This window comes from Symphodus melops (genome assembly GCF_947650265.1).
Source record: "Symphodus melops genome assembly, chromosome: 18".
In the NCBI taxonomy this organism is placed as follows: Eukaryota; Metazoa; Chordata; class Actinopteri; order Labriformes; family Labridae; genus Symphodus; species Symphodus melops.
Window position 1 is genome coordinate 10,153,103 of NC_136708.1, and position 121,896 is coordinate 10,274,998.

General features: G+C 41.5%; 6 protein-coding genes and 2 long non-coding RNA genes across 8 annotated transcripts; 3 read left to right on the top strand and 5 right to left on the bottom strand.

Annotated features, from left to right (window-relative positions):
• Positions 1–4,524: 4,524 nt before the first annotated feature.
• Positions 4,525–35,303, bottom strand: trim71 (tripartite motif containing 71, E3 ubiquitin protein ligase). Its single transcript, XM_079368383.1, has 7 exons — positions 33,372–35,303; positions 18,944–19,111; positions 14,275–14,409; positions 11,559–11,801; positions 10,108–10,605; positions 9,799–9,939; positions 4,525–9,574 (listed from the first exon to the last, which is right to left on the bottom strand). The coding sequence occupies exons 1-7, from the start codon at positions 34,104–34,106 to the stop codon at positions 9,002–9,004; spliced, it is 2,493 nt and encodes an 830-aa protein (XP_079224509.1). The 5' UTR covers positions 34,107–35,303; the 3' UTR covers positions 4,525–9,001.
• Positions 35,304–36,091: 788 nt separating this feature from the next.
• On the bottom strand, positions 36,092–46,314 carry topaz1 (testis and ovary specific TOPAZ 1). The gene is made up of 19 exons (XM_079367669.1): positions 44,448–46,314; positions 44,313–44,362; positions 44,105–44,202; positions 43,201–43,247; positions 43,013–43,101; positions 42,825–42,883; positions 42,189–42,275; positions 41,519–41,576; positions 41,271–41,422; positions 41,015–41,107; positions 40,819–40,931; positions 40,657–40,720; positions 40,381–40,552; positions 40,186–40,286; positions 39,922–40,087; positions 39,542–39,694; positions 37,717–37,920; positions 37,447–37,633; positions 36,092–37,149 (listed from the first exon to the last, which is right to left on the bottom strand). Exons 1-19 carry the CDS (start codon positions 46,073–46,075, stop codon positions 36,951–36,953), a joined length of 3,720 nt encoding a protein of 1,239 aa, XP_079223795.1. The 5' UTR covers positions 46,076–46,314; the 3' UTR covers positions 36,092–36,950.
• Positions 46,315–49,389: 3,075 nt separating this feature from the next.
• On the bottom strand, positions 49,390–59,330 carry LOC306839147. The gene is made up of 3 exons (XR_013781162.1): positions 59,062–59,330; positions 53,344–56,011; positions 49,390–49,728 (listed from the first exon to the last, which is right to left on the bottom strand). It is a non-coding gene; the product is annotated as an uncharacterized lncRNA (long non-coding RNA).
• A 7,610-nt stretch (positions 59,331–66,940) lies between these two features.
• On the top strand, positions 66,941–71,233 carry abhd5b (abhydrolase domain containing 5, lysophosphatidic acid acyltransferase b). Its single transcript, XM_079367670.1, has 7 exons — positions 66,941–67,275; positions 67,896–67,978; positions 68,258–68,660; positions 69,058–69,209; positions 69,422–69,533; positions 69,627–69,807; positions 70,883–71,233. Exons 1-7 carry the CDS (start codon positions 67,199–67,201, stop codon positions 70,997–70,999), a joined length of 1,125 nt encoding a protein of 374 aa, XP_079223796.1. The 5' UTR covers positions 66,941–67,198; the 3' UTR covers positions 71,000–71,233.
• Positions 71,234–77,656: 6,423 nt separating this feature from the next.
• Positions 77,657–94,318, bottom strand: LOC306839565 (SNF-related serine/threonine-protein kinase-like). Its single transcript, XM_079368327.1, has 8 exons — positions 94,066–94,318; positions 90,608–90,969; positions 90,061–90,279; positions 88,844–89,090; positions 84,179–84,320; positions 82,638–82,850; positions 82,202–82,336; positions 77,657–80,420 (listed from the first exon to the last, which is right to left on the bottom strand). The coding sequence occupies exons 2-8, from the start codon at positions 90,728–90,730 to the stop codon at positions 79,112–79,114; spliced, it is 2,388 nt and encodes a 795-aa protein (XP_079224453.1). The 5' UTR covers positions 90,731–90,969; positions 94,066–94,318; the 3' UTR covers positions 77,657–79,111.
• Positions 94,319–97,423: 3,105 nt separating this feature from the next.
• Positions 97,424–101,443, bottom strand: rpl14 (ribosomal protein L14). The gene is made up of 6 exons (XM_079368911.1): positions 101,355–101,443; positions 99,982–100,083; positions 99,799–99,893; positions 99,266–99,365; positions 98,098–98,151; positions 97,424–97,518 (listed from the first exon to the last, which is right to left on the bottom strand). Exons 1-6 carry the CDS (start codon positions 101,355–101,357, stop codon positions 97,459–97,461), a joined length of 414 nt encoding a protein of 137 aa, XP_079225037.1. The 5' UTR covers positions 101,358–101,443; the 3' UTR covers positions 97,424–97,458.
• A 1,269-nt stretch (positions 101,444–102,712) lies between these two features.
• Positions 102,713–108,431, top strand: LOC306839567 (uncharacterized protein). Its single transcript, XM_079368329.1, has 6 exons — positions 102,713–102,992; positions 103,660–103,694; positions 103,928–103,971; positions 104,068–104,435; positions 104,542–104,659; positions 104,834–108,431. The coding sequence occupies exons 1-6, from the start codon at positions 102,969–102,971 to the stop codon at positions 104,935–104,937; spliced, it is 693 nt and encodes a 230-aa protein (XP_079224455.1). The 5' UTR covers positions 102,713–102,968; the 3' UTR covers positions 104,938–108,431.
• A 7,577-nt stretch (positions 108,432–116,008) lies between these two features.
• LOC306839755 lies at positions 116,009–118,011 on the top strand. Its single transcript, XR_013781239.1, has 4 exons — positions 116,009–116,029; positions 116,115–116,220; positions 117,119–117,292; positions 117,415–118,011. It is a non-coding gene; the product is annotated as an uncharacterized lncRNA (long non-coding RNA).
• Positions 118,012–121,896: the final 3,885 nt, after the last annotated feature.

A 121,896-nucleotide genomic window follows, 5' to 3' on the forward strand; every position in this document is an offset into this window, starting at 1 on the left:
AATTTGATACGAAGGCACCTAGGGGGAGTCACGCTTTTTCTACATTCTCAACTACGTCATGGCCTCCGTCACCTTAACGTCATATGACTCCGTCTGGGTGGGGTCGGTCAACGCCCTCGCCTCGGTAAATCAGCTCTCACAGACAGATAACACCCACATCACATTCTGACCTGCTCAGAAGGAAATCTTAACCCTGAACAGACGTGGCTGTGTTTAGTGGAATAGTAGGTCGTCTCTCAACCAGAACGTTAAAACTTCAGTCTCCAGCGCATACAACCACAAATGTGTCCTTGGGCGAGACACTTTACCCCAAGTTGCTGCTGCTGCTACTTCTTTAGTGTCATATAAAGGTGTATAAATGGCTACTACCATCAAGTGTGTGATCTGCAGTCTAAAAGCAACATGAATATTAGAAGACTAGAAAGGCACCACACAAGCACAAGTCCATTTACCATTTCCAATTTAGTGACATATAAAAAAACTAATTATTTTAACGCAGCCTAATTATTAAAGAAATCATTACAACTTAATTGTTACTAAATGTTTTTCTTTCTGTTTCATAAATGTTTATATTTGTTTACTGTAATGATACATTTATATATTTCACTTTTCATGAGAGTGGTGCAGCAGTGACCGTCCTCTCACTTTTTAGTCAGACATGTTCCTGAACGTCCATGACTATGAGTGTTAGCTTGAACTAAAATGGAGCGTCGTCTTGAGAAGAGCCAGGAGGGAAAAAAAACATGAGCGTTTTCAGATTTAACAACTCGAACGAGACCGCCAACAAGGGAGTGTTGTTCATAAAGGCAGAAGGTAGTCTGCCCTTCACTTGTCACTTCATTTTGAGATAAAGTGCCCCAGTCTACAGTTGCTACATTTAGCTAGGACTGCTAATTAAGCTATTCAGCCATTCACTGTCTTCTCTTGGTGTCCAGAGAAAGCAGAAAACGTTGTGGAATTACCTTACATTACCTTTAAAACACAACTAAAGTGTTTCCTTGGGGCGGCTACACAAAAAGGAACTAGCCAAATTGATATAAAACATTTCAGTGCATTCAGGAGAGAAAAAAATATGATTAAATCCATTTCAAGTTTTTATGAATAACAATGCTGAAACCAAGTTCTTATAATAATGTTATGGTCCTTTCAGAATTAAATAGTTCACTTAGATATCTTACCACGCTACAATATTTGTATTCTGTACTCTTTGATGCTTTAGAGATCTGTGGACTAACATAGTTTTGGGGGCGTTTAGCCTTTCCTCGTGCTTCGTCCAAACAAATGATTTAAACCATAAACACATAATCTAGCTCTGTGGTGACTGATGCATGCTGCTGATTCTGGCAGAGCAGTCGAGTTTGTGCCACCAAAGCGAAAACAATCTGGATTTCTGTGCTCTGTGGCCCCTTCTCAGTCTGCTACAGCTAATTGGCTCCTCTGAGAGACACGTACAACAACCGTTCACACACAAACACACACACACACACACACACACACGCACACACATCGACAAGATGCAGACATCAATGCAAACACACAACAACCAAGGACCTCCCAGACATCTGTTAGGGCCTTGCGCATACAGGCGCTCCTCTGTTCCTGCCGTCCCCTGTCAGTGCTCAGGAGATGTGTCAGGTGCTGCAGCATGCTGTGTTTGATCAGCGACGCAGTGTCCTGTCTTGTCACTGTAATTTTGCAAAACTGCAATTCATGAATTATTTCTACCAAACTACAATTTCTACCATGATGCCAAACCCAATTATTGTTTCTCCTACCTCCCTCTGTGTTGTAAAGATACACTTTCAATCATAAAAATCTCGGTTACACAGACACGTGTCACTGTATTCAAACCACATTCAGTCCTCCTGTTGTTCTGATAAAAAGCATTCGTGACCATACTGTAACATAAGACAACATGATGAGCCTACAGTCCTTGCTTTAGGGTGAATCTGAAATGTAGCACTGCTGACATCAAGTTGTGAAGGCAGGGAACTACAACTGCGTGTGTTTGCACTTCACATTATTGTCTCTCTGTGGGGGGAACTGATGTGTGTGCTGCTTGTCAGTATTAATCTGACTCCAACTCATTTGAGTTGAATTGCTCAGAAGAGGGCAGAAAATTGTTCCAATACTCAGAAGAAATTGGCACAAAGTTTTTCAGTGTTGAAACTTCATGTGACTACCTTGTGGATTACTATTTATTTGATCTTTTTGCTATATTTTTGTTGCCATTTTCTACTTTTTTCAGCCCTTTCATTGGTTAAAGAGTGTCATCCATGTCTTTGTATTTATCCTTGTGTGAATAGAGCATTACGTTTTTTTATTAATAACATTTCATGTGTACATGCTGATGTATGTGAAGTCTTCTCATGAACATTCTTACTTACATGCTGACTAAAGCCTATTGAAGCTATTAATATTTGTGCATCTTCTCAATATGCAGGGGCTAAAGCAACTGATGAAAATGTTGGCTATGCCTGAACTTTTTCTGGCTTCGAGGCCCACCTTTTCTTTTTTTGAGAATGCAAGCCAAAATTAGCAACTCGTCCTCATGGCTATATTGGTCATCAAGCTTTTCTTTTTTTAAATCACAATAAGCAGCATCCCTCTACATTGGCTTTAAGTGCAAAGTTGAAAAGATTTCTGGGAAATGTCGAAAATCAGAAACTGGGACAGCAGACATGGCAGACTCACCAACAGAACCTTTTTCAGCCGCAGTTTGATTTTTAAATGAAGAAAAACACAGGTTATACTATAAATGTTGATTATAACATCAGGTGTGACAGTGATCCCACTAAACCAAACATTACAAATATTTTTTTCCATTTTATACCTGAAACTTCAAATAAAAGCTCATCCTTTTTAATGCAAGTCCCTTTTAAGAGCTTGTTGTGTCTGTGATGTTAAGACGAATAAAGGTAGGTTACAATCAGAGGCCCCTATGCATCTGGTGTTGAAAAAAAAATCCAAGAAAGACGAAGAATGCTGGTATGAGTTCCAGCGTGAGAGAGGTTACACACAGACTGAACGCTGCCTCTCAGAGCCCCCTGCATGACTGAATACATTTAAACCTCAGCGAGTGACAGGAAGGACGAGGAGGTCTCTGCTGCTTGTGCTGGCTTTAGAGATGGAAAAAAATTAAACAATTTTTTTCAGTAATATGACATTTTAAGGGTTAAAGCCAACACAGCACCCGTTTGTGGTTATATTACCAGGCTTCTCTCCCCCTGTCTTTAAAAAGCAGGATCAGTACATTATTTAATTATTAAACTTTATCATTATAATTGTGTTCAATATTTTTTCTGGTATTAACTGTATAGTATTTTCCATTTTTGCTGTGCACATTTTGTTTGAACATATTTTAAGGTTCGTCTGCTAGTGACACCTCCCAAATAAAGTTATTTGCCAGAGTGAAGAACATAAAACATGTATCCTTGGGCAAGGCACCTAACCGCAAATTGCTTCGCCGGAATCGTATGAATGCATGCATGTGAATGGGGTTAGTTGCTTCTGATGGTCTCCCAAAACAGCAGTCTCTGTCATCAGTGTGTGAATGTGTTGATGTGACCTGAACGTAAACGTGCTTCGAGTAGTCAGAGGACTAAAAAAGGGCGACACAAGCTCAAGTCTGTTACCACCAACATGTTCAGGTCTAACAGCAGAAGTGGCCACACTCGTACTGCTCCCTCACTTGGTCCTGTAGTCTGTCTCATTAAAAACAAGCATCAGATGCGGTTTCTTCTTCAGCACATTTAACCGTTTCCTTTGTAAAAACACTGTGAAATAAATTAAATTGATTCCTCCTCTATATTATTAGATTAGATAGATTTTATGATAATGATTGAAAGACATTAAACACATTTTGTGGCAAACAGAGACTCATATTTACCAGCGAGAATTCGTAACTCTGTAACGAAAACAAATAGACAAAGGTGTTGAAGTCAAAGAAATACAACTTTATTTAAGTGTAAACAAAAAAAGCAAACAAAAACTGCATAGGAAATGTTTAAAGTCCACAGAATACAGAGAGAGCAGCAAGTGGCCAATATATTATAGTCTCCTTTGCCTTATTTAGACTGAAGACCTGACATCTGCACTTCACTCAGCACGATATGTGCGTGTTTTAAGAGGGAGGGAAGGTGTGCTGGCAGACCCACACACACACGCACGCACGCACGCACACACACACACACACGTTTGACTGATAAACACACACTCGCACACACCTGGCTGAGGAAGCACCAGCAGCACCCATCTAAACTCAGCTGGCCCCGCCGTCTCTCCCTGCCTCTTGGACTGTTGGGAGGATACATTCAGTGGATTTCTGCTTAGACAACACATATGCAGCGCACAAACACTACACACTCCTCACAGACAGCTGCTGGCAGAGCGAGACAACAGAAATGAGAGGTTGTCCAAGATGAGCTTTTTTTATTTCCCTTTGGGCCAAACCGCTCCTAATCAGGAGGATGATTTTAAAGCTGGTGGATAAACGAACACGACGCGTGTTCCACTTAAAACACATGATCCCACCGTATACTCCAAGTATTGCTGGTGCCGAACATTTAGCAACAAAAATATGTTTTCTGCGTCTTGTTTTCCTACTGGCAGCTGGCTGTAGAGAGTGAGCATCAACGAGACTCCACTGAACCCCTTTCTTCACAAAATACATTCTAAAAGGGTCAGTGAGCATCAAGTGGTGACACGTGTTTGTACTTTTTGTGGAAGAAAACAAAAATGAGCAAAAAAACAACAGATTAATTAGTGGACACTAGTCGAAATCCTTAATTTTTAGATTGGGTTTAGAAATAGTTTTTTTATAATATGTAAATGGACACACACAAGAATCATACTAGTAATGAGAGCTCATAACAAGGGGGAAAAAAAGTCACTACATCATCACTACGGAACACGTTTCAATGAGACACCTGCAGGACAGGGCTGCTGAGAACTACCTGAGTTTTTTTTTTCCTCTTCCTTTTCAAATTTTCAAACCTTTTTTTTTTTTTGTTTCTTTCGAGTATACAATCATCAAAAGGAGGTCTACGACCTTGCACACATCACCTGGTGTAGATTTTTTTTTTTTCCGTGATCTCTTAAAAGCCATGAGAGGCCAGAAATAAAAGGGTCGACATAAAGCACAGGGGCCCTATGAAAAAAAAGAAAAAAAGAAGAAAAAAATCCAGCTGAGCAGGTGTGCAGTGTTCCAGTCACACGCTCAGCAGCCATCATCACCTTTCCTGGATTATTATAAAGACAAGGGAGAGGGCTGCTTGCTAGTTTGTGCTGGAGAATCTTAGCTGCTCCTCACATTACAACATCTAACAAAAAAAAAATGGCTGTCCTGTTGATTCACGGTTGTCGGTGACGCCATTCGACTCCTAGCGTGAAGCTTTTAAAAGTTACAGGAATTTGAGTGTGAGAGGAGTTAGAATATGTGAATACGTCGACACATATTGTGAATATTAGAGGGAGAAAACCAAGCACTAATGGTCCAGGGACGCACAAGCCTTCTGTATTCACCTGAAAACTGGCTGTTTCTCAGGAATGGAGGCTTGGCTGGGCCAACAGGTTGTACTCTGCAGAGCCTCTTGAGAACAAGAAATACAATCGCAAAGGTCAAAGGTTAATTCCATCAAACACAATCCTAACACACACGTACAAATCTTTGGGTATATATTTTGGTAAAACCATCCCAATAATCAGCTACCCACCCCATCTGAGTTTTTGCAACACCTATCTGAGAGACATCGGTATAATACAAGGACTTTTTAAAGCATGCAACAAAATGAAAAACAAAAGGTTTAAAATACATTTTTCCTCTTTAAGAGTGAAGACCTAAAGATCTTAAAGATAGAATTCTGCAATCTTAATTAAAAAAAAACAAAAAAAACCAAACTGATGCAACATGAATGAACATTTCACAGAGTTAATACTGAAAAACAAAAACGTTCTTATGTAGGGTTAAAAGCATCTGTGGAATCAAACTTGCTCGCCGTCAGTGTGCTATTAGCTGCCCTTAAATAAAAAGCCAGCCTGCTGTCACCTGTTAGGTGTAACCCTCTGATGCGTTTGTTTAAGCACACACAGGGAGAAAGGTTTGGGTTTACACTGGTCTAACGGCTCTACACAACACGAGATGCTGGTCAACTGTGCTGAAAATAGAGGTGTATATGGAGAGCAATAAAGGCAGATTTGTGAAGTTCTTAACTCTTTAGAAGAGGTCACATCCCTCTTGCTGTCAACCCTCCCTCCCTCCCCCCCGCTGTGAACAGTAACAATGTACAAGTGGAATCTGCATGATCATTGTTGTTATCATGAGGTAAAGATAAACAGGGCCCGGCCCTCTTAAGTGCATCTTATCAGAGAGCAAGATTTATTCTCACGTGCTTTGATTTAACTTTTTGTATCCACGATATAATGGTCCAGTGACATATGCCGTCTACCACATGTGGTCCTAATGCCAACCCGGTTTGGCACAGACCTCTCACACATCCTTTTGGCACAATGCTTTCGTCGGACATATTTGGTTTCTTGTTGATAAAAAAAAGGCAGTTTACCAGGCATTGCAGTAGAAGCGACAACCAGAAGGCTGTTTCAGGGTTGGAAGATGGAATGATAACCATAACACAAAATGACTTTTCAACGCAAAACAGTACCATGATCTTTGGTCAAAGAGCTATGGGACATGTACTGTAACACAAGATAATTCAAAGAATGAGGTATATTCGTTATGCATAAATATATGACGAGGTATATCAAAATACAAGAGTGAAAATGAGGTATTAAGAATGGATACGAAGTTGAGGTATTTAAATGTTCAAACGCACAGAAGCCACGAGCGACTTATTTGAGGTATTCAGGAGTTATAAGAGGAGGTTAAACAGGATATCAGAACGATGACGATGGAAATCCCGATCATGTGCAGACGGGCCCTCTCCTCAGAGGGGAGAGCCAGTCGGTAAATCTTTTCGTAAGTCCCAAGATTCTTTGCCGGGCTAAGAAGTTTGCGAGCAGAATCTTAATTGTCTAGTGCTTCCAGTGGGACACAGATTGAGACATGGGCAAGGGGGATTTAAAACCCCACAATGCTTTCACCACAAAGGGTTACTACCTATTAGTTACTACGTTGATTATATTGGGATACAAAAGGTCATATGGAGATGCTACTTGGGCAGTCTAATTATGATTTTCATTGGGGCATTGTTTGATGGGCTGATGTAATAATTGCAGGAGGGGGGGGTTCTTTACAAACCTTCCTGAAAAGGGTCCGAGTCATGGCAGGATGTGAAAGCACAAAAAACGGTGACCACTTTATTCTTCTAAGCCTAACATGGACGTAGCTGAGTTCAATTCATTTTCCAGTTACTGTCAACAATGATTATTTCAGATGATGTTTTGAGGGGATTTACGTTTCTTTAATTGCATTATCTACAGTTGGCCATTGTGCAGAAAAACTAACTTTGGTTGACTCCACCAGTTGGTCTTTAGACCTCCATCTTTAGAGGAGTCTACTAGCGCTCGATCTGGGGAGGTCTTCTCACCTCTTAAGATGAATAAATAGGGCAGGGCTTTCTAATCATGCCCTCTAATGGGACTGGACTATATCGTTGGCCCCAGGAGCCGAAGGGAGTGGCTTTCAACCAACAGCTAAATCAAAACAATGTCTCCGTTTTGTGTCTTTCATTTGAGGTCAATAATGCCCTCCGGACAGCAAAATGGGTATTTTACTTGTAAGGCTTTTGTCACACAGCATGCCTCAACTAAAAGGTGTCATTCAAAGAAATGATTATATCTCTACATTAAGATCACTAATAGATTTAGATTTTGGAAAATCCGTCTCCACAATCCTTTGGTAGGTTTTCCAATTTGAAAGAGTAGCTGCTCTCCTTGCATACTAATCCTTGCATCTTACTTCTTCATGTTGACTGAAACAAACAACACAAGTGAATCGATAAAAGACAAACGCGCGTTTAGAAGGTCCTACGGGACAGTAAGGGGTGGGGGGGTTATAAGGATAATCATACACTTTGGATAATTCTAAGGGAGGGAACATTTGGGGATCATTTCGTCTGGTCTATAATTTCATCATTAGCTAGTAGCTAGTAAAGCTATAGGGACAGTCTAGAAAGTACAGCTCTTCTGAATAACTCCGACCATGACCTGAGCTCATTTTAATCGTTTGGCATCGCTTGGGGCACTCTTTTTAGGCTATCATAACACTATGATCTTCACAAAGCCACAAAGGGACAAGGGGCGCTTGCACCAGCCAAAAACACTAAGCAGCCTCTATATCATGAAAAGGACACGAGTGTACCCTTGTTTTCCTCTTGGAGCGACGCCCACTAATGAGAATGAATCATGCAGCCTCTGCAGCGATCTGAGTATTGTCTCAGCAACAACATTCAGGAGGGTTCACCTGAACTCATATTTCAAAATGCACAGCAAGAATTCCATTAATCCTGTGCAAATATCATCTCAAAAGTCCATTCTTTTTGTTGTCTCTCTTAAATAAAGTATAGAGGTAGGCTTTTCTTCTTTGTAAAACTTCACGGACTAAAACCTCTGCTCAGTGACTATGAGTACATTCATAAAGAGCTCAATGAGGTAGGTTTGGAGCAGAGGGTACTAGAGTTCAAGAAAAATGAGAAAATCCCTGAGATGGATAGTTTAGGAGAGGCCCAGAGACAATTCAGAGCAGTGGAGACTAAGGAAGGGAAATATGGCTCTTTTTCTACTGATTATCAATTTGTAGAGGTCCCCATTGTAATACATACCACAGTTATCTGATTGAGAAAACTATTCAAATGCAAAAAGAAAATCATCTACTCTTTTAATTTCCCTTCACTTCAACGTACTCTCAATCCTCTCTGAGTTCTCCTGTTGTGTCTGTTGTGATTTCTTCTCTCTCCTCCATGTCCTTCATCCAAAAAAAAAAAAAAAAAAAAAAAAAAAAAAGGAACTGCAAAAGGGCCATCGGAGGATGAGAAGAAACTTTTTTTTAGAATTTGAGGATGCGATTATTTCCAAAGTCAACAACCACAATAACTCCCTCCGGCGTCACAGCCACACCGGAGGGCCGATCCATCTGTCCAAAACCGCTGCCCTGTGTGCCAAATTTGCATAAGAAGTTTCCATTGGGCTCGAACACTTGGACTCGGTGGTTGCGGGAGTCGGCCACGATGATGCGGTTCTCTTGGTCCACGGCGACACCCTGGGGCCGCAGAAACTGCCCGTTCCCGGTGCCCTCGGAGCCCAGGAAGCGAGCGGACTGGCAGTCGGGTCGGATGACGAGCAGCCGGTGGTTGTTGAAGTCGGTCACCACCAGGTGGTCCTCGTGGTTAAATGCCACGCCTCTGGGGGAGTCAAAGTGTTTCCACAGGGCCCCCTCGAAGCCGTACTTGTTGAGGAAGGAGCCGTCAGGGCCAAAGAGCTGCACGCGGTGGTTCCTGGTGTCTGAGACCAGGATCTTACCCTCAGAGTTGACGGCCACGTCCCAGGGATAGTTGAACTGCCCGTTCTTTGTGCCCTTTTCCCCGAACTTCAGCAGGAACTGGCCCTCAAAAGTGAACACCTGTCAGACAAAACAAATGTGTGAGGGCCCAACATGTAAACATCAGCTGGTTAGAGAGAGAGTAAGCATGAGGAGCAACACGTGTAGTTAGTTTTCAAAGAGAAAGGCCTTTTTAACGTACACAAATAGAAACTTATTTTGTTGCACTTGAATGATTTAATTCACGATGAATACAACGGTCAAGGAATCATTCAGTGTTTTTTATGTTTCTTGGGTGCTCTTACCTGCACACGGTGATTGTCCTTATCAGCCACTATGATTCGTCTCTGACTGTCACATGCAACCCCTGCAGGACGATCAAACTGTCCAGGCCGAGAACCCAGAGAGCCAAACTTATGGTGGAAGGCCCCACAAGGCTTAAATATCTGGAGAGAAGGAAGCGAAAGCAACAAAACTCTTTTCACTTCGTTGTCACAACATGACTGATATTCTACTATCTTTAATGTCATTCAACCTCCCTGCATGAGTCAAACTGCCAGACCTTTATGATACACACAACACATTGTGTGTGTGATGTGTTGTAAGGGCTCTACCTGGATGCGGTTGTTGCTCCGATCAGCCACCACCACATATCCCTCCTTGTCCACGCTGATGCCCCAGGGACGACACAGTTGACCGTCGCCCTCGCCCTCAGAACCAAACGATGACACCTGGGATCCCAGCGAGCCGTAGCTCCGCCCCGACTTGACGATCACCTTGAAGGGGCTGCCGTGAATGTGCTGGTTGCACACCAGCACGGAGACAAGGTGCTCGCCCTCACATTTGGGAAGGTAGCTGACGGTGTAAGAACCGTTCTGGTGGTCGGACACTTCCGCTGCAGACAGGTTGCCGTCTGTGACCGACATGACGATCGCAGACACCGTGTCCCCACCAGAAAGGCGCGGCTCACCATCGTGGTCGTATCCGATCACAGTGAAGGAGGCAGGCTTGCCGCGGAGCGCACTTTTTAGACCCTCTCCGTGGGCTTTGGTGACCGGGGCAAAGGCCCCGCTGCTGATGAGGCCCATGGCCTGGACGGCTATGTACAGAGCCTTTGGAGAAGAATGACAGTCAACATTCAGCCGTATCACAACTCCAACAGAGTGTTAGACATCGTCAGGCGAAGAACATCAAAAACAACTTCCAACTGTTCAAATCCACATGAACTAAAGGTTCATGGGTAGATAGGCGGGGTGACAAGAATCAGCTGATTTTCTTCCTGACCCCGTGACCTGCTGGTCCTCATAAGTCTTGCTGATCTCAGACGCAGCTACACACAGCTGACATATCAGCAGTGTAGACATGAGCTCCCCATTAAACTATGATTGAATTCATGTTCCTGCAGTATCATTTGGTTTAACCTGCGTACTATGAGCCAGGTATTTAAAGTTTGACCTGGTGTGAGACGCTGCATTTGGCAGGAAATATTTTGAGGGTGGAGTTTAAAATGGATCATAAACATGATGCTACCTTCACCGTCGGCCTGCAAGTGTATCTGATCATGTGACTCTCAGCAGGCAGGGAGAGTCAGACCTCTATCATTTGATTGATCAGTGAATTACATCTCTAAAGAATGTAAACAGTGACTGCACAGAATGACATTCATGTATTTAAAAAATTATGAAATAGCTTTTTTGTTGGTTTTTGACATATATGAAGACACTATGACACTAAGTGATGGAATTTAAAAAGCAGGAGAATACAAGTAATAAAGGCTTTAACTAATTTAGTTGACGTTAGTTTGAGTGAGAATGAGAGGTGATTCAGTTTTTATGATGGTTCGAGGTAAAAAGTTATTTCACATGTCATGTTTTATTATGAACATCGAATGCTATAGTGCTTTAAGGAAAGACAACCAGTAAGAGCCAAAAATGGGCATCAGAAGGCATCAAAATTCGAAAATGGAAAAATGAGAATCGACCTGAGATCATTGAACCTGTGACTCGCTGATCTGAACAATTCGTTGTTGTCTATGATCCATGGTTGACAGGGTGCCAGTGCCTACCTGGTCAGGAGGAGTGAACATGAAGCGGTCGTCTTCTTGTGGCTGCAGCAGACCCCTCAAAGCCTTCAGCTCGTGGATCTGGGTGAGCATTCGCTCTCTGGCCAGCAGCACATCGAGGTGTCGACCCTCATCCAGCACCTGGCTCACGGCGGCGATGGTGCTGTCCAACTTGGTCAGACTCTGGTGCAGTTTCTCCACCTGCAGGTACAGAGACTTGGCCTTCAGCTGACGGATCTTTTCCACCTGACAGGAGACAGAAGAACCAGCGGACAGAGCATTTAGCATCCCAAGATCCGATTAGACTGTTTCCACAGCACAGAGCACATCACACAGACACTGTTCATCCAGAGCAAATAGTTTGTGTTCGAAAGCTTAATGTTTAGTCACTTAGCATATTTAAAGTAGCCCCCCAAAAAAATTTATAATAAAAAAAAACAGCAATAAAAAGAAAGTTAGAGGGTTCAAACCTCAGCTCAGTCGTCCTTTTTGTATTATTTTAGAACACTCTTTATTTGTTTCAATCCTAAAATAAAATCACGTATTCCACATTTCTGTTGAACGTGTACGCATTGTGGCCACATGGTGGCAGCAATGTGCTGACCGTACAGTATGTTTGAGTCCAGAAAAAGAGGAGGACAAATACAGGTCACATGCAAGTAGTTGCATCTGTACAACTTTTGACTGGATTGGTAAATTATTGTTAAGTATAAAGCTGGATTAATGACAAAACATGAGCTGGTATAGATAGTTACAAGAGACAACGTTTGATAGACATAAAATCAGATCAGGAGCCTAAAATGATTGTAGGAGATTGAGTGAATGAATAATAATACCTTAATATTAATCATTGGCAATTAAATCATAAATTTGGGTCAGTCAGAAGATGTTTTTTTTATGTTTATTAGGAACATTAAATTTAGATCTTCTGAATTTAGTAAGTCATGCAAAATCAATGTACAAATTCTGAACAACTGATCCGACAACTGGGAGCCCTTCTGGGATTAATGACGTTCTGAGTCTGAAGTATTTTGCTCTTAGATGATTGTTTTTGAGGTTAGGCAAGACCACAGAGGAGCCAAGTTTCACTTGGAGTCAAATATTCACAGAATAATAAAACAAAGGCTTAAGGTCACTCAGCTACAACATGGATCTGTTGCTTTCATGTGTTCAGAAGACAGATGAAGTTACAGTAAAGGCAGTGAGAGAAAGAAAAAAAAAAAAAGACGTAAAGAGGGTGATAGAACCTGAGAAGCAGGGATCGGGCTCTCACTTACCGTTAGCTAACAAAAGGAGTAAAACACAATAGCCTATTCTATAGTTAGAGGGACTCTTGATAGCAGGGAGTAGGGTAAAAGAAACAAAAGATCCCAAAGGAAAGAGCTCTTTTGTTAATCCTTGGCATAAATAGAACGACAATTTGCATCTAAGAGACTTGAATTACACTTTATGGTCAGTGAGGACAAAGACTCGAGCGGGGCTCTCTGATGGACAGATGACTGCTTTAAGTTCCTCAGTTGAAAACACTCAATGGAAGAGAAGGTATCGAGCCTTTCAAGAGAGCGCTGAATTGATCCAGACATTACCCTATAGTAGAGCAGACACCTGTCGACAGAGAGGCGGAGGACAGGCTTTTCTTTGATGGAACCGCAACTTGTAAAGTTACAACTTATTCACACAACTCCCTGCGTTCAAACCTTTCACCTGTGATTGGCCATTTTCAACCATCTAACAGCTACGGATCCCTCGACCTCATTGGACGGTCAGAGGTGCCAGCGGTGCTTCACTGCACGACTGCGGATCTGTTCTGTATGACTTGGAAGTCGTTTAACACACCTGAGCGGAGGAGCGTGAGCGTGGTGGAGGCAGGTGACGAAAGGACAAGATGGAAGTGTACTTCATTCTGAGCGTCATACATGTTACATCCAATAATCATTTTGGATTTAGAATTCCTTTAGATTCTTTAAGAATTAGTATCGCAAGTAGGTCAGACTCAGAAGAAATCATTGATGGTTTATTCAGGAAACGGCAAAATGACTTAATGGGGTCAGTTTTACAGTGAGTACTGTAGCAGAGAAAAGGGAAATAAAGGGGAAACATGAGTCAGTGAAAAACATGTGACACTTTGAACCACACACACACCTCAGTTTTTACGATGTCACTGAGCCCTCTGAGGGAAAAAGTGGAGAAATGAGAGCAGAGGTGGAGCAGCGGGGGTTGAGCTAAATTATTGGTTTTGTTTTTGTAATGCCCAAGACGCAAGTTTGCACAACTGCACATTTAAGTATCTGGTTTAGTCGTAATTGATATAATACAGTGTGTGTGTGTGTTTGGGTATGTGCTTAAGAGGCTTGACTGGTACAATGACATGTACTGTATGTTGCACAGTCAGTCTCTTTATGTGTTTTACTCATTAAAGGGTTAGAGATTAAGAAGGGTGGCTTTACCAGGGTAGGGGGCTCTGAGAAAGGGTTTTTTTTCCCCCATTCTTTGAGTAACCTTAAACCGAGGAGGTCCTTGCACAGTATTTCTGAAATGCAGGTCAAACTGCCACCTTTGTAACTGGCTCCTTAGTTTTGTGAATCAGGTTTAATTAATCGATAGCTGGTCAAAGAACAGACCAGCACGTGTGTATGAGTGGGTATAGATATTTGAATTGGCCTTCATTGAATCTTCTAACTGTGCTCTGACTAGTAGTCAGCCAGACGTTGAGGCTCACCTTCCAAAGCAGTTCACACTCCCTCTCCTCCAGCGCTTTCTTGTGTCGGAGGACAAGAGCCTTCACTTCAGTCTGCACCACCTTGGCTTTGATCTCCACCTGCTCTGCCATGGCCTGGACCTTCTCCATGCTTAGCTGGGGAGACAAAACAGATAGGATCTTATTAATGTGGTGAAAGTTTTAAAATGGTTGCACAGCATCGTAAGATGACCAGTCTCCAAGAGTAAAGTGAGATATTAGAACAGTGAGACATAAAACATGACGTGTGAAGGATTTACAAGAACTCATGTCCTCCTCTGTAGTTTAGAAAAGGAGCAGGCAGGACTGTCTGTTTAAAAGCATCACATGACCCTGTCTGTTTTAGAAGTCAACTCGGGTTTAAATGACCCCCCAGAAACAGGACGAGGAGGTAAGGAAGAAAGGACACAGTTTGTGACATCACCCCGACGGGTGACCAAACAACAAGTGCTCTGTGAGCTTCTTCAGAAGGGAAAGGAAACAGAGGTCAGGAACAGGAAGTCACTTCACACTGAACATGCTGTTAGGTTGAACCTCCTCACATCAGTCAGTACTAAATAACAAAGTACTGCTTTTAAAACAGTTTCCCCTCAAGGTTATGGGTGTCACAGCATTTGGAGTTGTATGCCTTATTAAGCTTAGCTTAGCAATATTGAACAATTGATTTCCTCGCATTTAGAATTCTCTTGGTCAGTCATTGGACAGTTCAGTGCACCTGACCAGGTATCAGGGTCGGAAATTACCGGTAACTTTTTCCCTACATGCCACTCAACTGGTGGAAAAAAATAAAATAAAAAATAAATAAATCAACCAGGCAGTCCATGTTTTGTAGGAAGCAAAAAAACAACAAACAAAAAAACAAACAACCCCCCCACACATTTGATAGGTGACGGGCGCTTCTCTTCCATCCGTGCTGCCAGATGTTTACATCAGAACACGGACAGACACCTCCCTTCAAATACAGTGAGAAAGAAATCCATTCACCTTTATGGACGTATGCGACGTGCAACGTGTTGGGATTATAGTTCTTACTGGATTTGGATAGTTTGGACCGTATTGGGACCATTTTGAGCCTTTTGGTTGGAATATTACGGTCTGCCTGTGTGTGAGACTTCTGCATTGTGAATGGGCATGTTATATTTTTTTTACCATGAAGGAGAAAAAAGGATGGATCAAGTCCCATGATAGAAAATGTTATCTGAAGTTGAGAGAACAAACTGTTTCATGGACTTGGATCTCTAAGTCTAAATGTCACACAGATCCGTTGGATATGTTCCGTTATGCAAACATCCGGTCAAAATGTGTTTGAAATGAATATACAAATTAACGACAATGGCCGAGAATAATTACAGAGGCAGCAGGGCTTCAGGCCAACAAAATGAGAACTGCCATTCTCTATGTGACCATGATAACTTGATCAACTTAAAAGCAAATGTCTGGTAGCTTAAAAAAATTCTAAACAATCTTTTCCTCCCCCTTTTTTTTCCCCACAACTGTAGCTCTGGGCTAATCACACTTTTTCCTGTTCCTTTATATGGCTTTCCCCTCCGGTGTTTTCTGGGAGGTCACAGGGTGGGCCGGACCTCACAGGCATGTAGAGGAGGTGGGATAAGGCTTCCTTTGTGATGTTGCCCACAGGGATCAGAGGTCGCCCAGACCTCTACAGGTCATGATCTGCAACCCCCTGTCTTAAGACACGTATTGTCAACCCCCACCGCGCCCCAGCAAGAACAAAGCCTGGCAGCAGGGTCCTTTTCTCTTTTGCCTGGCAATTTGAGATGGGCAGCTAAAGGGTCAGCTAAATCAGGCCCCTAGAGACAGAACAGCAGGCTGGAAGGAATCAGGAAGGACTGTTATCAATAGTGAGGAAGGAGACAGAAGGATGTAGAAAGGCTCCACCTTCCAACTGTCTCTGCATACTCCTTTAATTAAAATATGCTAACTGTGTCTTCTTCAATTGTCATTCTTCTCATTGTTATTTTATTGCCTGAGTTCTCTATTCAGACGTACTGTAGTAGAGAGAACAGATAAGCTCCCTGTAAAATGTAAAGGTAGAATCCTTTGTATTGTTCATTGTAGCTCGTAAACACAACCCGACGGGGCCCCTCCTCCTGGGCTAATCGGCCCTGAGAGCGCACCCTCACTGAAGGATGTATTGTGCATGTTTGTACTGCTTGGACCTTCACTGCAAGCTACCGCACGCTAGCACAAGCCGGCCACGTCGTTCATCTTCGCCAGTTTGAATCGCGTCCAATCGCTGAAGTCTATCATCTCCTAAAATTGCTTGTGATTTTTCATTGGCTGAGGGTAGCACATCCACTCCCTCTGAAACGTTGCGTTTCAACCAAAACAAAACAAAACAATCCAACTACAGGCAGAGGACAAGATCTCCGCAGACCACCCAGCCCACACGTGCTGAGGCCCAGAAGTGATGACTGAAGTCTGTATTTGATCTTTTAGGAGAAGCTCCTGACTCCATCTTCCAAGAGGAAGTCTTGATCTCCATCTACATGAGTTTGTCTCCATCTTTACTCTTTCCTTCTTTTCCACAGAATTCCCAGAAGACTATGACTTGGCATACAAAGAGGGTCAATCTGACCAATCACAGCACAGAGCCGAAGAGCTCCGGCCAACCAGGAGGTCACAAGTCCAGGGTCAGAGGTCAGGGATCATAATGGGTGTGGAGTGGGCGGAAATTTCCTACCTCAGGGGACAGGAGCGTACGTGTGTGTACGTGTGTGTGTGTGTGTGTGTGTGTTTACATAATATCTGGCGTCAGCATTTACTCCCATGGTGACCTAGAATCAAATGGACAAATACACACAAACAGAAATGTAAAGCCAGATGGAAGTGAGCGTTTCTTGTGACCCAGCAGTATAAATCCTGGTGTTTTTCCACTCGGCAGAGAACAAGCGCTGCAGTTCCTGGTTGTAGTTTTAAAAAACACTGAGATATCAACACCCATCCTTCCCAGTACAAAGAGAGGAAGAGCATCACAAAGGGCAAGCTCTGCTGGGGAGATAGTACACGCCAATAACTCACATCACTTTAATGGAACAGCTGTTTCACCTACAAGGCCCTTTGAAAACACTTCAGTGAGTGGCTCGCCTTTCTTTCCCCTTCAAACGGTTACATTTTTTAAATTTTAAATAAAAAATCATAAACTTTATTGAGCTGGTTTGCGCTCCGTTATTTTAATTTACACACAAAAAACAAGCGAGATGAAAGATATTTTATAAAACAATTATTTTAATATTTTAATCTATTCACCTGAAACACTAACTGTCTTATCTATAAAATATTAGAAAGTTATAGAAATGCTCAGAAGTTCTCAAAGCACTAAGAGATACATTCAAATAGCTCAATTTATCCAAGCATTGTGTACATCTAAAAGCTGCTGCTCGACTTTACAATGATCAATATGGAGGAGAGCAGCAACCCGACATTCAGGAGGCATTTACGCTGCACTAGAGACGAGGCTTGGCGACACCCTGATTTGTGATTAGACATTTTTTAAGAGCGTTTTTACATCAGGCACATTTGATTTTGAATTTTGGAACCCTGTTCAGCCACTGAGGGAAATCTTGGTTTTAAACTTTTTAAGACATGCTTCTCTCACACACATGAACAAACAGGACCTGTGGACATGCACTGGTGGAGAGATATCAGAATGGGGCTGCTACACAATGCTAAGCAGGGAGCGCACTAGGGCAGTAGAGTGGTTTGGTGCCTTGCTCAAGGACACCTGACCAGTACTCAGGAAGCGCTGTGGCACCTCTTCAGCTACCCGAACTACTTCTAATTGTTTCATACTATGTCTGAGCTCGGCTGATTTTTACTTGCATCTGTGAGGCATTGTTAAACCCATTAAAAAGGATTTTCTGACACACTCTCATCCCCCCTTTTACTGTTCATGTTCTGCTGTAAGAGCAAACAAGTGGTTAAGTACTGTCAATGAAAAAAGGCAGTGTGTGTGTGCGTGCGTGTGTGTGTGTGTGAGTGAAGGTAAAAAGGAGGAGGTGGACACAGTGAGGGTATGAATGAATCAAGGAGGGCAAAGTGTTCCACTTCTGTAACAGAGGAGGGGAGTTTTTCCTTTCTCTGAAATCCTTGAAATACCTCATCCACCCTCCCCCAGCCTCCTCTCCAGTCCTCCTCCCCTCTGACCTTCATCCCTGCCCCCCACCAAACCTCACCCCATGTGACCCAACCCCCTTTCAGGGCCAGCTGGACACCTCTAACCTCAGGCTTCCCAGCAGGCCAGAACTGGTCACTCAAATATATTCAAGCAGTCGATTGCCCTGTGCTGAGGGCCGATGGAGACACAGCTGCTCTCCTCAGCTTTGCCTCCGTCTCTCCAGGAAGAGGGATGAGTGTGGAGATGTGCCGTGGTCTTTTACTCAGACTGTATAGATGTGTGAGGAGGAGATTTTTTGAATGTGTTTGGTTAAGACTGATTTGAGTTCTGTGACGTAACAATGGACTCCACTCACCGTCGAGTCATTTCTTTTGGATTTTTTTTTTCACATTATCAACGCCTTGCGAGATTGTGTCCCCTTAATAGTGCCGCTCCGTTTCCACACTAAACAAGTATATGACAAAAGCCTACTTTGCTTTTTCCAGCCAATGAATGGTCTCGTTCCCGTCTCACCTGCACGGCCTGTCGCCCTTGCTGCGCATCTGACAACAGCTGGATGGTGATGGCCCTGCAGTCCTGTACGGCGTCTTGTAGATAAACAAAGGTGTGGCCCATGTGACGGCCCACGCTGCACTCTCTGCAGATGGGCACGGAGCATGTTTCACAGAAGAAGAGGAATACCTGAAAAAGAGACGGACAGGAATGAGTTTAGTGTTCAAAATGATAGAAACCCAACAAGCTGCCATCGCTGCAAAAAGGAATCAAAGTGAATGTAGGCTGATCATCTTTAGAGCTACACTCAAATATTGACCAACTAATACAATAGTTGTATTGTAATACTACAATGAAATGACGGCTGCATGTTAAACTGACCAAATGCAAGCCAAAGATTAATAAATCAGCTGATCATTTTGAATATTGTTAGATGGAGGAATATCGTTTTGACTGTTGTGTCATCACAGGCTGATAATCAAATGAGATTTTGAGGACACACTGGTAACAAAAGTTAAGTAGCATTCTGTCTCACTCTCATGCACGCACACCAATCTAATTATTGAGAAAATGATCGGGACTGACAAACAAGTCATCCATATGCATGCGTGGACAGGGAGGCTTGTATCGGTCATGACACCCTGGAGAGCTTCTCTCTTCCAATCCAGGAGAAGAAGAAGCACTGAAGGACTAAAGGCTACCAAAACTCAATCAATGCTCATTCTGGGGTGTAAAGGGATGTAACTCACTGTCCGCATGTGATCAGTCTTATTACAGTGATATGACTGGGGGGAAAAAAGTTTGGCGCTTTTCACATCTTGGCTTGATTTCTTTTAGTTTTCGCAGAGACATTTTCGACATGAAATAAATCTCATGTTAGAATTCATCTCTTGCGTGGAGTTGTTCGCCGACGTTTGCCTTATTGTCCCTCAGGATAAAGGCGAGCGATGTCATTTAACCTTTGTTGTCTAAAACGTCATCTTTATTTTAAACCTTATTTCTAAACGCTGATTATTTGTAATTGCAGGCTAATTAAATACACACTAGCCATCATATCCTGAAGGGACACCAGATCAATGGCCTCCAATAGCAAGGGACCTGAGTAGATTGGGAGGGGCCTGCAATCAATCCATCAATAATGACTGTTCCCCTGGGGAGCAGCATAATCTAATGAGAGCCACACACACATACACACACACACCTCCCCCTGTATCCCACTTCCTCCTTTCTGCCTCGTCATTAAGCTCCTCTTGGATCCTTTTCTCCTGCTCCTATTCTTGCCGTCACTCTTTTATTACAGAGCACTGTCCTCTCCACTCTGCACACTGCTCTGTCACTCATTGACCTCCTCTTCTCCCCCCCCCCCCCCCCCCCAAACAACATCTGCTAAAATTCCAAGGGGATAGGACACACAAAAGGTAGGAATGCAGCTGGGCTGGAGTGGAAGAGGGAAGTGCAGATAGAGGATGATGGAGCCAGGATTACGGCTGTCAAGGGACGGGCAGATTGATGGTGCCATATACTTTGCATTCTGATGAGAGACTGACCCACTGAATCCTCCGGACTGAGAGGAGCAGCACTCACATCATTAAAAGAGGCTGCTCTAATACTGACAAAAATGTGTAAATATAATCACAGTCATGGGAAAGTCCATCTTCACATTGCTTGCTGACTTGCTATTTTGGAGGTTTTTAAGCCTAACACACATTTTTAAATACTACACAGCAAACATATGGAGAGTCACCTAATTGTATCACCGAATTTATTTGAGCTGGCGAACAAAATCTTCCAATTTTGCTAAATGTTATTTGAAACAAATCTATTTTGTGATTTGTTATATCAGTATAAATGATTTGAGACTTGATTGGAAAAGCCAATCGTTTTTATTTCACAAAATCTGACACATTGTGTGTCATGAAATGTTCTAATTACTGCAGAAGCAGCAGCTGCCCACAGCAACCAACATTTGAGATAACTGTGGAAGATTCCAGGCGTTTTGAAAGATTGAAAACCTTCTCCTTCCCTCCTCTGCAAAATGAGTTTTTTCAGCTTTGTCAGACAAATTAGATTCAACATAAATCTAGATTAAAAAGAAAAGGGAGCTGCAAAGATCAAAATTAAAAAAAAAAAAAAAAAAAAAAAAAAAAAAAAAAAAAAAGAGTAAGGAACATCGTCCACGTATGATGAGAAAGCGTGAGCCATCTTTGAAGCACGAATGAAACCAATTCTTCCTGGAACGCTTTCATCACATTTACAAGAACAAAGATCTTTCCTTTGTTCAGGTTTCTCTTGATTTAAAAACATGTCATGATGAAACTTTCGTTGCCATGGATGCAAAAATCATTCTGAAGAAGCACACAGGACAAACTCCTATTTGCTGTTGATTTATTTCTAAAGATATTAAAGCTATTTAGAAAGAATGTTCACTCTCACTCTGATGCGCTCAGACGTGTCCAGTAGCCTTCATGAATGTTTACTGAAACTGCACTTATTTTCAAACAACAACGCCTCCTTCTCCTCGTCATCAGTTCCAGCTCAGGACTGTTTTCTTACATTTAGAGTCGCTTTAAACCAAGTGGCAAAATGAAGAAGAAGAGTGGAGATTGAAAACACTGGAGTCCTATTACACAGAAGTAGATCCTATAACAAACACGGGCTCCAGGCATCAGATATCTTTAATGCAATCTGCTGCTGATGTGTCATCAACAGCTCCACAACAGTCCTCGAGGTGAAACGTACACACGTACACACACACGTACACACACACACGGTTGTGGATTACATAACACATCAGCCTCTTGGAACTTCAGTCAATATTATTGACTCAAACAGGATACCGGCTCTTCCCAGAGGTCTTCGAGGAAGGGTCCTGTTCCCTCCGTCTTTACCTGCTATCACTGAAGCCCATGTCAACAAAAGTGCATCACACACAATACTAGAAAGTCCTGAGCTCTGGTAAACGTGTGGTAATGGAGCAGATCATGGATTTATGGACAGGACATGCTGGATATCCTCACACATGCGACAAAACCAGAAACTTCCAGCGTGCACGTGACGCGGCGTGTGGAAAAACAAGTTTAAAAGGCGTGGTTGTCATGCAAACAGAGTTGTAAATTCCACAGAGAACACCCTTGAAGGAGTCTTTCAGGCAGCCCTGACGCACCTAGACTTTCATTTATTACAAATGATCACAGCACCGGCTCTAAAACGTAACGTACACACATTCTAAAATGCAAACCTGCTGTCTGCTTTTACTACTGGAGGGATTTGAACAAAGACGCCTTCAGCAGTCAAAAGGCTCTGAGCAAGAGGGCACGGCCACGTTAGGGGAAAAGAGTTATTGTATTTCATTAGTGAAGCGGATGTTTCTCGTTCCCCCCTCCTGCCCATTAAAAATGTACACTAAGACACCCCCCCTTATGTTTGTGTGTTTCAGAAACAAAACAGAAAACAATCCAAGTCCTATTTTTCGGTTTTGTTTGATTTTTCTCACAACGCGTAGAGGTTGATTGATTAGTTTAATTGAGAAGAGAAAGCAACAATAACTGTTGAAATTGATCTGAATCCGTCACGTCCAGTATATTTAAAAATTGAGGAGCAGTTGGCTTTTGTTTTGATTGTTGCAAATTTGGAGTTGCATCGGATGTTCTTGCAAATCATTGTGGATGTATTCTATGTTTTATGGCCAGGCATAAAGAAAATAAAAAATAAAAATAAAACACTGACGATTCTAAAAAACAAAAAAAAGAAAAAAGAAAAGAAAAAACAATAAAATCGTGAAACAATTGGCATACTCCAAAACAAGCTGAGAAAAGTGGTTGACTAGCTGTTTCAATAATACGAGTAAATGAGCTCTGTTCTGTGCAGGACATTTTTTTCTAAATATTTTCTAATGGTTAATGAGGGAGCCTTGTGCTCACACATGCAGGAGCAGCCCCTCCCTCCTGTCAGAGGTAATGGGAACTGGGGGAGAGGGCACGAGCTCAGCTAGCCAGTAAAAACGCAGCACTCTGCAACACTCGCTGCCCGCATGCACAGCCAAAGTGGGGGGAAGGGATGAGGGCTATGTAATGTCACACTGTGGTGCCAGAAGAACTCGGGACTGCTCTGGACAGTGAATGAACGTCCTCTCAAACAACTTTACCACCGACTGTGTGGGATGCTCAAGAGAATCTGAAAGTGACAGTTTCCGTCCTCCTCTCTCTTTCGCGCGTGTTTCAGATGACGTGTTGAAATGTGTTCATCAGCTGTGCAACGGCAAAAACCAACCAGAGTTTTAAATCACACACTACCAAGAAGCTACATTTACTACAAACACTTACTGCCGTTAATAATCCAAACAGTGCAGCGGAACACAATATATGTAAAAGACTTAAAGAATAAATGTACTAAAACCACTTTTAGATCATAATTTAGATGATCTACTTCTCTGATCGTCTGTTCACCTTTCTGGTTTGAAACAAGAAAAACTCATTTATTTCTGCTAAAGGCGTTTTTACACTGAAGACTTTCCCATAACTATGTTTTGTTTTTTAACCAAAGGTTGTAGTCTCAGGCTTTTATGCACTTTCTTTAACTATATGTCAACAGACAGAAACAAGAAAGGTCAGAATCGTCTCTGTTCACAAACAAACACAGTCAGATGTGTTTGTTTAGTGATTTGAGCCGAGTCCGTTTCAGCACAGTTCCTTTTAAGAAACGAACAAATTCTCCTGAGAATAACCTGAATGTAGGTTTATTAGTCTGTTTGTGTCTTTATGGAAACCTTTGTGTTTACATTTATCTGTCCAGTGTTGCTCCGTTCAATTATTAAAGCACTTCCTTTAAATGGCTCCTGCTTTAGTCTCTGCATGAGTCACATTTTCACCTGGAACACTGTAAAAGCACGAGCTACTTAAAAGACACATTAATGACTGCCGAAGCGTATTTTAAGTTCATTTATTTCTCTTTGAGGGAAGTATTTGGATACTGTTCGCCTTAGTGCTTATCTATGACATCTGCATCCATTCTAATAAGGCTTTGTAGAAGCACTAGCAGCAATCCTACCATCACCATCCTACTGACTCTTACATTACACAGTGCCACCGGTTACAACCTCCAATGAACAACCATTTCACCTCTGCCGGTTAAACATTGCAGACGACGTATAACAGGCGCAAAGCATCCCACCTTGATCCAGCAGAGTGCAAATGGCCTGACAAACTTAACAGCAGCAGCAAGCAGAGACAACAAGGTTAACAGCACCTGTAAGGTGTCGAGTTGTACACACTAGACACGATTAACAAATAAGTTAGTCAAATAAAAGGTTGTGGACGTAGCTTCAGTCAGATTTGATTGGAATGAAGCCCCTCTGTCTTCCCAGTACCGTTTAAAGAGTTCAACATGCTCCATTCACAAGCATGTGTGCTGGATGGCTTGGCCTAAATACAAATCTTTAAATGAAAAGCATAGGTTATTACAGTTATCAGATAGCATATCATAATTCCTCTCTTAATAATTGTCCTTGAAGAAAAGGAGTCTCAAAATGTGCCTTCCCTTACAGTGAAGAGTCTAAATGAGGGAACAGGAAATAAATAAGGGGGTTATTTCACTTGTGAAAAGGGCAGAAAGACAGCAAATGCTTTAAGCCAGTCTGGTATGTCCAGGCTGGATAATCTATGGAAAACCCAATCCCAACAGTCCCAGCAATCCCAGTAATACCATCTGCCAGACAAAGCTCCTTTTATGGAACTCAGACAACTGCTGTCATCTTTTCCAGACAGCCTCCATACATTGTTCACATACATTTTTTCCCCTTCCATCTCTCTTCTCTACATCCCTCCTGTCCTCCACTCGCATTAGTGTTTTCCAGCCTTCCCTGCTGCCCCGCCCTCTCGTGGCAACCCCTGTTGGCTTGTTGCCACGGACACAACACACACATGCCTGCCGATGTTTTGAAACTGTGCCAGATACAACAGGGAGGCGGTGGCTGTAAGCAGGCGATCTGATTGGACAAGCCCACAGCGGAGAAGGAAAACAAACCACAGTCAGCTGGCCTCCTTACAGAGGGAGCATGTGACCTGTCCTGTACTTAAGACTCGAGCAGGGGGGGGGGACGGAGCCGAGGAAGTGAAAGGGTTGGAACGACGGGAAGACAAAAAGAAAAAATCAACAGTGAAAGAAAGATGTTTGAGAGGATGAAAGAAGGAGAAGCATGAGAGGTAGAGCACACATTTAAATCATGTAGCTGTGTTGATGTAAAAAGATCTTAGATAAAATAAATAAATGTGTGCATCTGTACAGTATATACAACCACGATGTTCGTCCTCACAGTGACATTAGAGTGTGCAATAAAACCCAATCATAATGTCCAGAACATATATTGATTTCACTCGTGCCCCTTCTTTGTATGAATCATTGCTTGGCTCACTTTTGAAAACTATACTTGAGCTTTGTTTCAGTGCATTGGCATGATCATTTACAAGACAGATTGCAAACATTCATTTGTTTGCTCAAGCCCTGATACCTCCGGTCCTTCGCCGCCCGTTTGTCCCACACTTACACATGGCATTGTATACCAACATGGCAGCCTAAAGAGCATTGCCTATACAGGAACATGACCCAGTCACAAACGGAGGCGGAAACCTCAGCATGTGCTGTGGGATTTTACTAGCAATACATAAAACACTAACAGGACATTTGTTCAAAGACAGAAATATTAAGATATTAATGAGCTCTTTTTTGAGGCTACGTGGAAGAGAGGTTTAGTTGATCTGCTGTTAAATATGCACATATCAAATAATTCATTTAGAATTGATCTGGAATTGATTGGGGGGGGGGGGGGGGGGGGGGTTTAGTCCTTGTTGCACTGGTCACAGGTTGGACTCCTATGTCCTGACACTATTTGGTACACGTCCTCCCCCACATTTGCGCTCCATCTTCAGCTGTCCAATCAATTGATGGCAACCTCCGTCTTTTCCTTTTGTTTGTTTTTTTGACATCTTTTGCTTTGCCTTTTCACTTTTATCACCCTCAGTCTTCCAAGGTACCACTTCCATTCAGAACGAATCAAGGACTCAAGGAGTGATATGTGCTGGAGCACAGGCCGTACTGCAACGTTTCACACAAATTCAAGAAGCCTGTCGAGGCTGCTTGTTGATTTTCAAACCACAGCCGAATGAAAAGGATGCTTTGGTTTGATCTTCTATGTCCGTAATGTTTTAACCTAGCAACTGATGTGAGTGTACAACCTGTCCACACTACAACAACTGAACCAACTGCTGAGCAGGTGGGCAATTCAAAAACATACACAGCCTTAAGACTAAAAAAACGTGTTAGGATGACTGCAGCTAGAAGCTGTGCAATGTCCCCCAAATAGGGTTGAGAGATTAACGTCAAATGTGTTAACAGAGCGATCCCGTTGACTGGGGTCAAATAATGGCCAATTAAAACCCCATTTGGGCCCGATCACTGAGTAGGAAGTTGCAGGTTCCAGCTCTTGAATGGGTTTTAAATCCCGCTGTCAAAGAGAATGTGATAAATGCCTTCCTTTCTATCCATTAAATTTATATGGCCCAAAGTCCTCAAATGGACATCAAAGCAGGGACGCACACAGATACACACTTCCCCTTAGCCTACATGAAACACATTCTCAACACACAGGAAACAGGGAGGGCTCTCTAATGACTGGGCACATGTTGTGCATTAAAACTGTGGAAGTCCAACTTCATATAATCCAACTCTGCTGCCTGTGAGGAAACGCACACACACTCGAACCCGCTGCAATTCTCTTCAGAGGATAACTAGCCACAGATGGGAGATGCTCTTGGAGAGGAAAACGCTGCTGCCACACAATCACATGGACACTTCCAGGAGTGATGAAATGAAATCACTCGCCCCGAGACAGCAACAGCTGATATATCATGTTGAAGAGACTTTCTGCATTCATAATGTTCATTGTCTCTGAGGTGGAGAGAGAGAAAGAGAGAGAGAGACAGAGCAGGCAGGGAGCGCTGATGACAAAGGCAGGAGTCAGAGGAGGAAATACCCAGTGGTGGGTGTGTGTGAGAGGGAGAGAGCAAAGGGGAAAAGAGAACCCAGGAGGTATAAACTCAAGTTACAGGAATTCCTCTGGCCTTGTATCAGCGTCAGTGTTGGGTTCGGTTTCCTAACAAGCATTCTCTTCTAGCCAGCTTTGGAGAGGGGGAGCAATGCTGTTGATCACGAAGCAGAAACCCAGCAAACGTTTTAAGTGCAAGTACTCTTCTCCAAAAAAAACTTCATGGTAGAGCAGCAGCATTTTACTAAAGGAAAGCTGGACTGTTGGAAAAAAAAAAAGTGTGACGTACGACAATAAAATTCCCAGACCTCCCACTGCAACTGAACAACCCGCTGTCTTCGGAGACAAAAATGGCCCCTCAGGAGATACAACAGCATTGGTGGGCCGTCAAACTGATTAGTTCAACTTCACCTCATCCTAACACAATGCATTGTGGGTGTGTGCATTGCCCAGCAACCACTTTCTGTCCCCTCTCAGTTTGCCTTTAACACCCCCCCCCCAACTCTGCTTTATAAAGACCATTCGTGCGAGTGTGTTGCTGGGATGCAATACACATGCATAGCTAGGAAGTTGTCACAGTGACAACAATTTAATCTAACTCAAAGTGTGACGCGTTGTAGGATTATCATGTCATTAGGTGTCTCTTCGATGGAGCTTCATGTGCATGATGTGTCAGAGGTTGAGATCACAGCAAGCAGAGGGCAGTCCTTTGATGTAATCCAATTTTCCATTTCCACTTCACAGACAGCACACACAACAGGAGTGCTCGATCTTCAGATCATTATCAATATTTCTGCTCTTTAAGAAGGCAAACCCATTCACTCGTGTGCTGTACCACGGACAGTATAATCTTATGAATATGAGGCCAAATCTCTTCACTGCCCAAGGAATAGGGATGTCAAGATTAATCATGAGAAGTTAAAAAAAATCGATTCAAAGTTGTCACGGTTCACATCGATACTTTAAAAAAATTAATCACAGTAACAGGGTCAGAAATTAACACCAGTCAACCGCCACATGTGGGTAGATTTTCCTGTTTGGTGAGTACATTTCAGAGGTCTCTCTCTGTGTGTGTGTGTGTGTGTGTGTGTGTGTGTGTGTGTGTGTGTGTGTGTGTGTGTGTGTGTGTGTGTGTGTGTGTATCCCTATCAAGGAATGTCACAAATCTTTGAACGGAAATCCAGCATCAATCATTTTGTGTTGGAATCAAAGCAGGTACATTATTAAGAGCAAAGCAAACATCTGATATTCACTTCATGGCTCCTGGAAGGGAAAAAAAACATTTCTCTGTCACAGTGGGTGAAATGATCTCTAGGAGAGATATTTTCCTGGTCAATCCTGTCAGTATGTCACAATACGGGTTGCAAAATTACAGGAATTTTTAAAGTTGGAAACTTTTAAAGTTGGAATTTATAAGAATAAACTAAAATTTATTTTAGTTTATTCTTATAATAAACTAAGTCTAAAATTTACTAAAATTAAAGGTTGGCAAAGCTCAGGGAAATTACATATAGTTGGGGAAAATCTATTTTAGCATAATCTTGATTAAAACAACAACACTTGAATATCTATGCTATTCCTCAATCACATGCACAGAGCACACGGCTGTCTGCAGAGGCCATGCCTCCTCATGCACTGTGCACTCCTCCATCACATGCACAGAGGATTTCTTGAACCCTGAGCCACAAAGGGAAGAACGTTTGGATGAAATAAATAGATGATAATGTAATGTAAATCTGCTTCGGACAAAAACAAAATGTTTTCATTTATGCTTGGATATGTTACAGTTCGATTAAATTACCCTGGATTTTCAGTTATATTCCTATGAATTCTCATGGAATGTTTCCGATTTGGAATATTTTTCAAAATAAGTAGAGCTTAATATCCCACCTATAGGTTACTGAAACCTATTTTTCAAACTGTACGTCCTATGTCCCTGAACTCCAATCAAGCAGTACATGTTAGGCTTCCCGAATCATCCAATGCTATCAATCTGCTGAATCTAAAATGTGGTTATACTTTGAAAAATCAGCTGCATGATATTTTTCAACAGGCAAAGCTTTACTTTTGCAATGAGAGAGGTCACTATTGAATGAAGAAAACTTACCGGGCAACAGAACCATATCTCCTTTGTTTGTGTTTCTTAAACAATATGTTGGATTCACAAACTGACATCAGCAGTCTACAGGCAGGCAGGACGCTGGTCTAACCATCGGGAGAAATGTTGAATTCAGCACATTGAAATGAACATGAAGACTGGATGAGGTCGGGTTCGAACCACCAACCCTTCAGTTTGAAGATTACCAACTATCTCTCTCATTAGATCTTTATGATGTATTCATGACAAAGTGGACTCACGGTTCCATAAAAACCTAACAAGTACATTCTTTCTGTTGTTTGGTTGCAGAAGCAGCAAGCCGTGAGCATTAACTATCGTCACCACCGATCTCTTGGGAGAGGAAAAATTCCTCTGCAGGCTTACATAACATTAGAGAGGGGACAGAGCCCAGCTCCTGGAAAAAAACTCTCAGTATGTTCACCCTACATATGAGGAATGAGGGCCCAGCACACCATGCTGAGCTCAATGAAGCAGCCAAGACAAAAGAGGAAATGGTGTCTGGTGGCTTCTGGCAAAGATTTTCATTGAACACATAGCAAAGGCTACAGCTGCTGACTTCAAAGATATAATGCACGATAGGTTCTGGGTTTGCATGAGAGAAAATAAAAATATGAATACTAAAGACAGAAAACTATACAGAGAAACAATATAAGAGTACATGAACACACCAGCACGCTTAGACTGCAAAGCTGATCAAATAGAACGACAGGAGAGTAAAGTGGAACAATTTCAGGAGATCCTTCGATGCATGAAACAAACTAGTGCAAGTGTCTCTGATCAGCAACCAGCTCAGACAGCCCTCAGCACGAGACAACAAAAAGGTCGGAAGTGTTCGTAGCTTGGCTGGACGATGTCATTCAAAAAAATAGAAACGAAATATTTTCTTACTGCATTGTAAAGTATTGTGAACCCTCCAGATAAAACCACCAGTTAACACTTCAAAGTTCAGGAAATAAAAAGCTACGTATAGATAAAGCTGCTTAAGACCTTAGAGTTGTGAGACATAAGCTCCGTTTCCACCGAGCGGTCCGGTTTGGTTCGTCTCGGCACGGCTCGCATTTTGCTGCGTTTTCATCGACTAATCGCAGGAAAGATTTCCAAATGACCGACCTGTATCGTCCTACTTTTTGGGACCCTTCTCTTGGGGTGCCAGGAATATCGAGCAGACCCTAAAAGGTGGAGTTAACCACTGCAGTCTGTGGATTGGTCGAAAGAATCATCACTTCCTGTGTGACAGCGGCAAACACAACCCCGCCATGTTTAAATATAATATACACAGCCGATTGTTAAAGTCTGTACTTCTCCTAAACCTCCTCCGAAACAAAGCTGGATTGAGCCAGCTGTCAGTGACAGAGTAGATGTCTTCCAGCGTTCGTTTGTGTCACGTTTTTCTTCTTTGTTGAATTTATTAGTGAGTTAGCTGTTATCACGTGACGCGATTATGTAGCTGATGCGGCTATCGGCATCCTTACACGCCGCCTACTAATATGGTACGGGTGGCTGTGGAAACGCAAATGGGATCAGGCTTTACCGAACCAAACCGTACCGTACCGCTGTGTGGAAACAGGGCTCAACTTTACAAGCAAGCGTGTTTATAGTTTAGGTATACTGGTTAAGGTGATTGTTAGATTGTAAAGTAATGTGGTTACACGTCTGAATGCTTCTCAAAAACCTGACTGGTCAAGATAATGCTGGTGACCATAAGTGAAATGACACAAACTAAGAATTAACTAACAATTTATAACAGATATGAAAACTAAGAGCAAAAAAGACTTTCTATTAAACACATCCTATTAATTCAACTCCCCAAATGACCAAACTGGTTTTTCAAATGTGCCATTGGAGCACATGATGGATGTGGAGTTGGTTGAGAGAAAAGGACTGCTTGAGCCGTGCTCATAGGTAAAGAGAACGAGCCTTCTCTCGTGTCATTCCCTCCCCCAGGGCTGAAGCTCGGTGAGTAAGGGAGGCCTTGCTGGGAAATGAAGCCCTTACTGGAAAACTGAACCCACCTTTTTACTGGCAATGGACAAGGGAGGTGTTGGGGGGGGGGTTGTTTACATGGCCACCGCACATTTAGTTATTACCTTAACTTGACAAAAGGTCATATGTAAAGTGAGCCCTAATCGAGTTAAGACATGTGGAGTATGCTGATCTTAGTTGGCTTATTGTAGAAGAAAACGCTCTTTTCAGGGGCAGGGAGAAGTCATTGTCATGTAAATGGTTTTAAGTTGCGCTACAACAGATCAACATTGATCAGCGATTCGTTCTTGTAATCCTCAAACCGATAAAAATGATGCTCATGATGTAAAATAAATTTACTGCCACTAAATCCCTGTACAGAGTCTCAGTGAAAAGACAACAATATTTAAGCACACTTCTTAAGAGATTCTCTTCACAACAAAGAAGACAATTCAGCCATTTATTTTGATCAAATAGTGCTTCAAGGTTTCGCGTCACCATGTCTGTATTCATCATTAAAGTTCACTTCATATGTCCTGTCTATTCATCATTGTAGTCAATAGTTTCTGCTGCTAACTGTCTGTTCTCAATATTGTTATGTTACATGCATCACTTACTTTTGCTCTTATATCAATACTGCAACTGTCATCACTGTCTTTTTGCACGTTCATCTACTCCTGCAAAGTAAGTTTCACATGTTCCACATGACCGTGGAACAATCACAACACTCCTTCGCATCAAACAGCCTTTCGCTTGTATTTCTGAACGGACTAAAGCCATAACTAATGCCTTTGGATTATTTGTTACAGTGGATTACATACAGAATGTGATTTGTGCGTCACTTTTTTTTCTTATAAATCGACTGGGAGGAAATACAAAGAGTTCTGAGAGGAAACTATATTGTCCCAGATGGGTTTTTTAATACAGTGTTGGCTTAATAATCCAAACGGAGCCAGTGTCAATTTTTATATAGATTATATTAATTATTTTATTTCATTCGAAAATACTTTATTTCATTTATTGGAGAATATTTTGTTTGAAGGTTGCAGCATTTTATGTTTAATTTAATATGTTATTAAAAAAGAACCTGAGTGGGTCTGAAGTCTGAACGGTGGATGCTGCACTTCAGACAATGTGTAAAATGAAAGTTCTAAATGTTCCTAATAAAGAAAAAAAAAGGTTTGTGTTCTTTACTGCACTGAAAACATCCCGAACCGAATCTTCAAAACTGAGAACTGTACTGAACCGAATTTTCGGTTTACCATCACACCCCCAGTCAACAACAACAAAACCAACATCAAAATATTCAGAAACTAATGTAGCTCAGTCTGCAGGGACTTGGGTTGAGACCCGGAGAGGGTCGTCAGTTCAAGTCCCAGTGTGGACCAAATCAAGTCTGTTAGCTGGAGAGGTGACACAACCGAGAAAGCATGACGATTGTAAAACAAAAAAAGGCTACCTCATAAATGTAGTTTAAAAGCAATATTGTGCTTCAACATTGGTTGACCTTACCACACGCACAAATCCTCAAATGGTCATAAAGTTTGATAAGAACTCATGTCAATTATATTCTCAAATCCCGCTCTCCTGGCATCACAGTGTGCCGGGGAGCCTCTCTCTCCAAGCTCATAACAGAAACCAGAAGTGGTAGAAAAAGGACATTCCAAGAACCTTTACAAATGCTATTTGTTATTCTTCCTGACCATATGACCAAACCAAGAAGAAACCTGGCTTCCTGTTTAACGGCCCTTTGTAGTTTACTTTGTCCAGATCTCATGGTACCTAAAATAGAAACAACTTTAGGCCCTGTGTTTCTACTTGTCTTTCCCATTATGAGAAAAGGCTAGATATCCACAATATGTCCAAGGATAGAAGTTCTATCAGTAATAGCAACATGTGTGCACTGTGCAGTTACTCCAGGGGCCTCCCTCTGCCCAAAATGGATGGTGTGGTACAGATTAACCAGACTCTGCATGCGTTTATGCCTGTGCGCGCGTGTGTGTGTGTGTGCGCATGCAGCCTCAGTGTGTACGTGTGTGTGCGCATAAATCCAGCTCAGTACACGTGCCTTTTTGTCTCTAGGGAACTAGGTGAAGAGCCACTTGGCTCCCTTTGAACCTAAGGCCATATGGCCCCCAGTATGGCTCTACGCTACACACATAATGCTATTACAGCGTAGGATAGTGTGTGAACACTAGCAGGGCCAGAGGGGTGCGTCGTGCCTTTTACTCTACATGCTCAAATGTGGCGTTCATATGAGTGAACACATGCAGCTCTACCTCCGTCTCTCCATGATCGAGTGCACATTACTTATTCTTATATGAACTCACCTCATTGTCATGGTGTTGACAGAAGCTCATGTGGTCCTGGAACAGAGACAGCAGGGCAAAGTTGTTTTGTAGCGACTGGGCAAGAGACACTGGCACCCCCGTCTGACCAGCGTTGCTGTTGGCATTGATGCGGCCAAGGTGGAGGTTGTCTCCGAGGCGCTCGATGAAGTGGTCCTTTGTCAGACGCACCCGTTGGTGTGCCCGCACACAGTTATCGCACAGATACTCCTGGCAGTCAATACAGTGAGATGAGGCAGGATTCTCCTCATCGCAGGAGCTGCACTGAGGCTCCCCAAGGTTGTGCGAGTGAAGCAGGCCTCCATGTGAGCGATGGAAGCTTGAGGAGCCTCCACCCAAACCTCCCCGATGGTGGTGACCGTTTTTGTTCTGAATCTGCTCTTCAGAGCTCACCACCACGTCCAGCAGATTACTGAACAGAAAGTTGGATGAAGGCAGGGAGTCCACCCCAGACTCAGAGATAGAAACCTTCTGATCACAGGTGGGGCACCTGAGCTTCAGCGGGTCCCCAGGACTCCGCTGGCCCTCCAGGCACTGCCTGCAGAAGGCATGGAGGCAGGGCAGAACATGGAGCCTCCTGGTGGTCTGGCTGGAGGAGCAAGAGGTATGTGAGGAAGATGAAGAGGTAGAAGAGCTTGATGAAATAGGAGCAGAGGAGCCACACAGCTCCTTGCAGAGAGGGCACGTCTGCAGGTCCGAGTCTGGAAACGAAGCCATCTGCAGACTTAGATCACAACTTGTGCATCAATGAGTTTGAGGTACTTATTTGCGAACACATTGGCTCGTTATACTTTGTAGAAAATAAAGTTGCACTGAGGTAGATTCATGAGGTAATAAAGCCAGTTTAACAGTAAAACGGTGCTCATTGATTTACAGATTATTCTCTGTATTAAACAGCCTATATCTGACCTAATGGAATAGAAGGAGGCATCCAGATCCTCAAAAGAATCATTCAAAAAAAAAAATCTGAGATAAAACAAAAATACTTTGCTAAGATCATATCGGTCTAGTTCAGTTGTGTAAAGCGCTTTGTGAGGGAAGCTCCCGCGTCATTCTTTCAAACTAGACCAACGAGGTAATAATAAAGGACGATGTTGGCGAATATGTGGAGAGAAAAAAGTGTCCAAAGTTGCTGTGTTTTTTTTTTTTTTTTTTTTACAAAATAAACCCCAAACTGGAGTGACACAGTGTTGGCGTCGAAATACAGGGGGCTCCGTCTCTCCTCCCCCACAGTTTCGACAACATGACTACCTGACTCTGCGCAACAGAACTGCAGCCACGCGAGGATTAATTACACACACACAAAAAAACAAAGTTCTGCTCCTTTCTTTATGCTCTTTTTTTTGCTGCTGTGAAGTCTTCTTTAGTCCACCATCGGGACCGGTTCAGACGGCGTCGGGGGGCAGCCAACGGTCGGTTGTTAGTAGCTGCGCGAGCCGTACATTATTCATCAACGCAACGGTCTCATAGTGAGCCTCGTGCATCAAAAACATCCAACCAGAGTCTCTGAAAAAGGCAAATTTCTCAAACTGTGCACATGTAAAACGCCTCAGCCATTGAATACAGCAGTCCACCTTTTGGAGAGGCCGCTTCCAGCGCTCCTTTCCCGTTGAGTCTCTCTCTGCGTGGAGGAATGCGCAGGATGTTTCCCCGGCAGCGTGAAATACGAAGCTCCACAAACGCGAAGAAGTCGGGTCTAAATGACCGTGTAGCTCTTTGCTGCTTTCCTCACTTCGTTGTGTGTTTTGTTGTTGTTTACTTTCGGTCGAATTAACGCAGACATAAGGTGAGCGTTGTAGTGGAAGCGTGTTGCTCTGGGTTGGCTGCAGCTCCTCGAGCCGCTCTTATCCGACTGAGAAAAAATGGACCCACTTCCGCCCTAGTGAGGATAGAGAGAGGGGTGTGCGCCGAACGCTCGTGCTCGTAAAATCTATGCTCGCTCCCGATGGAAACGAGTGAGTGTACGTGTGCGTGTACACGTACACTCACGCGTGCGCTTGATACAGGCGTTTTGAATGACAAGAAGCAGCCCACATTTTCGCCCGCAGTAAAAATTGGATGTAAATTGTATTCTTTTAATCTTAATCCTGAAATAGAATGACATGGTAAACCAGGGTAATTTATGTAATAAGATTTAGCCTACTTTCCACCTGGAAATAAACAAGTTGTGGCTAAGATGCATTGGCCTATTTCTCTTAAACATCTATCATGGTGACAGTTAGCTCATTATACTGACCATTTAGCAGATGAGACATTTATTTCTTTTCATTTGAACTTTTTTCAAATGTAGGCTAGACTATTGACTGTTTAAGTTACATACATACGTTCATACCTACTTCATTATCTTTAAAGAAAATGACACTACCCAGACAACGTGGTCTGTGGAGCAGTTATTTAGAGTACTGGCGCTTATTCTATGGGCCGTTGTTCTCCGTGTCCCTTATCTCATGATGATATCTATGTTTAATACGTTTGAATTTCTACTTTTTTTAAATTGTGTATTACCTGTATTGACAAGTTGCAAACCAAATCACTGAGACAATAAAGGTGTTTTAATCCAATACCTCCCCCTGGTGGATCAACAGAGTCTACACATCAGCGATACTGTATTTGATGTCTTTCCACCCACCTCCCAAAAAAACCCCTCAGAATGGGATATGGATGAACAATAGGTATTGTAATAAATGGTAGAGATTCTCATGTGCAATTTAAACACCAAAGCAACCTTTATTGAAGCACAGCTCTCTACTACAGGGAGGTTGAAGCGACAACACTGAATGTTTACATGACACTTTTGTTCACCAGGGGAGAGAAAGGCAACCAGATTTTAAAGAAGAATTAATCCAAAAAGTTATAAATGAACATAATAGTCTGATTACACCCAGGAATTATATTTATAGAAGAAACGGTACAGAGTCAAACTTTTTGACGCAGAGCAACTTTTTAAGTTTTTATATAAAACGTCATACAAAAGGAAATGTAAACGGAAGCTCTAGAACAAGCAACAATGGAGGTTCTGACAGTCTACTACAACACAGCAACATAATACTGTCAAAGACGAAACACCATTTTAAATATTACCTATATACACTCCCATGTTATTTACATTTCTATGTTATTAACCAAAAATACTAACCTTACATTAGTTATTATGCTGGGCTCTTTTCCTCAATACAAGTGTTATTTTTTTCAAATGCTAAATCACTAAACACTGAGTTACATTAATCAAAGCCTAATTACCTTCATGAAGTCCCCACAAAACATGGAATTAAGAAAAACAACCCTTCAACATATCAAAACAAAGCAGAACAAAAATAAGTTATTAGCTTGTAAAGTTTTGGCGTCACTCACTGAGATTTCCAGAATGTTCTGATTCTTAAATCAAATTGAAATTGAAAAATGACAAATATACAGCCAACAGAAATAAACATGCATTGGTTTACCTAATTTCATCAGTTTTTTCCCCTCAAAGAGTCAACGATGTCTCTTGAAATAGCAGTTTCAAATGGAAAGTAAGGTGAAGTACTTCAGGGACTACAGGGGCTTGGTTCATCGCTTTGTTCAATGCGTCCACACCTCATTGGCCCACAAATAATTCTGACGGAGCCAGCCTCGGGCAGAGGAAATGTCGAGGGTGAAAACTTGTTCCTGTGTAGAGTTCACAGCTGTGTAGAGAACATCGAGTTTGGGATGAGGGATGCAAGCTGCAGAGAGAAGGCGACTGCTCGCGGCGAGGTATTCGCTCTCACAACTTTGAGTCCTAGAAAAGGAAACGGAACCATCACGTAACAAATGCATCACATCTCCAATCTGCTTTTAGATTCTATTTTATTTAACGTTGTACTTATTGCACATTTAGATTTTATTAGTGTAAATATTATTTATCTTATTTCACATTTTTACCGTACATTATTTTATCTAATGTTACCTTGCTTACTACTTTGCATCGTGGGGAGGGGGGAAACATAATTTCGATTTCACTGTATGTCTGACACATTTTGGAATTGACAAAGTAAATCTTAAACAGTGCAACCAAAGCGCTCACCCACAAACTCACCTTTTAAGAGTGATGCTGAGACAGGAGGTGGTGTTCTCTGGCTGGTGGAGGAGGACCGATGCATTGACAGTGATAAACATCTCAAAGGTGAGAGCCAGCTCCACCTCGCCTAGTCGGCAGGGTACGATCAGTGACATGAAACCAGGAGTAGCCGACACACCTGGGTAGTACCCCACACTGAGAGAGTCTGATAAAGATGCATCGAATTAGAGTTTCCAAACCATTTATTCATTCACGTATTAATATGGAGAATAGAAAAGTGCTACTAACGTTTGAAGACTTCTCGAGCACGCAGCCAGTGGTTCTGCATGCCCAGTTTGTGTAAAAGTTTCTGTAGCATCGTTTGATCAACTGCCAGGTTTTTAGAGCACATGAAGTCGACTGTATCTGAAGCTACAGGAAGTGTCTGTTTGTCCAAGCACGCTCGCAGGTGAGAGTTAAACAGAGGAGCGTACATGGAAATGTCAACCGAGTCTGAGGAAAACAACAAAAAAACATTACTTCAGTCAGACTGAGCACTTTGGCCAGTAACAGAAACATCTTGCCTTATTGTTGACTATCCATTAACCAAGTCATACAATAATGATCAGGACAGAGTTACTCAAAATGAGTCTATTTGGATGGATTTGTTTTGAGTGGGGGAAAAAAAAACAAGACAAAATAGAGCTTAGAGATGATCTTACTGTTTGCATTTATATCCTCACATGTCTACGCCTTACTGTTCATACACTATATTGCCAAAAGTGGCTCAGTGAATTCCGGCGTGGTACTCTTTGATAGGATGACACCGGTACAACAAGAACAGTCGTGAAAACTTCCTCACTACTAAATATTTCACAGTCAGTTTCTGCAGAGTCAGTCACTGCAGACCTCCGAACTTCATGTGGCTTTCAGATAAGGGGGAATTATGGTGTGGGGTGGGTTTTGAAGAACAGGACTTGACCCCTTAGTTCCAGTGAAAGGAACTCTGAATGCTTCAGGATACCAAGAGATTTTGGACAACGCCATGCTTCCAACTTTTGGAGATGACAAAGCAAGATCCATAAAGACATGGACGAGCGAGGTTGGTGTGGATGAACTTGACCGGTCTGCACAGAGTCCTGACCTTAACACGGTAGAACATCTTTAGGATGAATTAGAGCAGAGACTGAGAGGCAGGTCTTCTCTGCCTTATAGCTGCAAAGACCTCATATTAAACTCGTTGGATTTAAAGTGAGAATCACTCAAATTTATATGTGAGTCAAGGCAGGTGAGTCAATACTTTTGGCAATATTGTTTATCTATCGCAAGATTTGTATCACCCAACATTTCTTATCATGCATCCTGTTTATTCTGAGCCTTTTTCTAAACCATTTAATATTAATGATCAAGTCATGTTTATTCTTTTGTCTTGTCTTGCATTAATTTAAAGTACTTTTACAAACAGTAAATACTCTTGTGTTTCTGCAGAACTCCTCCATCTGTATATAGGTAACTTATTTAAAGTCTATAACTAATGTGTTATGACATTATGGATTTTCTCCCCTTTTTTCTTCTTCTTTGGTTTGGTTTGTTTATCCACTTGTTTGAATGGCCAAACATACTGAAAAGGCAAACATGATTCAGAAGGTAATTTGGTACAGTGACACAGTGAAGAATATAAAATGAGAATGTATATAATGGAAGGGTGAGGGCAAAGTTTACTCTGTAAAGTCGCTCAAACAAAAACACCTCTCAGGTTTTCCAAAAGTGTCACTTGGACAGCAGGTGAGCCTCATGCAAAACAACATTGGCAGTAACCAGCTGCACTAAAGAATTCAAACAAATCACTAAGAAGGAAAAAAAAGAAGGAAAAGTCCCACACGACATCTCTCTCTCTATTTGATCACCTGCAGAGGATACAAGCACTATTACCATGACGAGCAGCAGAGAGCGAGGGACGATTGTCCGCTTGTGTACTGATCTTAAGACAACCATCAAATATGGATTTAAGAGAAAAAAAAAGGAAAAAAAAAAAAAGAAAGGAAAATCCAGAAGAATGTCACCCCTGAAACACAGACTTTAAAAAAGCAAGGATTTTTTTTAACAACAGTGGAAAAGGATTTTCTGTTCTCACCGTTACGCTCTTTCAGTCCTGGGAGATTACTGAGGACATCCAGCGAGTCTCTGTGAGAAGATTTTTCAGCCAGACGCATCAACACACGAGTCCTGCTCTCCAGATCAGCAGGCTTGCACGGCCACGCAGGGGAACTCACAAACCATTTGTTTTCTGAATAACCGATAAACAAAGTTGTAATTGAAAAGCAAACGCAATTTGCAAACGCACAATCTGTCACATCGATTTCTGAAGTTTTATCCACATACTGTAGAGCTCGACCGATTCATTGGCGAAACACAATGTACAGCCGATATTGGCACATCATGTCACTTGCAGCGTCGTCGGATTTTATGTCCGATGCTAGCGGGTGTAATCGTGTTTAGGCGGCGGCTGTTTACCTCTGAGTGTGTTCAGAGCGCCCTCCACACTTCCACTCAGCAGGAAGAGCTCAGTCGCCACGGTGACCAGGAAGCAGCGAGATGTTGCGTCTTCATTCCCGAACAATCCCTTCAGGTTTGAGTAGTTGACTTTGCAATTTGACAGCACCTCCACCACCCTGCGACCCTGAATGAACACACACACACACACACACAGGTCATGATGAAGAACCTGATGGAAATAGCAGACAGGACTGTGACACACAAACAAGGTGGTTTCTTCACCTTGGCCCACTGATGCGTTTTGTGGTATCTTAACATGAGAGAGACTCCAATTCTGCCCAGAAAACTCCTGTACAGGCTTTCCTCCTCTTCATTCTGACAGACTAAAGATAATGATGTGATCATTATGGATTTCTTTATGAGGGAGATTAGCTGTTCACTTAAACCATGTTTTAGGAACAAAAAAAAAACTTTCACCAGTCTCAGCAAATGCAGCAAAGGGCAGTGACAGCTTGTCTTTGCTCTCAGACAGCAGCGCTATAGTTATGCGCCCACTGATTCGCTCCACTTGGTTGGGGCGCTGGCTGGATTGGCAGATGGACCTGAAAACCTCCCCCATCCGCCTCCAGTCCTCTTGCTTGGTACAAAGCTGACAGAAATGAGAGAGGCCTGAATACAACGCAAGACTCGGACAAAGCCATCGCATCCTTACATACGGCTGATGAGAGACAAGTCCTGAAGAGAAGCAATAACCTCTATTTCCACGATAGAATGGGCCAAATTCAGGTACTCTGGAGAGGGGGCACTGGTGGGTAGCCTAGAATCACAAAGACAAAGAGAGTCAGAAGCGTGCGTCGTTTAAGAAAAAAACAATAAACGACAAAACACACAATTCAAGAAAAGAACTGCACTCACTTGTGATTGCCACTGCCCGACCCTAAAACGTGCGAGTTTGTTTGCTGGAACTCTGGAGTGTTTTTTACACAGTCCAGGCAGTCCAAACTCAGCACAAGGCCTGCGTTCGCCATCTATCAAAACACAAAGCCACAATGAACTCTTTCATATACACATCAACCTAAGATCCCTCTTATATAAAGAAACGTGTCTAGACCTTAAATGTGAGTCGCATGAGTTCAGGCACAAGACCGAGGAGACTCTTTTCTCTCACGTAGTTGAAGAGAGCCAACAGGAACTCATGTCCAGGCTGAAAAGACAGAGAGAAACAGAGCAACAAATCCAACCAGATTTTTTTTTAGTTGGCAAAGTGGTTGTTGATCATTTGGAAATAACAAATCGATGTGCCTATCACAACCTGCCCTCTACTGGACTCCAATGTGTACAGCAGCATAAAAAGATGGCACACTGACCACTATCTTGTGGGCCAAGCTGACGCTGAGGACCGAGAAGACGTCAGACACCATGCCAGCTTTGAGCAGAGCCCAGAGGAGCGATAACAGCACGGGCATCGAAAAATAAACTCCCGGTGGGTTGTTCTGGTAGTAGCCTGTGAACACAGCTCCTGCACACAGAAGTAGAAGGACAGGCACCAATCAACACTGCATCAACTGTTTCCATTTGGGTTTGTTATGTCAAGGTGAAATTGAAAAAAACGTACCTGCTCTTTGGAGGCACACTGGATTTTTGGTGAACCGAATCACAGTTTCGGTGCAAAACTGAAAGTGAGAGAACAATGTGTGGTGACTGCACAATTCTGAAAGAGTGCAATAACAGCGACGGAACAGGAGAGGGTGATGTCACCTCTGTCTTCAACACCCATCAGACGCCTTCACACTTTTCAGCCAACTGCTTTGCACGCTGGCTCTTTAGCTCAGTGTCTACTTAAAGGAAGAATGTGTCTTTTTCGTCCAGCAGGTGTCGCCCTTGAGCACCAACATCAAACCTAAACTGCTGTTTGGCGACGACGCTGTTCTGAAGCCTCGGCTCTCCTCCAGCGACACGCCACCAATCCCCCCTCCACTGGCGTTTACACGGAGGAGTTATGAATTGGAACGCACCGTAATTAAGCAGCGACACTAAATCTTCTTTTGCTCGAGCTGCAATTGACTTTGGGCTGCATTATTATGCTCGTGTAGGCTCGTGTTCTTCTTTTCTCTAGTCCTTGACTGAAACAGCTTTACTCTCAACAGTCCGGACTCTGAGAAACATTTACATGTTCTTGTAAAATGTTGCACATTCTTCCTTTAATAAAGTTTAAATGATAAAGTATAAGTATGCATAGCTCTACATTACTCCAGCATATTTATGGTTAGGTGCGTAGCTGCTACCTTTTCATCCCCATCCACAGGCACATGCAGGAACCAACACATCCTGAACCCACAGGACAGCGACTCACTGAAGTACTGCCTGCAGTACTGAGGGTGTAGAGGAAATGGATTAAGAACACATCAGGAGACTTGATGACATTTTTTCCTTGGTCTTGGTTTCTTATATTCTGTCTTTCAACAAACAAACATACATGCAGACAAATATATCTTGATGAAAAAAAAATGGAGACTATAGTAACATCTCACATCTGGATTTTTTTTAGAAGTATTTCTTTTTTTAAAACTTTCCAGATATTCATTTTTCTGAAGTAACTTGTCAATATAATCACATGAAGAGCACAAATACCAAGCTTACATATTGATCACATATTGCAGAATTAGACATAAAATCCAGGGGTGACTCAACCTTTTTACACAATAATTCACATTACGTCACACCACTGTGAACGAAGCACAATGTTTTTGCCCACATCTTTCCTTTATATTCCATACACTTCTTTTTGCATTTGTTGAGCTCACATTAATGCAGGTAATACCACAACATATACATCATACAAACTCATTTGAGTCTATTTTAAAGTCAACTGACATGTTGTAGGAAGACAGGTCGGCAGACTGTTTTAAAGGAATACTTACAGAATTTGCCTGCTGGCGCCTTAACTCGACCCCGTTCACTGGGTTTGTGTTCCTCGGCCCTGTGCAGAGACAAACTGTCAAGGTTTTACTCCATCCTTTGCTGGACATTTACTTTTGCATTGAATTTGCAAAATTTGGAGATATACATCCAAAACAAGTTGAATCAGTTCAAATGTATTTGTCCATACCATTTTTTATTTTCGAATCATCAGTTTTTATGGTCTTCAGTGTCAAAATGTGATTGTGCTGAGAGGTCGCGGTCTTGTAGAGTGTGATCCTGTAAAAAGACAAATACATTGAATATCAAAACAAAAACAGACCAACTCAGCTAACAAAAAAAAAAGGAAAAAAAAGTCAAGCTGTGACTTAAAGCTACCTGTCGAGGCCTCCGTTTACATGATTGTTGTTGGCGTCAGGCTGACCCTGTCCAACACAGGAAACAGATTTAAGGTTGACAAAGATGACTTTGATCCAGATTATGTCTTAGCACAATCTGGACACTTTGTTTGTGACATTCAATCAGTATTTCAAAGAGAGATCTTACTCTATTACAGTGTATGTTTTTGAATTTGATTCAGCTGAGACTTATTTCTTTAAAGGGGCCATATGGAACTGTGTCACATAATTAAAATCAGGTTTTATCGCCAGTTAGTGAGGTAATGGTTAACTGATGCTAAAATGAGACATTCAATGTCTGACTGTTTTGCCTGTGTAACTTTTTTTACATTCCCGGATTCAATTTTTCCGTGAAAGCTGCAGGAAGTGACGTTTTACAGAGAGCAGAAGTTACAAATAAACGACCGGCCTCGAGCACAGAGCAGATTCCACGTAAGCGCAAGAAACTAAAAAAAAAAAAAAAAAATGGTACCAAACTAGAATCTGATGAAAAACTAGAGGGAACACGCCACGGGAGAGCTTTTCATTCATGGAGCGATGGCTTCACTTCTATTGAAAAGGTAAGAAGAGCGAGCAACAGGATGCTGGTGCAGTAAACCTATCGGCCTGCAGCATTTTTCACAGTTACATCGAGCCCCTTTAAAATGTTCCACACAAATCTTAGGTTATTTGTTTGGCAGGACTTTTATATATGTTGTAGTCTTTCCTTTTTTCTCTCCCTGGAGTTTATGAGCCAGGGATAAAACTTCAGAGTGACCGTGAAAATGTTGGGTTTATCCTGCATTGCGAGTTAGGAGTTATGTTTGTCTGATGTCTTGAGGGAAAATGCTGAAAACGGGATCCTGGTCCACGACATGACACCGCCTGAAAAACCACTAAGTTACCATGGTTTTGGTTTGTTTTCCTTTGTCAGTCCACGGGCCGCTGTGCTTTGTTGCATTGTTGCCGTTACACCGAGGTCTCCATGACCTGCTGCTCTCATCTGTAAAAGAACGGACAAAAAAAGATTCCAGGTTTCGGACTTTTTGCATCTGCTTGTGTCCGTTACTAGCATGCCACATTGTGTTTTACATTGTAAAATAAAAGACGTACCCATGTTCTCAGGACTGTCACAGCGGAAATCAATAAAAACTGGGGTCAATCTGAAACACAAACATGATTGTATTTGTATTAGACTGCATCATGTTTATATAACTGTGGGTATGATAAAAAGATGTGACACGTTACCTTTTTTCGGAATTAATTGATGCTCCGTCTTTCTTAGGCAACAGTGCTTTGACCCCTCCGATAGGTCGGATTTCCCTGACAGGCCCCAGTTTTAGTACACTTCCCTGGGGCAAGTTTTCAAACAGCTCGGGGTCGTCCTGGATCACATCGACGAGCAGGATGTCCTGCTTGTACGCTGTGAACTCGTTCAAAGTGTCCCGAGTGGGACTTGACGCTTCTTCTCCCAGTGAGCGCGGCTGCTCCTCATCGTCACTTGATGAGGAGCAGGACTTTGCCGGAGAATCCGGGCAAAGGTTTGCTTTTATTTTAGAGTCTGAGTGAACTTTGTTAACCTGCTCAAATTCCTCCTCATAATCACTTTCATTGTGGCTTTCTTCTTCTTCATCGTCGTCATCGTCTGAATCTTCATCATTGAGGGGAGAAGACTGCAGTTCACTCCTCGCTGAATTCACAGTTTTGACAATCCTTGAGACACCTTCAATACCTTTACTGACATGGTCAAGATCATCCTCTAAGATTTTATTAACAAAGAGTGGATTGTCACTTTTAATGAACATTTTGTGTTTGATGGGTTCTTTCCTGATTTCCTCCTCCTCCTCCGTTTCCTGGGAAAGTGGCTCCTCATCTGAAGAGCTAAAGCCCGGGAGAGTACTTCTTGGCGAACGCCGCTTTGGTGATGTGACAGGAGAGAGCACTGGTGGGAGCTTGAACTTCATTGAGTTATTTTCTCCACAGTTTTCTGTAGAGACGTTGTGCAAAGACCTCTCGGGTGCAGAATGACAATGGGGGCTCGTGTAATAAAAAGGCTCAAGTTTTGGTGGGAACCTGTCTGTGAGAAGTTCTCCGTCACTATCTCGTTGGTCTTGAGGGAGGAGGTTGGGAGATAATTCAGACGAAGGGAAGGCGTCAGAGTTGTGACATGAAATCGTTGGGCCGTGTTCACAGCGGAGCAGCGGCTCTTCGGCAGGTTTGACGGCGCACGTGGGTGAAGGCGGTCCTGGCGATGTGCTGGATGAGTGAGCCTCGGCGAACTCGACTCTCGCATTCGGCAAGAACAACTTGGGCGGCAGGTTTGAGAGTCTGCTCAAACCGCTCGGCGTGAATGGACACGACATGGGAGGCAAACTGGTGGCAGTCTCCCAGAAGCTCAGGCCACGTGCCGTGGGGGAAGGGGTGGACATGGAGCTGTCAGTTTTAGGTCCACTGACCACTGACGACGAGGGTGACACTGTCCCATGCTGGCTGACTGACTGAATGGATAGTGAAGCTGTATGTGAGGAAAGGCCGGCCTGTGATCCTACAGCTTCCATCAAATGAGGCGCGAACGCCACGTCTTTTCTTTCTGCCGAGTATGAAGACACATCGGCGTGTAGTAGCCCGTTGCTCTCTGCTAAAACGCATCCTCCCCCTTGCCCTTTCTTCTTTTCCTTTTGATGAGAAATGTGATGGGTCAGGCCATCAGTCAAACGCTCTGTGGGCAGATGTGGACTCACATCGTTGGGTCTCCTGTTTGATAAATCAGACTGATTTGAACAGTTATCTTTAGAGAGAGGATCATTACACTCTGCATGGTGGGCTGTCGTCTCAGCATGGGAAGTCCAGCGCCTCTTGTCAAAGGGCCATGGCATGTACGTACGTGTGCATGAATTTTGGATTTTCCCTGAATAGACCCTCACTCTTTGGCAAGTGAGTGACTCCGGTTCATCTGTGTCCAACTCAGTGCTTAGAGATAACAGATTGGCGGGACTCTCTATTTCATCAAACTGTTCCTTGTGGATTATGTTTACTGTCCCATCTGGGCCAAAAGTGCTGATGCTGCTGCTCGCAACACCTACAACGTGCTCTGAACCAGACTGGCTGTAACCAGACTCACTTGTTATTTTGTTGTTTTTGCTTTCTAAACCTGGAGTGGATGGCAAAATCCCATCCTCCCCACTGTCCCCAAGCTTTATTCTCTTTTCTCTGCAGAGCTCCGGTCCTCTGCGGGGACATTCTGGCCCAGGATTCTGCTCACTATGTCTGTCCCTCATGCCTGCATTACATTTTTGGGCAATGTCATAAAGTGCCACCTTTGGATACGGTTCTATCCATATAATAATCTTCTGAGAAGCATTAGGGTGTGTATTTTTTCCCTTAAGATTATACTCAATTGTTTTCTGCTCTGGTCCTGGGCTACTGTTGTTTTGCTTTGGCTTACCCCTCTTCTGCTGAGGGAAAGTATATTTACATTCACCACAGAGATCACAACCAGGCACTGTGACAGCTCTTCTCAGAGCCGCTTCCGAGTTCGTAGTTCCAACTGGGATTAGGTGTGCATTTTTTTGAGGGTCTGCAAATAGAAACAAAAAAACCTGTGAAATTGTGCACAAATTATGTAATTATTAATTATGTACAAGCGATCACCTGAAATCATTATGTAGTTAAAAAATCCATGCTAGTACCATGGTAAACGGTATGGATTCCCACCCAAATCAGCCGCTATTTGAAAGCGTCCAATCCACCACATGGGGCAGATAAGATATTAAAGTTAACAGATCAAATGTACTTTCAAAGGAGAAACATGTTTTTACCAACTTTGCAAAATATACCAGTAACTCTTCAGTATTTCCTAGTTAATATGAAGAAAAAATGCTGTTTAAAAGACTTTTAAGACTGAGAATTACTCATTTGCTTGGCCTGTACAGATTGTTTTTGGAGTGGTATCCTCATCCTAGCCTGAGTGAAACAGGTTTGTAAAGGGATTTTTACTGAGGAAATCTCCCCTTCAACAACTAGCACATCCCTGATAAGTGATCCAAGTGTTTTCACTCGTAAAATTTCGTTCATTAAAAAAAAGAAATGCCTTCAAATGCAAGGATGGAGCCCATTTCAACACATTTGTCTTCTACGCTTTGACCGTGAATTAAGTCCCTGTTTCACAGAGAGAAAAGATTAAAGAAGAACCACAGAGGGAGAAGAGTACACCCCTCCCCCAGTCACTACCATGTTTCATTCAGTGCAACGAAACATGCTGGTGTATAAAAGTCTTTTCAGACTTATAAAAAAAATAATCTTAAACCCACACTCCCACATCAGAAAACCAGTCAGGTAGTTTATGTGTGAAGTTAGCATTTAGCATCGCTGCTAGCTTAGCGCGGGCCACGTTTCAATAAGCAGAAGAGTTAGCAAACATTAGCTTCAGTACACCTGAGAGGTGGAGGGCAATTTCACTAAAGTAACGTGCTTTTAATTAACTACATACAGCCAAGCTTAGCTTACCAACACTGTTCAATAGTTCCTTCCTTGACAGTTCAGTGGGTCTCTCCAGTGTTGGTGCTTGCACTGATCCTGTAGCAGGCTGAAGGTCACATCCGGAGGACTGGGCCTTCAATGTGTCCTCAGACTCTCTATGTCTGTCTTCATCTCTCTCTGCAACATGTGTCACTCTGCGTTTAATGTTCTCGTGTCTGGATACAGGTCTACCAGACAGTGTTCTAACACCTGACCCCAGGTCTGGTGATCTATGGGTCTTGGAGGCCTTATTTTTGGCAAAGGTTTCTTCACACTTCAACTCAGTTTTATTATTTGCCATTTCTGAGATTTTTCTCCTCGGCTTCAAATGGCGGTCGACCTCTGGGCGTCTAATCAATGCATAGTCTTCTCCGGTGCAGACGCACCAAGTAAACCTCAACCTGAGCTCGCACAGATTCCTCAGGCCGGTCAACTTGGCCTTGCTCCGTGTGTTTGGTCTACTGTGTTGATGCTTGCCTCTGGTGCGCCGTCCGTCTTTTGCATACACCATGCTATCTTTTCCTGCACCTGGGGTTAAATAGTTTTTACTTTTTGCGCTTTCTGTACCTACACAATGATCCTCCAGCTCTGCGCTGTGGCTGCTACCTGCCCTGTCTGTTAAAATCTGTGGGAGGGGTTCAATGCTGTTATGGCCTGAGGTGGTGTCTTTCTCTGGCACTGGTAAAGAAAGTGGTTCTTCTTCCTCTTCTTTTTTCTGGCCAGCTGTCTTAACCTGTGACCTTTGGACCCGCCTCCGCCGCGGAACCAGTTTCATTCTAATAACATCTTTTAAAGCGACCTTTTTAAGTTTTAAGTTGCTCAAAGACGGAAACATGCTGCCCAATTAAAAAGTGTCCATTAAAAACTACTCGAGATAAGTCGACTTACTATCGTGTACGTTATAAATGTGAATCTGTGCACAAAGTACCTAGTGCTCATCTTCAGCTGCTTGACAAGGTGTGCGAGCCACATGGCGCATGCGCAATTGTAATAATGTAATTACTCCCAATATGAGCCAATGCAATGTAGGCTAATGCATGAATTCCTTTCGAATCAGATCAGGATATTATATCACAATATCTTTCTGGCAGCCACTTTCCCAGAAATCCATATAAATGTTCTTAAATGTGTAATTACAACTAGGCTATTTTCTGTCCAAAATGTTCTTCATACTTACCATCAAATTGTACTTCATGGAAATAAAGGACATTCTGTTTAGGGGTAAGTCACAGTCAGCTTTATTGAATTGAAAAATGTAATCACATTTCGTCTCATATTTCGTAAGACAACAGAAGTGCCGTAATTTGAGTGTTCTGACCCCACTCATCGTAGCCCAGTTGGACACCCTCCCTGTTCACCTTGAATGTCTGTAAAAAGACCCACAAATCTCCCAACAACATATTTCAGTGTTGTTTTTCAACATTGAATTATATATACGGTGTCTATATATGTACTTTTTAAGATCATTTGAAATGTTTTTGTCAGTTATATAAAAATAAAACACTGCAGCCTGATTGAATTCTGTTGTTAATAACATTAAACCGTTGCTCACAAGCAAAACTCTATGGCAAGAATGGTGTTGTTTCTTGAATTTATTACATCATTAATGATAAGAAAATCAAGAAATACTGAATTAAAAACATTTAAAAACATACCATGCAAAATGAAAATTTGCCACAGATTTGAAAAAAAACAAAACATGAATAGGCTATCAGCATTGGATCAGACATGATGAGGTGTGTAAAATAGTCTTAAAGACAGGAGAAGTCTGTTTGGAGGTGTAGGGTGAGGGTGAGACCCTGGTGTTGGGAAGTAGCCGGTCCCTGGACTGTGGCGGCCTGATTCACAACACCAGCTGTCCCGCCCTACCAGGCCAGCAGGTGGCACTCTGATGGTGGAAGTGGTTTCCCATTTAAAGGCAGATAAGTGGTTCGATACCATTGTGTCCTCCGGGCTGTTGGACTCAGCTCTCCCTCATCCTCTTTCCCAATCTTCACTACATCTGTGACAGCTGGAGAAGAGAAGAGAACAGCTAATTAGATTCAGAGGAAACCGTTTGAGAGAGAGAACCATGAGGGGAACTTTTCTTCTGGGTTTCTCTTGTTGAGCTCTCTTCATAATCCAGATATGAGGGATTCTGGGAATCTCTGCCCCACCTGACAGGCTTTCGACCACCCACAACCCCTTGCTTCAGCTCTCCACAGCTCCAACAACATCCTCTATGCTAATTTTATAATTACAGCGCAGGATGGGGGATGTGTGCGCGTACGGTGAAGAGGAATATAAGCTTTTACTTAGCATATGAAATGAGTAGGGATTAGAATGAGATAAAGAGCAGAGTGAAGAGCACAGGGAGAGTTACCAGAGAGGTCACTTATAATTTTGCTTCTATGAAGCACTTAAAATCTTCCTGACTGCTCTCACAGGCGATGGAATCGAACACTGACACTCAACTGTGTGTTCAAAGAGCACCTGTAGCTTCAACAAAAAATGTGCAATTTGAATTAAAATGTTGTAAAATATCCACATGATCAAAGGACAGAAACATCAGTAGCCATTTATTTTATACAGTAGGAGATTAACTATCACCTATCAGCCAGTGTAAGCCTGAACCAGGATGATCTTAATTAATATGTGAATATTTGACTTCTGGCATTTCGCTGATGTCCATTTTTGAAAAGTGATAATATAATATATATATTACTTTATTTTTTAATCAATGTTTTCAGAATACAATTCTGAGAAACAATGAACAGATTTTCACTATGAAGTTATACAACACATCGAGAACTTGTTTTTGGCAAATTCTTTCATTGAACAAAAGGTGATCATCGAAATGGCTGTTGATAAATCTATGATGCAGAGACTAAAGTTTTATGTTATAATAAATACCTCTAAATGTTTGTGCTGAGTAATTGCCTCCCTGACTATTTGGCAAGCGTCGCAACCTTGTTTTATGCCTGTCAGATTAACTGTTAAAACTAAAAGCCTCCTTTTCTAATTATACATCAAACCTAGAAACCTTTGTATTTTTTCAACTCCTGGTAAATGTTTGATCTTTGCGTTAATTTGCTGACTTGGAAAAGCCAAACTCTTTAATCTGTACACTATGCTCAGCTCTTTCATTTTTGGTTATTTAATGAGAAGCAGAGGAAGAAGTACAACAAAGGCTTAGATGTGTCCTAAAGCTGCAGAATGGAAAGGAAGCACTGACTATTATCAGTTCAATGTTGACTGAGACACACGGGAGGTTAACTTAAAATACTGTAATACTCTTAGCAGTAGATGGGGAAATAAGTCTCATTTTCTTTCAGGTGTTAATCTTCTTAAACCAACAACTATGACAGAGAAATGTGTGTTGAAATGATGTGTACAGTAAACCATGCTTTCCTTTGTTTGCTTTCCCTCTCTGTGTTTGGCATACGTGGCACTGTAGGTGAACAGCAGTTGTTCCTCTCACACTTGTTCCCTCATGTGTAACTGTCTACTGAGAAGATTTTTCTACATTTGAATTTCGATGAGATGAGGTCAAATTGTCTCTCTTGGCAAATAGTCCAAGAAAATGAGCATTATCATAAAAAAAAAAGAATCAACCATTTTGAAAGCAAGCTTTGGCTCTGTTAAAAACCTCTATCGATGTGCATCAATGAGAAGTGACGTTCAGCTCTATTTTATTTGAATGGATTCAAAATGTGTGCAGCGTGTTCTCGCTGTGCATTCACATGTTTAGCTGTTTTGTTAAGTGGAAATGCTGCAATTAAATGTGATTTATTTAATTGGTTCCTACCGGGAGGGAGAGCTGCTTAAAAAAATAAACACTAAGCAGTGGTGGACAAAAAATAATGAACCCATTGGGAGAACCTTCTACAAAAGACTTTAAGGCAAATGTAACAAATGTTTAGACAGAGCATTAAAGGGGTTAATGTATGAATTGAGCATAATTTTTAATGTCTAATTTAAACCCTTATTTGAACAGTTAAAATTAGATTTGGTACATGTCAATTCTTTTTTTTCTAATTCTACTGTAATACCAGAAATAAGACAGTACATCTGGAATTAAAAGACATACATTTTCCAGCATTCATCTTTTTCTTTGTCTCTCACTGGACCGGTGAGAAACCGGTGATGGGAACGCGAGCAGCAGCTGAATTCCTTTAAATAGCCCTGCCTGCCTCATCATATGGTTGCTATGGCAGCCAGCCCCTCGTTTCAAGATACCATCCACATGCTTCGAGAGACCTCCTCCACCTGAATGCTATAGATCCACACCGTTGCTCGGCAGAAAGGAGATTTGCCTGAGCGATTCAGCTACTTAACAGCACATATGAATAATGTTTTGTGTGTCTAACCGTCCTCGGGGTGAGGAATAATCAATATTTGAGCCATGCATTTGAAGGAGAGATCAATTTGCCGTCATCGCAGCTTCTCTTAGTCGGTGATATAAAAAATAAAAAAAACCTAACTGAAAAAATGAGAAATGTTTGAAGGATTTGAGGGAGAGAGGAAGCAAAAAAATTGAAACGTAGTGAAGGAATACGATTGAAAAATCAGATGTTGGAGGAAAACGAGAGATCAAAAGTGAAACAGATGAGTGAACAGCTGGTACAAGAAATGAGGTGATACAGAGAGAAATGAGGGGTGAAAAAGACGATGAATGATCTGTGATATTTTTAAGACACAGAAGGAATTGAAAGATGGGACTGTAACTAGAGGATGCCATCTCTCTTTCTTTTTCTGTATAACTCCTTCTGCCCGTTTCCCCGCTTCTCCGCCTTTCATTTCTGCCATTTTTAAGCCCCTGACCCTTTGTCTTCCTGCTTCTCCCCTCTTCAGTTTTACATGCGCTCACAATAAGTCAGATATTTAGCTGAGGGTCAAACAGGACAAAAGCAGCACATGACTGTAGGCAGCGAGTGTGTGCAAGACAAGATCTACATGGATGTGCCTCTCAAGCTGACTTTGTCCTGAATCTCTCCCCTAAGTGCACTCAGAAAACTCTTGTGATTCTCAAAGGTGTAAAATCAATTACAGAGAGAGAGAGTGAGAGAGAGAGAGAGAGAGAGAGAGAGAGAGAGCGAGAGGCGGACTTTCAGGGAGTCAGCAGGTTTCACAAAGCCAAATTTAAAGAGCTTTTAAATGCTACAGTGGAGTCCATTGAAGATCAATTTAAGAAGTGAAATATTGAACAGAACTCTGCACTACTGGGTCATTTCTGAGGGCAAACAGACGTATCAAAGGTCATTAATGCAGAACTACAGCGTCAATTGTGTAAAAACATACATAACCTGAAAACACAAACATTTCAGTACATGTACATGAAAGTGGCATTCATTCAAATTATTACAATTTATGTCAAATTATATCATTTATTCCCTTTAAATCCTTCTATGAAGAACAATCTGTCAATTTAAGTGCATCAAAAAAAGTAAAGTCCTATATATCAGTAAATTAAATCCTTCTAGAATTTAAACACACAGTATACATTTTTAACATCATTTTTTGTTTTCTTTCATAAAAATAAAATGTGCAATTAAAAAGAAGGAAAAACACCAGTTGGACATGAGGGGAAGGAATCTGTCAGATTTAAGCTCAAATACAAAGTTAACAAGTTATATTTTCCACTTACCTGAGGAAATCTGAATCTATCTAAATCTTTATGAGATGAGTACAAACAGTTGTCTCAAACATCCTCTTTCCCTTTTTTCTTTTTCTTCTTGAAGCCTAAAAGGGAGACAGATCAGCAAAGGGTGGTCATGAACAAGATCCAAATGCAGCTGTATGATTTGAAATTGTCTTAGTGGGAGAATTAGTCTACAAAAGAGGGCAAGTCAAAAAGAAGTCGATCGAGATTGCACCCTCAATTTCCTCTTAAAACACACAGGCAGGCTGATTGCATTTGAGAGAGTTGGGCGCGCCTCAGCATCTCCTAATGCGTCTGTAAATTGAGTTGGAAAATGACGACGTCTGTTGTCTGCACTTGGGATGAAAGCCAGGGAGGCAGAAAGCATTTGCTGTGGAGAACATCCTCCCCATCCCTGCCTTTTAGACCCACACTATTAAACAGCAGACTTCCACTTGTGTCGAACACAATTTCCCCTTTATTCCATGTGAGCTCACTCCAAAAAAGAAAAAGAAACATTAAATCCAAATATATGTCCTTTTATTTACACATCTGTCGCTATGGTGATTGAGGTAGAATAGACACAAACAGTCTTCAGAATGATGATAAAATTTTTTGTTCATTAATGCTGTCTGTAGCGGCACAAGCAGAGACCGAGGGGCTTCATAGAGTGCTTGAATAGAAATGACTGTGTTCTGTGTGTCCATTATTAAGAAGCTGTGGTGGTCAGCTCTGAGAGCAGCAGTGATAAGGATGCTGGCTGAGCATTTGCCAAGCATCCATTTCCTTCTTACTTCACTCTAAAAGGCCTTTCACCAAACACTGTTACGCGCACACACACACACACACACACACACACACACACACACACACACACACACACACACACACACACACTGCTGTCCTCATGTTCCCTTTACTCAAAGGTGAACGTCAATATCTTTCCAATTAAATAGGTTCACTAAACACGATTATGTCTCCAACCTGGCCTTTCTCACTTCCATCTCTTCTATGGTTGTATTTTAAATTGTTGTTGGCATTAGAAGTAAATACCAGGTGGTCTTTTAAATGGAGATACCTGAATGGCCCTCTGGTCACTCTGCTTGCTGTAGCTTTTTAATAGTTCATACTGTTTCATGATAAGATTAAATAACTAACATCGTATTATTTAATATGCAAATCTCTCTCATATAGAAACAGAATATTTGCCACATTACGATTGAAGAGAATGCTATTTGACAAGATTAAGATTCGAACTTTCCTACATTCTTACATTTATTTTGCAAGTTGGTTCGTTTTTTTTTTTTTACTGTGATTGTATTTATTGAGGAAAAACAGCTGCCTTTATTTGTCCTTTTAGACCAAGGCATTAAATGTGTTATTTCAACAAAGAAACGATTGAAAGAGAGTCAGTAAGAGGCAGAGAAGCACTATTCATTCTTATAAGTACAGTAGAGCCGTACTGTGTCTCAGGTTCACGCACCTCTGTGCACTCATCCGCTGACACACAGTATTAAAGTGTGTTGCGTTTTCAACTTACAGCTGCGCGTTCCCTCATCGTCGTCTTTTCCGCTCTGCAGTATCTCTGTATGACTGAACGCTGTGACCGCATTTCTGCTCCACAAATGCATTTAAAGGCTACGGCGGAAATTTAAATGTGTAAGCCCGACCCCTTGGCTGTCACATTCAAGTCTCAGTGAAAGCACACTCGCATACACTTCCATCTCTCTCTTCCATGAGCACACAAGCGCACACCCACACAGTTGAGATAAGGCCTCAGCACTGGTTGTCATTTAGTTCAGCTTTGTCTTTTTACAGCGTCTCCCTGATGAACTGCAGAAAACGCTAGCATTTGCAGTATTTGAATTATTAGCAAAACGGCACAGCTTTAACTTAATCCAGTATTGCGTATAATCTGTGTGTGTGTGTGTGTGTGTGTGTGTGTGTGTGTGTGTGTGTGTGTGTGTGTGTGTGTTTGTGTGTATGTGCGTGAGTGCGTGCGTGTGTGTAGCCTAATTTGAAAGGAAGAAAAGTAGGTATGTAAATGAGAGAATGCTGCTTATCTCTGAACTTGTGTGTGTGTGTGTGTGTGTGTGTGTGTGTGTGTGTGTGTGTGTGTAGGTGTGTGTGTGTGTGTGTGTGTGTGTGCGTGTGTGTGTGAGTTTAAGACACTATTATAGACTAGTGTCATAAGAGAAGTTATGGGGATTCATTTCTATCCACACAAAGAAACATGATTGTAAAAAGCAATATAAACAAAATTGTCATCACTTGAAAGATAAAAATAAAACATTTATTTTTTTCGTGGAACAAGAAAATGCATTTCTCTTCTCCAATTGACTGTTTTAAATCGTGAACCATTTCAGTGTTTTATGGATGGCTTGAGATCGGCCCATTTTCTTTCTTTCTGAAAGTAAGTATATTTTCTGATTGTCTGGCCTTTGGTTTAAGTGCAGGTCTATAAATTAACCGCCTTGTGCCTGATGCTTACAGATGGTTTTGGCACAGAAGCCTGCCAAAGGACCACTAACCCTGATGACTCCTTGCAGGTTGCCAGTTCTGGGCAGGACCGGCCTTGCGGGCGGGCGGGCGGGCAGGCTGGTTGGTTGGATGGATGGATGGATGAGATGATCGCTGGATAGCCGACCTGGTGCTGGGCTTGCAGGGCAGAATGCTGTAAAGAAAAAAAACAAGGTCAGCTGTTTAGCAGAACACATTCAGCACCTTAACGCTGCTCTGGAAGTTCTTAAGATGGTGGGCAAAAAGCTAAAGGAAGACCTCGACTCACAGCACATAGAGCCAATTTTAGCTTTTTATCTAAATGTTGCATATTTCTACAAGTGCCGGGAAAACACAAGCATCAGCATAATGTGAAGGCGGTTTGACATAATGGCTCGTACAGTTGAAGTACATTGAGCTTAGTAGTTATGGATTAGCAGAGAGCTCCAGTGAGCAAAGACTTCCCTTGACACAAAGCTGTCAGTAAAAAAGCAAAAGTAGGATTACTCTCACATAAGGTGAACTCAAACGCACAGAAGCCACACGTCTAAGAGGCGTACATTAACACTTGCATGGTAACACACGCAGCTGTATGCACACACACCCTCAGACCTACCCATTCTTGTCGGCCATCACAGACAGCGTGCCGGCTCGGCAGCCATTTTGCTGTTCTGGAATGTTCAATTAGTGTAATTGTTGCTTAAGCAATCAGCTCTCAGCGTTACAGACATCATATATGAGACAAAGCACCACGTCGATCATTGGCCACCACTCTCACCTTACAGAACCCAAAGTTCGAGAAAAAGGAATCTGCATTCAAAATCTCTGATGTCCTCTGTCGGCGCCAAGGCCCCGCTGTGCAATCCAGGACATATATGACGGCCAGCGTGTCAGTGATTGTGCAGCCAAGTGTGATCTCCACTTGGGGTAAATGTATGTATGCTGCATGGCTCGTTGTAACATATGATTGGGGGGGGGGGGGGGGGAGAGAGGTAGGGGGGCACGCCCTACGGAATGTCACGGCTCACATATGAAGGAGGGGTCGAGTGCGTGCATTTGAGCTCAGAGAAAAGAGAGAGGGAATGGTAAGGGTGAGAGATGGAATAAAATGCAAGAAGAGGGAGACAGAGTGGAAGAAAAAAAAGAGAGAGAGAAAGAGAGAGAGAGAGGGGCACTGAAAGAGAAATGTACAGCTTGTTCTCGTCGCCACCATTTTAAAACGCACGCTGTGCAGTTTAGTTTTGGTGTATTTCGGCATTTTTCTTTTCACATACATCACTTGACGTATACGCGATACTCAGAGAGTAGAGGAGGATGACAGCCCACACATGTCACGCGTCACACTGTTTCACAAAATAAAATAAATCTGTCAAAGAACAAGGGGCGATCTCTCCGCCAGTCCTAACGCCTGTCCAGCTTAAAGCACACAGAACGCTCCTGTGTCCCTGTAGGTGACTGCGTGACCTACACACTTGCATGACCAGAGTAGGAGAGTAGGAGCTCAGCTCTCCACCCATGTAGACCCTCTCTAACCTAATTTGTCTCGCCCACACAGCAAAATTGATCTGTAATAGATGGAATTGTCATTTCTTACATAAGAGATTATTTTGTCCGAGAAAAAAAAATGAATGCCAAAAACAGTCTTCTTTGAAAGAGGTGTACTGCAGCCTGAGGAGTTCATCCACCTGATTCAGAATTTGTTAATCAAAACGCTATAGTGCTGAAACACGAACCTAAAGATTTATAAAGTACACAATACTGCTCCCTTCCTACAAAGATCTGCAATCACATGGGCAGGATTAAACAAAGGCCACATAAGGATAAGAGCACATCCGTGGTAGTTGTAGAGAGGGGATTTTACAATCCAGCTTCATACTGAGTGGGCTGTAACAGTCTACATCGTTCAGAGACAGGACTGAACATGGCTCTGCTGGTACTGCATGATGGTGGATAGTCTGTGTGGGATGATGACCGGCTGTCAAATGGGACAGTTTGAATCAGGGTGCCCCGGCACACGAGAAGGGGAGAGAGGAGTGAGAAGACGGCAGCGCAATGCGCACACGCGATCTTCTGGAGACAAACGCCACCACCTCACAGGACGAGTTCTGACATGATGATCAGACGTAACTGTATGAGCACGCTGACGGAGGTGCCCTGCGTGTACATGAGCATTCAACGTACACGCTCCCCACCCACACGCACTCGGACTATGACACGAGACTGCACATATGATCGCCGCCCTTTGTCTGAGTTTATCGGTCAGTAATGGCCGGCAGTTCGACGGTACGCTCCTGCGCCCTTTCTTTTCTTTTTCATATGCCCACACACACTCTCTTTCTCCTACACACACACACACACACACACACACACACACACACACACACACACACACACACACACACACACACACACACACACTCACTCACAGGCAGTCATGTGTATGTCAGATGACCCCCTCCTCTAACACATGTGTTTTAGCCTCGTTCTGTGTAGTATGTCTACCAAACATTACAGTAAAGTCATGACCGCCATCCCCAGCCCCCCCCCCCCCCCCCCCCCTTTCCTCTCTGCCGTGTCCTCAGAACACACCACCACCCCCACCACAACCCCAACCCCCACCCACCGGGTGATCATCTGCTGTGACCGTGTCCTCCTATCACCGTGAGTCAGGAGTGTTCGACAGTGATGGAGGTGGGGGGGGGGGGGGGGGGGGGGGGGGGGGGGGGGGTGGGGGGGTGGGTTATTGGTGCACCCTATTTGACTTATTTCTTCCTTTTTTTTTCTGATCAGACATGATTGCTGACGGAGAGAACTTTCCCACCCATCGGCGTCGGTGTGAGCGGTGCTACGGCGCCAGACAGAGGGGACCCTTTGTCTCCCACCACCACTGGGGGAAGTATGGCGTCTGTACTCGCACACATATACTGTACACTCTGGCATCGCTACAAACATACAAACACACACACTGGCAAGCAGCTGCACACACGCGCACGCCACACACTGCTACACTTTCAGAACAGAGTTGAAACGCGGGCTGCAAAAGTGAGAATACGCAAATCCTGAAGCTCAACAGCTGCTGCACACCTGTGTATGTAAATCCGTTTAATTCAACACATCCCCATGTAAAGACGATGTGGAAGCACTTCATTGTGCAGATGTTGCAGCCTGTGAGTCAAATTGCGTGCGTTTGTGTGAGTGTGAGTGTGTGCATGCCCTCAGACTCACCTGGCAGCACCCCTGGAGCTGGTTGTCGTGGTAATGCAGCCTCAACTGGGGTTGCAGAGCTGTGACACCTGATGTCCCTCCTCCCTCTCACTCTCACTCTTTCTGCTGTAGTATAGGATCAGTAGCTACACCCTAGCACTGACAGAAGAGGGGGAGATAGGGAGGAGGGGTTCTTATCCAGCCTAGGTGGATTGTACTACCCGCCACCCGCAGACGAGGGGACGCCAGGATGAAGAGCTGGTAGGGTCGACCCTGATGAGGCTCTGTCTCTCAGCCACTGAACATCCCTGCTGTCTGCGCCGACATGGTCTCTCCCTGCTCCCTCTGCTCTCATTGGACGCCGTGCTTCCTCCTTCATCAAAATGTAAAATTCCAAGACAGAGAGAGTAGTGCAGGGTTTGTGTGTGTGTGTGTGTGTGTGTGTGTGTGGGAAAAAAAGAGAGTGTGTGTGTCTGAGAGAAAGACAGACAATGCGAAAGAAAAATTGTGTGTGTGTATTTGAGACACATTTTTTCATGCAGACCGGTATGACTGTATGTATGAATATACGAGCGTGTGTGCGAGCCTGTGTGTGAGTGTGTGTGTTTCGCAGAACGTCCATGTAAATGTGTGTGTTTGCGCCTTTGTGTCAGGCAGACGATATACAGGATGCCATTGTCTGTGTGGGCGTGTGATAGAGGAAGAGGTAGTCGAGGGAGAGACACAAGACAAAGAGAGCAAGAGATAGGAAGACATGGTGAGAGTGTGTATGTGCATGTATGTGTGTGTGAGAGAGAGAGAGAGAGAGAGAGAGAGAGAGAGAGAGAGAGAGAGAAAGGGGAGCAGTGTGTACGGCCTGAGAGCTGTCATCATCAGTCTCTCTGCAGTGGCTGGTGTTGGGCGGCAAAGGGGCTTGTCAGTCAGTTTCTGTCACAACATGTCACAGTGAACGCGGACACACGCACACACACACACACACACACACGCACACACACACACGCACACACACAAACTTTCCCAGTGGATATCATGTCAAGATGTGGGCCAGTTTGCTCTGACAAGCTGATCCAACACCCACAACCTTTCACCCCACTCCTCCGGGTCCTCTGCAACGGTGTCACGCGCAGACCGCAACCTCTGATTCGCTGGTTTACTATGAACTGGAAAAGATTTGATGAAAGGTCAAATAAGGCGGGATGGTAAACGAGCACAGCGCAGGAGAAAGGTGGCAAAAAGGGCGAGAGGAGAGAGAGGAGAGAGAGCTAAAAGGCAGATGGCAGCAGGCACACACACACACACACACACACACACACACACAGCCGAGTCTCCTGAGATCGGACCATTGAAATACTGCTGACTCACTGTACTCCAGCAGGCCCGAAAACACACAAAGATTAACCCCTAAATTCAGTGAATCTAACATAAGACTATTTAATGATCAAAAGACATTGATGCTGATTATACCGATGCATGGGTGAGTAAAAAAAGATCACACAACAAAACTGCTTTTCGTTCCCATCCAATCGATCCCCTGTAGTTTGCTGCAGAGGGAGTTTTATCCTCACATATAAAACAGAACCATCCCTTTTCTTTTTCTTTTTTTTTCTCCTGGCTTTTCTCTGTCTCTCTCCTGCTGCCGATTTAATTACCTTCTATATTTATCGGAGCTCAAGATGCTATTTTGGTTTTCGAGACTCTTGTCACTGATATCGGGAGGCTACATTACTCAGAGCGAGAGCACCGGGGGCCGTCACACGCAGAACAAGAGCCCTGTTGTTAACCCTATGGAGATGAACAGAGGATATGTCACGCTTAATATGTACACTGCCATTACGAGAGTGTGCTTACGAGAGACTGCTTATTTTACGCTAAATGTATTTGCGTTGCCTTTGGTTGGTCTTCGCTAAGGTGTGGTCGGCCTCCCCTGTGTCTCAATTTTCTGACTGCTTCGTCTCCACATTTCAGCTTAGGGAGACAGACGAAGAATTGTTCACTCAAAATATACTCATCTACGCATAACAGCAAGTCGCCACAAATGCACATAAATGTAGGGCTGCATGTATGCCCATGCACAAACACACACACACACACACACACACACACACACACACACACACACTAAAGGACGAACACAGCTGCTATGGATCCATGTCCTCCATATTTGGTAGTGATTTATGATTGCTCTTCAGTAGAGGCCACAGTCATCTGAAAGATGATGGCCATATTGATCTGATAAACAGTTTCATTTACTGCCAAAGCCCACCATTCATACTCACACAGTTTGGCATGGGCACATTCACATTCACACACAAACACACACACACACACGCACACACACAAAGAAAGGAAAGACACATAGATTCACAGCAGGAATAACCCAGCTTTCTGCTTCATCAATTCCCCACCTCCTCCACGTCTGCTTCTCTGTTTCTCTGCTCTTTCTCTTCTCCTCCCCCCAGGCCACCTCACCCTCTCCTCTTCTCTCGACGTGCTTTAACCCGTTCCTCTTCTGCCCTCGTTTTTGTTCTTTCTATCCCAGCATCCTCTGCCAGTCACCTGGTTCTCTACCAGTATTCTCCCCCACGCACCACGGCCTCTTTTTGTCTTTCCTTTTAGCTCCACATGCCTTCATGCTAAGGTTTGCCAACACTTCCTAGCATGTATTTGACAGAGAGAAAGAATTATGTGGGGAAACAAAGTGATAGAAACCCACTAGATACTAACTCAGCCTTAGATAAGGACTGTGGATTTTTCCCCCAAATGTTCTTATCACAAGGCGTATGTTCAAACCAAAAGGATTTTCAGATGGTTGAACAGCATCTGAAGCCCAAAAGACGTATGACGTACCAACTGAGTTTGCAGTGCTGCAGTTTCTGTAACTTTCTAAAACAGACATTTAAAATCACTTCAGCAACTATTGCTCGAGTGTGCAGAGAGTTTTTTTTTTAAAAAAAAGGAGTGGAGTATAAATTCTCTCTGTCATTAATTCTTCAAAATAAAGGCATAGACCAGGGATCATCAAGTACATTTCTTCAAGGGACAGCTTTTTGTTTTGACCGATGCTGTGGGGGCTGGACTGTTTTGTTGTAATATATTTAATAGTTAATAGGTGGACTTATTTTGAAACAGATCAAACGTTCAGTCATTTCTGATAATGCAAAATCATTTCACTCAATTGTTTTGCTTTGATAGCTTTATGTATTTCAAATAGATATAGATATAACAATAGATATACAGTACATATTCATAATATCATAATTTGGAAGAAAAATCTAAAGTGATATCAAATATTAAACTTGTATGTCTTATTTCATTTGTGAGTAAACAGATAATGTCAGAAGAGTGGAATAGGGAAAAACACACACCATTGAGGACACATCATATTCACACACACAAACACACACACACACACACACACACACATACACACACACACACACACAGGGCTTTCAGTTTCTAAATCAATCCCACATCCGTAGCTAATGCAGTGCTGGGCCCTCTTCAGGAAGCATTAGGCCTATTAGTCAAAGTGTGTACGCATTCCTCTCTCTGTGTGTGTGTGTGTGTGTGTGTGTGTGTGTGTGTGTGTGTGTGTGTGTGTGTGTGTGTGTGTGTGTGTGTGTGTGTGTGTGTGTGTGTGTGTGTGTGTGTGTGTGTGTAGAAGCCGCACACTCAGCAGTAGCCGATCTCAGTGGATCCTGTGAGGTCAGCAGGTGCAACAGGGAATGAGGGACCATCTTATTGTGAGTGAGTGTGTGTGTGTGTGTGTGTCTGTGTGTGTGTGTGTGTGTGTTCCCCTCCCTAGATATCCTCTGGGCTCTTTATCACTCTAAAATTATCCTCCATTTACTGGAAGACACTGGACAGACTAAAGGGAAAGAGAAATATGGACACTCTCGTTTGAATGTTTTCCTGGATCACTCATGGATGCAGAACTCTGAGACAAACAGACATCTTGCGTCGTCAAACACATTAATATAATAAGTTGAAAAAATATGATCGACAGAACGACTGATGCTGACCAAAAGATAGTTCTGCTTGGCAGAACAACACAGAACATGCTACTTCTACTGTACTTCAGGCATGGAAAATTGCTCATCCTCTGGTTTTATTTTGGAGGACAAGGGGCGCAAAGACATTTTAAAATGTATTTTGTATTATTTCTCAGACATAACACTGTTCATCACTAAATTACTATATTTTATCCTTTATTCTTTTATATGGCCCTCCATTTTTCCTTTCATCTCTTCCCTCATGGCCTTGACTTCCCATTTCCTCATTCTGAATTTGTCCCTGAGGATTTTCACATCTCGAGGTGGATCAAGTCTCTGCAAATCAATATCCTCCATTCATGTGGACGCTGCTCTGCATGATCATGTGAAATGCATGCTCTTAGAAACACAAACTGAAGTTGTTGTACCAAGATTAGTACTCTCTGTATGTATAGCCCGACCAAAAAGAGGTGGGCTCAAAATGAGTGTTATTGTTATTGCCAAAGAAACTGACAGTGCTTGGAACCTATCTCAGCATGCAAATGATGGACATAGGAACACTAGGAACACCCATACAAATAATAATAATGTTAAACTTATGCCAGAGGTAAGCACTCAGATCAGTCAAACAGGGCAAGTCAATAGATCCGCAGAGATGCTCAGGACAGAATTGAGGGTAAAGGATGGAGAGAGTCAGTGGAAAAAGAAGAAGGAGGAAACTAACGGAGAAAGCGAGACATTGAGACTGGCTATTATAAATCATATCCGCTGTTGGCGCCGGCAATGTATCCTAGCAACCAGACAGACCCTCCGCCTCTACTCCATCCCCACTCTATCTTCAGTTAACAGCTTAGTCGCTCTTAATACCCATACTGCAAAAAAATCTCATAGCAGAGAGCAGTTTTTGCTTACAGACAAGGAACTGATGTACAGTAAGTTTTATGATACCGTTGTGATAATCACACTCAGCAGCTGACCCCAGAACAGTGCACTGTGAATGCTTTGCAGACAAATTGTTTTTTTCACATGCATATGGCACAGACAGACACACAAAACATAAACACATAACAGTGAGATGTTCCATCTCTCTTTTTCAAACCTGTTCTTGTTGTAAAGTTTTGAAGACAAATTCAAAGCTAAAAGTGCATGTACAGTAGCACGCTACAGTGTTACACACGTGACAGAGGAGGTCGTCCATGTTGAGCTCCAGTTACCTTATTTTATAAACAATAATCAGTCTTACTAGTGTTATCAATTCATCTGGTATATTGGGTCTCCAAACTTCATGTCTGAATAACAGTGATGAAGGTCGAGCTTTCCCAAACTTTAAAATGCAACAATCAAAAAAGAAACTGTGTTCAGAGTCTATATAGCACAAGGAGACCTGAATAAATTAAACCAGTTTGAAGTGGAAAAACAAGCATCCACCTCCGGTCTTGAAAAAAAAAAAGCCAATGCAGAAGTGCAAAAATTCTGCAGTTCATCGAGGGTCCGTTTTTGGCTGACTCCAGGAGCCCTAGAAGTCAGGTACAATCGGTTGAATCTTAAATGGCTCTGTTTTGATTTGATGAACGATTTGTTGTAGCTATAGTTAGGCGCATATTTGTCGGCCCCCTGCCTTAACAGATGAGTGAAACCACACACATCCTTTAATATTGACAGTCTATGTTGAAAACCTCTTTGTGAGTCCAATTTAGTCTCATATCTTTTTATGAAGAAAATGGCAGCTCCACTCTGGGGTTATTGAGAGTATGTTATGAACATTGGACATTTGAAAAATAGCCAGTTGAAAGTTTTGGAATGGGAAGTGAACATTTAATTGTGTTGCAGTCGGGGGAAAAAAAGTGTATGTTAAAGATAAAATCAAATATGGCAAGATTTAATTGTGCTAATCAGCAGCCAAATGTCTAAAGTGTCCTTGGGCAAGACACTTGCCCCCAAGTGGCTCCCACTGCTTCCTTGGCGGTGAATGAATGTGTATAAATGTGATCAGTTAACTCTGATGAAATTTTTACATAGCAGCCTCTGCCATCAGTGTGTGGATGGGTAGGTGTGACATGCAGTGTAAGCGCTGTGAGGGGTAAGAAGACTAGAAAATCGCTATCCAAGCTCATTTATGATTTACTATTTACAATGGGACAATTCAAACAATTTAAATGGTTTCGTACACATCATGAAATTTCTTCTTTGTTTAAGTCAATTGCAATCCAGACCACAAATCTGTGCATATGATAAACACAGTTGTGCTGAAGATATACCACAGAAGATACTGTTTAACTTCGAACAAGGAGCTAGTTTACAGTTGCAAAACTAACAGGGTTTTACACGACTTCCTTACTAAAAGCCTCACCCAGTTACTCTCCAGACAGCCACAATGCGGCTCATCGATGGGTTCGACTTTAGCCACATTGTCTACTGGTTTATGAGATTTTGAGAGCACAGCAGAGTTAATGGGAAGTAACCCATGAGTGAGAGTGTTTGCATCTATGAGAGCAAAGGAAATAAACCACTCAGAAACCACTCAGTCAGCATATAGAGCCAAGAGCCACCAGGAGTGGATGTTAAGAGATGAAAATTGAGATTAGATAATGAAGGACAAAGCAGCCAGACAGTATAGTGGGTTTGTGTATACTTACAGAAAACAAGTACGCCACCTTGTGGACCAGGACTCCCAAATCTCTCCTCAAATTGTCCTTGACCTCATGAGAAATCGTGGCTGTTCTGCAACTCATGAAACGTGAGAATATGAAAGGACTTATTATCATGTTGAAACATGAATACCAAAGTGAGGCTACAGTAAGTGAGAAAAGGGTCAAATGCCACCTCTTTTCTTTTTTCATACAGTGAACATGATGTATGTCCTTCATGTTGTTTGTAACACTTTAAATCCTATTACCTGGAGTTTTAAAGAGAGCACCCAATTGGAATAAAGTAACTCCTAAAAGTCAAGCCAGCCAACATTGACTGTAAAATTATTTCTTGAAGGATGCAGCTGACCTTTTTAAGGATAATTCCTCTGTTAATCTAAATTATGAACCCCTTTTAAGATTTAATGAGATTCACAGTCACTCTAAAAGTAAAAAGGGGATAAAGAGTGGATTGTACTGTGCATTTAAATCCTTCAGGATAATGAATTAAATTAACTTCTCATTTAATCTCTGCCCTTATCTTAATTTATTGTAAGAAATGTATTCTGATAAGTTAAGGTATCATCTTGCCAGAAATTGTGTTTTTTCTGTCTGTCACTATAGGAGGCTAAGGTCACTACTATTGGATTGTCATTTCCCAAGATTTACAAGACACAAAAATATATAACCTACCTGTCACAAAACAGCCCACCACAGCTAGTGTTTTAGGGAGGCTTCAGTTTAACCAGCAGGATAATGAACCCCCCCCCCCAAAATATATATATATATATATATATATATATATATTTAAAAATAATATTTATTTTAAATAATATCTTGTTTACTTACATGTGTATTTTGTTCAAAGTTACCGCATACACCGTTTACCTTCATTATCAATATAAACAGGCCTATTTATTCCAGTTGAAGACTGAGCCTCTGATTGGCTGAGAGAGGTTGTAACTGAAATCTTAGTTGTCTTTGTTGGCTAATTGCCATGACAATGAATGGCCTTTCAAATCCAATGTTGAGTTGGTCAAAGTCACTGTTGTATAAAGATCCCACTTGCCACTAACTTCAGCGCCTCACAAAAACACATTTTAGGTGCTTAAGAATGCACGAAAACACACTTCTACATGTCAGGATGAACGGACTGTATTGGGGATCCCTCGCAAAAGTTCAAAACAAGTTTATAATGAACAGACTCACCTGAGCTCAGTGATGTTCTGTTTAATAAAGGTTTCGATCACGACGCCGACTTTGCATGCAGTTGGACATTTCATTGTTCAGCCCTCTGACAATTCAGCCTACTAAACGATTAACCACCTAATGCTAATGACTCCCACAATAATCAATGTTATTAAAATACGTGTTCTTCTTCGTTTTAACACATTAACTCTTTGTTTACCAGACAAATGACCTACATGTTTGTGAAGGATGATTTGTAGTTGATTGGTGGAGTAGCCTACATCTGAACAACTCTGGTTCTTACGGGGTGTAATTGAACGCATCACACACATTGACAGCAGTCTCTGAACGATGGTCGCGAGAGCGTCACAAGCAGAACACAGCATGCGGAGGATGGCGGAGGGGATACAGCCTTCCAAAGAGCAGAGGTTTGTCTTTTCAAAACATTTTTTTTCCTAGAATTGCGTGTTAACCCTGGGTGGTAATGTAAGAAGCATGCTGCTAAATGCCGTTAGTAATGACATTACCCAAACACAATGTTTTCTTGAACTGGCATTGACTTCTCCTAGGGTAACTTTCTGTATATATATTTTTTAAAACACATCCAATCGACACATCTATAAACAACATGTTATTTTAATTGTTAATACGCAACTGTATCTAAATGTTATTGAAAATCTGTGTTTTGTCGATCAGTCAAAGAACATAGTGTTCCCATGCAGATCTTTGCTCTGATTTATAAAATATTCTGATTTAACTGTCATGTGTTGTCATGTGAATGTTAGTATGCATTTGTGCTCCAAATATTTTTATCAAGGTCTGCCATACAAAATAATCGTCAAGTATACCTGGGCTAAACCACATTTATTTTGTTGCTATTTAGTTTTCCTAGAAGGAGTTTTCCTTCAAGGAAGTACCCTGTACAGATTGCATATCAGTACCACTGCTTGCACAAATGTTATGATCAAAGTTCAATTTCTGGTCTGTGTTGCATGTACTACGTGTTCTGTCTGCCTGCTTGGATGCATGTTTGCTGTCTGAAACTCAGTTCCTGGATATTAAGTTGGCTTCCCTCTTGGTGCCCCACATCTCCCTCTCAGCTGAAAAATGCAGAAGAAAAAATGCTCCAAAGTAAGTGTATCTTAGAGAGACGTTATTATGAATAAGAATTAGTTGATGTGTTTTCAGCCAAGAGTGTCAGTTGTTGTAATGTCCCAAGACTTAGAGGGTTTGATGTTTGTATCTGAACATTTGTTCTTATTAAAGAGAATCATAAACACCACAACTGGATACTGAACAAATACAAATGTGTCCGATGAATTTGAATGGTGAGGACGAGTCCCATTTTTCTTTTGCTTCTTCCTTACTCCCTTTATACTAAAGTCCTGTTTATTCTCTCCTCTGCTACAGGTGTGAAGCAGCCTTTCTCCAGGCAACATGTCCGGATATCCAACAGCAACTATCTGTGGACTTTAGCTTTTTCGATTCAGCCACCACCATGCTCTCCCCCTCATCTCTCTGCCCCAACCAGACCTCCTCTAGTTCTGCTTCATGGCTTTGGAGGAGGAGTTGGACTTTGGGCCCAAAACTTGGGCTCTCTGTCCAGCAGTGGACCAGTCTACGCTCTAGACTTGTTGGGTTTCGGCAGAAGCAGCCACCCCCAGTTCAGCACTGACCCAGAGGGGGCTGAGGAGCAGTTCCTGACAGCCCTGGAGGAGTGGAGAGAGAAAGTGGGACTGGAGGAAATGGTGCTGCTGGGACACAACCTCGGAGGATATCTCTCTGCTGCATACACACTCAAATACCCACACAGGTGTGACACAAGCTTGGTCATGCAATGTCCTTTGAAATGCATATAAAATCTTCTCACTGAACATTGTATAACAGAACGATGAAAGAACCTTCTTCTATAGGAAATTGTTCTGAAATTATTGTTTTGTGAGAAGCCAGTTATGCTGTTGCTTCAGATCTACTTACAAATGTTAAAACCCATAAGCTTTATTAAGCATTCATGGCATGGCAAACTTAATTCTTTCCATTTAAATTCTTGAAATATGTATGTATGAAGTTGTTTCGCAGGAGTGTCTATGACTTTGTTACATCCTAACATCTGGCTCATTACTTGCCCTAAAAACAAGTAAATGAGAGGATTTGTGTTTGGAATTCAACGTTAGTCGGTACACTTGTCCAGTAACTGTGCGTGTTTGCAGGATAAAACATCTGCTGCTGGTGGAGCCGTGGGGTTTCCCAGCTCGCCCGGAGAACCCCAACCACAACTCCATCCCAGTGTGGATCAGAGCCATGGGGGCCGTCATGAGCCCCTTCAACCCTCTGGCTGGACTCAGACTGGCTGGGCCTCTAGGTCAGCAAATTTCACACATACCTGCTCTGAACATGACCAAACTCAGATATACTTTGTTTTCTATAAAAGTGAAGTATAATAATGATTTCATTGTGACTTGAAGTACTATGTGCTATTTCCTTCATAAAGTGAATTATAAATTGCATAAAGATCTTGATTCTTAGAGAAAGTTTTAAAAGTTGGTCCTACCTTTTTCAATGAATTGTTTTCAGGTCCAATGCTGGTTCAGACAATCAGGTCAGACTTTAAGCAGAAATACTTGTCTGTGTTTGATGACAACACAGTGTCTGACTACATATACCATCTTAATGCCCAGGCTCCAAGGTGAGCATCAGTTTGAGTGAAAATATCCTGATATTGTGTTGATCCATTTGCTGCACATCAATTCATGTACAGCATCATTTCTTTGTGTTTCAGTGGAGAAACAGCCTTTAAAAACATGACCATTCCCTACGGCTGGGCTAAGAGGCCCATGCTCCAGAGGATTGGTCAGATCCAGGCTGATATTCCTATTTCCTTTATCTACGGATCACGCTCCAGCATTGACAGTGACTCTGGATATGCGTTCAAGAAGACGAGACCAGAGGTTGAGATCACAGTAGGTGTCTTAAGTAATCTCTTTATTGTGTTTCAGTAAATACTCAAGGCAGGAAACAATCCCAGATAGCTTTGCTTTTGTAGATCCAACATGTGAAGAATCTGTATATGACTTTATTTGATAATGTTCAAAAACTGTTCTTCAGTCAATCATTATGTGAAGAAAGCCAACTCATAACAAATTATCTCAAGTTATCTCAAAACATTAACGCATATAGCCGGTCTCTAGTGTACTCTTTGGTATATTTTTTTTAGAAACCACAATGAAAAAAAAAAGATCTGGCAATCAATGTAAGTTACATTTGCAAAGCTTCTTTTGAACCGTCTGTGAACAGCCACTGCATCTCTGTTGAGCATAGAAGATAGAGATAGAGACAGATGCAGAAACAGAACAGAAGAGATGATAAATGGTAAATGGACTTGAGCTTATATCACGCTTTTCTAGTCTTCTTACTAGCCAAAGCTTTTACACTGAAGGCCACACCTACACACTGATGGCAGTGGTCGCTATGTAGTACCATACATCTGAAGTAACTAATCCATTCATACACCGCCTCTGATGCAGCGGAAACATTGAGGGATTACGGTAAGTGTTTTTCCCAAGGACACATCGGACATTTCGTCTTTGAATCAAACCGGTTCAAAGACGACGACTTTACCAAGTGGTTGATGGATAGCAGCAAACAAACAAAGCAACAATTACAGCTAATGCATGCTAATGACTGCATGCCATTAATGTTGGTGGAAGAAGATTTAGTATTAGCAGAAAAAGCAAAGCAAGTAAGATGGACTGATAATAATAATGATAACAGTTAAAGTCAACACTTCCAATACAACCACCCAGCTATAATGATGAGAATAGGGGGAGAACAGCTATAAGGATAACTGCACCATGACTGATGATAATAATAATAGTTGTACCAGTGGTTTGAGACAGACAGGTCCTCTGCAGTAGGCCGACTGCATCTATGATACACATGGACCTACGAGACGAGAGCTGAAAGACTTCTGTGAATACATATTGACTTGTGTGAACTACGTCTTCTTGTTATCATCTGTGAATCTGTGTTTGTCAGGTGATCCGAGGAGCTGGCCATTATGTTTTCGCTGACCAACCTGATGACTTCAACCAAGCGATCCTTCAGATCCTCGCCAGAATGGGGAAGAAAAAAGAAGACGAGGGGACGATTTAACAAGCGCCCCCTTTAGGAGAGAAAAGTATTTCACCAACCCAAACTGCTTCCACCACAATTAAACTGTAAACCTCTTCTACATGCACTTTACTCTGAAACAAACATATCACAGACTGAGGAACTTATTACCAAGTCTAACAATCCATTGGGAGCAAGGGTAAGATAACCTTAGATTTCTTTATCCAGCCACTTGTAATGAAATGTTTTAAATAAATGTAACATGCTTCTGTCTTACTTCATAGTTCTTTTTGTCCTTATGTTGCTTAAATAATAAGAAACAACTGGCATCCAGCTGGAATTATACATTCTTCGTAACTATTGAGCAAAGCTCGTTTGTGAAAGCAGAGTTCATCTTTCAAGGGAATACCATGTTTTTGGGTGGAGGTCTATGAAATGACACAGAGTGTTCTTTTTCTGACCCCTCGCCCACTCTGTGAGCGACATGAGAGGAAAAACTAGTAGGGCAAAGGGCTGTTGTGTTCTTCTGGTGACTTTCCCTGAGAAGTGTGACTGAACATGGCCAGCAGATGGCAGCACATTAACAGAATGTTTCTATAATCTCTGCTCTCCTTTGCAGAGGGGGTAACTGGGAGTCCCATACAAAACGCCCTCACATGCATATTGAGTTGGGTGACCTACTCAGGAGACCTGGACAGTGATGCTTTAAGAGCAGTACGACTCTTCTGCTCACTGCTAAGTCCCAACTGCAGTGACAGAATAGGGTCAGAGATGTGTGTGGAACTATAAATAGGCCTTCTGTTTAAAGGGGCCACATGGGATGAAATAACATGGTCCTTTAATAGGAGATGTTAATGTCTGAATATGAGAGCTTTAAAAAATAACCTTTCCATAGAATGCATCTTTTAATTGGATGATTGTCCTTGTACTGTATGTGGGATTTTGGGGAGTTGTTGGTTGCAGCCAAAAGCTTTATAGACTAAATAAATGTTCACGTAAAATATTTTTAAGGATTTAACAGAATTATTCTCCATTTGGATTTCTCATATTTAATCTTTTTTAAATTAAAGGTCACCTGTTACGGATTTTTTTTTTTTTTTGACCAATTATGATAAAAGTCCATCTTCTCTTTCGCCTGCTCCACTTTTAAGGAAATGTGTGCTTAAACAGACCTTTTGGAAATGTTCCCTTCATGATATCACAAAGGGCAGGAACCCCCTCCCCTAGATCGTTGAAAAGCCCCTCAGCTAGGTGTTTGTTCTGTCCTCTGGGTCTGCCTTCTCACTTAAAATAGGGCATGGTGCAAGAAGGCCCAAGTCCCTCCAGAGAAACTTCACTGACATGTTTATATTAACTGGTTGAAATATGTATATATATATATATATATATATATATATATATATATATATATATATATATATAATTTCCTCAGTCTGTCCCGCAAAACCAGATTTTCTCAAATTTTCACTTCAACCACTAAATCCCTGAACTCCCTGAGTAACTTTTTTGGTGACAAACCCTTCAATGTGTGTTTAAAGGACAATTCAAAGAAAGAAAGAAGACTGAAGGTTTGTAAAATAAAAGAGGGGACAGTAAAACAATATCATGCTGAAGTATTCTTTTTTAACCTTTAGCACTCTGGCCTTTTCCGGTGCAACCCTTCCACTACCACGGCCCTCATCTGTCATTTCTTACACATCATCCCAGCCCACCCAAACTGTCTCCAAGCAACAGGGTAGCCACGGATACAGAGTCTTTTAGATCGCTTGAACTGTAGGAAGTGATTTCTGCGGCTGAACAGGGTAATTATGGGTTGTTTGTTATCTTAAGATTCTGGTTGGCTACTTGTCATGTAACAGCGACAAACGTTCAGCAAGAGCTACATGTGCAGAGCCTCCTGGGGTTGGAAACATGCACACACAATGTGCCAGTTCCTCAGTCTGTGATACTCACTTAATAAGTTCATACGTCTATTCACTATGTCTCTGTCTCTTTGTCACCCACTCCGTCAAATAGGCACAATATCATTTTATTAGGAAAAGTGGCAGGAGCTTTTGTACCGGATATGGATATAATTGAAGCTTGAAGTCCCTAAATAACAGCACATAAAGGATTTGTGCGACACAGACACACACACTGTTTCTCGACTGCTGGTAGCTCATCAGCTCTCATTGTCTTTCATCTGAACCATAACACACAACACCATAACCATATTTTGCAGCCAAAGCGTGAGGAGCTCAGTTTTTAGTTACTTGAATTTCTTCCGATGTTTTTTAGGTTCTAACCCATGGTGTTTGTCGAAGTTCACTTAAATACAACAATGACATTAGTGCATAGAGGGAGTTCTGCAGAAGGCTGAGCTTCTTCTTTTTTGCATCAAAATACAGACATCCATCACTTCAGTGCACAAGTCCCTTACATTCTGATCAGTACGTCTCATGTCAGTCCTGTGTGATGAGATTCATACACGACGCTCAGGACACTCTGCTAGCGTCTTGTGTGAACCAAACAAAGAAAGTCTGTTTATGACTGACTGATAATATTCGCAGTCCAGTGATTAGTTTAAAAAAAATTGCAGCACAGATAGAAATGGTAATATTTAAAACAAGTTAAGAACAACCTTTGTGTTTAACAAAAGCAACATCTCTCAAGAAAGTATATTTTCTATAGTAAATATATTTTTTATATGTATATTTTCGATCTAAAATGTACAATAATTTTTTCATAAAGAATTCCAAAACAACCTCTGCCTTTATAGTGAGAACCAAGGCATCATAGTCGAATGAAGACAGCATTTAAAATGAGTGCACCAGTAAAGACTAACAGAACCAGAGGCGGAGTTTGCCAGCTGGTTTATTATTCTCTACATACACAGCACAGGAAAAGCTGCTGATGAGATGATTCTTCACACTGTAGGAGGGGATAAAATGGATCCAAAGAGGCATTGAGACTTCTACATTAAGGCACACTGACATCACTGGCTCATTCAGAAAATCCTTAGAAGCTTTCAATTTATCTGTTATTTCCTACAAGTACAACAGAGCATGTATATATAGATAGATAGATAGATAGATAGATAGATAGATATGCTCAATGTATTATTCCATCAAGATTGTTCCTTATCTACATTCATGATTCTGGATTCAGCCACAATATTATTTCTGCTCTTGAGACACACCATATTGTCAGCCACCAGCTATATGCAATATGTTGAGAAATTAATTAGACATACTTTATGATAAAAATAATGCAGTAACCCAAAGCTCACCAGACAAAGAAAAATGAGCAAAGATTTAAAGTTTTGTATAACTGAAAATGGTTGATATGTTCATGTAGGCTAATACAATGGAGAATTATCACCTAACTTTTAAGAAACATTTAAGCATCTTTAACCTGTTTTTTTTTCTCACTTTACTGGTTCTCCTTTCCCGATGTTAACAGCACATGTTACAGCAGGAGGTTAAAAGGAAAGCTACTGCACACAACATGCAAACAAACAAACACATGTTTGCATTTAGCTTAGCTAGAAATAAACCAGATAGTTTCCTCAGGAGTGTGTAGAGAACTAATACAGACTTAAAATACAGTGCATATGGGTTCAGGCTTACCTGGTGGACAGAAACACAACGAATGAAAACGTTGCTGGCTGCTGGTAAGATGTAGGCAACTGAAGGTGCTTTTACATAATGTAGCCTACCGTCTAAAGAGTTGGTGCCTTTAAGTTTAAGTTAAGATTTTTTTCTAGCATCTTCTTCAAAGTCTTGTCCATTTAAAAAGTATTCTCTTAGCCCAAACTAACATATAAGTAATGTTTGAGAATATTTCTCAAACTTTAAACAGCTCCAACAACACAAAACCTCATGTGTTTTCCAGGCACATTTTTCAACATGACTAGTTTAAATGATTTAGTCTGGTCAAATCAATAAAGTGTACATAACGAATCCCTCTTAACATTTTACTTTCGAAAAAATAAATGCAGACTACAATTTTAAATTGGAATACTACAGGAACAAATGACGATCCTGCCAAAATTATTAAGGTTGATGAGCCTCTTTAGATATTCATCAAACCAAGTCTGGGTAACATCCAAAATGATCTTTTATTAAAGATCATAAAAAAACAGGTGTCCTTTATACCGAACAGGGAAACCTGATTGTGTTGATGTCCATGCAGACAGTAATACTGCTTTATTGTCACCCCCTTTATTTATGTGGCATTTCCTTTTTCGCCATCAAAGACACATTTAAGCTATGCAGTTGTCATATCTGCCTGCGTGCCTCTTGTTGATGATGATGTCCTGTTTAGCAGCAGTGTTGTGGTTGGCTCGCTGCCTGTTAAAGCTTTGATGCCCAATGTTTTCCAGCTGTGTCCTGCCTTCTTCCCATTGCAAAGGTTTTGTTCCCAAACTCTTCGCTTTTCTCCCACTGTTTTCACTTTATCTATTGCTGTTAATATAAATTGTGCTTCACAGGGTTATTTGTCACACATCATCTCATGGCTTTTGATCTCCATTAGGTGATACTTTATTAAATGTACTTTTTTATGCCCTCTCCACTTTTCGCTTTCCCCAGGCTATCAAGGCTCATGAAAATGTGCCTTTAATTAACTCTCTGTCCTCTCTGGATCTCCCTTACCTACTTCCTCTGCCAGTCCTTTCACATTGTGTTGCTTGGGTAAACACACTTTAGTTACACATTGAACAAGCTTTCAGTGTCATCAAATGTAAACACGCAGCGAATGACACACACACACCACACACTTCTCAATGTCAGTTAAAAAAAAGCTCCATCAGATGTCCAAACAGTGTCTGTGTGCTCAGCAGTGACCAACTGCACGTGTTCATGTGTTTGTGTCAGAGCCATCTTAAATGTTTGCTTTTCTCTCATGTCTTTGGCTGCCAGTTTTTGCGTGTGTGTGTGTGTGTGTGTGTGTGTGTGTGTGTGTGTGTGTGTGTGTGTTTGTGTGTGCGCGCTTGTGTGTCAGGGGGGCTTTGTTCCTTAAAGCAATTTTATCAGCAGAACCACTGACACTGACAGCCTAATGGCAAGAGTTCAGCTTTAATGTTCAGCTCCATTGACAGATCAGATGCTCTGCTGACAGATATGCTCCAAATTCATAGTCAAAAAAAGTGAAAACAGTGACATTTTTGCTATGGTCATTTTTCCATAGAACAGGGAAATGTAACAGAAAATAAATGTGTTTGTTTTGGTGTAAAGGCCCACTCACTGACTGAGTCAAAGCCACACTCATCAAAATAGGCAAATATTTGCAGCACAAAAAACTTATCTTAGAAAATCTAAATGTAACTTTAATTTACTTTTGTTACCGTAGAATGACTGTTTTAAAACAACTAGGTGGTGCAGTCTCACAGGATTATGGGATACATCTGAATCAAGCTCGTGACCTATCCGACACATGACAGCCTATTCACTCTTTGAAACCCACATGACCACCAGCTTATTTGTGTGTGTGTGTGTGTGTGTGTGTGTGTGTTATCCTTTTTGGATTATGTGCCCCAGCATGTATTTGTGTAGTTTGTAAGCGCACTGCCATGGTTTGTCTGTGTGTACTTGTGTGGATCTAAGCCTGTGGGTCACACAGGTTTATGTGTCAACGCTAGGACTCATCTAGTCTGATCTGATTTCCTTCTTGTGGCCTGATGTGGAGCAGTATCCCAGATGTTGAAAAGATTACAACACTTTGCGGTGTATTGGGAGAAGCTTCTGGACCATTAAAGAAAATAAACACAATGCTAAAATCTGTTCTGCAACTAGGCATATTTTTCTGCCAAGTGAGGTGAAGCCTGCTAGCTAGTTCAGTCAACTCACGCTTCACTGATTTGACACGCATCTGACAACACCACCTTACAATCTATGCTTACAATTCGCAGTCTATTTATGCGGCAAGATTTGCGCTCTCTTCTTCTACTCTTTTGTTGCCAGCTCTGACCTGCACCAGTACCAAGACAAGTGCGAGGATTGATTAGGTCAGAGCCTAACGCAACTCCAAACACAAACTATGTTCTGCTGCAATTAATATTTAAAAAATACAAACACAAGTTGTCTGACTGAATTAAAATAATATATTAATTTATTTTTTTTATTTTATTTATCTTTGGCACTTCACACTACTTTATCATTATTGTTATCCAGGAAGCTATATTAAACTTTTTTTTTTGTAATAAATTAAGCAGAGAAAAATGTACAAGTAGTAGGCTACATAAAGGAAACAAAAGTAATTATCATAATAAACCAAAAAGAGCAACTTTCGCTGTGTATTATCTAACCAAAGAATTACGACTGCAAACATCCTAAGGAGATGAAGCAGCTGTGTGGACTTATAAAGCATACTGCCCAAAACGTTGTTTTGCTTGAGACAAAAATAGCTCGTCTATAAACATCAGTGTCAAGACAAAATGTGTAATATGTGCATAATCACTGAACATGCACTGAAACTCCTCCAAGTTTCCATAGATATTGCCAGGAAAAGTCTCACTTTTTTAGTTTTGGCAATGACAAACAATAAATATTTCTTTATCCATCAAAATGCCTTATTCTTGTCTATTTTTCATGTTGGCTTGTGTATAACTCTGGCAATATGGCTACATATTTGTCCTAAAATAACTCAAGAGTGTTTCAAAATGTGTGCTCAAATCAATTCAAAGCAGCTGGGTTTAAGAAACAGACTCCCCGACACCAGTCACGTCATTTCATTTTAATAGATCTCTATCATATACATACGGTACAATATGCTCAAGACAGATTTTATGGCACATCCATTTTTGTTGTACATTTTGCAGTCGCTGGTATTGCTGTGAGGCTACAGTTAAGTGACCAATAGAATCTGTTCCTTAGGTAGATACAGTAGGTGTATTGACCTCAGTGGGTAGGAATAAGGTTGCTACAGCAAAACACATGCACTGTCAGGTTATATATTCCACTAGGGGTGGTTCACACATCCAGTTACACAGACCGATACTTAAAGGGGCGATGTTATTATGTTCTATTGAAACCCCTTTGTTGTTGTTTTTGTTTTTGGAAAACGCTACAACAGTGGCTACCGTGATCCTGGAAGACTACTGGATCTACATGGTTTAGGTTTCACCCAGTAAACATTCACTTTGCACTTAAAGAACCGCCTTTATGCATCAGGATTTCTCTGGGTATGACATTATACATTATATTATATGTGTTTGTTTTTCAGCAATCAAAACTTAATTCAAACTCTGGGTTCAACCAAAACCTTGGATATCCAGTAGGAGTGAAGGACAATGGTGAGGAAGGAACTAGTATTCAGGTTTCTACCGCGATACAACTTTACTGCCAATACTACAGGTACAGAGTACTGCTAAGAGGTTATTCACATATGTACAGACTCTGCTGTGTAACAGCGCAGAGGGTTGACAAGTGAGTGTGCGATTTCTTTCTGAGTCTGCAGAGCATGTTAGAGATAGAAAAATAAAACAGTGATAGACTACAATATATTTGTGCCACCATAACACATAAGTGCTGCTGTCCATGGTCACCCTGTTGTTCGTCCTCATTTGAATGAAAACAGTCAGAACATCACTCTTTCAGTCAGTATAAAAAAAAAAGGATAAAAGGATTGTCTCAAAAAAATAATTTAAAAATTAATGATATTAAAAAAAACAAAACAGCATACAGTACAATATGTAACATGATACTTGAACTAACCCGCTCATCACCATTCCCTTTTATCAGCTTATCAGACAGTGATAAAGGTGGGTGTGTGAATGTGCACAGTCTGTAAATACAATAAATAGATGTGTTAAGAGCAGGGATGTGAGCACCTCCTTTACCTGTTTCCATACTTAATGTCTCTTATTTAAAAACACTCCAGAAGGTTAAAACGTCCCTGTAGTATCCCGTTTAATCTGCTGAAAGTGCTTCACATATTTGGCATGGCACCCAGTCTCCTCCTCCGAGACTTGTCGCGTCCCCAAAAGTGCAAGGGTGGCATTTTGAAATTTCTCTTGGTCATTCACCGCAAGTGTTAAACGACAGGAAACAGCACAAAAGGCAATGATAACGTGAACTCATGAATCAAAGGCTTAAGCAAGATGAAAGGAATAAGTGTGTAGTTGGAGGGTGGAGGAGTGTGGAGGCGCAGCAGATGATGGAGCAGCTATGCGCACTAGATGACCTGGCAGCAACTGTGCGGGGTCGGAGTACAGAGAAGACCCTCCTTGGGGCTTCTGTGGATGTTGACAGACAGAGTTTTGTCGCTCAGAGGCATCTGCAGTACCCTGTTCTTTATGTTCCTGTGGTTCTCCCTGGCCAGGTCCAGTTCTCCTAGCCTCAGGGTGCCTGTGCATGGGCCCTCCAGCAGCGGGTCTGCCAGCGCGTCTCCCAGCGGAGGCTGAGGGTGGTACAGGTTCCCCCTGGGTGAAGGGCCACCCAGGAGTGAGACCTTATCCAGGCTACCGGTTGAGCCGCCCATGCACATCCTCCACATTGGGCGGTCTTGGGTGTCACCGCCAACAACGTTAGTGCTGCCAACACTCCCTCCCCCTCCTCCCCCTGTCAGGTTGTGGAACTGAGAGCTCAGGCACAGGCTCATCAGTTTTAAGCTTTCCACCAGGCCGCTAGCAGCTTTGGCTGTGCCCTTGCCTTGGCCTGAACCTGATCCAGGACTAGCACAGTTGGAGGGACTGCCCTGCCCTGACCCCCGAGTCTCTCCATTCATTGTCCCTCGTTCACTCTTATTGTCCTGTCCACTTAAAATAGCAGAGTCTGGTTTGTGGCTTTCAGTGTCATCGTCACTAGTCTCTGGACTCGGAGTGAAAGCAGCAACCGGTGCTTTAATACCAGCAATTTTAGGTGAGGACAGAAGCGATAATGGTGACGGTATTCTAGAGTTCAAATTGAGACTGAGGCTGGGTTTGGGTGGGCCGAGTCCATGCAACTCGCTCTGCTCCTCCTCTTCCACTTCTTCTTTATCCTCCTCATGGATCTGGTTAAGAACAGGGGCACTCATACGGGACGTCAGCCGGTTACCAGAAGTAGATAAGGATGATGAGGAAGAGGAAGACGAGGCTTTGCAACGAAGCACCACCTGAGCAGGTAGTGTGGAGGGGGATAATTTGTCTTCACAACCTTCCTCCTCCTCATCTTCCTCCACACTGAAAAGACTGGGACTACGAGGTTTGCAGGAGCCGACTGAGGTCAGAGAGCCCAGCCTGAGGGGGTTTAAGTGAGGCTTTGCCAGAGGCCGGAGCCCCCTCTCCTGGTTTTGTCGAGCCGGCTGATGCTGGCTGAGTGCCAGGGTGTTGTTCTCCTGCCGTTGGCTGATGTCCAGCAGAGCTGTTTTAGGCCTGGGGCCTGTGTGGAGGCTCTCGGCACTGCGGGCTGGGGACTGTGGCCCTCCAGGGTGAGAGATGCTTGGACCTCCTAAGCCATCGCTGACATCCTGATGAACATCAACTCTGGTGGGCCAGGACTGCCTGTGAAGGGTTAAACACAACAACACCAGCTGCAGTAAGCCGAACAGAAACAAGTGCTGTGTCTCTTAGTTCTGACTCCCAGAAGTATTATGAGATCATAAAATATGTGCCTGTCAAAGAAATAAGAAAAGGGATTGGTTTGCTTGCATTTTGCAAAAATGTGGTAATATTTAAACTTCACAGCCAAACAATTACACCCTCAGAAGCTCCGCCCTGCAAATACTTTGATGAGCATTGACAGGAAAATTATTGAACAGCCTAATAACAAGCTATGCGGCGGAATCTGGAGAATCTGCTGCCTGTGGTTAAGTTAGTCTTAATAAGGGAGGTCACTTTAATGGCTTACATGCTTGTGATGCCATTTGTTGTAAGCCTGGAGGGAGAGAAGCCTGCAGATATCTTTGAAATGCACAAACGCGACCTACAGAATGCTAATTGCCAGTGATTGTGTTGTGTGGAATGCTGAAGTACAGAGATGGAGAGTTAAGCATTAACATGCACACGCACCAAGCTGTTACTGTTAGTCTGGTCCTAAACCATGATAAAAGAACACTGACACATCACTACGGCTCCAAATTTAACACATTTGTGAATATGTTGGCATGTTTGGAAAGAAATCTTTAAAGCAAATGCATACTGTTCTGCAACTGGCTCTTTTTAACGAGACGAATACATGATCATCTTATCTTAAACTAAACACGTTTTTTTTTTGTGTGAGCTGTTTCTCAATTCTTTTCCGTATGCACTCCAGTTGAATCCATGCAAAAGTCATCCTTGAAACACTGTTGAATCTTATGGATGAGTAAGCCTTCAAAGTGTTGGTGGGCAGATAATCCAAGTGTTGTTTTTTTGCCAGTTAGCTCACCAGTTTCCCCCTGTTTAAGGTTTTTATGCTAGGCTAGGCTAGGCTACCCTCCAGGGGCCTGAGGCATCCGATTTACTTCACTGCATCTCTAAAAGAGAAAAAAAAGCTTTTCCAAGAAAATTGGGCCATTCTTTTAACTAATAGTGACAATTTAGTTACAGTTTAGTCTCTATTGAAACATTCTTCATTCAGTCAAGAATGTTTTGTGAAGTTAGCAGGAACTCCGATTTTTTGTTTAATTAAAAAGGCATCATGTATTGCATACTAATCCGATTGTTGGAATGGCCACTTTGCACTTCTGTACACACGTCTACAGACATTTTGGGGGTGCACGCTATCGCTAACTTAATCAGTTTAAATAGGAAACTTGACAGCTACAAGGTTATTTACACAGTGGGAGTCCTATCTGATGTATATGGGATAAATTAAAAAAAAAGTGTGGTGTGTGTTGCGGCACACACGAATATATATACTAATATAATGACAGACTAAAAATCTGTAAATATACTTTTCGTATGTTTTGTTTTAGAATAACTTCCTATAATAATGAGCTACCGTAAAAGCTTTAAGGGTTAAAATTAGTTTCTACAATGAGTCCTTTTTTTGGTCAAATGAGAAGGCTATGTATAGGTCAAATTTGTAAACATTCTTTTCAATCTCCTACACGTGTGTGATTTAACATCTCTTAATCAGAAACATATCAACTGTTATCTGCTTTGTTTCCAGAGACATTTGACCTGCATCCTCTTATCTATTCTCAGTGTGTCTCCCAGTCTCTGCTGAAAAAGGCTCCAACTGACCATTTCCTGTCAAGCTTGTCTGCTGTAAACTGACAGAGTGCAGCACTGCAGTGCAGATGCAGCATTCTGTCTATCTTGAGACATGTTTGTGAATTTGTATTTGTTTTTGTGTGTACCTGAACTGGGCCTTGCTGGGGCTGGGCGATCGTGTCTGACTGTGCTGCTCCTTCTCTTGCCTGTCCCTCAGCATCCTCTCAGCCAGCAGGAAGTACGTAGCTGTGATGTGGTTGTACTGATTTGACTCCAGAGCCCTAGAATGACACAAGGTGAGTCAATGTAAATTCTAAATACAGTACACAGGTACAAACAGGGACGCACACACAGGAAAAACCCTGCCTGCGAGTCAAAGGGAAGTGACGGGTGTGGAGATTTAATTTGACATGGCAACAGCTCAGGATTTACTGCCAGCTGGCTGTTAATGGCAATTAAACCGCCGAGGACACTCAATTACTCTGAAGTTGGATTAGTGGACCATGGCAAATGTTCTGAGATTACAAAGTAAAGAATAGCTGCATGTTAATTTCTGTGTGTGAATCGTAGAAGGACACATACTCAGTTATGGTGTCTCGATCTGCTATGCCCCCAAGCACCATGCGCTGGATGATGGAGCTGTGCTCTTCTTCCGACAGGCTGCGATGCGACACCAATGGGGTGGATAGCTTGGTGGCAGGAGAGGGGTCGACACCTTGAAGCCACTCGTGACCCCCGATTTCGTCCAGGGTTGCTCGTTTCTTCGGGTCCCTCTGCAGCATGTGAGCTATAAGACTGGAGGGAGTCACAGTGGAAATTAGGATGATGGGAAAACTACAGAAAAATCAGCAAAAGAATCCCATTTGTACTCCCTAAAATGTATCCGGAAACCTTAAAAGACATTATCACTACAATAAGGCAAACATTGCAGAATCAAGAGCATTTGCACGTGGAGAAAGGTTAACAAAACTTGTCTGGAAGAGAAAACGAATAAAACTGGTAATGATTACCCAAACCGTCTGCGTTTATCAGTTTACACACTGACTCACTTGAACTTTGGCCCACTGTCATTGCCAAATTTGTAAACATGAAGCCTATCTTTAAAATGAGAAACTATTCCTACTGCTCCCTTTCAGTTTCACCTCTAAATGGTAAATGGGTTTGAGCTTGTATATAGTCTTTTACGCTGCATGTCACACCCATTCACACAGTCATAGCAGAGACCGCTCTGTAAAGTGACCATCAGAAATAAATAATCCCTTTCATACGCCTCAAATGAAGCAGCGGGAGCAATTGAAGGTTTAGTGTCTGCAGGAGCTGGGGATCCAACCCTCGAGCTTCCAGTTGAGAGACTACCTGTTTATTTGACCCGAATAAAGAGGGTCAAATAAACTTTTTGTCATTTGATCTACTTCCCCCATTCATTAGCCCTTTTAGATATACAACGTTAATGTGACAGAAACAGCCTCAACATGGAAGGAACAAAGACCAACATTGATAGTGACACCAGCGATTGTGTATGTAGAAGCCCAGCTACACTCACGTGATGCTATTTAAATATAAGCAAAGATCAAATCACCACAAAAAAAAATCACCTGTCAACAGCCTACCTCTTATATAATTCTGCAAAACAACCTATGCAACTTTAATATTTTTTTGCAGTCCAGCTACGTTACATGCAGCCTAACTAACTTCACTAGCTAAACAGCTAAATGTGCGTTTTTTTTTACTCAAGGCCACAGGGGGGAGTCCAGTGCCAGACATTAAAGTGCAAATATGCATCAAACAATGAAGTCATGTGTTTTTAAGGCAAGAGCCATCCAAATTGTTCTCAGCACCTAGTTTGCCCTGCTCTGCTTTGACGCATCGTTAAACCCTCACAATGTTAAAAATAGAGGGCTGATTTTAAAGGGTGCATTAGATACACTTAACGCTGCACTGCATCTCTGGTGAAGCAGCTGACTGCAGCAGCGAGTGAAAGCAGGACAACGAGGAGGAGCAGAAGAGAGGCCGCTCCTCTCTCTTCTGTCTCTTGTCTTCACACATCTATAAACATGAAATATGCAGTATCTGCAGAGTACTCCGTCCATCTGTGTGGTTCTGTGCTTGTGTGTGTTACTCACTCTCGGCATGCATGGGAGATGTGTGGAGGCACTGTGTATTTGCAGTCCATGATCATGGTGAGCGTCTCGCTGTCGTTAGTCTCCTGGAAGGGGGGCTGACCGCACACCAGCATGTAGAGGATAACCCCCAGACTCCAGATATCTGCAGCAATAAGCAGGAATGCAGTCAGTTCATAGAAGAAAAAATCATTATGTGAAAAAGGTTTAATGTTTTCAGTTTGATGGCCTCAGCAATGGAAAATAACACTGACAGACCAGCAGAGTGAAATGCATATGTTGTTTCTGCTTAGTGACCTAGATTAAATGAAAAAAAACAAAAAAAAAAACAAGAGCTGTTTTCCCTCCAGTTCAAATGAAGCATGAATAACCCTCGATCAAAGCCACTTCTGTACATATGAACTAGCGTAGGACACATCTGTCAAGCCAAAGATGACACTTTCACTGCAAGCTGCTGACGGCGCCATGCTCGAACACACGCTTGCACGCGCTCCCACATACAAACTCAGTCTAAGCAAAGTGGGTTAACGTGGTCATCCCCTGAAGCTTCATACAAATGCTAATTTTATGGAACAGTTCTCTCGGTCCAATCAGCCCTTTTTAAAAGAGCAACTTTTTGCTCTTGGCATTGTATGGCGCTCTGGTCAGCAGGATGGTCCACTGACACACTTTCAGCTGTCTGGCTATTAGCAGGGAGACAGTGACATTACAGCTTACTGCTCCGTAGTCAGTCTGTTGACCCCTTTTTAAGAACATCTCGAGAAAAATAACTGCAGGATTTTGGTCTTTACATTGAGGACATGTGGTGGTATCGATGCTAGCTTGCTCTTAGTGAAGCGGCGTGAACGTCAGAAAAAGTCACTTCACATTAGCAATCATATTTTGTTTGTTTTTTTTAACACTATGATGGAGTAAAAAAAAAAGCTTTAAACACACCACTGCTATTTGCCCCTTTCAAGCTTGTAGCAGACATGTTAGCAATATTTTAGCAATTGAGACCCAGAACCATTTGCTTTAACTCAGAGATACAATTCAGTTGCGAACTTTCTTTTTCCTCCAAAGTCTATTAAAGTGCTGTGACATTAAAGCCTTAAACTAACATCTCAAAGCAGCCTGCCGAGGCTAGAAGTTTGTGAGAGCAGTCAGGGTGAACTGAAAGACTCAATTTACACCCAAAACTATTAGCTTAATGACACTAAAAAGCTCTACAAAAAGTCTCTTTCTCTGTTGGTCTGTCACCATGAGCAACAGCAAATTACAAATTATCCTTCAATTAATGTTTCATCAAAAAAATACTGAAAATTGCAGCTTTAAAGATTTAAATTGTTGACATTTCAGTATTACAGCTCCTGTGTGGCACCCCTGTAGACGAAGCCATACACCTCATATCTTTTTGCTTTTTTTGTGACCAGGTTCATGGTGTCTTTGTGCAATAAAAAGTGCCACTCACATTGAATCTTTACAGCAGAAAATGTTAGGGGCTGTTTTATTCCTATTCGCCTGACATCCACCCAGTGGCAGTGATATCAAGCTTTAAGTACCTCTAGCCTACAGGAAAAAAATGTGCCAGTGATGGTCACTTCTGCTATTGTAGGTCATAAAAGGGAATCTGAATTAATTTCAGTCTGATACTTAACCATATAAAAACTCCTAACAGGGACTTTAACAGTGGAGTTTAAGTACTATGCGCCTACAGCTGCAGCCATTGTTGTGCAAAAAAACTGTTAATATGTCTCTTTAAGATGAAACTACTCAGGAGGCCAATAATACGTGTTCTCCTAAATATAGAACTAACCAGAAATGTAATATACCATGAATCAGATGACTCCTCTCTTAGGACTGAGCAGCAGACAGAACAATTACAACCACAACATCCCCTATGATTGTGTAACATGCAGTTGTTTCTCCCATAAACACGAAAAGCCAAAAACGGTTAATCCTCCCCAAACCCTGAGGATATGTCTTCCCATTTCTCCATGTGATTGCAGTTTGCGTGGCCACACTGAAGATTTCAATCTGGTGAAGAAAAAGTGCCAGTTTACTGTGGGTGGTGAGTATTTATTGCTCCGAGGCTGTGAAGGAGAGCATCATGCTGCTGATGGAGGGATCAAACTCTGCTGCAGTCCCCACCACCATCTTACCCCCTAGCAAACGTATCCTAGCAACCATGACCCTGCTCCCTCATTACTTGCGTCAGCCGTCCCCCGAACTTCCTTCCTCAATAACTTTATTTATAAACCAGATGGTTGACACATCTCTGGATTACAGAGTACATGTCACTGACAAAGAAGCGTCCCTTGAGCTAACCATGCAGGCGACTTATTGATGACAGCCGGGAGTGTAAACATCCCTTTCCTCCATCCTGAACTGCATTTTAAGAGCCATTGTTTCCCCGAGATAACCAACAACCACTCCCTTATGTTTCCACACTGTTAACCCCAAGCTGGTCCTTCGAGTTCAGCATCCGGGCCTGCTGATCATTATGTAACATGTTTTTTTTTTAAAAGATCTTCCACTTGTGCAGGTTCATTATGCACTAATACACTCTGAGTTATGCAAGTGCCCATGATATGTTCTTTGTAATTGCTATTAAGTAAGTCTCGCTTTTTTTTTTTTTTTTTAAGTGCAGCTTGTGCTTCTTGAAGAGGGAGCAGAGATCTATATTTAACTTTCCATTTACTGGAGACAAATAAGGAGCGAGCCCACACACTGCACCACATCAGAAAGCAAAAAAAGAGGCGAGCGTCTTTTCGTGGAACTTGTTAAGCAATCATCTGCTCCCAAAAGAGCACAAACATTCTTGCACCATGTCACATCCATCACATTGCCAGTGTAACTCACACAGCATGGTTTGTGTATTAGATCCTCCTCACTTTTGTTTACTCTCTGTTAGCGTTTAGCATGTATTTTCTCCAACGAAGATATATACAATTCTTTTTACACTTTAGTGAGAACTTATTGACAAAATATACAACAGATTAACCCTTGATGAAATTCCTCTTTATTGTAGGATATAGCCCTGATACCCAAGTAAAGGAGAATGATGAGACTTTGGATTCATAATAAAACTCAACTCTTTTGTCCATTCTTGCAGTTTAGTTTGTTTAATTCTGATAATCCAATGCAGGACTGAGTTCCGGCGCAACATTTCCCTCTCTTTTACGGATCATTTGTCATCTAAAAGTACTTTCAGCACTTCCTAAAAAGAGCTAAGAACTCTAAACAGGCCCAAGTCGAGAGAGAGAGCCGAGTGAGGACAGTCTCTTTATCTCTGCTACAAACTGGGCCGGCAGCCACCTGGCACATCACCAGCAAACCTCAGCACCTTCAGACTGTCAGCAAGTTCCTTGGCAGCGATGAGATCCTAGGCCATGTTACCTCAAAGCTCCACACGTCAGGCCTGCTCGCCTCCGTTCATCCTGTTCCACATCAAACTGCAATGCTGATAGAATCACACGACATTACCCCGACTGGGCGGATAATCCTTGCAATCAAAACATCATCATCACAGCTGAATGAACAATGGCAGACAGGCAGTACCAACACTCTGCAGGACAGAATACACACACACACACACACACACACACACACACACACACACACACACACACACACACACATGCATAAACAGAAAATGCCCACAAATGTCTGGTTTGTCATCTGGGTCAGGCGCTCAGACAGGCTTTACAGGGCAGCTGACGTCACACGTGCAGCTACTCACACAGTCACTCAATACAACACTAGCAGCTAAATTACAGCCACTATGATTACTCCTTTTCAGTACTTGGGTGCAGATCATGTGAATGGCACAAAAGAGACAGGGAGGGCCAAGGCAAACAGAAGAAAATAGCCACTGCAAATCCACTCAGTCAGAAAAATAGAGAATGTTTCTCCGTGCTCTGACGCAGTGGCCTCTGGGTGAACACATGGGACTGCTGATGCTTTTTTCTATGCTATTCTTTTTCCTTAAGTCCTCTCTTTACGCTTCTTTACCTTTTTCACCCAAAAACCTAAACACCTCTTTTCTTTTCTTTTTTGCCACAACAGCATTTTAATTTCAAATCTAAGCTGTGGCCTCAGGCAGAACTAGTTCACTTTAAACAGAACAGAATGGGATGCAGCTTAAAGGAAGGACGTGGTGATTCAGCTGAGGAAACACATTTTTGCCTGACTTGATGTCAGATTTTATTATACACTGAATGGCAGTAATTTTCAATGAACTCAGCGGCGGACAACAGCCAATGCAGGTAACAGACTGCAATTATTTATATAATGTTTCACCTATTTCCAAACAGCCAGGATATTCTCCACATCTAGTACTTACACCGTTCCTCTCCTCTAATCAGCACGCTAATAAAGCTACATGTATGTCATGTTGTCTGCAGGGTCCATCCAAAGTACTGTAGTTCATATTGTGTAATTGAAGTGCAAGCGGAGCTATCAGTATGCTGTATTTGCAGATAGAGAGCGTGTGAACGTAACAGCACAAGGCTGATTTATGGTAGAAAACAGCCTGTACCTGCTGCTGGGAACAACTACTGGACTTTGGACTTGGAGAGTCCCGTCTCAGTAAAGATGGATGCTTTAATATCTACCTAACAAATTATCAGCAAAGATATCTTGTCACAACATGACCCAGAACTCACTCGTACATTTATTTAAACTCACCCACAGCAGGAGCATCATACTCGTCCCCCAGAAGTATTTCAGGAGCCGAGTAGGCCAGTGAGCCACAGGACGTGTTGAGAGTTGTCCCAGGCTGAAAGCGGTTACTGAAGCCAAAGTCCGTAAGCTTGACGACACCTTGCTTCTCAAAAAACACCACATTCTCAGGCTTTAGGTCCCTGTGCACCACATGCAGCCGGTGGCAGTAGGAGATGGCGTGGACAATTTGGGCAAAGTAACACTTGGCCACCTTGAGGAGGAAAGACATTTTAATTTTTCAAATCAGTTAGATAGTTATTTCTGAGTTTGTAAGAAAGCTAACACAAGATGGACAACTATACAGACGTCAATGAAACCCTCTGGTCAATTTAAACCGCCTCTGTTTGGCATGTGAAATAAACACCAAGGAAAGATGCTAACTGCATAATTGCTTGTCAATAAGCATTCCTAGTTTATTCAAGAAGCACTACAGCTTCTTGCAGCTAGTTAGCTTAACCTAGAGAAGGGACAGGAAGCAGGAGGCAGCTCCTGGTTTGCCTGTCTCTCAGAAAAACAAACTTTGAAACTTGATGTTCTAAACTTTTTGTCTTATTACACATTAAAAAAAAAAAACATTTACTGTGAACATGATTGCTGTTTGGCAGGTTTCTGTCACCACTGAAAAGAGTAACGCTAGCCCATTTCCCTCTATTCTTTTTTTTTTTTTCAGTTTCTCTTCTGAGCGATGCTAGGTTGCTAACTGTCTCTGGTCTAAGCACATACTTAGTGGACAGAAATGATGGTATCGATTTTCTCCTCCACTTTTCAAAAACATCCTGAGTCATCGCAATCATAGTGAAGTAAACAACAGAGATGCGATGATACAAGCATCTTTTGTTCAAGAATTTCTCTTCTTTTTGTTTTACTGTACTCAACAAACCATGACAACTCTCACTTCAACATACTTGTTTTGATTATTGCTTTTTTGAAGAGTTAGTTTTTCTTCTTCACATCTTGTTTCACCTCCAAGTGTCTGGAGTATGTTAACTTTAGAACCAGTACATGATACATTTTCATAGTTTTGAAATACTATTCTAGTGTCACAAGATTTAATAATAATATGACCCTTCAGGAATCTATTTTATTCATTATCTCTTATGTAGGATAAACCCCTGACCCAACACCTGAAAACTTGAATCCATGCAACTGAAGTCCTCTCCTCTTCCCACAATGCCACTCACCTCTTCGGTGAGGCCTCCGTCATGCTTCATGATGCAGTCGTACATGTCTCCTCCGTCTCCCAGCTCCAGGATGAGGTAGAGCTTCGTGGCTGTGTCGATGACTTCGTACAGCCGCACCACGTTGGGGTGCTGCACCATCTTCATGCATCGCACCTCCTGGAAAAGATGGCCCCGTGCCACCGGGTCCAGCTTGGTCTTGTCTATCACTTTCACAGCAACCTAGAAGAGCAGCATAATGAGGAGGAGGAATGACAGACAACCTACAACAATCAGCAGCAACCGTTCCAAACTGCAGATGATGTCTATACTTTGAAATGTAACGTGCAGATACTTAAGATACTTATTTAATTACAAATATTCTCTATCTTGTGTTTAGCCTTGTCAAGTTGCCTTTTAACACCTCTAGGAACAACACTGAGACACCCATCTTTGGAATGTCTGACTATTTGGGAGAGGCTGTCATCTAAAAAAGACAAAATAAGTATGAGGAAGCCGAGTCACTGGCATCGGAGCATTCCACTGCATGTACAGACATGGACACGCATACCTTTTCCCCCGTGAAAACATGCCGCGCCAGTTTGACCACAGCAAAGTGTCCACGTCCCAGCGTCTTGTCCAGATCATACAGCCCGGCGATTTTCCCGTCACGATGACGTTTGAGCCCCGCCATTGGTGTTAGTGGACAGGGAGGGAGGAGCTTCTTTTTGTGCACCTGCTGATCTATGATCAGTTCTCCATATCCTTGTGAGATGGTTTAGGGCCTGGGGGTTCTGTTGCTACAAGACCCGCCTGTTTGTCTTTGTATGTCGAGGATTCCTAATATGATGGTTACGGAAAATATCCACAGAGCTTTTTTTTTTTCTTCTGCAACGTCGGCGCTCTTCTTAATTCAGTCCCATCCGCTGTGATCTGAGAATGACAAGGGTACAAAGCTTTAAAGGGAATCCAACACTCTGCATACTCATCTACACAATATATCACATCAATAAACAAATTCACTGCTTTGGTGGAAATCCTGCTAAATCTTCAGTCATGAGCCTGTCTGATAAACTGCTATTATATAAACTGCCTTATCTGCAGGTGAGTGCATCATTAAACAATCTAATTACATAAGCAGCACATGTTAGCACACTTACATTTGAAATAAAAAAACTAAATAAGAATTCAAGTCTGATAGATATTTAAAGGCGTTTCTCATTCACTAAATTGCTGGATACATTTTAAAAATTTGACCAGTTTTTTTTTTATGTTTGAAGGAAAATTCAGGGATCACAAAAATGTTTCAAGGGGATCATGAATGTTTGAAAAAATATCTTGTCAAACTTCAGCAAAGAGAAAAGATCGATGGATTAACTTTATTGACTTTCATTGTCGACCCATAGAATCAGAGAGCCATGGTCATGTCTGATACTGTACGTGTGTTTGAGTATTTTATTTGTCTCCAAAGATATGTTGTAATTTTAATAAAGAAAGTTTCCAAACTTTTTTTTTAAAGAAGCTGAAAAAAGCAGCTTCGGGAAAGGGAACATACAAAATGGTAGTTTTAAGATTTGGGCGCATTGTTAGTTTATACGTTGTTCTTTTATTCACTCAAAGATATAGATTTGTTAATCTGTACATTTTCAAACAAAGTGACATCTGCATTTACTTTGTCTATTTTGTGAGACACACAATAAAAACAAAAATAAACTCACTATCATAGCGACAAGCCATATTTTTTAGAACCTAAAAAACACATTTTTGAGGCATTTTTCTAGATTCATATATCATCCACATCATTACTGATTACTGTTATATTCAACTATCTATCAAAAGAGCTAACTTAACTTCAGTTAACTTTTTGGTAAATTATCGTCCCCTTGTTCCTCTGTTAAGGTTTTTTTTTCTTTTGTTTTGTTTTCATAATCAATGTTTGGTCTTCTGATATTTTCTTCCCTAAAGGGCTGAAAAAAGATCTTTGACTAATTCCTCCTGAATGCCACTGTGCTCACATGTCTGACCTTCTAATGTGTTCACCAGACGTTACTGTCGTCGCTGTACGTTGCTTCATTGCCCTGATTACGAAACAACGCCTCCGGGCCAGGCATGGCATTCCTCTTCCAGGAATCTACCTGCTTGCCAACAGCATAGACAAACGGCTAAAAAACCACACAATCCACAGGCCCAGAACATTCCAGCGAGGTGATCCTTGCCTAGGTGTGCCCCATGCACTTATCTACCAAGCAACAGGAAACCAAATAACTGTTGCCAGGAAACACACCTGTCAACACACCTAGATGCAGTTAGATGAAAAGATTAAAAGCAGACCATTTTACTGTCCATACTCTAATGACACTTTAGAAAACCTAAATCGCTCTTTGGGGTTTTTGTATGTGATCTTCAGTTAGAGAGGATTGTACCTGTGAGAAACGAGTGAGTCATTTTTCTTATAATAGGAGGCTGACATCTCAATCTGCCTCTGCTCTGTCTCGCTCTTTCGTGCACAAACAGCAATCTCAATTATATTGAACTCATTGCCTCACGCTGACAACATTGGCGCTATACGAAACATTGATTGAACACCAAAGTGTTGATATAGATGTGTTTTTAAAAAGCCATGAATTGAGACTCACAGAAACAAAAACACACTGTGCACACTTGCAGACAGTTCTGGCACATTACTCAGACTGCCCGGGCAGGTTAAATGAGACCAAAGTGCAGTCTAGTGATAAGTTGGGTCAAACTGGGATTTGCTTGCTTAAATCTAGACCTCCTTTTTTTTTTTTTACCTCAAGAGTGTTCACCTAATTTGTTTTAAAGGGGCAAAATGACAAGGCTCCAAGCTGCATTTGGTGTGAAAAACTGTTTGGTATTTTGATTCCATGGCCAGCGAGTCCTGGACCTGTCACACTGGAGTCATGAACACTTCAAGGTTGTGTAACTGTTCAAGGAGCCGTGGGGTGTATTGATTAACTAGGTGTAGTATGGTGTGTGTACACACAGACACACATATGAGGTCAAGGACCTGTTATGATAACTGCTCCACTCTAATAGCCCTGGATATACAGTAAGAGATATGAACGGGAGTTATCAAGCTGCTCTGTTGAACTGGAAAATCACTGACCACATTCGATTGATTAAGATGACATTGTGTTTCAAAAGTACCAAAGTTAGCAAACATTTGGTCTGCAGGTAGTGAGCCATTAAAATCCCTCTTCATGTAGTAAGTAAGTAAGTATTTAGTAGCCTTGATACAGTAAGAGAATGGCTTTGAATAGTTCAGGAAATGTGATCAGTGAAACCAGATCTTATCAATTCAGCCTAATAATCCTTCTTAAAGATTATTTTACACATGCCTTCAATTACCCAAAATATAAAAAAGCAGAGGTTGATGGAAAGCCTGCCACATACTAGCATCACTGTGATCCTGCTGACTTGTGTTTATAATCTCAGTGAACTTTCAATCCCTGAAAAGATCCAGTCCACTGTAAATGAATATTTCTACGATTCAATGGAAATATGTCAGAAATGTATGTAAATCACTTAATGATATTACAGTGAGGCCCCAGGAGGTGTAGTATGATGTGTTTAGTTCGCAGTTATTGTTAGACTAGCCCGATAAGGATTGGATAACATGAGGACGTCAATGTAACCTCGCTGTGTGCAGTATAGTAGCACATGGAAACTTACATCAAACATATTAAAGGATTGTTGTGTTCATGCAGGGCTGACCAGTCTACACCAATTGTATTTCTCTGCAACAGCGCTACTGCACACCCCCTGTGCTGTCAACATGCCTGCTGGCCGCATCCACAACAACATGACAGTACAGAGCAGCCTGCGTCAGCAGCACGCATAAAGCAGTGAAGACCAGGACAGCACCATAATACGCACCTCGAAGGATGCGCATCCGAGTCAAGTCCCCTGCTGAAATCTGAAGGAGTCCGGCTGTTAAGTTGACACACATTAGGTTTACTACGCGGGCCCGCACCATCAGCCTGCAAGCCCTACATCAGTCCTACTTACCAGAGAGCAATCTGAAGCAGCGCCACTCGTCCTGTTTGTTCCCTTTAAAGCTGCGAGAGGGTGCGGGGCTGTGCGCGGCGAGCTGCGGGTCTCAGCGAGGATGAGATCCTCCAGAGTCCGGATCAACACACGGTGCCTTGTGACAGAAACCCGGCCAAAGCTATTTCCAATGAGTCCCCGTGTAAGTCTGTCACACTGTCAACTCAGCCTCCCTCTTTCTCTCTATTGCGCTTTCAAATGTGTCAAGCATACGGCTGTAGCAGGGAATAACAGGAAGTTTACCTTTCAATATAAAAGCACAAGATGGCAATATCAGTTTAAGTGAATAAAATTGTTAGCTTTAAGAGAATGTGATGCTTTCATTTGTTTGTTATTTAAACAGTTTTAAAATGAGCAAGTCATTGTCTTTGGTACTTTAAAATTGAGTTGAACTTTTTCTTATTAATTGAGTTTTACCAAAAATGTTGACGTAACTTTACTTGAATTTCCCTCTGGATCAATAAAGTATCTATCTATCTATCTATCTGTCTATCTATCTATCTATCTATCTATCTATCTATCTATCTATCTATCTATCTATCTATCTATCTAAAACACAATTACAGATAGGCCTTTTTATCTACTCAGTACACAAATGTTTCAACTCATTTTCTAGATATTTTGGTCCTTCGATGTCAAAGGCTGAAGGAAATTGGCATCGTTATTTGTGTGTTTATTTTACCTTTATGTTAAACAATTATAAGGATTTCGATATGAAAAAAAGCTTTTAGATGTATTCATCCTAAATGAAGAGGCAGGCGGACGTCAATACAGAACTAGCCTTCAATAAGCACAACTTGAACTTTTGACAAATGTTCAATTCCACAAGTTACATGTGTGTGTTCAATACACATCTTTAAGAACCTGATGTGGACATTTTCAAGGATCCCTGAAAATTTCCACATCAGATAATCTGTATATAATGCCATACCGAATAAGAAATAGATTTGCTTCATGTGACGTGCTTCTATTTTGAAGGAAGCGTGACCTGTTTCCGGTTTTGTTCCTCGTGGTTGTCAACTCTTATTATCACTGCGCATTGATGCTATTCATCTCTGACGTCAGAACTACGCTAATAGAGAAGCGTGTTTATCAGGCCCCATGACAATAATACACAATATTCCCTGTTTTACACATATTTGCCCGGCATGTGTTCGTCTTTGGACCATACTTTAAGGCCTTTCATAAAAAAACACTTATTGTGGATGAAAGATAACTTTGTGTGTGTATAGTAGCTCAGGCTAGAATCGAACAATGGGTCATTATCAGCTTCTACAGCTTAGGCCTAAATCTACAGAAAACCAGGCAAAGCTCACAGACTGCTTAGTACTTAACCCTTATTCATCTCGTCTCTGAAGCTACTGGAAGGTAGGATTGGTCAGGAGGTGTGATGGACTTTTATTCCTGCCGTCTTCATACAACCAGCTGGGCAAAGTTCAAGTGTCTTGTTATGTAATATTTACAGGCTCGTCTCTGACAGTCTGTTTGTCCCAGCATGTTGTCGACCTCTCAGTGAAGACTTGTTTATGAGCAGCAAGCTTCGTGAGCTCTATTTTTAATGTTTTAATCATTGGTTTCAAGTGAATACATGTGATAGAGGTACCCTACTGTTTGGTGATACAGCAATGGTTGTTTTTTTTCCTTTTTTCTAATAAACCAAAAATAAATAAATGAAAAATGGCTGCAAACTGTTTAGCGTAATTCAATCTGTACGGACTTTTCTTTATGTTCAAAAGACTCCAATCAACCGGAGTGAACGTGAAAATGAAACATGCACAAAGAAAAAGGCAAGAGTCCATTAGTATGTCACACTGCCATCTAGTGGAGGTGTCAATGTCCATGCACAACAAACTACAGAACCCTTTTAAAATGCTCTATATAAATTGTACAAAACACACACACACACACACACACACACCCCGTTTAAATGGTGCCAGATCTGTAGAAAGTGGATTCTAAATAAATCTGAAACTCGTCCCAATAGAAGGCACAGGTCAAAGACGAACGTGCAGAGCCAAGTTGTTAAATATGATTTCATTTAGTAAACTCAGAGAACAAGCCTCGTGGATCTGTTTGGGAGCTGCAGAGTTTCAGAAACAATTACAGTGCTTGATATTGTAAGACCTGTACCCGCTTGAGTCTAAGAGCTGTAGTCGAGGGTTTCATGAAGTAAGCAGGGTCTCCCCAGGCAAACAGGTTCTAGGTGACTGTTCAGATAAGAACCCCTATGACGACAACAGCATTAAGGATTGTTATGCACCCGACATAACGCAGCCGGGGCCCGGGCCCGTAGGAGAACGCCTGGTGGACGGGCCTTTGGGGACCAGCACGAACGGACGACACGGCCTGTCCTCCTGTGGACCCACCATCCACAGAGGAAAGCGTAGGGTTTGGCGGGGCGGGGGCCTCGGCGACCCGAACACATCATGGTGTGTCAATGTGTAAAATTCAGAGGACTTTTGGTAGCTATACTAAGACTATTTAAATGTACGTTTCTTTTATTAAACTTGCTGCAAGCACAAACTTTTATAACTTAGGCCTCCTGCTTGTTGAACAGAGCAACAGAATCCCTCACATTTATAAGTGGAGAACTCAAATTAAATATGCACTGTGGAGATTTGGAAGTGAAATTTGAAATTTGCAATAGTGAAACAATTCTGTGCTATATTTTCTCAACGAAATACACAAGTGTTATTCAAAGGGGAAAAAGTTTCTGAGGAACAGTCTGAAGCTAAAAAGCTACCAGGAGAGTTCCGGTTTCACCGATGCAGGCCACCGCTACAACTTCTATAGCATTTTATATTCAGAGTTCCAGGGACAAATTTTTATCTCTGAAGTCAGGTTGTGTAAAGTTGTGAACATTTACCACAGAATAGGAACATTCTGTTCCTAACCCATCCTAACCCAGGAATAGACATTAACATGCATTTTATTGAGGTGTGGTTGACCTCATTACAAAGTAAAACAAGTTGTATGGGATTTCTGAAATTGATTTGCCTACAAGATGTCTTATAAATCATGTACCCACTTGTGTCTCAGTATTCTTCACATGCCGAGACAAATTAGATCAGCAGATTAAGAGCCTTAAAATGTGGCTGGATGAACCTGCAGAGAAAAGCACTTGTAGACACTCCCTGAAAGAAACAACTCCAGACTACACATTGAACACTGCAGACCCAAAACACTATAGTGTAGTATATGTATGCATCAGCATCCATTACATGCCGTTTCCTAACAGTACATTCTATGTATTCATGACACCAGAAGCTGACTTTTCCTCCACATGTTGCTGAGTGGACAAAGAGAGAAGACACAGATGAACAATTGAACAAGAGATTTATTTTGTGAAACTTTTCACTTCTTTGCTGCCTCCTTCTGCAGCTTCTTCACCTCGTGCTTGATGATCTTGTTCCTCTGTGGATTGAAATTAATGGATTAGTTAAACAATTAATAAAGACTAGACAAATGAAAGTATCATCTGAGGACTTGTGCTGTGTCAAATTTTCAATTGCATCCCAATAGTGATAATCTACAACCACATTTTCTTAAATTCTTACCCACTGGCACAATTAAATCCAACAGACCCATCATTAATTCATATTTGCAGCATCTGCATTAGTGGGCCATTTTTTAATTTTTACTTTTTTATCTGCATTTATAGACCTGCCAAGCTCCAACTGTGGGTAGATTCCCTGCCTGCTAAGTAGTTTACATACCAGAGGACTATCTAAATGTACAATAACATGAAATCTGTTTGTGTAGCTGCTGCTCATCAGACTGTTGTGGGGCGCTCCGATTTGAAAAACAAGAACTCAGAAAAAATGTAACCGAAGAAACAGAATCTGGGGAAAAAAACTCGACGTTGATTTCCCAGAGCCCTCGAAGTTTCCAAATCAAATGAATTGTACTAAACAGCTGTGAGTAAGGTTACTCAGTGTTGTTGGCCTACTGCTGTAGCATTAATAAACCTGCTCGATGATGTGAATCACTTACCATCCTCTTGGCCTTCATCACCTTGTAGCGGTCAAAGTCAGACATTTTGGCCCTCTGCAAGTCAACAGTAAGGATACAATGAGGGAAAAGACCAAACACTTTGACAGCTACTTTATCAACACAGTTCAGTTTATTGACGTGTAACTCGGTAATAAGAACCGGATCAGAGTTCAGTTTGATCATACAGAACAAACATGTTCAGAGGTAAGAAAAACTGTCTTAATTAAGTGCAGTAAGCATCTCAGACGTTTCTCCATTTAAACTAACAATGCATCCAATATTTAATATTTTTATCAAATTACCTGCATCACGTTTAGTGCAGTTACCCAATTCACTTCCTTGATATCACTGAAAACATGTCATATTCTGTCAGACTGAATCATCAGTGTAAAGCCACACACAATGAGCTGTACAGTTTTTGACCTCCCATCACAAAAGAAAGGCACAAAATACTTCATGTCATTTCAGCCCTGGTTCTTTTTCAGCAGAGCGTTCATGTCTTTTATCGTATTTTTTCTTCTCTTGATTCAGAACGGTTCTATGAAATGTCACTGTAGGATTCTTGAGACGCATTCAATCTGTGAGAATATCTGTGACGAAGGACTGTTCTGAAACTTTCCAACACACTGTTTGGCCACATAGCTTCCTCTGTGAAAACAAGTCATGGAGACCCTGCTAAATGATGTGAAGAAATGTATTTCTATCAGCAGTTTGAAAAACAAACTGAAATATCTGCTTAAGGATAATTATGCCTTTCTACTCATCTTATATTACTGCGTGTGTGCTCTGTTATATTTTACTTCTAGTGAAGTTTTAATAATGTGCAGATGTAAACCAGCTCTAAGGTAACTCACAATGCATCAAAAGGAAACATTTATGTTTAATATTGTTCATAGCAGTTTACAATTGCATCATAAAAAGGAGCTTAGCCTCCACTGGCGTGAAAAATCACAATACTGCCCCACCTCCAGCTACTTTCACAGAAACTAAAGTTATTGGCTTGTAAACGTTTCCTGTGTAAAAAAAACATTTCATCTGTTCTACCTGTACTGAACACAAGTATCAACAATTGAGACAGTGTATTATCAGTATAACATGACACTAATAACATGCTGCGTCATTAATACTCTTATATTTACATTTGATTCATGACAAACTTTGCTTTTACCTTCTGTTTCGCCTCGATCTTCTTGGCCCAGCTGCTTTGTGCCCACTTCTCGTTGACTCCGGCCTTCTCCCAGGCTCTCCTCACAAACTTCTGGCGAGCACTGTCAATCATCAAACGCAGTATGTAGGGATGGTATAAGCAGCATCAACCCTCCTTCATCTTAGAAAACTACAGTATTTTAGTTCTAATAAAATGAGTCACTGTATTGCTCCCTGAACTCTAACGGTTTGTTTATTTGGTGATATGATCACAGGCAAGGTTTAATTCTTTAACATAAGATCTACGTCGTTCAAAGTTACCTTCACTTGGATACATTACTGAAGTCCAGCCTGACCACGCATCAGTCTTAGTTTACAATGAGAGACAATTCTGAACTTTTGCTTTTCATTCATATTTTCATTACAGGTGGTGTAAACTCCAGCAATAGAGAAGAGGGTTTCAGTTCCATCATGTGAGTGGAAAAGGGAAAACCTGAACTTATAAATTCAAATAAGGGTTAAAAAGCATCCTCATGTATGACTGAATTAACCCACCTGTGGGGTACTTTGATGACATAGTCTGTGAGCTGCATGCACTTGAAGGGCATTGACTGCCTCTTCACGCCTGTGCAGGGGCCATCAACAAGAGCCTGAAAAGATCGCAACACATGATACAATTACCACCAAGAAGTCAAACATGAGTTGACAACGGATTAAACGATCCTGAGGAACACTTACCCTGTTTTGGTCAATAACATCTACAATGGCCACCAGCTTGCCAGCATGGGGTCCAAAAGAGATGTAGGCAACACGGCCGATCTCAATGAAGCGTTTGAACACCTACAACACAACATCAGAAATAACCAGGATTAGAATCAGTGCTGCCAGGTCCGCTTGTTTTAAGCGACTTTGGGCTTGTTTTTTTTTTTGGCTTGCTTTGCTCCCTGTCTAAATACCTACTGATTCGTTCCCAGCTCTCCACAAAAAGCAACACAAACAATAATTAGTTTGTCCTTTTCCAGGACCCCTCTAGTATATACAACCCTGTTTTCTTGGTTACCATGATCACCCATTCCAGCACCCTCACAGCTACACCTGACAGAGCGACAATGCCCGCGAATGAGAGGGGAAAATCTATTTTTAAAAAGTGGGAGACAAAAACTAGACCACCTCAGTGTTGAACCAGAAAGCTAACGTTTTCAAGCAAAATGTAAAGTCAATGACCGTGTACTGTTGACAAAACGGTAAATGTCATTTTATCAACAACTCCAGGCTATCCAGTCATGCCAATCTCACAAAATCAAGATTTTCATGAACTGTGGTCATCCGGCTCATTCTTTCCAGTAATAATTCACGGGAAGTTTTTGAGGAGAAGAAACTTTTAGACTGCATTTTGAGAGCAGAGATGATTAAGTGAAAAGGTTGATTACATTTAAGACATAATGTGCTTAAATGCACAACAGCAAAAAAACAATTGCTAAGTAGCTTACACATGTGCGTGAACATTTTGATTTGGGCTGGTTATATATCATCTATTAGAAGAGCTACGTCGCTTGTGTTTATGCTTATTTCCATAGACCTGGTTACTTATTTCTCTGGCAACACTGATTAAAAAAAGAGACACATCTATCAACAATACCTATAGTACATTAATCAGTCAGTTTTACAGTTATAGATACAGTCGGCTAAAAACAGCCCTCGCGCTTATCTTTGCAAACCCAGAGCTGCTAGCTTTGACTAGCTAGCATCATCTAGCTAGCGGCTGCTTAGATCTACCGCCGACAGAAACATAATTATATTTAACGATGTAAAGCCAAAATATATTAAAATTAATTGACCTCCCGGCAGCATTGTCATAGTATGCCCTGTCAGGGCCTTACATGTGGCGTTAACAGTTATCGGCCCTAAGCCTGACGAACCACGTTGTGGTTAGCAGACAGACTCCCGTAGAGAATTAAAACTTAAAAAATGTTAACATTCACGCATGCCACACATCTCACATACGCCTTTTTATGTGTTAGCTACACTAATGACACCCTTTGGTCCAGTAATATTGCATACATTAAAAGGAATTCGACTGAGAAATGCTACAACTCTCATGGCGAACTCACCATGATGGCAGTCCGGGAGCAGAAAGGACGTCAGCGCTTCCGCCCAGCGCACATACGGCTTCCGCTTAAGTTATACGCATGCGCAATGGATCAACGCGAAATAAATGTGCATAAAACGTTTATTATGTTTATTAATCATTTCAGAGTTTCGACAAAGTCATCTTGATTTGTTTAACAACGTGTACTCTGCAGATGGAAAACACACTTTCTCTTCACATTAATACAAAATGCAAAATTTTAGCATAGGAGCACAACAGTAAACGAAGTTTAACAACATGTGGTTTCTTCTTCAAAATGTTGTTTCTATTCGGAGATGGGATTTGTTACAATTGATTTGAATTCTATGTTTTTACCTATTTGGTAGACTACCAGTGTTTAACACAGGTATGTGAATGGGCTACTTGTTTCCTATGTTTTTTTGTTGCCGACAAAACATGCCAATACATTATTTTAAATACAAATTAACGTTGGAACAGAAAAAAAGAAAAGAAATTGTGGTAGCCTATCAAGCTGTTTGAAATCATTGTTTTCTGGCTGTTTCTTGAATCAAACTCAAAACTAAATAAGACTGAGCTATTAAGGTTGTAGCTCCTAAACTTTGGAAAGTTCTCACACTAGGACTATGGATACTGTGAATACCTAAAAAACAGATAAAGACACACTGTTTTTGACATGCCTTTGTTTAATTTGGCGTGCTGTAAGGTCCTATAGTTAAAGATTAACACAAAAGAAAAAGTCAACTGAATTTGACCATGACGAAGAGAAAACTGTCAGGGGCTGCGTTGACTCCTTTGGAACATGTTCACCATGTCTCATCAGTGGAAATAATCGTTAATAGTTATCTGTAGATTGAAGAAATGTTCAGTCGAATGTGAGTAGCTTAGCTCATTTGTAGAATATATTTTATATATAAATTAGTGTTAACTGTACTAAAGCAGTTGAACTGTCGAGTCAAACAGACTTGTTTAGTCCTACATATTTTTTTAAACAAATAAATTCGTTTTCAAACCCTTATTTCATGTCCATATGTTCAAATATGGATTTCTAATGTAGTGTAAGTGCCTGTAATTGCCACTGGGTGGACATAGAGGCTAAAAAGTTTCACCCATTTCCCCCCTAACACTTGTCCTTCAGAGGCAATGTTCTAAAGATGAGAGACATTCATTGGGTAATGTAAAGTAAAGTTTCAAATGAAAGAAAAGGACAGAAAGAAGGAAGGAAGCATAACACACCGGCTATTTCCCCTTTTTGTATAGAAGGTAGAATTGTATTATCACTTGAAACAGCACGGGGATGTGGGAGTGGTTAAAATGGAAATACCCGACGGTGTTTTTTTCCACAGGACGTCAGAAGCGAAACTCTACTCCTTAGCTGTGCCAGCTAATTTTGTTATTCAGTTTTTAATCTGAAATATTTACTTATTTAATTAAGTAAATAACAAGGATAATAACACGGATCTTTCTATAATAACACGGATCTTTCTCACAGGGAAGTCGTCCTCCTTCACTAAATAAATCTTTCGGTTTGAAACTCGAAACGTCGTCAAGAACGTCAAACAAATCTCGCAGTCTCCTTTTGGATTAAACCTTGAAATAAACCTGATAACCTGGAGGAATGACAAGTACCAAACCATTAACGGTAAACATGGCGGTATTTTTTATTCATAAATATAAAACATTGTTTTAAGATCATAACTTTTTGACCATATATCAGTCTTCAACATGTTGTATACAGAGATACTATTAGGCTACATAGAGTTACATTTACATGACATTTTCTCTGATCAGAAACTCATCAGCTGGAATTGCTTTTACAATTCAGACACGTTTTAATCACAGTAAGGTAGACTGCGAGTCAACGATAGTAACTTTTTTCTTGTTCTGTGCCCCTCTTGGCCAGGACACTCTTGTTAATGAGATTTTAAATCCCAATTAGGTTTCTTGGTTAAATAAATTTAAAATGGAAACAAAAGCCTGCTACAAGCCTAAATCAATAATAAATAAAACCTCAACATGTCTCATAAACTTTAAAATGTTTGACAAACATTGTTGTCCATGCCAATGCCAAATTAGATCCACATTAACACAGTGTTTTTGTACAGCTAACTGATGTACACTTTATATCTTTTATTGTGCAATGAACAGCTGAATTTGTCTGATGTTATGTTTCCATGTAGTGGACATGAGGAAAGAAAGGAAAACAGTGTGCACTTTAACCATAGGCCAACATGTCAAACCTCTATTTTAAATCTTGAATATGTTCCACCTTTCTTTAATAATATAAACTTTTTTCTTCTATGCGACAGAGACCCAGGATCGCAGATATCCCAGTGGACATCTTGTAAGAACCAGCTTTCTTTAATGTTTATACTGTAGCTGCTTTTAAATGAGCAACAACATATTGTGTTCTCAAAACTTTATTTACAGTCCTATTGAGTACTTTGATTATTTAAAAGCTGTTTAAAAGTAAAGCTGTAATTGTTATGAAAGCATAATTCTTCTAATAATGACTCTGTTAAAGCTGCTCCTCCTTGAGCTATGGATTTGGATCTCAATCTGTTTTCTACCTTGCAGAATGTATGATGTACTTGAGTTCCTGCAAAGAAGCAAAGCAGGAGGTGCAGTATACACAACCTTTGATCACACAATGTAAAACCTTACATATGTGTTTGTCCATACTCTGTCTAACTCCATTTGTCTTTCATTTGTTAAAGATTATAAGAGCAAGGTGAATGATCTTGTGCACACATTTGAAGGCAAAACTGTGGCCCTTCGGAATCCAGCTAATGTCCAATGGAGGATATGCGGCCCCCAAGGCACAAGATATAGAAGAGATGTTATGGAAGGTTGGGGAATATTCTACCTCCGTGATGAGGTTAGGATGCAGGTTGTAGGTGTAGTGAAGGGAACCTCAAGCCCCTGTGAGGAGCTTGTTCTGGTGACCTGTGAGGATGGAAAGCTGTATGCCTATGATGAAGAGGAGCTGCACGTGGTGGCTTCCAGTCTGGAGCTGCTCTGTACTGATGGATTACAGTATCCATCGTCCCTGCACTATTATAAAGGGGAGGCTTTCAGCCATATGGTGAGAAGCTCCAGTTCAGTTGCTACAACAAGCAAGCAGGGCTCCGATGATCAACTGATGGCTCTTTAACTAGGTTTTATTGCTATTGGGTTTTTTTTCTGTTTAGACCTATGAGGACTGGGGAAAAGTGAAGCAGGGTGCTCTAGGGAAGAGTTTGGATAAAGCACATAACGAGCTGGTGACAGCAAATAAGAAGAGCTTCCTGAAGCATCTAAGATTCAGAGGTTGGTATCTTTGACATGCTGTGGGGTAAATTGAAGGTCAAAGTTTCAAAAGAAACTGGGAAGGAATTTATGAACCATGAAGTAACATGACCCGTCATTAGGTATTTTTTTCCTTAGGTGTTAGGACCGAACTACATTGTTAACTCTGTCAATCTATTATCTACTACTTTCCAGAGAAGAGACCTGAAGTCCTTCAAGAAAAGTTGGTAGAGTCGCCGTCCCTCAATCGGAAGGTCGAGGGTTCGATTCCCCAACAGGTCCAATGTGTCCTTGGTTAAAGGACACTTAACCCCTGGGGCGTATGAATGTACGTGAATGGAATTAATTACTGGATGGTCCACATAACCAGCCATCAGTCGGGATGGGTGTGAATGGGTAGGTGTGATCTGCGGTGTAAAAAGCGCTTTGAGTAGTCGGAAGATTAGAAAAGCGCAATACTATATATAACTATACTATATACCAGGGGTGGGCAATCTTTTTTTACAAGGGGCCACATGAGAAAGTCACATTTTGTCAGAGGGCCGCACCAACGATAACTTAAACTCTGCTCAACGTTCTCTTTATGTAAAATACAAAATGATATATTTTGAATAGCTGGTGCTGGCAATCGGAAGAATAAAAGCAGTCTGTATTGCATGCACGGCTTAAATATACAGTATTGATTTATGATTGGCATCGCGTGGGCCAGACAGGGATGCACAACGGGCCGGGTGTGGCCCGCGGGCCGTAGTTTGCCCATGTCTGCTATATACTATACTATACTATATATATACAGTGGATATAAAAAGTCTACACACCCCTGTTAAAATGCCAGGTTTTTGTGATGTAAAAATATGAGACCAAGATAAATCATTTCAGAACTTTTTCCACCTTTAATGTGACCTATAATGTGTACAACACAATTGAAAAACAAACTGAAATCTTTTACGGGGAGGATATAAAAATAAAAAACTAAAATAATGTGGTTGCATAAGTGTGCACACCCTCTTATAACTGGATGTGGCCGTGCACAGAATAAACCAATCGCATCCAAACTCATGTTAAATAGGAGTCAGTACACACCTGCCATCATTTAAAGTGCCTCTGATTAACCCCAAATAAAGTTCAGCTGTTCTAGTAGGCTGTTCCTGACATTTTCTCAATCGCACCTTACTGCAAAAGCCATGGTCCGCAGAGAGCTTCCAAAGCAGCAGAGGGATCTCATTGTTAAAAGGTACCAGTCAGGAGAAGGGTACAAAAGAATTTCCAAGGCATTAGATGTACCATGGAACACAGTGAAGACAGTCATCATCAAGTGGAGAAAAAATGGCACAACAGTGACATTACCAAGAACTGGACGTCCCTCCAAAATTGATGAAAAGACAAGAAGAAAACTGGTCAGGGAGGCTGCCAAGAGGCCTACAGCAACATTAAAGGAGTTGCAGGAATTTCTGGGAAGTACTGGCTGTGTGGTACATGTGACAACAATCTCCCGTATTCTTCATACATCTGGGCTATGGGGTAGGGTGGCAAGACGGAAGCCTTTTCTTACGAAGAAAAACATCCGAGCCCGGCTAAACTTTGCAAAAACACATTTGAAGTCTCCCAAAAGCATGTGGAAAAATGTGTTGTGGTCTGATGAAACCAAAGTTCAACTTTTTGGCCATAATTCCAGGAGGTATGTTTGGCGCAAAAATAACACTGCACATGAACAAAAGAACACCATACCCACAGTGAAGCATGGTGGTGGCAGCATCATGCTTTGGGGCTGTTTTTCTTCAGCTGGACCTGGGGCCTTAGTCAAGGTGGAGGGAATTATGAATAGTTCCAAATACCAGTCAATATTGGCACAAAACCTTCAGGCTTCTGCGAGAAAGTTGAAGATGAAGAGGAACTTGGGGCGGCAGTAGCTCAGTCTGTAGGGACTTGGGTTGGGAACCGGAGGGTCGCCGGTTCAAGTCCCGGCACGGACCAAGTCCGGAAACTGGTCTGGTAACTGGAGAGGTGCCAGTCCATTTCCTGAGCACTGCCGAGGTGCCCCTGAGCAAGGCACCGAACCCCAAAACTGCTCTGGAGCGCTCGCTGTGGGCAGCCCCCTCACTCTGAGACCTCTCCATTAATGCATGTCACTAGAACCCTGTTTGTGCATGAGTGTGTATCTCGGCCTATGTGTGTGTTAGACAGAGTGTAAAAACTGAATTTCCCCTCGTGGGATTAATAAAGTGTAAATTAATTAAACTTCATCTTTCAGCATGACAACGACCCAAAGCATACGTCCAAATCAACAAAAGAATGGCTTCACCAGAAGAAGATTAAATTTTTGGAATGGCCAAGCCAGAGCCCAGACCTTAATCCAATTGAAAATCTGTGGGGTGATCTAAAGAGGGCTGTGCACAGGAGATGCCCTTGCAATCTGAAAGATTTGGAGCATTTTTGCAAAGAAGAGTGGGCAAATATTGCCAAGTCAAGATGTGCCATGCTGATAGACTCCTACCCAAAAAGATTGAGTGCTGTAATAAAATCAAAAGGTGCTTCAACAAAGTATTAGTTAAGATTTCAGTTTGTTTTTCAATTGTGTTGTACATATTATAGGTCACATTAAAGGTGGAAAAAGTTCTGAAATGATTTATCTTGGTCTCATATTTTTACATCACAAAAACCTGGCATTTTAACAGGGGTGTGTAGACTTTTTATATCCACTGTATAAAGCGCTATATATTTATAACACCTCTGCTGACTATATACAGTATCTACTGTATGTATATACTGCATATATGTGTAAATGTGATGATTTATATGATGACACTAGGAGTCAACCATGATGACACTAGGAGTCAAATTGTGATCCTGGGTGCTAACACCGTGAAACTAAAGACTTTTGTGTCACAGTTAACATCCCATGTAGACAAAGTTGTACCTCTCTTTGCTGATCTCTACTTGTACTTGTGTAAGTTTTGTTTACTGATGAAAAATCTCCTTCTGCCAATTATAAATAGTCGTGTATCCCTAACTCTGAATCTTGGCTGTAGAAAAATACACCAACCCACTAAAAGTAATAATAATAATACATGTTATTTATAGAGCACTTTTCAAAAACTCAAAGACACTTTATATGTTAAAAACAAATACAAGTATACAAGGAAACCAGAACAAACAGTTGAAAGAGCAAAAATACATGCATAGTTAAATTTATATAAAAGATGCGTGATACAGAGATTAGTGAGGTGACAGTTTGAAGGCAGTGTGGAACAGGAGTGTTTTTAACTTGGTCTTGAAGGTGGTAGGGTCGATGGTGTCACGAACGTGTTGTGAGAGTGAGTTCCAAAGGGAGGGGGCGGCAACAGAGAAGGCTCTGTCCCCCCAGGTTCGGTGCCTGGTCCTAGGGACGGGTCAGGAGGTTTGCATTGGTTGGTAATGAATAAGAACTTCATTGAAAGTATATATCATATGGCTTAATGTCTTTTTGCTTTTGTATACCATTTACATATATCAGTAAAAGTTTAAAAGAGGTTCATAACCAACTAAAAAATGCCCGAGCCTTCAGCTACTCGGCACCCAGACTTTGGAACTCCTCCCCCCCCGACAAAAGACAGTCAGAGTCCATCACCACCTTTAAATCCCAACTCAAAACCCACCTGTTTAAACTGGCATACTTCACTGTAACTGTTCACTTCACACTACACCTGTCTTTTGTTTGTTTTATGTCTGGTTTTAACCTAATGTACTGCTTTTATCCACTGTAAGGCGACCTTGGGTGGCTTGAAAGGCGCCATTAAATAAAATGTATAATTAAACTCGTGAACAAAAGTGTTTGCCTGAACTTATTAAAACGTCGGAACATGAATCTCTGGTTTGATGGTAATAGTTCATACTCTGCATGGCTGTTAGCTAGCCTTAACATGTTTTCATCAAAGGCTGAATCATAGAGTCTCTGAACTGTACCCATGGTAAGGCAAGGCAAGTTTATTTATATAGCACTGTTCAGACACAAGGCAATTCACGGTGCTTTCAAGACAAAAAAACATTAAAACAGATCTGAAGGAAAGAATGCAACAGAAATGTACATAAAAAAACAAAAAAAACAAAAAATAAATAAAATAAGATAAAATAAACAGGGCAAAAGAAAGATCATAAATCATTAAAAGACAGGGAAGAAAGTAAAAAATACTCGATAAAGGAACAACTGTTAAAACTATTAAAACAGGAAGAATGTGTTGCAGTAAGGCAGACAGTATATTTCTAATTGAAAGCCTGAGTGAATAACAAAGTTTTAAGGCCTGATTTAAAGGAGTTGAGTGTGCCAGCATTCCTCAGGTGTTCAGGGAGTTTGTTCCACAGGTGAGGAGCGTAGTAACTAAAAGCTGCTTCACCTTGTTTGCTTCTGACTCTGGGAACACTGAGTAAACCTCTTCCTGAGGACCTGAGCAGTCTGGATGTTTTATATTCTACAAGTAAATCTGACGTGTACTTAGGGCCAAGACCATTTAATGCTTTACAGACCAGTAGTAAGATTTTAAAGTCGATCCTCTGACACACAGGCAGCCAGTGCAGTGATTGAAGCACAGGTGTAATGTGCTCCACCCTCTTTGTGTTGGTGAGGACTTTGGCTGCAGCGTTTTGGATCAGCTGCAGCTGTCGGACAGATTTTTTACTAAGGCCTGTAAACACACCTATTACATGAATCCAGCCTGCTGAAAATAAAAGCATGAACAAGTTTTTCTGAATCCTGTTTGGTCAGAAAACCTTTGATTCTTGCAATATTTTTCAGATGGTAGTAGGCTGATTTTGTTACCATCTTAATGTGGTTGTTGAATTTGAGGTCTGAGTCCATAATCACACCAAGATTTCTGGCTTGATTTGTTGTTCTTAAGGACATGGATTCAAGACGAGCGCTGACCTCTGACCTTTCCTCTTTAGGGCCAAAAACAATCACCTCAGTCTTTTCTGGGTTCAGTTGTAAAAAGTTCTGACACATCCACTCAGTGATTTCGTTGATGCACTTGCTCAGTGAGTATAAGGGACTATGGTCATTCGTTGACACTGATATATAGAGCTGTGTCATCTGCATAATTATGATAGGAAACGTTGTAATATTCCATGATCTGAACGAGAGGGAGCATGTAGATGTAGATAAAAGCGGCCCAAGGATGGAACCTTGAGGAACTCCACAGGTGATCTTCACATGCTCAGATTCATAATTACCAACAGACACAGTGTAGACCCTGTCCTGCAAGTAAGATTTAAACCAATTTAAGGCAGTTCCAGAAACTCCAAGCCAGTTTTCAAGTCTGTCCAGCAATATGTTATGGTCCACCGTATCAAATGCAGCACTAAGTTTACCAATAATGGTAAACTATTGTACAGCAAATGCACTATGCTTGTTTTTTTTTTTTTTTTACTTATTTGAAAGTGTTTATGCACAGTACTTTATCACTACACTCAAGTACGTATGGCATGAGCAGTGCATCAATTTTTTTTGACAACGCCGGGGGACGGGTATTTTGCTCCCAGGAAATAGTAACTACCTTTTTTGAGAGGTCACACAGGTTCGAAAGTACCACTGGGCAGAGACAGTTTCAAAATTTTAAATGAGAACACTTTATTAAACAAAACAAAATACTTCAATTAATGAAACTAATCAAAAGAGAAACTAATGAAAACATAAGAAAACAGCACTGGACCAGGGAAGGGGACCAGGACTGAGGCTTACCATGCGGCAGGGGGAAACCAAAATGGGGAAGGGATCCTTAAAGTAACCACCCGTGACACTGCACACCACAATAACAAAAAAAACAACAGAAAATGACCAAATCAAAAAGAAAATAACCACTCTCAAAGAAATAAACTAAGTTATGTTATATAGTTAAAAATTCACACATATTCTACAACGACTGGACATCAATGTTTACATTTTATTTATAGAGCGCTTTTCAAAAACGACGGTCAGGAGGTTTGCATTGGTTGGTAATGAATAAGAACTTCATTGAAAGTATATATCATATGGCTTAATGTCTTTTTGCTTTTGTATACCATTTACATATATCAGTATAAGTTTAAAAGAGGTTCATAACCAACTAAAAAATCCTCACAGGTCCAAAGAAAACAATTGCTGTAAATAAAATAACCAGAAAATGACCAAATCAAAAAGGAAATAACCACGCTCAAAGAAATAAACTAAGTTATGTGATATATTTAAGAATTCACACAAATTCTACAACGACTGGACATCAAAGTTTACTTATATTCCATTTATCTGAATCTGAAATGTCCTCTCTTTCTCTCTCTGTGGGTGCAGAGAGGAAATCAATTATGTACAGAAATAGCACCAATGCTCATGCAGACTTGAACAACTCTTGCCATGCAGGCTAACCAACATACCAGGAGAAAAAAAACAAAAAAAACCTGTTCTACCTGTGTTGTTAACTTACTGGCAGTTGCTGGAAAACAATGATGAGGGACCCATTTTAATAACAATACTGGATGGTTGCCTCCCCCCGCAGATTTTGTGTTCTTGGCAAATCAATTCAAAAAACTTTATTTGTCCCCGTGGGGCAATTCAAGGGTCATACTTTTCAAACGTAAAACTGTAACTTAAATGTAATTATGGATGTCTATTTACATCTGATAAGAGTTTGAACAGATGAATGTGAACAAAAGTTTTCCATGACTTTGTCAGTTTACTTTGTTAGTCTCTGATGCACATGCACTTTTTTTTAGTTGAGCACTTTTTCAAAGGATTTTGTCAACGTTTCAAGTGTTGTTTTCTCTAAAAGTATTATACAGAACTATTGCAGATAAACCTCCATAGTCACACTAAGAGAGCATTTGATAATGTGTGATCAATTACAGAATGTAGGTGTGCCACAGATGTCTTTATTCTGATGTATGCTCTTTTTTTGTGGTTTGAATATTTGAACAAATTGTTCAAAACCTATTTTTCTCTGTATTTAAATTAGATCATTATTAACTTTTCTGATTGTTCAGCGGTGTTGAAATGAAAACTGACAAAAAAGTCATGTGAGGAAGAGTGTTCATCAGAAATCAGGGACTTCTTTGAATAATACAAAACTTAAGAAAAAAATCTGTGTCTGGACACTGCAGATATTTGGAGCAACAAACTGAAATCAACATTAAGGAAAATGTTTGATATTAATTTTTAGACCTTTGTTGTCAGACACTGTCTGAAATTCGTCAAGCGTCACAGCAGCTTTATTTGCAACAACTTAAAGAACATTAAACATTTGCTACAACATTTAAACACTCAAATAAATATTCAGAGGCCTTAAATGTGCTTTGATCAGCACTTTGATTCAGCTCCGCAATTAGTTTTAGTAATAACTCGTGAACAAAAGTGTTTGCCTGAACTTATTAAAACGTCGGAACATGAATCTCTGGTTTGATGGTAATAGTTCATACTCTGTATGGCTGTTAGCTAGCCTTAACATGTTTTTATCAACGGCTGAATCATAGAGTCTCTGAACTGTACCCATGGTAAACTATTGTACAGCAAATGCACTGTGCTTGTTTTTTTTGTTTTTTTTTACTTATTTGAAAGTGTTTATGCACAGCACTTTATCACTACACTCAAGTACGTATGGCATGAGCAGTGCATTAATTTTTTTTGACAACGCCGGGGGACGGGGATTTTGCTCCCAGGAAATAGTAACTACCTTTTTTGAGAAGTCACACAGGTTCGAAAGTACCACTGGGCAGAGACAGTTTCAAAATTTTAAATGAGAACACTTTATTAAACAAAATACTTCAATTAATGAAACTAATCAAAAGAGAAACTAATGTAAACATAAGAAAACAGCACTGGACCAGGGAAGGGGACCAGGACTGAGGCTTACTATGCGGCAGGGGGAAACCAACATGGGGAAGGGATCCTTAAAGTAACCACCCGTGACACTGCACACCACAATAACAAAAAAAAACGAACTGCCGCCTTGGGCTCTCACCACCTGATCCAAGAAACAAAAGTTATCATAAAATCAGGCCAATACAACAAGTAAAACAGTGCTGACAGCCAATAAGGAAAATAACCAAGAAAAGAAATAAACATGAATTATCAAACAAAACAACAAAACACCAATATTAAGAACATGAGGAGACAATGCTAAAAATGTCTAAGCTCATTTGGTCTTCAGTCTTTTGGAGGCAGCACCCAAAGCCGAGCAGACCACACGTCAATCGCAAGTTTCTAAATGAGCCAATTTACCACGAAGTAGCCAAAACAGCAGTGCTGTGGCTGATGGCCGAAATCAACTGACGACCCCAGCCTCAGGTCAGTTTAGGATGCAGGCACAGCCTCCGAAACAACGAAGGAAAAGAGCGCCAACCTGGCCGCAGTGCAGAGACATGAGAGCGCGCGCCACTCTCTCCAAACAAACTCGGCAACCTGTCTCCCACGGCGCCAGACAGCCGCGCCAAGCCGGAGTACCGTGCGTCGACAGTGGGCTTGGTAGACGCGTAAACGGCTTACTGTGCCAACAAACGGCGCCACCACGCCACGACAGTGCCAGTAATCCACCTGGGAGGAGAGCCGGAAAGAGAGGGGGACAGGCAGAGCCGGCCCAAGGCATAAGCTAACTAAGCGCTTGATTAGGGCCCTGCTGCCACTAGGGGGCCCCCAAGAGCACTGTGGTGTGCACTGTTACTGTACGTCCCAAGCGCAGGTAGAGTCAAAAACGTAAAACAAAAAAAAAAGACATGTCCTTCAGGTGCAGAAAAAAGAAAGTGAAAGAGGAGAAAAAAGATGCCAAGATAAAGGTATGTTTGCATGACCTGGTAATGAAACTTTTATCAAAGAAATTTGTGTAGCCGTAACTAGCAAGTTAGCCAGCTACTTTAAAAACAGCAGCTAATTTCCGGGGTTGTCGGTGGCTTAGTGTAACTGCTCGTGTCTCCATTGCACAGTCTCCGCGCGGGCGGGTTGGGCTCGCATCCCAGCAAAATGTAGCTTTTAACTGGCCGTTCAAATAGCAAAATATTCATGCCAGAGGAATTTAACTTTGGTAGACTGTGCTCTCTCTGTACAAAGTGAACATTAAATTAGAACAATTGGTCTTTCACAGAAAGGACAAAGAACATGAACCTTTAGTATTAAGTTAAACTTTAATAGTTTGAGCAAAGTGATAAAGATGTGAGCGTGACAAGCTATCACCACATCTAGTATTATAAGGTAGGACTACAGATTTCTATATTGTTCAAAGTCTTTCTCCCCCTCAATCTAATCATTTTTAAACAAAAATGTATTCATTTCTTCATTCAATCATTCATTCAACCAATACCTTTGAGAGCACGCGCTCATTAAGATGAATTTAAGAAGAATTTGCTCTTTGCTTTCTATACATACATTGTAGACAAGAGAGCTTTCCTGAGCAGAGTTGATACAAAACAAACAGAAGATGGGGTAGAGCCCAAGTGGCAACCTCCAGTGTAAACAAATATATCAGTTTATCAAGTGTCTTGAGGCTGGTTGAGGTAGCATTGGAAGTCATATACACACCCTTTCCAAAGAGCCAGTTTTCAAAGCAGAAATGAACATGTTTACAGTCTGCTTCAATACACACACACACTTTTGCAGTGTCAGAAAGATACCGAAGGCCCTTCCTTCCTGCTGCAATCAAGCCTGCTCCCTGTAGATCACAAAACTAAAACATTATATTGTGATATCTAAGTTGTGCAATAGCATGTTCTTCTTCATGTGCATGAAAGTGTTTTACTACTGATTATTCTGTCTAGATTTTTGTTAAAACTGCAGCTCTCAGCTTGTCTATATTTTGTACTGTTCTACAGTATAAATGTACATTTAAAATAAAAATAAAAAATATATACACATATTTTTTAATTTTTAAAAAATCTTTAACTCTTAAAAGAGGATGCAAAGATTTTGAGTAAGCCATAGCCAGCATCCCATATCACAGTTGAAGAACTTGTGAAGTTCCAAATGGAGCACTTCTCCAATCTTCTTGGCCCGTCAGTTTGATTTTTCCTCTCTGCCTCTCTGAGAAAAAAGATGCCAAGATAAAGGTATGTTTGCATGACCTGGTAATGAAACTTTTATCAAAGAAATTTGTGTAGCCGTAACTAGCAAGTTAGCCAGCTACTTTAAAAACAGCAGCTAATTTCCGGGGTTGTCGGTGGCTTAGTGTAACTGCTCGTGTCTCCATTGCACAGTCTCCGTGCGGGCGGGTTGGGCTCGCGTCCCCCTCGTGGCGGTCCCCCCCACATGTCCCTCCCCACCTTCTGACTATCCACTACCCTTTTCTGCAGTAAAGGCTGTAAAACGCCCAAAAATAAATCTTAAATAAGTAATTAAAAAAAAAAGAAGCAAAATGTATCTTTTAACCGGCCGTTCAAATAGCAAAATATTCATGCCAGAGGAATTTAACTTTGGTAGACTGTGCTCTCTCTGTACAAAGTGAACATTAAATTAGAACAATTAGCTAAAAATAAAAACAGGTAATTTAAGACTCATATGTACAAGACTGATTAGACAAGATGACTTTTACAGTTAATACAAAGCTTCAACCCCAGGCCACTCTTGTAGCTGCATGTTTTACATTTTGAACAATATGGGCACCCTGGACATCATTCATTGGTATTATTTATGTTCTCAACTGATGTCAAATGTCTTTATAAATTACACGTCATATGTAGAGACATGCCAGGTTGACAATAGGATAATGTAAACAACACTGCCAGAGCCACAAGGAGTTTATAATAGGTGTGTGAATGATCAACAATGAATATTATTGGCAGAAATAGAGGGCCCCAAAATCAAATTTTGCTTAGGGCCCCATGGAGGCTTGGGCCAGCTCTGGGGACAGGTGTCGAGCGCACCTGCATTTACTGGTGCGTATGGCACCACCCCCTCATTAGGGTGCGCCAACTCTGACACAGTGCCATACCATGGCAGGGAGCGGAAGGACACACCACTTCATACACATCTTTGACAAGTACTCAAGAGAACAAAACACTGCCCATCCCTCTGAGAGTAATGCTTGGAATTTGATCCTGTTCACTCTTGAGCACAGTTTAATTTTGACAGATTGGGACTCCTACATTAGGTAAGACACATAAGAGTATACAAACAGAGACCGTTTTTTTTTTCAATTCTGATGGCGGATCGCTGTTTTTTGGTTTTAGGTTACAAGGCAGACATAGAAGGACCTCTCTGAATCAGGGGAAGAGTTTCTTTTCCTCCTTTCTGTTTCATTTAATCGTTTCTTAAAATGGTGAGCAGATTCTTTTATGAGGTTTATTTGTCTGTATTATCTTTGTGATATTCTTCAATGCTGTTTTCTCTTGTCTTTGGAAAATGTCAATGTTGTAATGTTTTATATTTTGTACCTGAACACGTCACAAGGCTGCAGAGAATGTTACAAGGTGAGACAACAGTTTTTTTTGTTGGAAAGTTTTTATTTCTGCTTTTGGCTTTCTCTGCCCTAAAAATCAATTCATGTGATTTCAGGGCAGAAAGATTTCTGAAACAGGACCGATTCAGAAGGAATGCTTTCCTGCTTATTGAGGAAATGGTGTTTCTTAGTCCAGATCATCCTTCAGCGTTAGTGGATGAGGTATGGCCAATGGCAACATGCTGTACCTAAAGAGTTGAATGTATTTTGATACAGTACAATCATTGTGGGCAAGATATTTAAAGTTGAGTTGTTTTATAGGCTTTTAAATGAAATTGAAATGAACAAAAGATATTCTATCCATGATAAACATATTATTCACTTAGGCCTACATGTAGATCATAGTTTAATTTCATTAAGAGTTTTGACTAGTTCTAATAAACATACTTTTCAAACTTTGTGAATACAAATGCATTTAAATGAAGCACAGAGAAATGATGATGAGTTTTACATCCTTGATAGACAGACAGACAGACAGACAGACAGACAGACAGACAGACAGACAGACAGATAGACAGATAGATAGATAGATAGATAGATAGATAGATACTTTATTGATCCCGAGGGAAATTCAAGGCATCCATTAGCAGTATACAGACAGGCAGGACACAAGACATTAGTTACAATACACACCCGCTGTCCCCCCTCCCCTCTGTATACAAGATTTAGCAGCCCCTATGTGATTAAGAGTAAACATAATTACAGATTGAATCAGTGCAGTTAACATTAGCATTAGACTTAAACTTATAGAGCATAAATGTACATAACCTGTGAAGGAGAGAAAACACCTGCTGGTTAAAAGAGATCTGTAAACAGTTAAAGAGCCTTAGAAACAAAAAGTGCTGATTTTCTAGAAACTAGTGTTGTTTGTGCATGTACAGTGGTTGAATTCATGCTTGGTTGAATTCAGTGCTTGTACAGGATGTTGGCATTAAAACCTCCCCTTGTGCAGGACCATTATGTACTTTTGAAATTAACAATGGTGTCATGAAACATGTGGCCAAATTGTTTTGTACACGTCATGCGTTTCAGATTCATACACAAACTATTCTCATCACAGGTTCTACACAGCATCTTCTTCTTGGGAAAAATCCACAGTCCCCCATATCTCCCAGATGAGATTGTCAGTGACAAGGAGATGCTGGAAGTGTTAATGGACATTTACCCTCGGCCTTTTAGCTTATTTTTCTCTAAACTACCAAAGAGGAGTCCATTTTCATGTGTGCTTGACATGGTAAGAATATTGTTTTAAATAAGAAACTTAAGTACACGATCAATTGATATCATCTTTTACTCACACAAATCAGGACTCAGGTCATTAGGGGCCCTCTTGATAATATTTGTAATTGTATGCAGATTGTCCACCTGATTGGACAGGAGGTCCACCTGACTGAAGAAGATAAGGAAAGAAAAATAATAAAAACTCTGCGAGATGTTGTCACTATACTGATGGAGGACGAATCAAGGGATCTGATCTCCTCCACCATCTGTGTGTCTCAATCAATCCTAAACTCAGTCAGATACTACGGTGTCTCCATGTCCACCTCTGGCCGTGTTCCCGGGCGAATCATGGTTGCTGCCTCTCTTCTGAGTACCTGGGACAGTTATGTAGCTGATGCAGTGATGACCTACAGTCCAAACAACGTCAGGAAGAACTATTTTGATGGAACCATCCAAATCCAAGAGCTGATCAGGTGTGAGGCCTTTAGCCTGATTCGAGAAGGTCTAATGCCTCCTTGCAGATCATGTGGGAATCTGTTTGGATTGACAACATGTGAAATAAGAGAGTGGCCTTATGGCAGCTGCGCTGAAGCAGAAAGTATAAGCAACTTGCTTAAAAAAGAGGATGACATTAAACAGCAAATAAGACAAACACCTGACAGGAACACAAACGAACGGCAACGAGCAAGAAAGAGTGTCGAAACAGATCTCAGGGATTTACTGCGAATGAAAAGGTTCCCTGGGAAATGTGAATTCTATGAGCCACACAAAATTAATCTGAGAATGGGGCAAATGATGGGATATTAAATAAGATAGAAACACTTGAGCATTTAATTTAAGGTAAGATGATAGATCTCTTTTGATGTGACTGGTTGGCTAAAGAATGTGCTCTGTAAATGTTTTTTTGTTTGTTTTTCTGTTTATTAAAGATGTTTTGAGCTGTGTGACTTAATGGCACCAGAGCTGTTTATATCATGCTTACCATTTGTATATTGCTATTTGTTCCAGTTATATAAAGATGGACCAATAAAATATAAGAATCCACAATTAGAAAAAATTGTAAAGTAAAAGTGTGTCAACAGGATAACATGGAAGATTTGATCTTGTCATTAATAGAAAAATAAAGGTTAAGGTTAATGATCTGTTGTGATGTTTTTCTACTGAACAAGGTCTCAACTGTTGGATTTGTTTTGTTCACATTTACGCTTCACAGCTTCAAGTCTAAGATAACTCATTAGTGGTCTTTCACAGAAAGGACAAAGAACATGAACCTTTAGTATTAAGTTAAACTTTAATAGTTTGAGCAAAGTGATAAAGATGCAAGCGTGACAAGCTATCACCACATCTAGTATTATAAGGTAGGACTACAGATTTCTATATTGTTCAAAGTCTTTCTCCCCCTCAATCTAATCATTTTTAAACAAAAATGTATTCATTTCTTCATTCAATCATTCATTCAACCAATACCTTTGAGAGCATGCGCTCATTAAGATGAATTTAAGAAGAATTTGCTCTTTGCTTTCTATACATACATTGTAGACAAGAGAGCTTTCCTGAGCAGAGTTGATACAAAACAAACAGAAGATGGGGTAGAGCCCAAGTGGCAACCTCCAGTGTAAACAAATATACAAATTTATCAAGTGTCTTGAGGCTGGTTGAGATAGCATTGGAAGTCATATACACACCCTTTCCAAAGAGCCAATTTTCAAAGCAGAAATGAACATGTTTACAGTCTGCTTCAATACACACAATTGTCTCCATAGGCACAGATTGTGGGTAAAAGTTTAGATAACTTTTTGATTTCATGAGGACAAGCATTATTCTCAATAAGGCACGTCACTAACTTGTGTAAGGAAATTACATAGACTTCCTGAAACCACCAAATGGTCTGAACAGAGGTGCGAAAGAGCCACAGGAGGGCATACTCTTTCTCAGACCACACCATACGAATGTAAATGTTGTTTCATTATCACAGAGTCACTGTCTCCAGAAAACAGGATACAGGAACTTCAAAGAAATGTAAAAATCACCATTTGTTAACTGTAAGGTCACCTCCCCTCTCTCTCTGTATTGCATAAAAGGATTTGTAATGTGAAGGTTCGGGAGAGAATGCTCCTGCCTCCTCTCCGTGCTGCACGTTTATTAAAGAGATCTGATTCAAGCACCGAAGTTTGAAGTTCTTCTGAGACTTAGCAACTCTCCACCTCACAAAGAAGAATTTCCACGACACTTGACTGACAGGCAACAGCAGTTAAGCTGTTTGTCAGCTCGAGCTCTTAACCTGTTGTTTAAGTTGACTGAAAGGTAGAGTGAGACAGCATTTCCACCAAGACCACCATCCATTAATATTTAAAGTTCATGGTGGATCCTCATAGTCCAGGTGAATGCAAACAACAACCAGGTTGACAATCTTGGAGGAAAATGGAAGGCTCCCTTGTCTGAGAGGTACGTAAGTGAGAGTAAAGTACCGTAAATTCCGGACTATAAGCCGCTACTTTTTTCTCACACTTCGAGCACTGCGGCTTCTACTCCGGTGCGGCTAATGCATGGATTTTTTATGGGGGACAATGAGCTTCTGCCGCAAAAACATTTGACTTCGTCACGTCGGATCTTAATATCAGTCATTTTGCGCTTCATGCACGCACCCTCATGATGGAAAACACACGGAGAAATGCATATGATGTAGCTTTCAAGTTAAAGGTGATCGACCTGGCTGTCAAAGAAGCTAACAGAGCTGCTGCACGTTAAGATGACACTGACAGCGACAACGAAAAAGAGACTGAGGAAGTGAGTAATGAAGTCATTCTGAGGCAGTGAATGGATGGACTTTTTCTTGTGAAATACATTACGGTCATCTTTTTCATCAGCCGTGTTACAGACACTGTCGACTAGGCTTCGTATTTGCGGATGTTACCGGTAGCCTACGTATTTAATTAAATGTTAAAAAAAAATGTCTTTGTGTCACGTCTTTCTGTGTAAATAGCTCTTGTTATAACGGGGACACCTGCGGCTTATAATTAAGTGCGTCTTATATATGTACAAATACATTTTTTTACTTATTTTTAGCCGGTGCGGCTTATATCCAGGTGCGCTCAATAGTCCGGAATTTACGGTATTCTTTTCAAAAATTATTCTATATTATTATTTATTACTTTTTAACTGTCAATTCTTAATGCATCAATGTCAGACATTCAATAAAAAAATAATTGAGTCTCTCTGTTACGGCTGTATGTTCCCTGCGCTGTTTTGTTCCCTTTCTATTTGTCTCCTGCACAGGTGTGGCCACTGATTGTCCAACGAGGCTCACCTGGATTCAGTGCTTAAAAGGCTTGTGCTGGCTTCAGCAGGCAGAAGACTTTTGGGGATGGGACTGCTGTGGGTGTCTGTCAGGGGTTGTTTGTTGTGTTTTGTCACATTAGTCTAAGTTGATCATTGTTATCATTTAGTTTGTATAATTGTAATAAATCCCTTTATTTGACTTGGTTAGTGTTAGTGTGTTTTAATGGGTTAATTTGTGGATTCTTGTTAGCCCCATAGGGCCGCCTGATGGTGGGGGCGTAACAATTGGGGGCTCGTCCGGGAAATGATAACGTCCATGAGGTGAAGTTGTGTTTTGGTGTAAATTGTTGAGTTTTCTTATTCAGTCATTTTGTGCTTCCTGGTGAGTATTAGTTCAGTATAGTACCTTGAGTGCATTGAAAATGTTGTACGTGATCTCCCTGGCTAGTGAGGGACTGGGCCAGCTGGGCTGTTCAGTCCTTCCAACGGGCCACTATTTGTTGTTTTGCTTTTTTATTTTTGGAGGTAATCCTGGGTGGAGACCTGTTCTCTGTTGGGGGTAGGCGTGTCAGACCTTTCAGTAATGACTAGAAGTCTGACGTTTGTCTTTAAAGTCGCCTCGAGCCCAGCAAGCCTCTGAAGAAAGTCAGGTTTTAGTTCCAGGTGAGATTACTTTTTCTTTTTACTGCACTCGGGGGGGCTTGCTAACTTTGCTTGCTGATGGGATAGTTTGTACATGTTGTGAGTTTGTGTCGCTGCATTAAGTGCGTCTGTGTAACTTTTGTGACACTTCAGTGGTAACTGCACTCCACTTTCGTTTGGGCCATTTTGAAGTTGCTATTGGGAAACAATTATGCAACATTATTGTCGTGGGTCTACAGGTTGGCCATTTTGTGTGGTGGTGCTGCAGTCCACATTTTGGTGAGGTCACTTGTGTGTTACCGTTCTGTGTGCTTTAATGTGGTAACTTAAGTGTGTGGCATTATAGGTGGTAACTGCACTTGATAGAATATTAGGCCTTTTTCTGCTTATAATCAAAGTGTTTACTGCAATAAAGTTTCATCACCCGATCCAAAGGAAAGGTTTGATATTTACAGTTTGAATGATGTTCGCTTACATTTATATTATACCAGTTATTTTATCATGTTTTATTCCAGGTTTGTGTGTGTTAATAAAATTGCCATACTTTTCAGTAAGGTGTTTGTGTGAAGAGGGCTTGTAGAAGTGAGTGCACATTCCAACATGTGTTTGATGTGTCCCTTTAAACTGAATCACTCACCAACTCAAACATAGGTTTAGTTTAAGGCCCTGAACAGTTAATTACTCACCCACTTTTAT

What these genes read in the sequence shown, in the direction of transcription:
- LOC306839565 (XM_079368327.1), bottom strand. Translation starts at nt 90,730, where the DNA reads ATGGCGGGGCTCAAACGTCATCGTGACGGGAAAATCGCCGGGCTGTAT. An exon ending in ATGTTTTCACGGGGGAAAAG is followed by an intron (nt 90,280 to 90,607) that starts GTATGCGTGTCC and finishes CTGCTCTTCTAG; the next exon opens with GTTGCTGTGAAAGTGATAGA. An exon ending in GATCGAGACACCATAACTGA is followed by an intron (nt 82,337 to 82,637) that starts GTATGTGTCCTT and finishes GTGTCATTCTAG; the next exon opens with GGCTCTGGAGTCAAATCAGT.
- rpl14 (XM_079368911.1), bottom strand. An exon ending in ATGTTATTGACCAAAACAGG is followed by an intron (nt 99,894 to 99,981) that starts GTAAGTGTTCCT and finishes CGATCTTTTCAG; the next exon opens with GCTCTTGTTGATGGCCCCTG. An exon ending in GTCATCAAAGTACCCCACAG is followed by an intron (nt 99,366 to 99,798) that starts GTGGGTTAATTC and finishes GATGATTGACAG; the next exon opens with TGCTCGCCAGAAGTTTGTGA.
- trim71 (XM_079368383.1), bottom strand. Translation starts at nt 34,106, where the DNA reads ATGGCTTCGTTTCCAGACTCGGACCTGCAGACGTGCCCTCTCTGCAAG. An exon ending in GTCAACACCATGACAATGAG is followed by an intron (nt 19,112 to 33,371) that starts GTGAGTTCATAT and finishes TCTCTTTTTCAG; the next exon opens with GTATTCCTCTTCTTCTGTGA. An exon ending in GGAGCAACAACCGCATCCAG is followed by an intron (nt 9,940 to 10,107) that starts GTAGAGCCCTTA and finishes CCTTCTCTCCAG; the next exon opens with ATATTTAAGCCTTGTGGGGC.
- topaz1 (XM_079367669.1), bottom strand. Translation starts at nt 46,075, where the DNA reads ATGCCATGGCCCTTTGACAAGAGGCGCTGGACTTCCCATGCTGAGACG. An exon ending in TGCTCGAGAAGTCTTCAAAC is followed by an intron (nt 37,634 to 37,716) that starts GTTAGTAGCACT and finishes CATCTTTATCAG; the next exon opens with ACTCTCTCAGTGTGGGGTAC. An exon ending in CTCAGCATCACTCTTAAAAG is followed by an intron (nt 37,150 to 37,446) that starts GTGAGTTTGTGG and finishes TTCCTTTTCTAG; the next exon opens with GACTCAAAGTTGTGAGAGCG.
- abhd5b (XM_079367670.1), top strand. Translation starts at nt 67,199, where the DNA reads ATGGTCGCGAGAGCGTCACAAGCAGAACACAGCATGCGGAGGATGGCG. An exon ending in CAGACTGGCTGGGCCTCTAG is followed by an intron (nt 69,210 to 69,421) that starts GTCAGCAAATTT and finishes AATTGTTTTCAG; the next exon opens with GTCCAATGCTGGTTCAGACA. An exon ending in CTTAATGCCCAGGCTCCAAG is followed by an intron (nt 69,534 to 69,626) that starts GTGAGCATCAGT and finishes TTTGTGTTTCAG; the next exon opens with TGGAGAAACAGCCTTTAAAA.
- LOC306839567 (XM_079368329.1), top strand. Translation starts at nt 102,969, where the DNA reads ATGACAAGTACCAAACCATTAACG. An exon ending in GGGAGGCTTTCAGCCATATG is followed by an intron (nt 104,436 to 104,541) that starts GTGAGAAGCTCC and finishes TTTTCTGTTTAG; the next exon opens with ACCTATGAGGACTGGGGAAA. An exon ending in GAAGCATCTAAGATTCAGAG is followed by an intron (nt 104,660 to 104,833) that starts GTTGGTATCTTT and finishes ACTACTTTCCAG; the next exon opens with AGAAGAGACCTGAAGTCCTT.